The sequence below is a fragment of the Triticum urartu genome, chromosome 7 (genome assembly GCF_003073215.2).
Source record: "Triticum urartu cultivar G1812 chromosome 7, Tu2.1, whole genome shotgun sequence".
Lineage (NCBI taxonomy): Eukaryota > Viridiplantae > Streptophyta > Magnoliopsida > Poales > Poaceae > Triticum > Triticum urartu.
In genome coordinates this window covers 103,416,712-103,560,890 of record NC_053028.1, presented here as the reverse complement: position 1 = coordinate 103,560,890, position 144,179 = coordinate 103,416,712, and positions in this window count along the sequence as shown.

The window sequence follows — 144,179 nt, the reverse complement described above, 5'->3', positions numbered from 1 at the left end:
CCACCATATACCTTCCTCAAAACAGCCACCATACCTACCTATTATGGCATTTCCATAGCCATTCCGAGATATATTGCCACGCTACTTTCATCATCATCATATACATGACTTGAGCATTCATTGTCATATTGCTTTGCATGATCATAAGATAGCTAGCATGATGTTTTCATGGCTTGTCCGTTTTTTGATGTCATTGCTACGCTAGATCATTGCACATCCCGGTACACCGCCGAAGGCGTTCATATAGAGTCATATCTTTGTTCTAGATATCGAGTTGTAATATTGAGTTGTAAGTAAATAAAAGTGTGATGATCATCATTATTAGAGCATTGCCCCAGTGAGGAAAGGATGATGGAGACCATGATTCCCCCATAAGTCGGGATGAGACTCCGGACTTTACAAAAAATAAAAGAGGCCAAAGAAGCCCAAATAAAAAAAGAGGCCAAAGTAGCCTACCAAAAAATAAAATAAAAAAACAAAAATATGAGAGAAAAAGAGAGAAGGGGCAGTGCTACTATCCTTTTTCCACACTTGTGCTTCAAAGTAGCACCATGTTCTTCATATAGAGAGTCTCTTGAGTTATTACTTTCATATACTAGTGGGAATTTTCATTATAGAACTTGGCTTGTATATTCCGATGATGGGCTTCCTCAAATGCCCGAGGTCTTCATGAGCAAGCAAGTTGGATGCACACCCACTTAGTTTCAGGAGCTTTCATACACTTATAGCTCTAGTGCATCCGTTGCATGGCAACCCCTACTCACTCACATTGATATCTATTGATGGGCATCTCCATAGCCCGTTGATACGCCTAGTTGATGTGAGACTATCTTCTCCTTTTTGTCTTCTCCACCATCATATTCTATTCCACCTATAGTGCTATGTCCATGGCTCACGCTCATGTTTGTGTGAAATTTGAAAAGGTTTGAGAACGTCAAAAGTATGAAACAATTTCTTGGCTTGTCATCGGGGTTGTGCATGATGTGAATATTTTGTGTGGTGAAGATGGAGCATAGCCAGACTATATGATTTTGTAGGGATAACTTTCTTTGGCCATGTTATTCTGAAAAGACATGATTGCTTTATTAGTAGGCTTGAAGTATTATTGTTTTTATGTCAAATGATAGACTATTTCTTTGAATCACTCGTGTCTCAATATTCATGCCATGATTAGACATATGATCAAGATTATGCTAGGTAGCATTCCACATCAAAAATTATCTTTTTTATCATTTACCTACTCGAGGACGAGCAAGAATTAAGCTTGGGGATGCAGATACGTCTTCGTCGTATCTATAATTTTTGACTGTTCCATGCCAATATTCTACAACTTCCATATACTTTTGGCAACTTTTTATACTATTTTTGGGATTAACATATTGATCCAGTGCCCAGTGCCAGTTCCTGTCTGTTGCATGTTTTTGGTTTCGTAGAATATCCATATCAAACGGAGTCCAAACGGGATAAAAACGGACAAAGATACTTTTCGGAATATTTGGAAAATATGGAGGAAAAATCAACACGAACCAGTGTCCGAGGTGGGCACGAGGTAGGGGGGCGCCCCCCTAGGGCGCCCCCCCTAGGGCGTGCCCCTGACCCTCGTGACCCACCTGTAAGGCGGTTGACGCCCTTCTTCGGTCGCAAGAAAGCTAATTTTCGGGAAAAAATCACGGCGAAGGTTTCATTCCAATCAGAGTTACGGATCTCCGGATATAAAAGAAACGGTGAAAGGGCAGCAGAACAGAACACAGAGACAGAGAGAGACGGAGAGACAGATCCAATCTCGGAGGGGCTCTCGTCCCTCCCACGCCATGGAAGCCAAGAACTAGAGGGGAAACCCTTCTCCCACCTAGGGAGGAGGTCAAGGAAGAAGAAGAAGAAGGGGGGCCCTCTCCCCCTTGCTTCCGGTGGAGCCGGAGTGCCACTGAGGGCCATCATCATCACCGTCATCTTCACCAACAACTTCACTGCCTTCACCACCAACTCTCTCCCCCTCTATGCAGCGGTGTAACCTCTCTCTTACCCGCTGTAATCTCTACTTAAACATGGTGCTCAATGCTATATTTTATTTCCCTATGATGTATGGCTATCCTATGATGTTTGAGTAGATCTGTTTTGTCCTAATGGCTATTTCATGATCAAGATTGGTTTGAGTTGCATGTTTTATTATTGGTGCTGTCCTATGGTGCTCTCCGTGTCGCGCAAGCATGAGGGATCCCCGCTGTAGGGTGTTGCAATATGTTTATGATTTGCTTATGGTGGGTGGTGTGAGTGAACAGAAGCACATACCCGAGTAAGTAGGTTGTTTGCGTATGGGATAAAGAGGACTTGATGCTTTAATGCTATGGTTGGGTTTTACCTTAATGATCTTTAGTAGTTGCGGATGCTTGCTAGAGTTCCAATCATAAGTGCAATGATCCAAGTAGAGAAATTATATGTTAGCTTATGCCTCTCCCTCATATAAAATTGCAATAATGATTACCGGTCTAGTTATCGATTGCCTAGGGACAAATAACTTTCTTGTAACAACAAACTCTTTACTAAACCTAACTTAGTTGTGTCTTTATCTAAACAGCCCCTACTTTTTATTTACGTAATGTTTATTATCTTGCAAACCTATCCAACAACACCTACAAAATACTTCTAGTTTCATACTTGTTCTAGGTAAAGCGAACGTCAAGTGTGCGTAGAGTTGTATCGGTGGTCGATAGAACTTGAGGGAATATTTGTTCTGCCTTTAGCTCCTCGTTGGGTTCGACACTCTTACTTATCAAAAGAGGCTACAATTGATCCCCTATACTTGTGGGTTATCACGACATACGGAGCGAAATGAGTGAATCTACACTCTAAAATATGTCTATATACATCCGTATGTGCCAGTCCATTTGAAATCTCTAAAAAGACAAATATTTGAGTAGTCACTCGTTGAAATCTCTAGAAAGACAAATACTCCTGAGTATATTTAAGAACCGAGGGGGTAGTGCACAACCGCATGGGAGACTCAGCCCGGTCGTTGCGCTGCATTAATAGTAAGTAATGAGGAGTCAAATCATAAGCCCCACCTTTCCCACTGTAAGTTGCTATGAAGAAGCAACCATCAATACGCTCTTCTTTGAATCTGCTCATACTACTCCATCCGTCACTGTTTATACAGCGCGCTTCAGAAAAAAGGAAAAAATCTGTGGGACCAAGGCGACTAGCGATCGGCCTGAAAAATAGCATTGGTAGTTATAGCAAGGCGTTTATTACTAGAGGGAATAATGCGTACACACATGCATGCAGTGCTTCCACCCCGGGTACACACATGCATGCACTTACTCCACTCCGTAGTAGTATAGTACATGGAGAGAAAATTGTGGACTTGATTGCGGTTACCACACCCTAATTAATTGAGTATTAAACCAAACGCGTCTAAAGTCTCTCTGGTGGTGCATTGAGAGAAATGCATCATAATGAAGCGTGCCCTATAAACTGTGACGGAGGGAGGAGTAGTATGAAGGTGAAAAACCAAGTACGCGTATGGCCAGTCGGTCAACGCACCTCCTCTTGGCATATCACTGACATGTGGGATAGGAGTGTGAGCAAACGAATCTCAATTGACGGCAAAGAGCCAAACCCCGTTCCTTGAGAGAGACGAGGAGCGAGAACACACAAACGGGCTCGCACAGAGGCCAAGATATATTCGAGCATGGTTGGTTGATCGATATCTTTCATTACATGTTGGGCTGCCGTTTTCCGCCCTTCTCCGGAATAAACGTGTACTTTATCAGAGATAAAAAAATAAGAGTACAGACGCTCCACCATGCGGTTCTAGTAGTAGTACTACGCATACTACTGCGCTTGGCTCTTCGCCTCTTCGTGAAGTCGAACAATGATGGTACTCCGCGTGTTGGGTACTACAGTGTATGCCTCTGACAATCTGACACCGAATGGACTGATGCATGTCCACCAAGGGTAGGTTGCATTAGTTAAAAGGCGTAAGCGAGCTTCACCTTGTCCTGCAAGCTTCTCCTCGTTCTGCGAGTTGACGGGACACACCAAAAAGTAGTGCTAGTCCATACTCCCTCCTTTCCGGTTAATATGGCTTAATATTTTTTGCGGGTAAATGAGAGAGCTTTATTCATATATAAGCATTCGTAGGACGATCAGCCAAGTCACTGGTCACTAGGAAGCGAGGTACCCCGCAAAAAAAGAAGTAGGAAGCGAGGTGTTTCATCAAGCCAGCTCTCGGCCACATTCAAAGTGCAGCAAGCATGGTTCGCACGAAGATGCGCCGCAAGGTTTGCTGACCTGTTTACATGCTGAATAACAAAAAAGAGGAAATATTACCGAGCGCTACTATTTGTAACAGGATATGAGACAGAATTAAGCGAGAATTGTGGCGAGTGTTCCATGCAATCAACTACCATTATCACATGTGAGAACCCTCGAAGAGAACCAAATGTGTTGAAGATTGCTTTATCACATTTTAAAATTATAATAAGAGTGCAGACGCTCCTCCATCCGGTTCCTAGTACTAGTATAGTACGTACTTTATAGACTATAATAGTAGTACTAGTAAACTTTGCGCTTGGCTGTTCGCCTATTCGGGAAGTCGAACAATAATAGCACTAGTAGTATAGTGTATGGTTCTGGCAATCTGACACCGAATTAACTGTTGCACGTCCACCGCCTGAGCGAGGGAGAGCTTGCATTAGTCAAAAGTTTCTCCTTGTCCTGCGAGCCACCGCGCGCAAGCTTTTCCCGTCCTGCAACCTTCTCCTCGTTCGGCAAGTTGACGGGACACAGCAAAGTAATGCTAGTCCATACTGCCTCCTCTCTGGTTAATATGGCTTAATTTCAAACGAGATAAATACACTGTCTGTCACTATGTATTTTTAAAAATACGGTCAATGGACTTCATAATACGCTCATTGCGCTCAATATATATATTTTCCGGTGTTTATACGGCCACTAGATCACCCTGACTGAGTATGTGTGTGCATGCACGTGTAGGTTGAGCACTTGAGCGTGACCGTGTGTGTTCCATCGTGTGCTCGTACATGCATGCATTAGGGTGTCGCGTGCGTTTTTGCGTCCATGTGTACATGTGACTGTTGCATACACGTAGGGTGAGTACATGTAGGGGCCACTAAGGAGCAGTCAAATCACACAGTAAGTTAGTCAGAAGAAGCAACCATCATTTCACTCTTGAATGACACGTACGCAATATAAAATGGTTGATATGGAGAGAAAATGAAAACCACTATATATACACTAGCAGGAGCCTAAGCTACAAGCCTGCTTGCTTAGGTTGCTCTCTTCACAAGCATAGAACAACGGGTGTCGGTGTCAAAACCAGCGGATCTCGGGTAGGGGGTCCCGAACTATGCATCTAAGGCGGATGGTAACAGGAGGCAGGGGACACGATGTTTTACCCAGGTTCAGGCCCTCTTGATGGAGGTAAAACCCTACGTCCTGCTTGATTATTCTTGATAATATGAGTAGTACAAGAGTTGATCTACCACGAGACCAGAGAGGCTAAACCCTAGAAGCTAGCCTATGGTATGATTACATGTTGTCCTACGGACTAAAACCCTTCGGTTTATATAGACACCGGAGGGGGCTAGGGTTACACAAGGTCGGTTACAAAGGAGGAGATATACATATCCGTATTGCCTAGCTTGCCTTCCACGCCAAGGAGAGTCCCATCCGGACACGGGACGAAGTCTTCAATCTCATATGTTCATAGTCCAACAGTCCGGCCAAAGGATATAGTCCGGCTGTCCGGAGACCCCCTAATCTAGGACTCCCTTAGTAGCCCCTGAACCAGGCTTCAATGACGATGAATCCGGCGCGCAGTGTTGTCTTCGGCATTGCAAGGAGGGTTCCTCCTCCGAATACACCACGAAAGAGTTTGAATACAAGGATAGTGTCCGACCCTGCAAAATAAGTTCCACATACCACCGTAGAGAGAATAATATTTCCACAAATCTAATCTGCTGACACGTTTTGGCAGCATGACATCACGCCACGGCCCGGTAATTATTTGAACCGTTTTTCTTTAACCAGCCCCGCACATAACGCGAGGCGGTTTCTTGACACGTCTTGTCAAAGCAGAGATCGTGTTCCCTTTATTACGGGATTCTCATTAATACGGACGTGGGTAACCCAACCGTGCCTAGGACTCCTAGATCTTAGGCAAGTCCCAAACGGCCACGAGGAGGACGCTTGATATTCACCCTCTTTATAAAGGGACAAGGCTTTTACTTTTTTCCCTCCCGTGCTCAATCGAATCCTTCCCCCGCCTCGAGTTCTAACACCCAAAGCCCAGGTCAGGTGCTTCGGACCTTCAATCATGTCCGGATCCAGCCTTCAAGGCCGGTGGATGCCTTCCTCCGTCACGGAGGAGGATATCAAGAAGTTGAGGGAGGCCAGATATCTGACCGCTGAAATTTCGCATAGGCTGCCCGCCCGAGGGCAGGTCGTCCCTACTCCCGAACCCAACGAGAGCGTTGTGTTCGTCTCCCACTTCCTTCGAGGCCTAGGCCTCGCTCTGGATCCCTTTGTTAGGGGTCTTATGTTCTATTACGGGCTGGATTTTCACGATCTGGCCCCGGATTTCCTTCTTCCCATCTCGTCATTTATTGTCGTTTGTGAGGCCTTCCTCCGCATTACCCCTCACTTCGTCCTGTGGCTCAAGACCTTCGATGTGAAGCCGAAGATGGTCGAGGGGCAGTACGCAGCGTGCAGAGGTGCTCTAATAAGAAAAATTGCTAACGCTCCATGGCCAAAGGGTTCCTTTCCAGAGGTGTCCGGATTATGGCAACAGGAGTGGTTTTACGTCACAGCTCCCCGGAGTGCCAAGTGGGTAGCTGCCCCCACCTTTCGCTGGGGCCCTCCACCACAACTGATGTCATGGATCAGCAGGGGGCTGAGCTGGGGTCCATCCAAGGACGTGCCAATACTGTAGAGCCATATCCGAGATCTCTTCGAGGGAGATTTTAGTCTGGTTATGGTAATGCAAGTTATGCTGGTTCGTCGGGTCCAGCCTTGCAAACGCCGGCCCCTCCGCATGTGGGAATTCAACTCGGAAGGACTGCACACTATTCAGAATTTCCTCGGCATGATGCACAAGGAGATGTACAAATCGTTCTTCGGACCCCAAATAGAGTGTCCGGACACTATCGAGGATGTGGGCCTGAGCAGCAACCGCACCGCTGCCCAAGTAAGTAATCCCATGGCCGAACACACTGTCCTTTTATTTATCATGACATCATTCTGAAGAATCTCTCTTTGACCAGGACTGGATAACAAAGGCGAAGATGATCCGGTGTTCGGCCCCCCTTCCTGAAGGCTTGGACAATCCGGTGCTGGAAAAGATGCTCGAGCCAGCACCTTGTCTGGTGCCCTCAAAGGAAGATGAAGGGGGGAATAAAGAGGGCGGAAGCGGGCCTCCATCGCTACCTATTCCAACCGAGGGAATGAGCGCCTCCGCGAGGGAGGATAACCAATGGGAAGAATCTGACATTCTCTCTCCCCGGGGAAGGAAGAGGACTACCTCTGAAGATCCGAAAACCAAGGTTTCCAAACGGGAGAAGAAATCTCCGCCAGAGGGTCCTGCCTCGAAGGGTGTTCTTGCCGCACATTGTCCGCGCGGGGATCATCCCTCTAACGAGCTGTAAGTAATCAAAAAGTACTTAATAGTGAAGATATCCTACCTTACTTCTGAGGAAAATAACCGAAGCATTTATCTTGCAGTTCGGATCTTAGCCCTTCTCAGCAGACCTCGTCTTCGGGGGATCTTCTTCCAGAGATGATGGAGAGCGAAACGCCTCCCCCTGCCACACCGCCTCATGAGGCGGGCGACCGCGAGGTGTCGTCGCGGAGGGTTTCTCCTGATCCGGCAAGGCCAGAAGGTAATCCTATGGTGTAAAGCCCTCGATGCGGCTATATCTCCCACATGTCGAAGCACGACTTAGAGGCATAACCGCATTGAAAGCAATGTCGCAAGTGAGGTAATCTTCACACAACCCATGTAATACATAGGGGAAAGAGATACATAGTTGGCTTACAATCGCCACTTCACACAATACATGAATATAACATTACATCATCCAAATACACACAAGGTCCAACTACGGAACCCAAAATAAAAGAAAACTACCCCAAATGCTACACAGATCCCCAATCGTCCCGACTGGGCTCCACTACTGATCAACTAGAAAGGGAACAACAAAACGAACATGATCTTCATCGAGCTCCTCCTTGAGCTCGGTTGCATCACCTGCACGGTATCATCGGCACCTGCAAGCTGGGAGTGGAAGTAAACTGTGAGTCACAGGGACTCAGCAATCTCACACCCTCGCGATCAAGACTATTTAAGCTTATAGGTAAGGTAAGGTATGATGTGGAGCTGCAGCAAGCGACTAGCATATTTGGGTGGCTAACATACGCAAATGAGAGCGAGAAGAGAAGGCAAAAGCACAGTCGAACAACTATGATCAAGAAGTGATCCTAGAACAACCTACGTCAAGCATTACTCCAACACCGTGTTCACTTCCCGGACTCTGCCAGGAAGAGACCATCACGGTTACACACGCGGTCGATGTATTTTAATTAAGATAAACTTTAGGTTTTCTACAACCGGACATTAACAAATTCCCATCTGCCCATAACCGCGGGCACGGCTTTCGAAAGTTCAATCCCTGCAGGGGTGTCCCAACTTAGCCCATCACAAGCTCTCATGGTCAACGAAGGATATTCCTTCTCCCAAGACAATCCGATCAGACTCGGCATCCCGGTTACAAGACATCCTCGACAATGGTAAAACAAATCCAGCAACACCACCCGAATGTGCCGACAAATCCCGATAGGAGCTGCACATATCTCGTTCTCAGGGCACACTGGATAAGCAATCCGTACAACTAAAACCAGCCCTCGAGTTTCCCCGAGGTGGCGCTGCAAGGGGCTCTAGTTTGCACCAACACTCAGAGGAGCACTGGCCCGGGGGGGGGTTAACAAAGATGACCCTTGAGTCCGCGGAACCCAAGGGAAAAAGAGGCTAGGTGGTGAATGGTAAAACCAATGTTGGGCATTGCTGGAGGAGTTTTATTCAAAGCAAACTGTCAAGGGGTTCCCATTATAACCCAACCGTGTAAGGAACACAAAATCTGGGAACATAACACGATATGACGGAAACTAGGGTGGCAAGAGTGGAACAAAACACTAGGCATAAGGCCGAGCCTTCCACCCTTTACCAAGTATATAGATGCATTAATTAAATAAGAGATATTGTGATATCCCAACAAAAATATCCATGTTCCAACAAGGAACAAACTCCAATCTTCACCTGCAACTAGCAACGCTATAAGAGGGGCTGAGCAAAGCGGTAACATAGCCAAACAACGATTTGCTAGGACAAGGTGGGTTAGAGGCTTGGCTTATAATATGGGAGGCAAGATAAGCAAGTGGTAGGTATCGCAGCGTAGGCATAGCAAAAGAGCGAGCATCTAGCAAGCAAAGATAGAAGTGATTTCGAGGGTATGGTCATCTTGCCTGAGATCCCGCAAGGAAGGAGAACGAGTCCATCAAGAAGACAAACAGACGTAGTCGAACGGATCCTCACAAACGCAACGTTACCGGATTATCGAGAAGAAGTACACCGGAAACAAAGCAAACAACATAGTAAACAAGCATCACATAAGCATGGCACGATGCGCAAACAAGTATGATGCATGTCCGGTTTAATGAGGCATGACATGGCAAAGTGCACAAACAATCCTACAAATTAAGTGGAGCTCAATATGCAACTCCGTTGCCTATTGACGAAACACCACATGACTTATTTAGTTCGATGTCGTTTATGTACTCAACAATATTAAATGTTGTTAGCATGGCAAGAGGGTGAAGCAAATGAAAACTACCTATCTAGGCAAGTTTAAATGAGGCCGGAACAACAAGCAACAAGTCCCGAAAAATCCTCATGTGCATATTTTGGTTATGCTACTGTTCTGCCCTAAACACAATTTTAAGGTTGTTAAACATGCAAGATGAATGCACCATGTTAAACTAGGCATTTTTCCACCCCATTTACATATAAAGATTATTAAATTCCGAGTTACGGTTATTTAGTTATGAAATAAAGCATTTTAGCATGGCAAGGGCAAAATTTAAAAAAAAACAACATTTTAAGCATTTTAAACATAAATGAAAATGGCAAATTATTAATCCACACAAAATTCTAAGCAAGTTTCATATATTTAGTTTTAACATGTGATGCACCGTTTGTGAGTAATGAAATGCATGAAGTTTAGGGGCTATTCTGTAAAACTGACAACTCTGGGATAAATATGAAATTCGACTTGAACAGGAAAAAACGTCACGGGCCGAATCTGTTGGCCCAACAATAGGAAAAAACAGAGGGGCTTCGGCGGGGTGGCCTCACCATGGGCTCGGCCCGGTTGAAGTTGAGGCCTGGCGCGACTGGGCCTTGGAGTGGGCGCGGCTGGTTCCCGCGAGCGGACGCGCTCGACTGGTCAACGCAGGGGATTGAGCGGGACTGGCGCTGGCCTCGTCTTCGAAGCAGAGGAAAACAGGGGCTCGACTGTGGATCTCCGGGAAGAGGATGTCGGCGGGCGGAGGCGAGATCCGGCGACGCTGAAGTGGGTTCGGCCGGAGACGACGGCTTGACGAAGCAGGGGAGGCTCGGGCAACGCACTGGGCTGCTGCTGCTCCTTCGGTGGCCGCCGTGGAGGACCATGCCGGTGCGACAGAGCCGCTGGTCCGGCGACGTTACAACGGAGATGGAGGGCGGCGGGGTCGAGCGAAGGTGCGTGCGAAGGAGAGGAGGGCGACGGGGCTTGATCCTGCTCTGCTGTTGCGGGCACGGGGAAGAGGAGGAGGGAGCTCGTGCTCCTGCGGGTTCGGGCAAGAAACAGAGCAGCTCCAGCGAGGGACTTGGCATGGCCTTCGGCATGGACGGCGACCTAGACGCAGGGGAGAGGTGGAGGAGTGGTTTTGGCGAGGAGGCGGAGTTCCTTCGGCGGCCATGGCGCCTGGCGTGCTCCTGGCCAGGGCGTAGCTGCTCCTGCAGAGAGAGTGACGCGAGGAGAGAGGCCATGGTAGGGGAAAACGGAAAGGGGGGAAGGTGAGGAGGAGAGGCCCGGCGTCCATGGCGGAGGAGCTTCAGCGGCGGCGTTCGTCGTCGGACGGCGAGGCGAGGAGGGGGCCAGGGACGAGGCATGGCTCGGGCAGGGAAGGCTCGGGCGCGGTAGGAGGAAGTGGTTGGACGGCGGCGCAAGTCGAGGGAGGAGGGGATCTGGGAGGAAGAAGCTGATTGGTTTGGCGCTGAAAACAAAAGGAGTGGCGGCGGCGTGGGGATTGGATGGATGGGACAAGGTCCCTAGAATTTAGGGTTTGGTCTAGATTTAGACTAGAGAGTATATATATATATATAAAGAAATAAATAATAATAATATAATAAATTAAATAAATAAATTTTTTAAATTAAATAATAAAGCATGGATTGAGTCTCCGGGTTCACCGTCACAATACGCTTTCTTCTCATGTCATAATACGCTTTTACGATTTGTATTGATAAAATCATAATATAAACGAGGTGGTACTAAAGATCTGAAAAAGAAGATTAAAAAAAGATCGAAAAGAGAAAGAGCTACCCGACCCAACCCTTCTTCCGGTGCGGACACGTGATGACGCTTTTACAGAAAAATCCATGTAGTTTCTAATAAAACCGGTTACTCGCTTAAAAAACATAATCATAACCCGAACGAACCCGTCTTCCCCAGCCCGCACTCACCGCCCCAACCGCATCGCCGCCCCCCGCCGCCCAAACCGCCCTCTGGCGTTGCCGGGGTTCCCCGACTGCCATGGCTCTCTCTGATGATGCACCACCGTTCCTACAGACCCCCACCCCCTCGCGCCATGCGTAGCCAGATCCTTCTTCAACTCCAGATCTCATCTCACGTTTGACGCCATAGAGCACGACGCTGCAGCAACACGGTCTCCCCATCAGCCCCTGCGAACCCGAGCCGCCACACCAACGCCAACCTGCCGCCGACCATCGCGTCGCATCCCCATGGCCCCGTGTTGTGCCTCCGCTAAGCCACCGCCTTCCTCTGCTCGAGACCTTCCCATCTTGCCTTACTCCTCTCCGGCCGTCACTGAGTTCGACGGGCCGTGGCAGGGAGGCTGGGGAATAGCTGCTTGTAGGGGCAGTGGGCATGCTCGGTCCTGGAGGAGAAAAAAGTTGTTGCGGCTGTCGTGCACAATGGAGGCTGGATATGGCGGTCGGCGGATGGGATGCAACGACTGGCAGGGGCAGAATCTTCGGCGGCCGGCGCTCGGGCATTGGATTCTACTTGTGCGTTAGAGTCAGTTCGCATGCCGACTAGACAGTGCGCTCGCTGGTTCTGTAGTTACTCTGTAGTTCCCTGCTACCAGGGATCGAAGTTGGAAGCTCAATGTAAGTTTCCCACTTACCTTGTTTACTTGTGATGTTTTTTCCATGCGTGATTCTTTGGGGCATAGCAATTTTACTAAAACAAGCTTTATTTGCACAAGAATCTGAACAATTTCCTGGTCTGGTCTGAAAGATACATGTTTGGGTAGATAGGTTTCAGTGATTGAAAATATTTCATGTTATTATTGGTGAATTAGTTCATGGAGAAATAAAACTGGAAGATCAGGAAAAAATTTGCTATCAATTTTTGATTTGATACTCTCATGTATTCTGTTGTCGACAAAATTATATAGTCAAACGAGGCGTGTAGCATAGGTATTCAGTCTAGAATGATTTTTTGGTGACGATAATCATGAATTCTCTTGGGTTCTTTCCTGATACTTGGCAGTTGTAGAATATCATATCCACTATTTATTTGAAATATGACATCTCCATTGTTGAAAGTGCAACTATCCCTAGGTGGTTTTGGTAATTCATAACAACATATAGCTCATTGAGCTAATGCTATTCCAAGATGATTATTTCAGGAAAGCTCAATGATTGGCATGGCATGGATGTGAAAGTGGAACCCTCAAAATGCTAAGGACAAAGGATTGGCTCAAGCTCTAAAAGCTCAAGACTCTTCATTTTATATTTTAGTGATCCAAGATCACATTGAGTTCATAGGAAAAGCCAATACTATTAAGGAGGGTTGAGGTGTTGCTTAATGAGCCTCTTGCTTCATGTGCTTAGTGATATTCTCCAAAACCCTCAACTACTTTCCCACTTCCACATATGACCTAAACCCTAAGCCAAACTCGGTCCTACCGATTTTTCCTATCCGGCGCCACCGAGTTTCACTTGTCATTAGCCACTGCCAAACCCTAGCAATTCGGTCCTACCGATAGGGATCTCGGTCTCACCGAGATGGGGTTGCAAACTCTCTGTTTCCCTTTCGTAACTTTTTGGTCCCACCGAAAGAGCGAATCGGTCCCACCGAGATTGCAATGTAAACTCAGTGTTTCCCCTTTGTAACTTTTCGGTCTCACCGAGTTCCACTCGGTCTCACCGAAAGAGCAAATCGGTCCCACCGAGTTTGCCTGACCAACTCTCTGGTTAGCTAATTACCAAATTTGGTCTCACCAAGTTTGTGTAATCGGTCTCACCGAGATTACGTTATGCCCAAACCCTAACCATATCGGTCCTACCGAGTTGCATGTCAGTCCCACCGAAAATCACTAACGGTCACTAGGTTTACATTTTTGGTCCGACCGAGCTTATTGATTCGGTCCCACCGAGATTGGAAAATTGTGTAACGGTTGGATTTTGTGTGGAGGCTATATATACCCCTCCACCTTCTTTTCATTTGATGAGAGAGCCATCAGAACACACACACCATTCCAACTCATATGTTCTGAGAGAGAACCACCTACTCATGTGTTGAGACCAAGACATGCCATTCCTACCATATGAATCTTGATCTCTAGCCTTCCCAAGTTGCTTTCCACTCAAATCTTCTTTCCACCAAATCCAAATCCTATGAGAGAGAGTTGAGTGTTGGGGAGACTATCATTTGAAGCACAAGAGCAAGGAGTTCATTACCTACACACCATTTGTTACTTCTTGGAGAGTGGTGTCTCCTAGATTGGCTAGGTGTCACTTGGGAGCCTCCGACAAGATTGTGGAGTTGAACCAAGGAGTTTGTAAGGGCAAGGAGATCGCCTACTTCGTGAAGATCTACCGCTAGTGAGGCAAGTCCTGTGTGGGCGATGGCCATGGTGGGATAGACAAGGTTGCTTCTTCGTGGACCCTTTGTGGGTGGTTGCTTCTTCATGGACCCTTCGTGGGTGGAGCCCTGTGTGGACTCGCGCAACCGTTGCCCTTGGGTGGAGCCCTGTGTGGACTCGCGCAACCGTTACCCTTCGTGGGTTGAAATATCCATCAACGTGGATGTAGAATAGCACCACCTATCCGATGCAAGGGAAAAACATCCGTGTCTCCAATAGCGTTTGAATTCTCCAAACCCTTCCCTTTACATTCTTGCAAGTTGCATGCTTTACTTTCCGCTGCCAATATACTCTTTGCATGCTTGCTTGAATTATGTGATGATTGCTTGACTTGTCCTAAATTAGCTAAAATCTGCCAAGAACTAAAATTGGGAAAAGGTTAACTTTTATTTGGTCAAGTAGTCTAATCACCCCCCCTCTAGACATACTTTCGATCCTACAAGAGGTATCAGAGCTTTGGTCTCCATTTGCTTGATCTCCATAGCTTTTGGTGGTCATAGCCTTGGTTTCACAACCTAGGAGAGTATGGCGTCTAGCGAGGGAAATTATCACCGTAGAGGTCCTTACTTTGATGGTACTAATTTTGCTAGTTGGAAGCATAAAATGAAAATGCATATTCTTGGACATAACCCCGCTGTTTGGGCTATTGTGTGTGTTGGTTTGCAAGGTGACTTCTTTGATGGGAGAGAACCAAACCGTGAAGCTACCGCGGATGAGTTGAAGATGTTGCAATAAAATGCTCAAGCTTGTGATATTCTCTTCAACGGATTGTGCCCCGAAGAATTCAACAAAATCAGCCGCCTTGCGAATGCAAAGGAAATTTGGGACACTTTGATTGATATGCACGAAGGTATCGACTCCGTCAAGGAATCCAAGTTGGATGTGCTTCAAAGCCAACTTGACAAGTTCAATATGAAGGATGGTGAAGGTGTCGCTGAAATGTACTCTAGGCTTGCTCTCATCACAAATGAGATTGCCGGCTTAGGAAGTGAAGAGATGACCGATAGATTCATCATCAAGAAGATCCTAAGAGCCTTGGATGGAAAATATGATACCGTGTGCACATTGATCCAAATGATGCCCAATTACAAAGATCTCAAGCCAACGGAGGTGATTGGAAGAATTGTTGCTCATGAGATGTCACTTAAGGATAAAGAGGAACTTCACAACAAATCAAGTGGTGCCTATAAAGCCTCATGTGAAGCCCCTACATCATCAAGTGAGAAACAAGACTTCAATGAAGAATTGAGCTTAATGGTGAAGAACTTCAACAAGTTCTACAAGAGTAGAAGCAAAGATAGAAGCTCCAAGTCAAGGTCCTACAATGACAAAAGATCTTCTAGTCGAGAGCGAAACTGTTACAATTGTGGAAGACCAGGACACTATTCCAATGAGTGTACGGCTCCCTACAAGAGAAGAGAAGATTCTCCAAAAAGAAGAAGCAAAGGATCACCACCAAGAGAGAGAAGGAGTAGAGATGATAGTTATGAACGAAGATACTCACGGAGAAGCAAGGATTCGGAAAGGAAGGAAAAATCATCAAGGAGCTACACAAAACAAAGACATCAAGCTCATGTTGGTGAATGGGTATCCGGCTCCGACTCCGACAGCCACTCCGAGAGAAGTTATCACTCCGACTCCGAAGATACTCAAGATGAAGGTGTTGCCGGTCTAGCACTTGTGTCAACCAACTCCTACGACATATTTGACTCACCAAATGAAGGAATTGGAAGATGCTTCATGGCCAAAGGTCCTAAGGTAACACACCCCGAGTATGTTGATTTCAATAGTGATGAAGATGACTTGTTAGGTGATGATTTGCTTGGTGACAACTCTAGTGATGAATACTATGATGAAAGACCAATTAATCATGCTAATCAAGATAAAACGACTGACAATGATAAGGAGAAGATTGAGGCTCTAACTAAAGAACTAAAAACTCTTAAGTTAGCTCATGACACTATCTTCGAAGATCATCGAGAACTTTTAAGAGCTCATGAGAAACTACGCTTTGAAAAGCTCAATGTTGAGCAAGAGCATGAGTTCTTAAAGGAAATCAATGATGATCTCCGCAAGAAAAGTTCTTCTTACATTGCCAAGCATTTACTCTTATCCACTTACATGCCTCAAGTCAAGTCTAACAAGAAAGATTCTTCCTCTAGTAGTAACAATGATCATGCTAAATCCAATATTGTTACTTCTAGTAGCTCTCTTGATTCCACTAATGATTCTCTTAGCCAAGTTACACTTGAGCAAGAAAATAGTTTATTGAAGGGAATTATAGAGAAAGGAGTGTACAAAAGCCTTGCCGGGAGTAAGCAATTCGAGGAAATTGTGCGCAAGCAAGGAATGCACCGGAAGAATCAAGGTGTTGGTTTTGAGCGAAAGTTCAATGCCAATGGAGTTGAGTGGGAAGAAGATCAATACCCCAAGACAAAGTTTGTCCCTCAACAAGAGAAGTATACTTCTTTCAAGGGGACACAAGCTCAAGATGATCTTCCACCACAAGACTACGAGCAAAAAGGCAAGGACAAGCTTCAAGAGGAAATTGATGCATTTGAAGAAGCTCCTAAGACCTTAGTCAAGTGGGTTCCCAAGACTACTTCAAGTTCCACTTCATCAAGTACGACTACAACTCCAAGGATTCCCATCAAGATGATGTGGATCCAAAAGAAGAAGAACTAGAGAGTTCTTGAGGGTGACTCCACCAACATACTTCACTCTTATCATTTTGGCAAGAACAAGTGCAATCAACTTCCACATCTTGCACTAGTTTAAGGAGTCACAAACCCTCTTGTTGGTAAGACAAGGGACAAGGTAACCTAAAAGTTTTCATGGACATCATCTTTTGTGTGCATCACTCTATGTCTATGGATATCCTTGTTTGTTCCTTGTGGGACTAACCCATGTAGGTATTGAAAGTGCAATTCACTCAAATGGATAGCTCCAAGAGATCTGCATCAACATTGAGCATCCACATCTTCAATATCTACATGAAGTCATCATCGACAAAACCCAAGGTTAGTTCATCCCTCTTCAGGGGGATATCACATCTAGGGGGAGCTTTACTCTAAGACTTGAGCTAAAGAAACTCTAAAGATGTGAACACAACAATGCTTTATGTAAAAGTGGTAACCCCACTTGAGCTTAAACGATGAGTATGACCTATGATCAAGTGTTCTCACTTGACTCCTAAGTCAATATACTCATATATAGATGACCTAGTCATCGCAAATTGCTTGATAGATGCTAGAATTGGTTGTGCATGCCTTGCCACATATTTCATTTGCCATCTTATTGTGTGAGCATGCTGATTGCATATTTTACTCATTCGAGGACATCCACTTGTTGTTTTGATTGTTCGGCTTTATTTCTTTTTGCCAAGTGGATGGACAAGAATGCCTAAGAACCTCCTCTAGCTATCTATGCTTTTCTCATCTCAAACTCTATTCATGCTGCATCACAAAATTTGATCAAGTCAGATTCGAACCACTCTGTGTGAGGAGCGCTCGGAGTCCCCGATTCGTCATAGACTTAAACTTCCAAAACCTCTTTATGATTCTCGGTCTGACCGATACTCCACTTTCGGTCCTACCGAGATCATTAAGTTGATCTAGGTTTTCGATCTCGGTGCAACCGATTTGAACTTTTCGGTCACACCAAGTTTCAGTAACTGCACACAGTTATGAATCTCGGTGCCACCGAGTTGTTCCACTCGGTCACACCGACAGGGTCGGGCTATATAGAGTCACGGGCAAAATTTGGAAATTTCTTCGAACCCCTTCGCCCGCGCGATAGCCTGCTCTGCCCTCGTGGTCTCCGGATCGTCTTCTGCCGCCAGCCACCTCCAGTCGCTGGTCTCCATCGCCGTCAACGGGAATTCTGCCCCGCCATTGCCGCCGTAGCAAGTCCCTGCCGAACTAGGGTATGGACTTGATCTTTGTGCTATTCCTCAATCTGATTCCTAGCACATTGTTATCATATTGATTCTAGCCACGTTTGATAAACTTCTATCCAGTCAAAACACTCGTAGATTAGGTTTGATTCGAAAATTCTAGGTTTAGGTTTCCGCCGAAACTATCTCGGACCCACCGAGTTGAAAAACTCGGTCCCACCGATTTGGCTTATGCCATTGCACAAGTGAGACTCGGTTTGACCGAGAATTACTTATCAGTGTGACCGATTTTTGAACTCAGTGAAACCCTAGCAGTCTCGGTGCCACCGAACTGTGACTCAGTCCTACCGAGTTCACTAGTTTAGGTTCCAAAACTGCTTCGGTATCACCGAGTTTGAAAATCGGTAGATCCGAGATGATTTCAGTGGGAAACTAAAACTAAGTTTTTGGATCATTCTTTTGCAAAAATCTCTGCATTTTGTGCTGCTCATCCACTCTATCTCTTCTATAATCCATTCACAGGGTCAGCAGTCAGTTTGCAGCATGTCTGATCAAAGTGATAGCCAAAATATGTCAGAGCAGCAAGTGGTGATGAGTGAGGGTACTAGTCCCTCCAGTTCATCTGATGAAGGCAGCAGGAGCACTCCTAGTAACTTGCCAAAGGCTGCCACGAGACAAAGGAAGAAGAGGACTTCAGATTCCGAAGATGAGGACTATGTGGCAGAGGAAGAGGCCACTTCCAAGAGAGTTGAGCCAGCTCAAGGCACTAAGCCAGGCCTGAAAATCAAAAGGCCAGCAGGCAGGCAGCCCATGTCAAAGGCAAGAGCCTCAACTGAGAAGCCCACTCCCCAAGAACCAGTTGCAGCTGAGGGCAAGAAAAGGAAGGAAAGGGTGAAGAAGACTGTTGCTAGAGTGCTTGGCAAAGCTTCCATCATGGAAGAGGAGGAAGAAGAAGAGGCAGCTGCACCAGCGCCCAAGGCACCCAAGCTTATGGGAGATGCCATAAAATCAGGGGGAGCTGCTTCCAAGGCCAAGTCAGCTCCAAAGCCAAAGCCCAAGAGGAATACACGGAGCATCCCTGCAGCTGAGAAGAACAAGGCCCCAGTGCCTGAGACTGTTGCTGAAGAAGAAGAAAATGTCCTAAGAAAGCTAAAGCCCAAGATCCCAGACCACAACGATGCTCATCCTGTGGCTGAGGACATGAAGCTCAGGGAGATTTAGGGCTAAGGAAATGGAGAGAAGCAGACCCATATGCTTCAAGAAGAAGGACAGCAGTGGACTACAGGTTTCACACCAAGGAGCAGCAAGATTTCTATGAGACTGTGCTGTTAGATAAGAAGCCCATTGTCTGTGATATGCGTTGGGTTGATTGGACATACATCAAGGACAATGAGGAGCACTATCCTGGAGCGCAAGACAGCTTCATAGCTTGTGGAGTAGCTGACTTTGTTGGGCAGAAGCTCACAAAGTGGAACGAGGAACTCATCATGCAGTTCTACTCCACGGCTCACTTTTATCCAGATGGGAGGATCACATGGAAGTCTGAGGGTACAAGGTACCAATCTACAATGGCTGAGTGGGCACAGATCATTAATGCCCCAGAGGAGCAAGATGAAGACTTGGATATCTATGCCAAGAAGAAGATGGACCACAACTCCATGTCCAATATGTACAAGGAAATTCCCAATGAAGCTCTTGACACCTTCAAGTTTGGCTCTGTGCATTACCTTCTGTCAGGACTGCCTACGATCAATTGGATACTAAGGCACACCTTACTGCCCAAGTCTGGAGATCACAAGATGATCAGAGGCCATGCTATCAACTTGCTACATGTGTTTGATGTGCCTCAGAAGTTCAAGGTGATGAGCCTCATAGTGGAAACAATCAAGAGGACTGCAGCAGATCAGAAGAGGAGCTGCGGATATGCTCCTCAAATTCAGGAGCTCATCAACTCCAAGATGGGCACGGGCATATATCTATTGGACAAGGAACACCTGCCCATCCGTCCAGATTTTGAGAACAATGAAGTTGTGATGACTGAGAACAAGCCATCGTCTGCACAAGCATATGCAAAGAAGGAGAAGGCGAGGAAGGAGAAAGCTGCCAAGATGCCTACTCAAGAGGAGGCATCTGAATACTTCTTGAAGACCAAACAAGAGCAGCTTGGTTACTTGATTGCATCCACGCTGAGGATTGAGCAAAGTCTGGCCACCCTTACTCAAAATCAGCAGAGCCTAGAGAGAATCATGGAACAGAACTTCTATGACTTGGATGTCAAGGTAACGGAAGTTCAGTCTGCAGTGGAGCAGCTCTAGGAGGACATGCAGGAGAGGAGAGGCAGAACTACTACTCATGCCTTTTCCAGAGTGCCACGAGGCCCGAGGTCATCTACCGTGCCAGTTGCTGACACAAGAGCCACCACTTCAGCACCAGCTACAGCCTCAGCTCCAGCATCTACTTCAGCTCCAACTCCAGCGACTACTTCAGCATCTACCGAAGCCTTCGTCCTTGGAGTGATCCGGACTCCACCACCACCTGAAGATCAAGCCTGAGCGTCGATCTAGTGCTATGCATTTTCTAGGAACTTTTTGGTAACTTGTTGCCAAAGGGGGAGAAGATGTATAGATCATAGGCTTCGAGAGAGAGAGAGTGTTGTTTTTCTCTCTTGCTTTATTTGGTGGTTTTTCGAACGTGTTTGCTTTTGAGTGCTTGGATACTACGTCATTATTTGTGAGACATTGATGATCATGTGTTTGATCATAAGCTACACTTAATGCTTGCTTAATGCTATTATTTTATTTATCTTATGTGATCATTCACTTTTCTTGGTGATGAGTGCATGTATTTCATTCTTATCTTTTTGAGCGCTCCACCAAGATGTATGTGACATGGAAGAGTAACCCATGACTCTAACTCTTTGTGCATTTGCAGTCCAAAGAAAATTTTAAATATGCACAAATTTAGGGGGAGCTCTTACTTATCACATACTTCTCAAAGCGACGATATATTTCATGCTTATTATCATTTGTCTAAGCTTTGATCTATATGTTGTCATCAATTACCAAAAAGGGGGAGATTGAAAGTGCAACTATCCCTAGGTGGTTTTGGTAATTCATAACAACATATAGCTCATTGAGCTAATGCTATTCCAAGATGATTATTTCAGGAAAGCTCAATGATTGGCATGGCATGGATGTGAAAGTGGAACCCTCAAAATGCTAAGGATAAAGGATTGGCTCAAGCTCAAAAAGCTCAAGGCTCTTCATTTTATATTTTAGTGATCCAAGATCACATTGAGTCCATAGGAAAAGCCAATACTATTAAGGAGGGATGAGGTGTTGCTTAATGAGCTCTTGCTTCATGTGCTTAGTGATATGCTCCAAAACCCTCAACTACTTTCCCACTTCCACATATGACCTAAACCCTAAGCCAAACTCGGTCCTACCGATTTTTCCTATCTGGCGCCACCGAGTTTCACTTGTCATTAGCCACTGCCAAACCCTAGCAATTCGGTCCTACCGATAGGGATCTCGGTCTCACCGAGATGGGGTTGCAAACTCTCTGTTTCCCATTCGTAACTTTTCGGTCCCACCGAAAGAGCGAATCGGTCCCACCGAGATTGCAATGTAAACTCAGTGTTTCCCCTTTGTAACTTTTCGGTCTCACCGAGTTCCACTCGGTCTCACCGAAAGAGCAAATCGGTCCCACCGAGTTTGCCTGACCAACTTTCTGGTTAGCTAATTACCAAATTCGGTCTCACCAAGTTTGTGTAATCGGTCTCACCAAGATTACGTTATGCCCAAACCCTAACCATATCGGTCCTACCGAGTTGCATGTCAGTCCCACCGAAAATCACTAACGGTCACTAGGTTTACATTTTCGGTCCGACCGAGCTTATTGATTCGGTCCCACCGAGATTGGAAAACTATATAATGGTTGGATTTTGTGTGGAGGCTATATATACCCCTCCACCTTCTTTTCATTTGATGAGAGAACCATCAGAACACACACACCATTCCAACTCATATGTTCTGAGAGAGAACCACCTACTCATGTGTTGAGACCAAGACATGCCATTCCTACCATATGAATCTTGATCTCTAGCCTTCCCAAGTTGCTTTCCACTCAAATCTTCTTTCCACCAAATCCAAATCCTATGAGAGAGAGTTGAGTGTTGGGGAGACTATCATTGAAGCACAAGAGCAAGGGGTTCATTACCTACACACCATTTGTTACTTCTTGGAGAGTGGTGTCTCCTAGATTGTCTAGGTGTCACTTGGGAGCCTCCGACAAGATTGTGGAGTTGAACCAAGGAGTTTGTAAGGGCAAGGAGATCGCCTACTTCGTGAAGATCTACCGCTAGTGAGGCAAGTCCTGTGTGGGCGATGGCCATGGTGGGATAGACAAGGTTGCTTCTTCGTGGACCCTTTGTGGGTGGTTGCTTCTTCGTGGACCCTTCGTGGGTGGAGCCCTGTGTGGACTCGCGCAACCGTTGCCCTTGGGTGGAGCCCTGTGTGGACTCGCGCAACCGTTACCCTTCGTGGGTTGAAGTCTCCATCAACGTGGATGTAGAATAGCACCACCTATCCGAACCATGGGAAAAACATCCGTGTCTCCAATAGCGTTTGAATTCTCCAAACCCTTCCCTTTACATTCTTGCAAGTTGCATGCTTTACTTTCCGCTGCCAATATACTCTTTGCATGCTTGCTTGAATTATGTGATGATTGCTTGACTTGTCCTAAATTAGCTAAAATCTGCCAAGAACTAAAATTGGGAAAAGGTTAACTTTTATTTGGTCAAGTAGTCTAATCACCCCCCTCTAGACATACTTTCGATCCTACAATTGTTATTGTAGAATATCATATCCATTATTTATTTGAAATATGGCATCTCCATTTTTACTACTGGAGCTGAAAAATATATTTCACAACTACCTAAATAAATCTTTTTTGACATTTATTACTGACTTTTTGACTCCCAGGTCCAAAGAAAAAATTTCTGCAAGTGCAACCTTATGTGTGAATGTACAAAACATTTGTAGGTTAACCAATAGAAATGATCAGCAAAAGTATTTCATCATACAAAGCAGCCATGTGACAATATCTAGATTTTTCGTCATCAAACATCTTCCTTCGACACATCATAGCTTCGTCAAACATTGAAGAAAGGTCTTATTTTGTGATTTCACATTCCACGTGGCTGTAAGTGTTTATTAATGCTAGCAAGTAATTAAAGCCTTGACTTGCTCTTGCCAACTGGGTGAAGAATCATTATGAGAAACAACCAGATCACTCCACTAGGTTGAAATTAAAATATCCAGTAGCTTATGCAGCCTATAATTAGCTTTTCAAGATTATTAGATGATTTCTGTCAACATGAATACATGGATACTCCACTATCTACAGTTTTGTAATTTTTGCTCCCTGTTTGATTCAACTCCATGTTGATTGCATCTTCAAACAATCCGAAATATTGTTCGAACAAACTAACTCTTGGAGGCTTAACTTTTATTCTTGTTGTAATTGCAGAAAATGGATGACAAAGCTAAATTGACCATTGTAGAGGATTTTGATAACCGATCTTAAAAAATAAATATGTTCTGAATCAGGTGTACTGCTCTAAATTGTCAAAATGATCAGGTGTCCTGCTATATGAACCTCCAGGCATTGGGAAGGTAAGTGTACTGAGTTTTATACTTTGTCTGAATTGAGTTTTCATTCCCATTTTCCAGAAGTTAGTTGTATTCAACAGCAACATATACATGCTCACTAGGATGTGTTTCTTGTGAATTTTTTGACATTACCGGTGAATGCGGTAGTAAATGAGTGCTCATTAAACTTTCTTAGCGTAAAAGGTACAGAACTGATAAACATGTAGTATGTTGGAAAATCAGAGAAGAAATATCAGGGACATCTTTGATAAGGTATATCCATCTGCACAAGCTATGTAATTGCCATGAAATATGCACATATACCCAGGTTTTCAGTTTTCACTATCAATTTTAGGTTAGATCAGCACACCCATGAGTAATTTTCTTTGATCAGCTTGATCCCCTCTGCTCCTACACGAGGGTCCTCTGCAGATTCTGGAGGTGTGATGGATATAGTAGTTTCTCAGGTATAATTAACGGCATAAATGAGGTGGTGACTGTTGTCTCAGTTTTCCCTCTCTTTTTTTACTTGCGCCTCAGTTTCCCTCTTATTTTCATTGTTTAAATGTTAGATTAAGCTAATTCAGTTTCCTTTTTCTCTCTTTACTAGCACAAATGCCTGACGGAGATGCATATGTTTGGCATTCTATCAGTAAACATACACTTGTGCTAGCTTGCAGTACTACTACATTTTGTGATTGTGTAGTATCCACACCACTACTAATCATCAAGTCCGTTGCCTTGTCATGTAATTGTGTCAAATGCACACCAATACTAATGCTCTATGCTCTTGCCTCAGAGCACGTGTTGTGCTTTGCATCATCTAACAAATATGTAAACTATGTAAGTATAAACAGAATTTAGCATCGTGATCCAGTAGTGGACTAATGTATGTATTTGGTATGCTTGCAACTACTTATTTATTACTTGAACCAGAAATACCAATAAGTTACTATTGAAAATTCAAATATGCTATCAGAAATATGAAAACACACACGCATTGGTCTCAACTAGCTCAACTGCTCTGCTACCACTGCCCTCCCCTAAGAGCATGCAACCCTATAGCAGAGCGGGTTCTGCATCTCCAGCACTCAACCCTAAGACGGATCTGGTTCCGCATCCCATCATTTTCTCCCATTGCAATGCACGGGCTCAAATTGACTTTGTTTACCAGTTCAGTTTTGTAGTGCATCTTCTCGTGATCACATCTGTTGTTTATTCCATGAAAGAAACATGTATGCAATTTTTGGGTTTGTCGGGAAGTTTGTAGGATATTGTAGGAATCGATCACGAACTTGATGCCATATCCAAGAAAGGTGAGGCTGCTTTGGGAGGGCATGCGTGAGCTTAGCTGGTTGATTAGCCGGCTTTTCATTTGTATCACTACCTCTGGCTTGATCTGCGTACATAGATGTATGATGTGGATGTAAAATCTAAGTTTTAGTGTCGTTCTTAATTCACAAGAGCAAATAGGAGAATACATTGTCACAAATTGTACTACCCTGCTGAGTGTTTTCCTAATAAATTTCAGTTCGTTCTTAATGGGCAGATGATGATTTTTTGTAGTAATATGTATTGAAGATTTATAGATGGAAATGTGCATATAATTAGGTGATGTGTTAACAGTTTAGATTTTTGTTGCATATAATTATGTTTCATCTTTTTTTTCATCTATTACAAATTTGAAGGTTGAAATTATACAAATTTTACCGAACTAAGAAATATTGGTTGTGAGAAAATTTTCATTATGTAACAATGCACAAACATCAGGAAGTAATTCGTGGAAGGCAGCCCTCACAGTCTAGCTCGACAAGATTAGTTTTTTAAGTTATTAACGTTCTCTTGTGCCGGTATGGTCCAATGGCAGTGCAGTGGCTGAGTTCATCACCTTGAGATTGACCTTGTTTAGATGCGTCGTGAGAAGGTGAATGGCCTACGTCGGTGATAGCGGAAAGGATGATTACTACGAGACAGATGGGTCACCGTGTTCAAGTGGATGATGCAGATTTTGTGTGATGACGGGTTGTGATGTTTTCACTTGTCCCCGTTGCAACGCACGTGCACATTTGCTAGTATATATAAAGAAAGAGGGAGACATTTAGGGGCGAATCCGTTCCTCCAAATAAATCGAGCGGTCGAGAAAAATAGACTAGGAAGTCCAATTAACAAAACGGAGACATTTTGTAGATGTTTGGGGATGATCCGGACACAACGGTGACGACTGCCCAGATCGGGTCCGGGACAGCTTTCGGACGCGCGCGCGAGGAGGTCCGTGGACTGACGAGAGAGCCTAGGTTAGGCCTGGCGGTAGGTAGAGGACTGTGCAGAAGGTCTCAGGCTGAGAGAAGAGAAGAGAGGCCCGGCGATTGTTTCCGGAGACCGAAAACGTCCGACGTTTGACCGACTATATTGTCGCTATAGTTAATCGTTGGGGCGTCAAACGAACTCCAAATGCAATGAAACTTGACAGGCGGTCTACCTACACTGAAATAAGACCGCACGCCAACTTTCAACCCATTCCGAGAACATTTTCCGGCCACTTATAAAAATAATATCTTGGACGTGCTGCGGGCGCGTTCAAGTGTGTCTGGGCTCAGAACGGACAACATGCGGAACTGGGGGAACCCGGACGGATGCATGTTTTGAAAACATGCAGATGCAATGCGGATGATGACATGCTAAGATGCAACACGCAAGCGAATGACAAGGCAACAACAGCGAATAACTGGAAGACACCTGGCGCAACGGTCTCGGGGCGTCACAACACTCCACCACTATGAGAGGATCTCGTCCCGAGATCTAGAATGATACCGGAGGGAAAAAAGGAAGAGAAAGAGAAGAGGTAAAACTAAGTTTCTTCTTTGACAAATGAATGAAACCAAAGGACCTTGCGAGGTTAAGCCATTTCGAGAAAAGAAATACAACGGAGATGAACGAAGTTGAAAGCACTCCGTTAAGAAAGAGGAACGAGGAAGAACAAAGTTGAAAGCACTCCGATAGGGAAGAGTAATAAGGAAGAACAAATCCGGACAGCACTCCGGTTGAAAAGAGATGCAAAGCTTGATAAGGCGAAAAGAACTTGAGCAAAGGAGCACAATACTCCGGTTAAAACAAGATATGGAAGGAATAAGAATGATATAATTTGGACAGCACTCCGCCTGTAAATGGAAGGAATTGAACTTGACAAGATGAGAGGATACTTGAAAAGAGGACACGACACTCCGGTTAAAAGGATAAGCACGGAAAGAACATGATCCTGACAATCCGAGATGATGAGTGAAAAGAGCAACACCTCAATGCCTCCGTAAGAGATAAACGAATGGAATCAAAAGAACGGAGAAGAAAACAACATCTTCTACCTCAAATGAGCTTGAAAGCATCTTTAGGAGAAGGGTCGAACAGAATTGTTGGAAAACCAACAACGAAAAGGACAAGCTTCATATGTACTTATAGAAGACATCTCAAAATTATGAGGTGACAACTTGCCACTCACGGAATAGATTGATTGGATTGATATTACAAGGAGACGAGAAACTATTTCACCGGGAGGATAAATGAAGAACTTGGATCATTTATGAGCACCATAGATAGCAACAGTCCTTAGGGAAGGCTTTAGGAGAAATATAACCCAAGATAATTCCAATGAAGAGGTTTATGGATTTAAAATATGTCATTCTTAACAACATGTGAATCATGGAATTTGAACTCAAATTATCAAGAATGACATAATACCACCTCTAATGATACATAAGAAAGAATTGCACTCCGGATTACAAGATGAAGAATGCTTGAGCTCCTTAAAAAGAATCTCGATGAAAAACTTGGAGAAGGAATTAAATCCTTTATGAACCATCATCCAGATCCTCCATGAGGAACTCCGGTGAGAAAAGAATGATCAAACGAACTGAAGGATGAAAGAATAAGGTTGAAGCCTTGCAATGATTAAAAGGAGCTTCCCGACGAGATAAAGCGGAAAAGCTTGGAACTCCCGAAAGAAAGATGAGCACTTGAAACCAAGAATTTGACGAGCCTCCGGAATAAGGAATTAATCACTTAGATAAAACACGAATAAGAATTATGTTATGCGTATCCTTCACCAAATTATATTGATGACAAGCAATGGATTGCATACACTCATTCTCGTAGAAAGGATTAAGATAAATATAGCGTAAACTTGGGAAAATCTTCTATGAACCACCGGTAGGATTGAAAGAATGAATGGATTGATAAGATAAAGAAGGAAGAGAAATCTTAAACGAACCACCGTAAGGATTGAAAAAGAACGAATAAAAGATAACGAATCACCGGGAAGAATTTGCAAATGAACGAAGATGCTTGAGAGAATCTAGATACATGAGAACGAAGGGATCATGAACTGATTAGAGATCACTTGAACGAAGCACCGGTAAGATTTGGAGAACCATAGCTGAAAGCTGAGAATGAATAAATCTTAGATGATGGGCTCCGGATAACAAACTGAGAAGACTCTTGAATTGCTCCGGATGGGTGAAAAGAATTCTCACAATCGAAAATAATTATGAGAGGATGACAATAAGCTAGAACCATGAATCTCCGAGAGAGCGGATAAGATATGGAGGAAAAACTCTTCTTCGGTCATCAAAATCTGAGAATTACGACGAGAAACACCACCAAATTGTTGAGATACTCCAGAATAAATAAGAATGGAAAAGTTGAACCAACGATGAAAAGAATTTGGAAGATCTTGGAGAAATACATATGACCGACGATGAATCATTCTTACGTCAAACTTTGAGATGAATTTGAAAATAGCTCCGGTAAAATTAGAAGAGTCAGGTAAGATCCTGGAAAAAGACCTGTGGCTTAGGGCCCACTGAAAAGAAACACCGTTGAACGATTACTTGAAAAGAAGATTGCACCGGTTGAGTTAAACGGCTTGAATGAGATAACCACCTCGAAATAGGTTTAACGGATCTTGACTGAAAAGACGAGCCTTCTGAGATATCTTGAGCACTCCGGAACAAATGAATATCAAGAAGTGAATTATTATGAGGTGCACCGGTATGAGATGGCATTAGAAACGAGGAAAGGATAAGATCCATAAAGCTTGAATTAAATCCACCGGGGAAGAAAAGATCGAAGAATACAACACTTGAAGCTCCGTTAGAATCTTCATGAGAATCACCGAATAAGAACATTGAAAGACAAGAATGAAAAGTCTTCACATCCATAAGATGGATACTTGATTGAGAAATCTGAGTTCTTGAAGAAGACAAAGGTGGGTGGGCGGGAAAAACAAAGGCAACTTGGAGACGGATGAAACAAACACCGTTCAGAAGAAACTGACACTTGAAGAGAAACACACCGGTGAAAAGGATTGATATGACAATCTCGATTATCGAGAAGGATTAGTATTCACATTGGAGTATGAGAACACCGCTTAGGCAAGGTATGGAATCAAGATTTGACTTCGAAGCAACTCGAATACCACAGCTCAAAACAAAACAAAGGATTGGCTTGCAGAATAAGCCGGAACAAACATATGATAGAGATTTCGTCCGAAGTTTTTGTGGTGGGGCCTACATGGGCTCGATCGTACAACACCATCATGTACAAGGCAGTGCACATGCCATACGAAGCGTCCCCGAGTCGGCATAGCCAAGGACTCTTTAAGACACAACGAGACCACTGTAAAACCAACCGTGGATAGGCGGACCACTAGACGTCGAACCCCAATTTCATATCATACATCTGTCGGAAAGAAATCCTAAGAGCTACTTGAATTCCCACTTATAAACTCCCGAAACTTTCTGGTTATGCAATCAGGTGTTGGGGATACAGGGGAAGCATAATATCTCACCCAAAACTAACAAATCCTACATCCAGCTGTATCCATCCTTCAACACATAACCAAGAAACCTTCGGAAATCGTTTACCTCAACCTTTGAAAATCATCCGTTATATGAGTTATGGCAATACTCCCAAAATCCCGCCCCAGTACTGGGTGGCGTCGAGGTTATCTCACTAACAACTGCATAAAAGATATTTTCAATGTCGGCGAAACTCAGGTATTCCATAACTGCAACGATAAAATTATGACGATAACACCTCGGAGCTCAACTCCCCGGGACACTGCCACAACCCCTAAATGTCAGGAGGCACCAAGAACAATGTTCTCGTCACAAAACCATCGGAACGATTCCAAGATACCCGTGTGATCCTAAATTTTTTTAGTGAAATTTGAGAAGAGAAGAGTCAAAACTCTACGTCAGGATGCCTCACTAGAGCGACGAAGGGACTGAGGAGTAAAAAGAATCCTACACTCCGATATATATAATCCTAAATGACTCAAAACATTTTTCTAGACTCAACAACGCCAGCGATTCGATCAAGCAGGGGGGCTCCTAAGGTCGGGGAAGGCTCTGATACCAACTTGTAACGCCCTCGATGCGGCTATACCTCCCACGTGTCAAAGCACGACTTAGAGGCATAACCGCATTGAAAGCAATGTCGCAAGTGAGGTAATCTTCACACAACCCATGTAATACATAGGGGAAAGAGATACATAGTTGGCTTACAATCGCCATTTCACACAATACATGAATATAACATTACATCATCCAAATACACACAAGGTCCGACTACGGAACCCAAAATAAAAGAAAACTACCCCAAATGCTACACAGATCCCTGATCGTCCCGACTGGGCTCCACTACTGATCAACTGGAAACGGAACAACAAAACGAACACGATCTTCATCGAGCTCCTCCTTGAGCTCGGTTGCATCACCTGCACGGTATCATCGGCACCTGCAAGCTGGGTTTGGAAGTAAATTGTGAGTCACGGGGACTCAACAATCTCACACCCTCGCGATCAAGACTATTTAAGCTTATAGGTAAGGTAAAGTATGATGTGGAGCTGCAGCAAGCGACTAGCATATTTGGTGGCTAACATACGCAAATGAGAGCGAGAAGAGAAGGCAAAAGCACGGTCGAATAACTATGATCAAGAAGTGATCCTAGAACAACCTACGTCAAGCATTACTCAAACACCGTGTTCACTTCCCGGACTCCGCCGAGAAGAGACCATCACGGTTACACACGCGGTCGATGTATTTTAATTAAGATAAACTTTAGGTTTTCTACAACCGGACATTAACAAATTCCCATCTGCCCATAACCGCGGGCACGACTTTCAAAAGTTCAATCCCTGCAGGGGTGCCCCAACTTAGCCCATCACAAGCTCTCTCGGTTAACGATGGATATTCCTTCTCCCAAGACAATCCGATCAGACTCGGCATCCCGGTTACAAGACATCCTCGACAATGGTAAAACAAATCCAGCAACACCACCCGAATGTGCCGACAAATCCCGATAGGAGCTGCACATATCTCGTTCTCAGGGCACACCGGATAAGCAATCCGTACAACTAAAACCAGCCCTCGAGTTTCCCCGAGGTGGCGCTACAAGGGGCTCTAGTTTGGACCAACACTCAGAGGAGCACTGGCCCCGGGGGGGGGGGGGGTTAACAAAGATGACCCTTGAGTCCGCGGAACCCAAGGGAAAAACAGGCTAGGTGGCGAACGGTAAAACCAATGTTGGGCATTGCTGGAGGCGGTTTATTCAAAGCGAACTATCAAGGGGTTCCCCTTATAACCCAACCATGTAAGGAACGCAAAATCCGGGAACATAACACCGATATGACGGAAACTAGGGTGGCAAGAGTGGAACAAAACACTAGGCATAAGGCCGAGCCTTCCACCTTTTACCAAGTATATATATGCATTAATTAAATAAGAGATATTGTGATATCACAACAAAAACATCCATGTTCCAACAAGGAACAAACTCCAATCTTCACCTGCAACTAGCAACACTATAAGAGGGGCTGAGCAAAGCGGTAACATAGTCAAACAACAGTTTGCTAGGACAAGGTGGGTTAGAGGCTTGGCTTATAATATGGGAGGCAAGATAAGCAAGTGGTAGGTATCGCAGCATAGGCATAGCAAAAGAGCGAGCATCTAGCAAGCAAAGATAGAAGTGATTTGAGGGTATGGTCATCTTTCCTGAGATCCCGCAAGGAAGGAGAACGAGTCCATCAAGAAGACAAACAGACGTAGTCGAATGGATCCTCACAAACGCAACGTTACCGGATTACCGAGAAGAAGTACACCGGAAAGAAAGCAAACAACATAGTAAACAAGCATCACATAAGCATGGCACGATGCGCAAACAAGTATGATGCATGTCCGGTTTAATGAGGCATGGCATGGCAAAGTGCACAAACAATCCTACAAATTAAGTGGAGCTCAATCTGCAACTCCGGTGCCTATTGACAAAGCACCACATGACTTATTTAGTTCGATCTTGTTTATGTACTCAACAATATTAAATGTTATTAGCATGGCAAGAGGGTGAAGCAAATGAAAACTACCTATCTAGGCAAGTTTAAATGAGGCCGGAACAACAAGCAACAAGTCCGGAAAAATCCTCATGTGCATATTTTGGTTATGGTACTGTTCTGCCCTAAACACAATTTTAGGGTTGTTAAACATGCAAGATGAATGAACCATGTTAAACTAGGCATTTTTCCACCCCATTTACATATAAAGATTATTAAATTCCGAGTTACGGTTATTTAGTTATGAAATAAAGCATTTTAGCATGGCAAGGGCAAAATTTAAACGAACAACATTTTAAGCATTTTAAACATAGATGAAAATGGAAAATTATTAATCCACACAAAATTCTAAGCAAGTTTCATATATTAAGTTTTAACATGTGATGCACCATTTGTGAGTAATGAAATGCATGAAGTTTAGGGGCTATTCTGTAAAACTGACAACTCTGGGATAAATATGAAATTCGACTTGAACAGGAAAAAATGTCATGGGCCGAATCTGTTGGCCCAACAACAGGAAAAAACAGAGGGGCTTCGGCGGGGTGGCCTCACCATGGGCTCGGCCCGGTTGAAGGAGAGGCCTGGCGCGACTAGGCCTTGGACCGGGCGCGGCTGGATCCCATGAGCGGACGCGCTCGACCGGTCAACGCAGGGGATCGAGCGGGACTGGCGCTGGCCTCGTCTTCGAAGCAAAGGAAAACAGGGGCTCGACTGTGGATCTCCGGGAAGAGGATGGCGGCGGGCGGAGGCAAGATCCGGCGACGCTGAAGTGGGTTCGGCCGGAGACGATGGCTTGACGAAGCAGGGGAGGCTCGGGCAACGCACTGGGCTGCTGCTGCTCCTTCGGTGGCCGCCTTGGAGGACCATGGCCGGTGCGACAAAGCCGCTGGTTCGGCGATGTTACAACAGAGACGAAGGGCGGCGGGGTCGAGCGAAGGTGCGTGTGAAGGAGAGGAGGGCAACGGGGCTTGATCCTGCTCTGCTGCTGCGGGCACGGGGAAGAGGAGGAGGGAGCTCGTGCTCATGCGGGTTCGGGCAAGAAATAGAGCAGCTCCGGCGAGGGACTTGGCGCGGCCTTCGGCACGGACGGCGACCTAGACGCAGGGGAGAGGTGGAGGCGCGGTTTTGGCGAGGAGGCAGAGTTCCTTCGGCGGCCATGGCGCCTGGCGTGCTCCTGGCCAGGGCGTAGCTGCTCCTGCAGAGAGAGTGACGTGAGGAGAGAGGCCATGGTAGGGGAAAACGGAAAGGGGGGAAGGTGAGGAGGAGGAGAGGCACGGCCTTGGGGCCCGGCGTCCATGGCGGAGGAGCTTCAGCGGCGGTGTTCGTCGTTGAACGGCGAGGCGAGGAGGGGGCCAGGGACGAGGCATGGCTCGGGCAGGGAAGGCTCGGGTGCGGTAGGAGGAAGTGGTTGGACGGCGGCGCAAGTCGAGGGAGGAGGGGATGTGGGAGGAAGAAGCTGATTGGTTCGGCCCTGAAAATAAAAGGAGTGGCGGCAGCGTGCGGATTGGATGGATGGGACAAGGTCCCTAGAATTTAGGGTTTGGTCTAGATTTAGACTAGAGAGTATAAATATATAAAGAAAGAGGGAGACATTTAGGGACGAATACGTTCCTCCAAATAAATCGAGCGGTCGAGAAAAATAGACTAGGAAGTCCAATCAACAAAACGGAGACGTTTTGTAGATGTTTGGGGATGATCCGGACACAACGGTGATGACTGCCCGGATCGGGTCTGGGACAGCTTTCGGACACGCGCGCGAGGAGGTCCGCGGACTGACGAGAGAGCCTAGGTTAGGCCTGGCGGTAGGTAGAGGACTGTGTAGAAGGTCTCAGGCTGAGAGAAGAGAAGAGAGGCCTGGCGATTGTTTCTGGACACCGAAAACGTCCGATGTTTGACCGACTATATTGTCGCTATAGTTAACCGTTGGGGCATCAAATGAACTCTGAATGCGATGAAACTTGATAGGCGGTCTACCTACACTGAAATAAGACCACATGCCAACTTTCAACACATTCCGAGAACATTTTCTGGCCACTTATAAAAATAATATCTCGGACGTGCCGCGGGCGCGTGCAAGTGTGTCTGGGCTCAGAACGGACAACAGACGGAACTAGGGGAACCCGGACGGATGCAAGTTTTGAAAATATGCAGATGCAATGCGGATGATGACATGCTAAGATGCAACATGCAAGCGAATGACAAGGCAACAACAACGAATAACTGGAAGACACCTGGCGCAACGGTCTCGGGGCGTCACATATGGCCACCCGAAGTCCACAGTATCCGGCTCTTGAAGAGAGCAATCAAAAGATTCCGGTACCATCTGGTATGCGGTCGGACGTACTGAGGGACCTGCTAGAGTGAGCGACTATCTCAAAAGAGCACCGTACGTTGATGGGTACGGTTATTGAAAGGATTTCGTCCGCCGAAAGCGGGTTGCATGAAGCCTTTATGAGTCTACTGACGGGTTTTGAGGTACGTGAAATGATGTACCTTTTTGAAAGTATCGCACATATTTAGGTGTGCCCTGTGTAGATAGTAGCCCCTGAGACTCTGGTTGTCGTCGAGAGCGGCGGCAAACAGAGGATCGTAGTCCCAGGTAATAACCAGACCACCTTTATGTGGAGGTAGTTAAAGCTCCGGTGGCTAGCCGGACTGATGGGTTTGCCAAACTAAAGAGGCAACTGGATGCAGCAGATGCCGACATCGTGCTTGTTAACAAGTGGCTTGACGAGGCACAGGGTAGGTGATTTTTCTGGTGAATGTCACATAGTAAGAGCAGCATGATGCTAGTATCTTTAATATGTTGTGACTGCAGATGGAGCTGCCATCGTGGAGACCCTTCGGGCGGAGCTTGCCCGAGCCAAGGAGCAAGCAAGGAGTAGTAATGCGGCCGCTTTAAAGGCGGCCGAAGAGTTAAGGGCCGAACAGGCCGCACATTGCGAGAGCAAAGAAAAAATTGCCAAGATGGCCGTGGAGTTAAAAGATGCTGCTGACCGTTACCGGCTTCTTGAAGAGGAAAACCAGGCGAAGGCAACGGACCTGGAGAAGGCCTGGGTGGCTGCCAAGGAAGCCCGCTCCAAAATTAGAGCGACGAAGGAGGAGCTGAATCAAGCTGCAGATATCGTGTCTGGGAAGCCCTTCTTGTTGCGTACTAAGTTCGGAGATCCGAAGTATGCTCCTCTGGACCGTCTATGGAGTTCTGCGGACGCATACATGGATTTGGCTGCAAGTGCTGTGGATGCGACCGAGTACTTCATGGATCAGAAGGGTCCTGAAGTGGAGAAGCTGTTCTAGTCACAGTTTCACGTTCCAGTCCATCCGCTGTTGCTGAATGAGCGATTGACCGGTTGGGCCGAGCTCCATAGATTATCCGGACTGTCCATGAGGTCCGTTGTGGATCATTTGTGGCCAGGAGGGCCAAGGCCGAATAGCTACTTTAGCTTAGTGCAACAATTCCTTGGCGCTGTGCCATGCATCGATGCTGTAAAGAGGTCGGCGTGCATAGAAGGCTCGTGGATGGCCCTTGCCCGTGTCAAAACATACGGGGCGGAGATGGATGCCGCTGCTGTTGCGGCACAGGGTTCGGCCATAGGCCGAGTGGCTGCCGAGCACTACTTTGAAGAAGTTCTTGAAGGCGCTCGTTCGATAGAGGTTGAGTGCTCGAAGAATATTATGTTTGAATGACATGTATTCCCATTGTAAAAACAATGTTTTATTAAATTTATCAAGGCTGTATTTATACTTTTGCCCAAAAGTGCTATGATGCCTCCTATGCGGCCGTTTATGTATATATGTATATAACCTGAAAGATTGCTGCCGTCGGCTTCAGCCCCCACACATATAATGCGGGGGTGTTCGCAGAAGACACATGTTCACACTTGATCCAACGTCTTGGTCCATTAAGGAGGTGATAGCGCAGCGAACTAGGCAACCAGACTATAATGCTTTAACACTTTCACTTAGCCAGAGGAGTTTGGTAGTGGGGCTACTATATAGCCCCTGGTGGCTCCGCACTCATCCGAATTTGGGGAGCGTACATGCCTGGCCGGGAAACGGCCCTTCGTTAAAGCGGAGGAATCCCGAATTCTGCTAGGTCATTGAGTGGTTGACCAGTCTCACGCTATATCATGACAGTCAGTTTTCGGCTTTCTCTGCTGAGGTGCTCGTCCAGATGAACCAGGGCACAATCGCAGTAGTTCTCCTGGTGCCGCCTTAGCCGATAGAGCAGAACATAAGGTAGCAAATCACAGGAGCCGGGCAAACCCAACATTTGACCAAAGACATGATTCGGAGCTGATGCATATAAGGCCAAACTCGCGACACCGAACACTCCCTAAGGTATTCGGTCTTTATAGTGGAAACCGGGCTTAAGCAGTGCCCTTTGTAATAAGCCCTTGGTGTCCAGGTACGTGCAATATTCTGACGTGTCCACATGCCAATACGTCAGCATCCTTCTCAATTGTACTGAGAATCTGGGGGATGTGTATCAACAAGAGACAGTAAAAAAGGTTTACGCAGGGTCTTAATCTAAAAAGAATCCTTGGAACGGGTCCCTGCTGCACGTCTGCGCCTGTGTCTCCGTTGTGCTGTATCCTGGATGGGTGTAGCACGATGGTCATCTGTAAAAGAGAGGAACTTAGTTGAAAAGTTGTCGTGCAAAAAGGTAGGTTATACTAAAGAAACTATATACAGTTCAAGATGAGTAAAGTTGAGCCTAATTGCCACTTGTTTGCGCGCGTTGAGCCCCTTGTATTGTAATAGGGGTATAGCCATCAAACCTATATCAATAACATATAGCTGCGCCAGACTCGTCTCACCGCGTCCGTGGTCTTAACGACCTGTCAGATGCTTTAGTTGGTGAGGCCGTTTAGTGTGCGGCTACCAAGGCAGCCGCACGGTCTTCCGCACGCAAGGAGCGCTCAATATTTCCATTTAGTGTAATGATGCCGCGTGGACCGAGCATCTTAAGCATGAGAGAAGCGTAATGCGGTATTGTGTTAAAGCGAGCGAAAGCTTCGCGTCCGAGTAGTGCTTGATAGCCACTTTGGATTGGAGCGATGTGGAAGGTTAACTTTTCGCTGCAGAAGTTATCGGGAAAGCCGAATATAACCTCTAGCAGCAGGGAGCCCGTGCAATGGGTTTCTGGGCCTGGCATTACTCCTTTAAAGGTAGTATTGCTATGGCTAATTTTTGTTGGGTCTATCCCCATGTTGCGGACTGTGTCCTGATATATCAGGTTTAAACTGTTGTCGCCGTCCATCAGGACTCGTGTGAAGTGGTATCCGTCAATTATTGGGTCTAATACCAAGGCAACCCATCCTGCCCGTCGGATACTTGCCGAGTAATCCCGATGGTCAAAGGTGATCGGTTGGGACGACCAGTGGCAGAACTCTGCGGTGATAGGCCCTGGGGCATGTGTCTCTAGGAGTGCCGCTTTGTTTCTCCCCTTTATCACGTGTAACACGTTGACTGTTTTGACTTCTGGTGGGAATTTCTTCTGTTCCCCAGTGCTTTGCTTGCGAGGCTCATCCTCTTCTTCGCTTGGTGTATCCTGCCCCTTATGTTCGGCGTTGAGCTTGCCGGACTGCTTGAAAACCCAACATTCTCTATGGGTATGATTTGCAGGCTTATCGGGGGTGTTGTGGATCTGACATATGTTATCCAGAATCTTGTTTTGGCTGGACAGTTCGTCTCTGTTGCCTTTGGAGGGCAGCTTTTGTTGACCTGGCCGCGAGCGTCTAAATCCGGCGTTTACTGTTGTGCTCTTCGGGCTGTCTTCTTTATTCCGGTGCTTGTTTTTGCTGCGTCGTGATTTCCCGTTTCCGTCCCCGACTTCAGATGTACTTGGGTCGCTGGTGTTACATCGGGCTAACCAGCTGTCCTCGCCCGCACAAAAGCAGGTCATGAGGCTTGTTAATGCCGCCATTGTTCTCGGCTTTTCTTGGCCGAGGTGTCTGGCAAGCCATTCGTCTCGAACGCTGTGTTTGAAAGCTGCTAAGGCTTCGGCGTCCGGACAGTCGACTATTTGGTTCTTTTTAGTGAGGAACCTGTTCCAAAGCTTTTGGGCTGACTCTCCGGGCTGTTGAGTTATATGACTTAAATCGTCTGCATCCGGTGGTCGGACATAGGTCCCTTGAAAATTTGCCCGAAAGGCGTCTTCGATCTCTTCCCAGCTTCCAATGGAGTTTTCGGGGAGGCTTTTAAGCCAGTGCCGAGCTGACCCTTTGAGCTTGAGGGGTAAGTACTTGATGGCGTGGAGATTGTCTCCTCGAGCCATATGGATATGGAGGATGTAGTCCTCAATCCAGACCCCAGGGTCTGTCGTTCCGTCGTACGCCTCTATGTTTACGGGTTTGAATCCCTCTGGAAATTCATGGTCCAGCACCTTATCGGTGAAACATAGGGGGTGTGCGGCACCCCTGTATTTGGGTGTTCCATGGTGTTCGGATGTTTGTTGTGTTGCATTGCATACTGGAGCGTGCTTGCGTGGCCCGTATATGGATCTGGTTGCGCCGTCCTTTTGATGCGAGCCCTCGTGTGGATCACATACTGGATTATGTGCGGCGTCGTTTGCCGCTCTATGTTGGTCACGAGGTCATCGATCCGACCGGATGGCCATTTTGTTTTTTAATTGCGGGGGATCTAAGGCCTCCTCATCGAATTCAGGTAGCAACTTTCGCTTCAGGTAGCTCTTGGTGTGGCGATTACCGCCGTACTTCGCTGCAGTGTTGAGTACTTCACTCCATCTGATTCTGAGTGTGTCTTGTGCAGCCCTGAGCCTTTGCTTCTGCTTTTTCAGACTACTCGCAGTGGCAACAAGCCTTTGATGGGCATTCTGTTGCTCCGGGTGCCTGTCCGGTGTGCTGTCGTCCAGACTGTTATCTTGGACGGGGTCGGGTTGTTCGGTTTGATTCTCTGTGTTGCCGTGGTCGCGCGATGGTTCACCCTGCTCTAACGCTGGGTCTATATGATCGTTGTTTCTGCCGAGGCGGGATTTGGAGCGGCGCTTACGCCGCCGCTTTGACTGCTTCTCGAGGGAACAACCCTTCGCTGTGTCCTTCCGTTCCTCGTCGTCGTTTTCTTTGGGTGTGTCCACCATGTATACGTCATATGATGAAGTGGGCGTCCAGTGCCCTGTGGGCAGTGGTTCCTATTCGTCTCCTGCATCGTTGTCCATACCGTCGATGTCTTCGGAGTTGAAGTCGAGCATGTCGGTCCAACCATCGATAGTGGCTACTAAGTGGGTGGTGGGTGGGAGGCGAATTTCTTCGTCATCCGCATCCCAATCCTGCCGGACATAGTTCGGCCAGGACTCTCCTCACAAGGAGAGAGACCTTAATGAGTTCAGTATGTCGCCGAAGGGCGAGTGCTGAAAGATATCCGCGGAGGTAAACTCCATGATCGGCGCCCAGTCGGATTCGATAGGCACGGGCGCAGGCGGTTCGGAGTCCGTGGCCGAGGAAGGATCCGACAGCTTGGCATCATGGCTCTCGTGAAGGGTAAGGTCGATACTCGGCTCGATCGCCTCTGAGGATACGACCTCCGTGGCGGGGTCTATCCACCCGTCCATGGATGGCGCAACTGGCTCCGAATTGAGGGTCGGAGCGGTTGCCGGCGCGATCTCCTGAACACTGTCCGATGGTAGAGCTAAATCATCCTCATCGTGACCGTGTGGCGTACTAGGCAGGGGCTCGAATTCGTCGAAGATCAAGTCTCCACGGATATCGGCCGTGTAGTTTAAGCTTCCAAACCTGACCTGGTGGCCAGGGGCGTAACTCTTGATCTGCTCTAGATGGCCAAGCGAGTTGGCCCGAAGTGCGAAGCCGCCGAACACAAAGATCTGTCCAGGGAGAAAAGTCTCACCCTGAACTGCATCGCTATCGATGATTGAAGGAGCCATGAAGCCTAATGGTGACGACACAGAGGAACTCTCAATGAAAGAACCAATGTTGGTGTCAAAATGGTGGATCTCGGGTAGGGGGTCCCGAACTATGCGTCTAAGGCGGATGGTAACAGGAGGCTGGGGACACGATGTTTTACCCAGGTTCGGGCCCTCTTGATGGAGGTAAAACCCTACGTCCTGCTTGATTATTCTTGATAATATGAGTAGTACAAGAGTTGATCTACCACGAGATCAGAGAGGCTAAACCCTAGAAGCTAGCCTATGGTATGATTACATGTTGTCCTACGGACTAAAACCCTCCGGTTTATATAGACGCCGGAGGGGGCTAGGGTTACACAAGGTCGGTTACAAAGGAGGAGATATACATATCCGTATTGCCTAGCTTGCCTTCCACGCCAAGGAGAGTCCCATTCGGACACGAGACGAAGTCTTAAATCTCGTATCTTCATAGTCCAACAGTCCGGCCAAAGGATATAGTCCGGCTGTCTGGAGACCCTCTAATCCAGGACTCCCTCAATGGGCCTGATCCCGCAGCTGGGGGAAGGGAACAATGTTCTGCATAGACGCAATCGACATCGGCGAGGGAGAAAACCCACAGTTGGTGCATCCCAATCGGGGGTCTCCACGGTATGGGCCGATTCCGCATCCCAACCACCCTTCTAGCTACAACCCGACGTCCCAGGTAGTCCATCTTCCTTTTGGAGCCGGCTTGCTCCACTGCCGTAGCTCCATCTCCATGTCGATCTTTCTCTACTTCTACCAACTTCTACTTGTGATGAGTTTGTGTCTCATGAACTAGTGCCAGTACTATTATTCTAATCACACTTCTTCAATATCTTTGCCATCAGGGATGCTTTGGTCGATTTTAGTGGAACTGCACAAAAGCATCGTATGATCCGAGGGTGCCAGCCGTCTTTCCTTCGACAGGTTCTACCTGGCCAGGAAATTAAATCATGTTTAGGGTTTAGGGTTTAAGTCGTAGTGACCCCATCAGTAGTTTTTCTTTCGTACATGCTCTCACAACTTTTTTCTTTAGTTGTGAAGTAAATATTGGCTATGATCTGTGAATCATTGAGATGCATCAGCATGCATGTTAGTTTTCCTTTGTATTTGCTGGAATGTTGTAATGGGGCAACCTTGGAATAGGAATGAAAATGGAGTGGAAAGTCTCCGTTTTTCCGGAGAAAAAATGGAAACAGAGAGAAACCAACGTTTCGTTTTGTTGGATCGCGCCATCGAGCAAAACCAACATTTAAATCACGTCTATCGTGTTCGTGTCTCACCCTCCTCCACGGCTCGACCCCACACGGTCGCTCGGCATGCCACTCACCGCAAACCGAGTATACGACAACTTTCCCGCCTGCTTGTCGATGGATCACGCCATGGAGTACTAGCACTACTGGAAGAGATTGACGAGTTGGGGCAGGACAGCTAGCTGTAGCACGGACTCCCAAGAACTTTTTACATGCATGTTGTAGCCGGCTATTGCGACCTTTGAACGCGGAGCAGCCGCGTGCACCCGAAAGCGGCGCGGGCGATGCTCTCTCGGCCGGCGTGCCGCTTCAATGCCGGCGCCAGTGGGAGGTCGCGTCTGCTCTGGCCGGGCATGAATGCGGCACTGACCGTTTCGGGCAGGAAGCATGCGCAGGTGATGCAGAGGGTTCGGGATGGTCAGGACCGGCCGTGGCAGCGGTCCGGACATGCGCAAACAAGAGATGCTGTATGTTAATATTGATGCGTATATAATTAACAATGTAAATAATGTTCCAGTTGGACAAATATGATTGGAGATGGAGATGGAAATGGAATTTTACGTAAACTACAGTAGTATGTAAGCAGGTGCAGTGAAGGCACCGGAGCTCAGTCCGTACTACAGTAGTATATATATAAGCGGGAGCCTCAGCGCTTGTTCGCTAGGGTTTGCACTCTCCACACGCTCGCCGCACTACATATATGTTACACGCTGGAGGCTCAGCGTTCATTTGCTAGGGTTTGCTATATTCACAGTCTCTCACCCTCTCTTCACCAGATCTAAACAAGACTGCGTTGGCCTCTTGTCTCTCTCTCCCCCCCTCACAGCTGGTGAAGGAGGCGTCCGTATCCCGTCGCCTTCGGCGAGGGAGGCAATCCACTGCCGGCTGCACTGTTCTCTTTCACCTAGCGCCTGTGCGGGAGGGCCACCGACCCCTTGTTCCCCGTTGCCATACGTAGTGTGGGCAGATCTGACCTCCCGCCGCATGCCTTGCCACATCCCGACGACCCTAAGGTATAAGTTTCTTTGAAACCATCGTTGCTCTAGCTGCATGTGGATCTTTTTCGATCTGTAGTCAAATCTAGGTCTTGGTTCAAAGAGGAAAGAAGGGTGCGGTGGGCTGGAGCAAGAATCTAGGACGTGGTTCAATGAGGAAAGGAGGGGCGGAAAGTAGTATAGACTGGCTATCCAATCGCTTTGTAGGTCGAAAAGGGAAAACAGGGGTAACCCAGTACACACATCTATAAGGAACATATCTCTTTGTTGAAAAGGGAAAGAAACTGGGGGGTCGGGTAGTTTGTGCAGGACTAGATTTGCTGCCCTCACATAGGAAGAAGGTTCAAAGAGAACAAATATGGGGCCAGCACATATATGCTGCTTGGCTACATACTCTGCATCACCCATTTATACGTGTGGACGCACATGGTGCTGGCATGTCCCATACAGCTATTTTGCTGTTGTTAATCTAAGAATGCCGCCGGAAAATTGAAGCAATGCCACTGTTAAAAGTAAATTACATTTTTTTAACGAATGTTGTTTCAAGAGAATGCCTCTGTTAATATCAATCAATGCAACCGTTTTAGAAATGCTACTGTCCTACTTTGTTTTCCATCCAAGATAAGTTAGATGCTTCTTTCTGTCACCGTTTGTTTCATCCTTGAGGGAGTCCTGGATTAGGGGGTGTTCGGGTAGCCGGACTATACCTTCAGCCGGACTCCTGGACTATGAAGATACAAGATTGAAGACTTCGTCCCATGTCCGAATGGGACTTTCCTTGGCGTGGAAGGAAAGCTTGGCGATGCGGATATGCAAGATCTCCTACCATTGTAACCGACTATATGTAACCCTAACCCTATCCGGTGTCTATATAAACCGGAGGGTTGTAGTCCGTAGGCGATCAACTCCATATACAACAATCATACCATAGGCTAGCTTCTAGGGTTTAGCCTCCTTGATCTCGTGGTAGATCTACTCTTGTACTACCCATATCATCAATATTAATCAAGCAGGACGTAGGGTTTTACCTCCATCAAGAGGGCCCGAACCTGGGTAAAACATCATGTTCCCTGCCTCCTGTTACCATCCGGCCTAGACGCACAGTTCGGGACCCACTACCCGAGATTCGCCGGTTTTGACACCGACATTGGTGCTTTCATTGAGGGTTCCTCTGTGTCGTCGCCTTTAGGCCCGATGGCTCCTTTGATCATCAACAACGATGCGGTCCAGGGTGAGACTTTTCTCCTCGGACAGATCTTCGTCTTCGGTGGCTTCGATCTGCGGGCCAATTCGCTCGACCACCTGGAGCAGATCGAAAGCTACGCCCCTGGCCATCAAGTCAGGTTTGGAAGCTTAAACTATACGGCTGACATCCACGGAGACTTGATCTTCGACGGGTTCGAGCAACGGCCAAGCGCGCCGCACTATCTCGGGGGGCATGATCTAGCTCTGCCCCCGGACAGTATCCTGGAGGCCGCACACTCATCGGTTCCGACCCCCAACTCGGAGCCTATTGCGCCAATCGAGGATGAGCGGTTGGACGTCACCTCAGGGGCTGCGATCCCAAAAGCGATCGAGCCGAACGCCAGCCCCGCACTCTTCACGACCCGTGACTCCGAGGATCCGAACTACTCCCCGGACTCCGAACCTCCCGCGCCCCTGCCAATCGAATCCGATTGGGCGCCGATAATGGAGTTCACCACCGCAGACATCTTTCAGCATTCGCCTTTTGGCGACATCCTGAATTCTCTTAAGTCTCTCTCTTTATCAGGAGAGCCCTGGCCGGACTACGGTCAGCGAGGGTGGGATACGGACAATGAGGAAATTCAAAGCCCACCCACCACCCACTTTGTAGCCACTGTCGACGATTTAACCGACATGCTTCACTTCGGCTCCAAAGACATCGACGGCATGGACGACGATGTAGGAGACGAACAGGAACCAGCACCTGTAGGGCGCTGGAAGGCCACCTCGTCATATGACATATACATGGTGGATACTCCAAAAGATGGAGATGGTGATGGAATAGTGGGGGATGACGCCCCCAAGAAACAGCCAAAGCGCTGGCGTCAGCGGCGCCGCTCTAAATCCCGCCAAAGCAAAAACGGTGATTCCGGCACGGGAGATAATACTTCCCCGGATAGCGCTGAAGAACACCCACCTCAGCAAGATTCGGCACAAGAAGATGGAGAAGCCAGCCCTCATGAGAGAGCGGCAGACCGAGAGGTCGAGGATGATAAGTATACGCCTCCCTCCGAAGACGAGGCAAGCCTCGACGACGATGAATTCATCATACATCAGACCCCACCGAGCGAGAGTGTTTTAAACGCAGGCTTTTAGCCACAGCAAGCAGCCTCAAGAAAAAGCAGCAACAGCTTAGAGCTGCCCAAGATTTGCTAGCTGACAGATGGACTGAAGTCGTTGCGGCCGAAGAATATGAACTCGAACGCCCCTCCAAGAGTTACCCGAAGCGCAGGCCGCTACCCTGATCAGAGGAGGAAGCACCTACATCACCAGCGCATGACATGGCAGACCGGCCACCTCGCGGCCGCGACAGAGAGGCCTCTCGGCCCTCCACCCAAGCCATGCCCCGACGCCGCTCAACTAAGGCACGGGAAAATGCGCCCGACCTGCGAGACATACTGGAGGATAAGGCAAGACAAACAAGATCGATCTACGGATCGCGCAGGCGCCCTACGGCATGTGACAATGATCTTCACTCCGGATACAACAAATCCGGACCGGCCGAACACAACAGACATAGCTCTTCCGAGCTGCGTCGTGATATAGCCCAGTACAGAGGTGCCGCACACCCGCTATGCTTCACGAATGAAGTAATGGATCATAAAATCCCAGAGGGTTTCAAACCCATAAACATCGAATCATACGATGGCACAACAGATCCGGCGGTATGGATCGGGGATTATCTCCTTCACATCCACATGGCACGCGGCGATGATCTACACGCCATCAAATACCTCCCGCTCAAACTTAAAGGACCGGCCCGGCATTGGCTTAACAGCTTGCCAGCAGACTCAATCGGTTCTTGGGAGGACCTGGAAGCCGCATTCCTCGACAACTTCCAGGGCACTTACATGCGACCGCCGGATGCCGACGACTTAAGCCACATAATTCAGCAGCCAGAGGAATCGGCCAGACAATTCTGGACACAGTTCCTAATAAAGAAAAACCAGATAGTCGACTGTCCGGACGCAGAGGCCCTAGCAGCCTTCAAGCATAACATCCGCGACGAGTGGCTTGCCCGGCACCTGGGATAGGAAAAGCCGAAATCCATGGCAGCCCTCACGACACTCATGACCCGCTTTTGCGCGGGAGAAGACAGCTGGCTAGCTCGCAGTAATAACTTATCAAAGAACCCTGGTAATTCGGATACCAAGGACAAAAGTGGCAGGACACGTCGGAATAAGCAAAAACGCCGCGTTAACAGCGACATTAATGAAGACACGGCAGTCAATGCCGGATTCAAAGGCTATAAATCTGGTCAGCGGAAAAAACCATTCAAAAAGAATACTCAGGGCCCGTCTAGTTTGGACCGAATACTCGATCGCTTGTGCCAGATACATGGCACCCCCGAAAGGCCAGCCAATCACACTAACAGGGATTGTTGGGTGTTCAAGCAGGCAGGCAAGTTAAGGGCCGAAAACAGAGACAAGGAGCTGCACAGCGACGACGAGGAGCCCAAGCCGCCGAACAACAATGGACAGAAGGGCTTTCCCCCACAAGTGCGGACGGTGAACATGATATACGCAACCCACATTCCCAAGCGGGAGCGGAAGCGTGCGCTACGGGACGTATACGCGATGGAGCCAGTCACCCCAAAGTTCAACCCATGGTCCTCCTGCCCGATCACTTTTGATCGAAGGGACCATCCCACTAGCATCCGTCATGGCGGCTTCGCCGCATTGGTTCTTGACCCAATCATCGACGGATTTCATCTCACAAGAGTCCTCATGGACGGCGGCAGTAGCCTGAACCTGCTTTATCAGGATACAGTGCGGAAAATGGGCATAGATCCCTCAAGGATTAAGCCCACAAGAACGACCTTTAAAGGCATTATACCAGGTGTAGAAGCCAACTGTATAGGCTCAGTAACACTTGACGTGGTCTTCGGATCTCCGGACAATTTCCGAAGCGAAGAATTAATCTTCGATATAGTCCCGTTTGGCAGTGGCTATCACGCCCTGCTCGGACGAACCGCATTTGCAAAGTTCAATGCGGTGCCGCACTACGCATATCTCAAGCTCAAGATGTCAGGCCCTCGAGGAGTAATCACGGTCAACGGAAACACTGAACGCTCCCTCCGTACGGAGGAGCACACGGCGGCTCTCAGAGCGGAGGTACAAAGTAGCCTTCTCAGGCAATTCTCCAGTCCGGCCACTAAAAAGCCAGACACTGCCAAGCGCACCCGGAGTAACCCACAACAGGACCGCCTGGCACACTCTGAGCAAGCATAGCAATGCGGCCCCAACCCCAGCTCTCGCGACATAACGAAACCAGTACCTCGCGTACATAACTACGCCCTTGAAATACCATGGGCACAGGGGAAGGGGCGCAATAACGGCATGCCCAAAACACGGCTTAAAACGTACTAGGGGCCGCCGGATTCTTTTTTAATTTTTTTCTTACTTTCAGGACTCCATACTTCGGACGACCTGTTCGGCAATTCGACTACCGCACAAACGACGCAAGATCCAGGGAGGCAGACAAGCCATGCCGCATTATGGAAATCCCAAGTGGTCTCTGTTACGAGCGGTATACCTGTTTTAAATACAATTCCGCGGCCTGTCCCTGGTCAGGACATACTGAATAGTCCAATATCTTTTGCTTACCGCACTATTTGTATCGTTCGACTTTGATAAATAGCCTCTCTATAAACAATGCTTAGCTTTTTGTCTATTTTTTGCATTATCCTCTTTTCATATATATGTTTATTAAATGACATGATCGCACCCGTACACCATGGTACGGAAAACACGCCAGGGGCTTCAGTACCCCTCATTCTAGTGTGAGAAGTCTGTACACTTTCACAAGTACGGCACCCCGAACTTATAGCACTAATGCATCGGCTCTGAATCATGATTTGGGTCAATAGTTGGGTTTACCCGGCTCCTATGTTTTGGTGCCTTACGTTCCGCTATATCGGCTAAGGTAGCACTAGGAGAACCACTGCGATTGTGCCCCGGTTCAGCTGGGTTAAGCACCTCAGTGGAGAAAGCTAAAACTGACTGTCATGATGAGGCGAGAGACCGGTCGCTGTTCGAGAGGTTTTTCGAGTCCCTAAAGACTTATGCCGCTTCGAGCGAGGAGCTGGCTTTGTCCGGCCAAGGAGTGGATAGCGCCCCGAACTCGGTCTTCCGAACTAGGGGCTTCGCCGAAATTTAAAATTATAAAGTTCTGTGGCTAAGTGAGAGTGTTCAAGCATTATAGTCCGATTGCCTGGTTCGTTGTGTTGAGCGCCTCCCTCGAAGGACCCAACCATGGGAAAAAGAGCGCTCAGGTTTATCCCGAACACCCCAGCACTAGTGGCATGGGGGCAGAAGCCGATGACTGGCCATCTCTCAATTTTTGATAAACGGCCGCACAAAAAATAATATTTTAAATTCAATAAGCATTGCTTAGCACATATGAACAAGTTTTCAGCACATAGGATAAACACGAGCGAGTTCATTCAAAAATTACATCCTTGTTACATTCATCCGCCACAAGGCGGACACCCGCAAGAACATCCTTATAGTAGTTCTCGGGCTTGCGATGCTCCTTCCCCGGTGGCGGCCCGTCCCTCACAAGCTTTTCACCGTCTAGCTTACCCAGTGCACCTTTGCACGGGCAAGGGCCCTACGGGCACCTTCGATGCAGACGGAGCGCTTGATGACCTCGAGCCTTGGACAAGCCTCCACCAGCCGCCGCACCAGCCCAAAGTAGCTCCCAGGCAGGGCCTCTCCGGGCCACAGCCAAACTATGAAGCCCTTCATGGCCTGTTCGGCCGCCTTGTGGAGCTCGACCAGCTGTTTCAGCTGGTCGCTCAAGGGCACAGGGTGTCCGGCCTCAGCATACTGAGACCAGAACACCTTCTTCGTCGAGCTGCCCTCTTCAGCTCAGTAGAATGCGGCGGCATCGGATACGCTGCGAGGAAGATCTGCGAATGCCCCTGGAGAGCTCCGGATTCGGGTAAGTAACAAGTAGTTTACTTTTATATTTCTACTTTGCATAAAGAATGCCTTACCCGCCACAATCTTCTTCATCTCCTCCAACTCTTGGAGGGCCTTTTGGGCTTCGGCCTTGGCAGACTTGGCAGTCTCCAGGGCCGCCGCGAGCTCGGATGCTTGCGTCTTTGACTCAAGCTCCAAACTCTCATGTTTTTTCATGAGAGCCTGAAGCTCTTGCTGCACCTCGCCGACCTGGGCCTCAAGTTTCTCTCGCTCGGTGCGCTCTGCGGCCGCTTTCTTTTTAACCCCGGATAGCGCATGGTTGAGGGTCGCCACCTCAGTCGTGGCCCCTACAATAGGCAGTACAATCCTGTTATTTTTTTGCAATCACGTCTTTTTATAGGCACTTTTTCTGTAAGGTATTGTCTTACCTTCTTTCTCCTCGAGCTGCCGCTTGGCAAGGCCGAGCTCTTGCTCGGTCCGCTCGAGGCCCTGTTTCAGGGCACCCACCTCCGCAGTCAGTGCGGCGGTGGCTAGCAGCGAAGCCTGCATACGCATATTAACTCTTTGTTGTTAGACTCCTGCGAAATTTAATAGATCCTCTATTCGGATTTTCTTTCCGAACGCCAAACAGAGCATCAGGGGCTACTGTCTATGCGGTTATATTTTTACATATTTTTTACTTACCTCGAAGCCTGTTAGGAGGCTAGCGCAAGCTTCACTCAGTCCGCTCTTGGCGGACTGAACCTTCTGGATCACCGTACTCATAATAGTACGGTGCTCCTCGTCGATGGAGGCGCCGTCAAGCACCTCCAGCAGATTGTCCGGCACCTCCGGTTGGACGGAGGCCGCCGGCTCAGAAGGCTTGCTCCTCTTGGAAGGAGTTCGCCTACCACGGTCCGGAACTGTTGAAGATTCCAGCGCGGTGTCCGGCACAAAGCCGGACTTGGAGCCCTAGGGGGTCTTGTCCCCTTTATTCCTGGGGTTCGGGAGGTCGCCTTGCGGCTCCTCCAGGACCACCTTCTCCCGCCCCGGAGCTCGTTGCGATGCCACTTCGGCGTCGTCCGTAGTGCGGGGGGAGACAGCGGGCGGAACTGAGTTCACGTCCGATGAATCCAGGGAGCCACTCGACGACTCGTTGAGTTCGGCCCGGGGCGGGCTGCATAATTATGTTCGACATTAGGGAAAGCTGTGCGACAAAGGAACGTCATGAGTTACTCTGATATCCGAATACTTATGATTTCGCCGGACGCTTGGCCCTATCTGGCCACTCCTCTTTGTCCTCTTCGGCGTCGGGGGAGTAGTTCGGCGGAGGGGTCTTCCTCTTCCTGGACCCTTCGGCCTCCCCCGTTGGGGCAGCCTTCCTTTTCTTTCCTCCCTCCGCTGGAGGGGGAGAGTTTTCTTCTTCCTCCTCCTCGTTCTCACGGGAGGAGAGCATCTCGGACTCGTCGGATGATGAGTCTGACACCACCACATTACGGGCACTCTTTCGAGTCCCCGTGGCCTTCTTCTTCTTGGCCTTCTTCTCCGGCACCACATAAGGCGCCGGAACTAGCAGCTTCACTAGGAGAGCAGGGGCTGGGTCTTCGGGCAAGGGAGCCGGACAGTTAATCAATCCGGACTGCGCCTGCCAAGCCTGTCAAAGGTGCGGGAGTTTAGATCCCGCATACAGTCAAACTATGAAAAAACTTAACATCCTGTAAAAGGTGAAAATAGCTTACCTCGCTAGCGTGACGCTGCGAGCTGTATCCGCGGTCCTCGGAAGCGGATGTGGGAGCCTCGGCGCCTTTGGTTAGCACCTTCCAGACGTCTTCATACATCGTGTCGAAGAGCCTGTTAAGGGTTTGGTGCTGCGCCGGGTCGAACTCCCACAGATTAAAGTCCCGTTGTTGACACGGAAGGATCCGGCGGACGAGCATAACTTGGACTACATTGACGAGCTTGATCGGCTTGCTCACCAGGGACTGGATGCATGTCTGCAGTCCGGTCACCTCTTTTTCGTCGCCCCACGACAGGCCCATCTCTTTGCAGGACATAAGCCGCGTGGGGGGTCCGGATCGGAACTCGGGGGCTGCGATCCATTTAGGATCGCGCGGCTCGGTGATGTAAAACCACCACAATTGCCACCCCTTCAGGGTCTCCATGAAGGAGCCCTCGAGCCATAGGACGTTGGCCATCTTGCCCGCCATGGCGCCTCCGCACTCCGCCTGGCTGCCGCGCACCACCTTGGGCTTGACGTTGAAGGTCTTAAGCCAGAGGCCGAAATGGGGGCGGATGCGGAGGAAAGCCTCGCACACGACGATAAACGCCGAGATGTTGAGGACGAAGTTCGGGGCCAGATCGTGGAAATCCAGGCCATAGTAAAACATGAGCCCTCGGACAAATGGGTGGAGTGGAAAACCCAGTCCACGGAGGAAGTGGGGAAGGAATACTACCCTCTCATGGGGCCTTGGGGTGGGGAGAAGCTGCCCGTTCTCGGGAAGCCGGTGCGCGATGTCTTTGGACAAGTATCCGGCCTTCCTTAGCTTTTTGACATGGCCCTCCGTGACGGAGGAGACCATCCACTTGCCTCCCACTCCGAACATTGCTGGAGAAGGTTGAGGTGGGAAGTGCGGGCTTGGGCGCTGGAGCTCGAGTGCGCAGGAGATGGATAGGCAAAGGAGGAAGAAGGCGTAGGTAAAAAGGTGGATCCTTGTCCCCTTATATGGGTGGATGCGGTTGTGCGTCCCCACCTGCCTAGTAAAACTCGCTTGCCTCCCAAGCGCCGTGATAAGTGGCGTGGTTGGGTTACCCACGTCCGTATTGATGAGAATCCCGTAAAAGGGGGGTACACGATCTCTGCTTTGACAAGACGTGCCAAGGAAACCGCCTCGCAAAACATGCTGAGGTGGAAAAGTGAAAACGATTCGAGCGAAGGACTTGGCTGTAGTGTGATGACGCACTGCGGAATACGTCAGCAGATTTGATTTGTGTTAATATTATTCTCTCCATGGCAATATGTGGAAGCTTATTTTGCAGAGCCGGACACTACTCTTGGTGTTTACAATCTTCTATGAAGGACTTGGAGGAGGAACCCGCCTTGCAATGCCGAAGACAATTTGCGCGCCGGACTCGTCATCATTGAAGCCTGGTTCAGGGGCTACTGAGGGAGTCCTGGATTAGGGGGTGTTCGGGTAGCCGGACTATACCTTCAGCCGGACTCCTGGACTATGAAGATACAAGATTGAAGACTTCGTCCCGTGTCCGGATGGGACTTTCCTTGGCGTGGAAGGCAAGCTTGGCGATGTGGATATTCAAGATCTCCTACCATTGTAACCGACTCTATGTAACCCTAACCCTATCCGGTGTCTATATAAACCGGAGGGTTGTAGTCCGTAGGCGATCAACTCCATATACAACAATCATACCATAGGCTAGCTTCTAGGGTTTAGCCTCCTTGATCTCGTGGTAGATCTACTCTTGTACTACCCATATCATCAATATTAATCAAGCAGGACGTAGGGTTTTACCTCCATCAAGAGGGCCCGAACCTGGGTAAAACATCGTGTTCCCTGCCTCCTGTTACCATCCGGCCTAGACGCACAGTTCGGGACCCACTACCCGAGATCCGCCAGTTTTGACACCGACAATCCTCCTTTATCGGCAAGTAATTGTTTCCTTTTTTTACCTCTGTTGAAATAGGGGTATCGATTCAACTTGTTGCTATTGCGACATTTTGCTTCGCTACTCGAAACACTTATGTTTTAAGAGTGTTTTGTGCAGTTCAACTTGAATGTCACACCGGTGACTTTGCTTAATTTTGGTGGAACTGCACAAAAGGAGATCGAGATTTGTTTCCAGTCTTCGTGGCGAGTTGTTTCAAATCTTGGTCTCAACCACATGATGTGCAGTGTGCTTTGAGATGTTGTGCTACTTGTTTTGGTACTATTTTTAATAAATGTTGAATTGAAGCTATTGTATTGCTGTCTTTTCCCATTAAGTAGTGAACAAAAATGGGACCAACCCAGACATGATGCTTGTTGCTTTGTTACAACAAATTCAGCATCACCCCCTTTATAAGCCAGTAATTGATGCCACTCTCAGAATTAACTACTGAATCTTATTTCAAAACTGCAACACTTGTTAGGGATTGGCGGGATTACCATTTTTGTGGCCGCATGTTTCATCCTCCTTTATTAGCCAGTAATTGATTCCTTTTTTGCCTCTGTTTAAACATGGATATCTATTCAACTTGTTGCTATTGTGACATTTTGCTTCGCTACGCAAAACACTTTGCGCTGATTTCAGTGCAACTGCACAAAACGAGATTGGATTTCCTATTCGTGTTGGCAGATTCGTATTTTATCTTGTTCGTCTCATGAAAGGTCAGTACAGGCCTTCATCCACATGATTGTGTAGTGTGCTTTGAGATGTTGTGCTACTTGTATTGGTACTTTTTTAAATAAATGTTGAACTGAAGCTATTGTATTGCTGTCTTTTCCCATTAAGTAGTGAACAAAAATGGGACCAACCCAGACATGATGCTTGTTGCTTTGTTACAACAAACTCTGCATCACCCCCTTTATAAGTAGATGGAAGCACATACTGTTGTTGCGCCCACTCTCCCCTGGAACTGTTTATGATTTTCGTTAATCTAATGCCGCTGGTAAAATTAAGCGATGCCACTCTCAGAATTAATTAACTACTGAATCTTAGTTCAAAACTGCAACACTTGTTAGGAATGGTACTATCCTGCTTTGTAGTTCCTTCTACATGTTTAACCAAGGTATTGTTAAGATAATGTCTCTGTTAAAATGAATCAGTTGCATTGTTTTAGGAATGGTACTTTTCTGCTTTGTCGTTCTTTATACATGTTGAAACAAGGCATTGTTAAGATAATGACTCAGTCAATATGAATGAATCACACTGATGGAGAATTTCTACTCTCCTGCTTTGTTTCCCATTAAGATAAAGTAGACCAGTAGATGCTTCTCTTCTGGGAGTACAGGTCATCAATCATTATTTCACAGTAATTGTTTCCCTTATACCTATTGTTGCTTATAGGGATATCAAAATTAAAGCTCAGTTTTATTCTGTTGAACTGCACAAAAGGAGCCAATGTGTAAGGCAAACTGCTGCATTACTGGGTCCAGTTGGTCGTTCCACTTTGCAGGAAGAAGCAGTCACTATTTGCGCTACATTACAAAAGGAATGACCGAGAAGCTTTACAGAGTATTATTAGACACCGGTGACATGACTAGTCTGCAGAGACCATTGGCAATTTTACAACACGTGGAGTGCCCTGGGCAAAAAGTGCCCAAACAAGTACAAGAAGCTACGACAAGACTCCACGATCATAGGCATTACATATTTTGAATGGGAAAAGCTTGTCAAATTTTAATCATTGATGTTAGCAAGAATACGTTAGTTTAATATATTGGAATTGGAAAACCTTGTCAAAATTTGCTCATTGATGTTAGCCAGAAGACATGCATTTGATATTTTTGAGTGGGATGCCCTTGCTGTGAGCAGCGTCAAGTGTTTTTCCTATTCCTGTGTTCAGTTTAGAAGTAAATAGTTACTCTGCTGAGATATTCCTGTGTTAAGAGTTTGTTCTGAATATTGTCTATGTAATGCCAGGCCTTGTGTTTGATTGCAAAGTTGAGCTTGGAATGTTGTGGCATGCGGCATCACGAGCTGTTCACCGTGCCTCCTGAGAATAATGCTTCGTATTGTTTTGCATGTCGATCTAATGCCAGTGATTTGCTTGTTAAGAAGATCATCCTCTTCTGTTGTTTCCGTGCTTAAGAAGTTCATTGTCTGATGTTTAATTCATAGCCTATACGACAAGACGGGTAGGTTAGACGTGAAACCATATGATCTTCCGACCAACTCATGATATTAGGCCATGATTGGATCGTCGTTTTCCAACCAAAACCGCTTGTAAAACTGACACTTGTAAATTAAAGCAGATGGTCTCGGGCGAAGGCGCTTGGTTGGTTGATTTCGACTAGTAAAATATCGGAAGTACTTCACACACGATAAAAACGCTGAAAGACACTCGGACGATTGCTAATCCAGTCGTTAGCTGCTGTTTCAGCCTTGCCCATGGATGGCATGATATGCACATCGTGCATGTATCGTCTGGTAATGTCGTCCATATAGCAGTGCTCGTAAAATATACACTGATCTCTCAAATTACACGCGTAACCCGCCGGTTTTACTTACAGACCTCGGGCCCTTGGTTTCATTACGCCTGTATTTTATGCATTGTTTCCGATGACGAGTAAATTACACTTGTCTGTTAATACAAGTTTCAAATAAACCAGAGCTCCCAAGCGCGGCCTTACCATTTCATGCCATCTCAGTTTCTCAAAGGTGCTCATAGGTGTCCGATGATCCTAGCTTCCTGAATGAGCAGCGGGCGCTGTATCAGACCATCCGTAGGGCCCGCGAGGCCCTCTCCGTTGTCCTTCGAGTTGTTGCGCTCGCCGTGGCGCCGAGCATTGTTAACATCGTCAACGAACATGAGGATTCAGGAGATGACTTTATTTTGACTGGATGACACTAGGGGCCCACTAGGGCCATAGCCGTACGTACGCAAGTGCCTCCTTATTATGTACAACTATTTTTTTTGCTTTCTCCTGGTTTCCTGACATCACGACCACACACCATCGTCAACCTATGTAGTCAATATAAATGAGAGAATTGCACAAGGTGCGGCCGATAGCTGGGACCAAGCAGCTCGAGCAGTATTTGTGTTTTTGAGGCGTGAGCACTGCAGAGTTTTTCTTGGCAATGATTTCATTGTTGTTCAGAGGAGAGCAGGGTATTAACTGGGCGGGCTGTGGCCCGTCTAGCACAACCAGATATCCAGCCCAGATACTAATTTTTTCAAGATGAAAATGGCTAGCCCAGCTATATGTCTTTTTGAGGAATACCCAGGCAAGGTCAACTTGTTATTCTTCGCCCCACTGGGCTGCAAATCTTTCCTAGGAGGGATGCATTAGGCTTAACAGGAAAATGGGCTTTAAAAATAATAAATGGGATGTAATTATAAAAACTAGGAAGTAACTGTAAAAAATGCACCAAACACGAAATTAGTTTATAAAATATTATTTATGGATTTTGAAAATCTTAAATTTTCATTGTTGCGCGGGTAATGTTTCGTCGGATTTTTACGTAATACAAATTTATATTTAATCTGACTAGAAATTTTGGGATAAAAATATTTCGGATCCCATCAAAATGTGGGAAATTTTATTGAATTCTGTCTTCAACGGTTGGTTGAAATTATTAATTGTTGTCCTAGCTAGAAAATGGGCTGTACTTTTAACAAATTGTGAATGGGCTGTTCTAAATTCCATTAGAATTCAAAAATGGGTTGTACATTCTTACAAAATGCAAATGGGCTATAAGTTCTGTGCCACACACTTGTGGGCCTACTAAGTGATGCATCCCCTAAAAAAATAAGTTGATGTGTATGCAAGGCTTTGTCAACATATTATAGTCAACACACGGCTCTAGCAGCAATGGCCGTTGGATGTCTATCCAACGGATGTCATGCTTCTTCTTCAATCTCGGATATTCTTAGCTTCGGCTGCCCAAAAAATGATTCCTCCCCCTGACATCTGGGGCACACCGTTTCGGAGGCTGACCCGTGGGCCTACTAAGTTGGAGCATACCAAGGGCTTTGTCAACTTAGTCAATATAAATGATTCTAGCTTCAGTGACCGTACGATGTTCATCCAACGGCCGTAGTGCTTCTTCAACCTCTGGTCTTCTTGGTCCAGCCGCCCAAAGCAGCGCCGGTCGTGCCGCCTGCTCCTGCCTCCCGTGGTAGGCTATGCTGCCGCGGAGGCCTCACCGCCCCCATACTACTCTCACCGCTGGCCAGGCCATCCCTCCACTCACCCACACCCCCTGTTATTCTACGGCGGTGGCAGCCTCACACCGGAGCCGAACCAGTGAACCCTCGTACTCCTCTCCACGCGGGCTTCCACTGCTGTGTCTTCCCCGGCTCCGCGTCGTCCCCTTCCTAGGCCTCGCCGTCGTCCACCGCCCTGGTGCTCTCGGCGTGGCGTGGTCAACGTGGTCAACGACTGACTTCCATCGGAAGAGTACTGTACATGGAGAGGCTGACAGCTAGGTCCACGGCGGTCGCAAGGAAGTGCCTCCTTATTACGCGCAAAATAAATATTCCTCCACCTGACAGCGGGGACCCACTGGACGGGCCACCTTATTTTGCAAAAAAATGTCTCCCCCCTGACTACTGGGACCCACCAGATGGGCCATCGTATTTCGTGAAAAAACGTTTCCCCCGCTGTCAGCTCAGACCCACCGGAAGTGCCTCCTTATTACGCACAAAAAATGTATACTCCCCTGCTAGCTGGCACCCACCTTGGTAGGAGGCTGACTTGTGGGCCTACTAAGTTGACAGGGATGGAGGGCTTTGTCAACTTAGTCAATATGAATGATTCTAGCTCCAGTGACAGTACGATGTCCATCCAATGGCTGTAGTGCTTCTTCAACCTCTGGTCTTCTTGCTCCAGCCACCCAAAGCAGCGCCTGTCGTGCCGCCTGCTCCTGCCTCCCGTGGCTGGCTGTGCTGCCGCGAAGGCCTCATCGCCCCCTACTATTCAAACCGCTGGCCAGGCCCTGCGGCGACGGCAGCCTCACACCGCAGCCGAACGAGTGAACCCTCATACTCCTCTCCGCGTGGGCATCCACTGCTGCGTCATCACCGGCTCCGCGTCGTCCCCTTCCTAGGGCTTGCCGTCGTCCACCGCCCTGGTGCTCTCGGCGCGGCGTGGTCAACGTGGTCAAGGAACGACTCCCATCGGACGTGGACTGTACATGGAGAGGCTGACAGCTGGGTCCATGGCGGCAGCAAGGAAGTGCCTACTTATTACGCGGAAAATAATGATTCCTCCACCTGACGGCAGGGACCCATCGGACGGGCCACCGTATTTCACGAAAAAACATTTCCCCCCTGACTGCTGTAACCCACCAGCTACACCTTCGCACACAAGGAAGTGCGTCCGGGCAAAAAAACAATTCGCCCCCCTGACTGCTGGGACCCACTAGCTACATCTTCGCACACAAGGAAGTGCGTCCGGGCAAAAAAACCAAAAATGATTCGCCCCCCTGACTGCTGGGACCCACCAGATACATCTTCGCAGGCAAGGAAGTGCCTGACAGTCGGGACCCACCTGGTCGAAGCGTACGTAGCATTGTCATTCTGGTCGCGAACGTGTACGTACATATATACTGGTCGATGTAGAGGCACGCACGTGTCGTAGTAGAGGCGCGTACGTGTCGTAGTAGAGGCGCACACGTAGCATGTACATGTACGTACAGCGGCCAGGGCGCAAGAAATAAAATACGGCCACGTACGTACATATGGGCAGGGTCTCGAACGCCTACTCGCGCATACGACGGTGAGGGCTCGTGTACATGGCTGGGTCAGAACGGAGAAACAGCGTCATCGTCGTGTTCACGGGGAGGAAACGGAATGCGTCGTGTTCATGGGGAGGCAACGGAATGCGTCGTGTTCATGGGGAGGGGTGTGGCATACCGCAAAACGGAGGAAACAGACATCGATCGATCGCTCGGGTTCAGTAACGCGTAGCTTGCAGTGCAATCGCTCGGGTTCAGTTAGAGCCCAACGCCTCGCTCGGGTTCAGTTAGAGCCAACGCCTCGCACACACGCGCGTACGTGTATGAGAGAAACGCGCATCCCTCGGCCCCCGACCTCCCACCGTAACCGGGAACTCCCTGAAATTTTCCTCGCCCTCGCTTCTACCATGGTTTTTTTCCGTCATGGACGGCCCAAAGAATGTCATGCAGCTGCGTCTCCGGCCTGCCCAGGACGAAAAGCCCATTTTTTGTCATGATTTTTTGTCATAGAAGTAGGAGCCCACCACATCTATGATGATACCGGGTTTCGTCACAATTATCATCATAGAAGTGTCATATGTATGACAGAAAAAAAATTCGTTCGGCCCAAAATGTCAGGGATGTGTCTTTTTTGTAGTGCATGTGATGACACATTGATAGAGATCAAGATGATGGAGATCATGGTGTCATGCCGGTGACGATAGAGATCATGACGGTACTTTGGAGATGGAGATCAAAGGCGCAAGATGATCATGGCCATATCATGTCACATATTTTCATTGCATGTGATGTTTATCCTTTATGCATCTTATTTTGCTTAGTTCGGCGGTAGCATTATAAGATGATCTCTCACTAAATTTCAAGGTATAAGTGTTCTCCCTATGTATGCACCATTGCCAAAGTTCGTCGTGCCGAGACACCATGTGATAATCGGGTGTGATAAGCTCAACGTTCATCTACAACGGGTGTAAGACAGTTTTGCATGTGCAGAATACTCGGGTTAAACTTGACGAGCCTAGCATATGCAGATATGGCCTCGGAATACTGAGACCGAAAGGTCGAGCGTGAATCATATAGTAGATATGATCAACATAGATATGTTCACCATTGAAAACTACTCCATCTCACGTGATGATCGGTTATGTTTTAGTTGATATGGATCACGTGATCACTTAGATGATTAGAGGGATGTCTATCTAAGTGGGAGTTCTTAAGTAATATGATTAATTGAACTTTAATTTATCATGAACTTAGTCCTGATAGTATTTGCATATCTATGTTGTAGATCAATTGCTCGCGTATAGCTTCCCCGTTTATTTTTTGATATGTTCCTAGAGAAAAACTATGTTGAAAGATGATAGTTGCAATGATGTGGACTAGGTCCATGATCTGAGGATTATCCTCGTTGCTGCACATAAGAATTATGTCCTTGATGCACCGCTAGGTGACGGACCTATTGCAGGAGCATATGCAGATGTTATGAACGTTTGGCAAAGCTCGTTATGATGACTAGTTGATAGTTTAACGCACGATACTTTACGGCTTAGAACCAGGACTTCAAAAATGTTTTGAACGCCACGGAGCATATAAGATGTTCCAAGAGTTGAAATTGGTATTTCATACTCATGCCCGTGTCAAGAGGTATGAGACCTCTGACAGTACTTTGCCTACAAGATGGAGGAGAATAGCTCAGCTAGTGAGCATGTGCTCAGAATGTCTGAGTACTACAATCACTTGAATCAAGTGGGAGTTAATCTTCCAGATAAGATAGTGATTGACAGAGTTCTCTAGTCACTATCACCAAGTTACTGGAACTTCATGATGAACTATAATATGCAAGGGATAACGAAAACGATTCCCAAGCTCTTCGTGATGCTGAAATCGATGAAGGTAGAAATCAAGAAAAGCATCAAGTCTTGATGGTTGACAAGACCACTAGTTTCAAGAAAAGGGCAAAGGGAAGAAGGGGAACTTCAAAAAGAATGGCAAGCAAGTTGTTGCTCAAGTGAAGAAGCCCAAGTCTAGACCTAAGTCCGAGACTAAGTGCTTCTACTTCAAAGGGACTGGTCACTGGAAGCAGAACTGTCCCAAATATTTGGCGGATAAGAAGGATGGCATAGTGAACAAAGGTATATTTGATATACATGTTATTGTTGTGTACTTTACTAGTGTTTATAGCAACCCCTCAGTATTTGATACTAGTTCAGTTACTAAGATTAGTAACTCGAAACGGGAATCGCAGAATGAACTGAGACTAGTTAAGGGTGAAGTGACGATGTGTGTTGGAAGTGGTTCCAAGATTGATATGATCATCATCGCACACTCCCTATACTTTCGGGATTAGTGTTGAACCTAAATAAATGTTATTTGGTGTTTGCGTTAATCATGAATATGATTTGATCATGTTTATTGCAATACGGTTATTCATTTAAAGTCAGAGAATAATTGTTGTTCTGTTTACATGAATAAAACCTTCAATGGTCATACACCCAAGGTGAATGGTTTATTGAATCTTGATCATAGTGATACACATATTCATAATATTGAAGCCAAAAGATGCAAAGTTAATAATGATAGTGCAACTTATTTGTGGCACTGCCGCTTAGGTCATATTGGTGTAAAGTGCATGAAGAAAATCCATGTTGATGGGCTTCTGGAATCACTTGATTATGAATCAGTTGATGCTTGCGAACCATGCCTCATGGGCAAGATGACTAAGACTCCGTTCTCTGGAACAATGGAGCGAGCAACAGACTTGTTGGAAATAATACATATTGATGTATGCAATCCGATGAGTGTTGAGGCTCGCGGCATGTATCATTATTTTCTGACCTTCACAGATGATTTGAGTAAGATGTTGGTACATCTTCTTGATGAAACATAAATCTGAAACATTTTAAAAGTTCAAATAATTTCAGAGTGAAGTAGAAAATCATCATAACAAGAAAATAAAGTTTCTACGATCTGATCGTGGAGAAGAATATTTGAGTTATGAGTGGAACACCACGGGGTCTTCATTTGAAACAATGTGGAATAGTTTCGCAACTGACGCCACCTGGAACACCACAGTGTAATGGTGTGTCTGAAAATCGTAACCGTACTTTATTAGATATGATGCAATCTATGATGTCTCTTACCGATTTACCACTATCATTTTGGGGTTATGCATTAAAGACATCGGCATTCACGTTAAATAGGGAACCATCCAAATCCGTTGAGACGACGCCATATGAACTGTGCTTTGGCAAGAAACCAAAGTTGTCGTTTCTTAGAGTTTGGGGTTGCGATGCTTATGTGAAAAAGTTTCATCCTGATAAGCTCAAACCCAAATCGGAGAAATGTGTCTTCATAGGATACCCAAAGGAAACAATTGGGTACACCTTCTATCACAGATCCGAAGGCAAGACATTCGTTGCTAAGAATGGATCCTTTCTAGAGAGGGAGTTTCTCTCGAAAGAAGTGAGTGGGAGGAAAGTAGAACTTGACGAGGTAATTGTACCTGCTCCCTTATTGGAAAGTAGTTCATCACAGAAATCTATTCCTGTGACTCCTACACCAATTAGTGAGGAAGCTAATGATGATGATCATGTACCTTCAGATCAAGTTACTACCGAACCTCGTAGGTCAACCAGAGTGAGATCCGCACCAGAGTGGTATGGTAATCCTGTTTTGGATGTCATGTTACTTGACCATGATGAACCTACGAACTATGAGGAAGCGATGATGAGCCCAGATTCCGTGAAATGGCTTGAAGCCATGAAATCTGAGATGGGGTCCATGTATGAAAACAAAGTATGGAATTTGATTGACTTGCCCGATGATCGGTGAGTAATTTAGAATAAATGGATCTTCAAGAGGAAGACGGACGCTGATAGTAGTGTTACTATCTACAAAGCTCGAATTGTCACAAAAGTGTTTTCGACAAGTTCAAAGTGTTGACTACGATGAGAGTTTCTCACTCATATCGATGCTTAAAAGTCTGTCCGAATCATGTTAGCAGTTGCCGCATTTTATGAAATCTGGCAAAGGGATGTCAAAACTGCATTCCTTAATGGATTTCTTAAAGAAGAATTGTATATGATACAACAAGAAAGTTTTGTCAATCCTAAAGGTGCTAACAAAGTGTGCAAGCTCCAACGATCCATCTATGGACTGGTGCAAGCATCTCAGAGTTGGAATATACGCTTTGATGAGTTGACCAAAGCATATGGTTTTATACAGACTTGCGGTGAAGCCTGTATTTACAAGAAAGTGAGTGGGAGCACTACAACATTTCTGATAAGTATATGTGAATGACATATTGTTGATCGGAAATAATGTAGAATTTTCTGGAAAGCATAAAGGAGTGTTTGAAAAGAGTTTTTCAAAGAAAGACCTCGATGAAGCTACTTACATATTGAGCATCAAGATCTATAGAGATAGATCAAGACGCTTGATATATTTTCAATGAGTACATACCTTGACAAGATTTTGAAGTAGTTCAAAATGGAAAAGTCAATGAAGGAGTTCTTGCTTGTGTTGCAAGGTGTGAAGTTGAGTAAAGACTCAAAACCCGACCACAGCAGAACATATAAAGAGAATGAAAAGTCATTCCCTATGCCTCAGTCATAGGTTCTATAAAGTATGCTATGCTGTTTACCAGTCCTATTGTATACTTTAGCATGATTCTAGCAAGGGAGTACAATAGTGATCTAGGAGTAGATCACTGGACAGTGGTCAAAATTATCCTTAGAGGACTAAGGGAATATTTCTCGGTTATGGAGGTGATAAAAAGAGTTTGTCGTAAAGAGTTACATCGATGCAAGCTTTTTACGTCGATCTAGATGACTCTAAGTCTCGATCTGGATACATATTGAAAGTGGGAGCAATTAGCTAGAAGAGCTACCTGCAGAGCATTGTAGACATAGAAATTTGTGAAATACATACGGATTTGAATGTTGCAGACCCGTAGACTAAACTTCTCTCACAAGCAAAACATGATCACTCTTTGGGTGTTAATCACATAGCGATGTGAACTAGATTATTGACTCTAGCAAACCCTTTTGCACTACAAAAAAAAGACATATCCGTGACATTTTGGGCCGAGCGAAATTTTTTTGTCATACATATGACACTTCTATGACGATAATTGTGACAAAACTCGGTATCATCATAGATGTGGTGGGCTCCTACTTCTATGACAAAAAATCGTGAAAGAAAATGGGCTTTTTGTCCTGGGCGGGCCGGAGACGTAGCTGCATGACATTCTTTGGGCCGTCCATGACAAAAAAACCGTGGTAGAAGCGACGGCGAGGAAAATTTCGGGGAGTTCCCGGTTACGGTGGGAGGTCGTGGGCCGAGCGATGCGCGTTTCTCTCATACACATACGCGCGTGTGTGCGAGGCGTTGGCTCTAACTGAACCCGAGCGAGGCGTTGGGCTCTAACTGAACCCGAGCGATTGCACTGCAGGCTACACGTTACTGAACCTGAGCGATCGTAACTGAACCCGATCAAGCGATTCCTTCGCTACTACTGCTAACTGAAGCCGATCGATTGGGTGAACAGTGAGCGTTGCGGGGGGGGGGGGGGGGGGGGGGGGGGGGGGGGGGGGGGGGGGTTGGATGAACAGTGAGCGGTGGCGTTGCCTCTGGATGAACAGGACCCCGTGGAGTGGTGGAGGGCTGGATGAATAGTAGACAGTGGAGGGGTGCCTGTGGAGGGGTGGTTGAACAGGACCCCATGGTGTGGAGGGCTGGATGAACAGTAGACGATGGAGGGGTGGTTGAACAGTAGCCGGTGGAGTAGCGCGCGGTGGAGGCTGGATGAACAGGAGCCCGTGGAGGCTGGAGGAGGTTGACGGTGGAGATGAATAGTATCCCGTGGAGTCCCGTTTTGCGGTACGCCACACCCCTCCTGATGAACAGGACCCCCGTTTCGAGCATAGGAGGTCCGTTTCGTCCGTTTTGCGGTACACCACACCCCTCCCGATCAACAGGAGCCCCGTTTCGACCGTAGGAGGTCTGTTTCGTCCGTTTTGTGGTACGCCACACCCCTTCGATCAACAGGACCCCTTTTTCCATCGTAGGAGGTTCGTTTCCTCCGTTTTACGGTACGCCAGACCCCTCCCGATCAACAGGACCTCGTTCCGAACGTAGGAGGTCCGTTTCCTCCGTTGTGCGGTACGCCAGTCCTCGTTTCCATCGCCTGTTCCGTCCAAGCCCTCCCGATGAACATGACCACGCATTCTGTTCCGACCCAGCCGATTGGCTCTCATGCGTTCCGTTGCCTCCCGATGAACACGGCGTATTCCGTTGCCTCCCCATGAACATGATGCATTCCGTTGCCTCCCCATGAACACGACGACGACGCTATTTCTCCGTTCCGACCCAGCCATGTACACGAGCCCTGGCCGTACGTATGCGCGAGTAGGCGTTCGAGACACCGCCCGTATGTACACATACGTGGCCGTATTTTCTTTCTTGCACCCTGGCCGCTGTACGTACGTGTACATGCTACGTGCGCGCCTCTACTACGACACGTATGCGCCTCTACTACGACACATGCACGCCTCTACATCCACCAATATATATGTACGTACACGTTCGCGACTAGAATGACAACACTACGTACGCTTCGACCAGGTGGGTCCCGACTGTCAGGCACTTCCTTGCGTGCGAAGATGTAGCTGGTGGGTCCCAGCAGTCAGGTGGGAAACATTTTTTTCGCGAAATACGATGGCCCGTCCGGTGGGTCCCCGCTGTCAGGTGGAGGAATAATTATTTTACACGTAATAAGGAGGCACTTCCTTGCTGCGGCCGGGGACCCAGCTGTCAGCCTCTCCATGTACAGTCCACGTCCGATGGAAGCCGTTCCTTGACCACGTTGACCATGCCGCACGAGAGCACCAGGGCGGTGGACGACGGTGAGGCCTAGGAAGGGAACGAAGCAGAGCCGGGGAAGACGCGACAGTGGATGCCCACGCGCAGAGGAGTACGAGGGTTCACTGGTTCGCTGCGGTGTGAGGCTGCCGTCGCCACAGAATAGGAGGTGGTGTGGGTGAGTAGAGGGATGGCCTGGCCAGCGGTGGGAGTAGTAGGGGGCGGTGAGGCCTCCGCCGCATCGCAGCCGGCCACGGGAGGCAGGAGCACGAGGCACGACCGGCGCTGGTTTGGGCGGCTGGAGCAAGAAGACCAGAGGTTGAAGAAGCACTACGGCCGTTGGATGGACATCATACGGTCACTTGAGCTAGAATCGTGCATATTGAATAAGTTGACAAAGCCCTCCGTCCCCATCAACTTAGTAGGCCCACAAGTCAACCTGCCACTATACTGGGTCCCAGCTAACAGGGGGAGTATTCATTTTTTGTGCGTAATAAGGAGGCACTTCCTTGCGTGCGAAGATATAGCTGGTGGGTCCGAGCTGTCAGTGACGTTAACGTTTTTTCGTGAAATACAGAGGCCCTTTCGATGGGTCCCTGATGTCAGGTGGAGGAACCATTATTTTGCGCATAATAAGGAGGCATTTCCTTGCGTGTGGCCGTGGACCCAGCTGTCGGCCTCTCCACGTACAATCCACTTCAAATGCATGTCGGTCGTTGACCACGTTGACCAGGCTGCGCCGAGAGCACCAGGGCGGCGGACGATGGCGAGGCCTAGGAAGGGAACGACACGGAGGCAGGGAAGACTCGACAGTTGTTTCCCACGCGGAGGGGAGTACGACTGTACGAGGGTTTACTGGTTCGTCTGCCGTCGCCGGAGAATAACAGCAGGTGTGGGTGAGTAGAGGGATGGCTAGGCCAGCGATGGGAGTACGGTGGGGTGGTGAGGCCTGCGCGGCAGCAGAGCCGACCGTGGGGAGGAGGGAGCAGGCAGTCCCGTCGGCGCTTGTTTGAGCGGCTGGAGCAGGAAGAGCAGAGATTGAAGAAGCACGATGGTCGTTGGATGGCCATCCAACAGTCACTGCTTGTGCATCAACCTTTTTTTAGGAAAGCCTCAAATCTGTGGAAAACAGCATACAGCCCATCTGCCATTATTTCTAATAATTTACAGCCCATTTTCTAATTATTAAGGTTTTTTTGGAGCCCATATTCTTTTTGTTAGCATTACAGCCCATATTGTGGCCACGGTTAAAAAAATATACGAAATTTTGCATATTTCGGTGCGGTTCGAACTATTTTTAATCCCGAAATTTTGACTCACATTCAAACTGATTTTAAAAATAAATATATATCAATATAAAATCCGACAAATTCTCCACGCATAAAAATTAATGTAATTTAAAATCTCGAAATGAAAAAAAAAGATATTTGAAACTAATTACCGGTTTGATGTGTTTTAAAAATGTACGGCCCATTTCTCATTACTGATGGGCCATTTTCTCGGCCAACCGAATAAAAGCTCTCCTCGTCTTGAAAGATTTGCAGTCCAAGAGGCCTAACAAAGCGACTTACTTGGCAAATCACAAAAAAACTGGGCTGTGGCCGTGGACCCAGCTGTCAGCCTCTCCACGTACAGTACTCTTCCGATGGAATGTCGTTGACCACGTTGACCACGCCGCGCTGAGAGCACCAAGGCGGTGGACGACGGCGAGGACTAGGAAGGGGACGACGCGGAGCCGGGGAAGACGCGACAGTGGATGCCCACGCGGAGAGGAGTACAAGCGTTCACTGGTTCAGCTGCGGTGTGAGGCTGCCGTTGCCGCAGGGCCTGGCTAGCGGTGGGAGTGGTAGGGGGCGATGAGGCCTCAACAGCAGCACAGCCGGCCACCAGAGGTAGGTGCAGGCGGTCTCCCCGACGCTGGTTTGGGCGGCTGGTGCAAGAAGAGCAGCGATTGAAGAACCAACAGGACCGTTTGATTCAAATCCAACGGTTACTGCTGCTAGAATCGTTTGTTGACTAAGTTGACAAGCCCTGCATACGCGTCAACTTAGTAGGCCCATAGGTCAGCCTCCCAACCGGTGCGCCCCTGATGTCAGTGGGAGGAATCATTTTTTTCGCGTAATAAGAAGGCAGTTGATTGCGTGCGGCCAGGCCAGCGGAGGGAGTAGGGTGGGCCGGGGAAGCCTACGCGGCATCACAGCGGGCCACAAGAGGAGGGAGCAGGCAGTCCCGCCGGTGCTAGTTTAGGCGGTTGGAGTAGGAAGATCACAGATTGAAGAAGCACGTCGGCCGTTGGATGGACATCCAACAGTCACTGCTGCTAGAATCGTGTGTTCACTGACAAAGCCTTGCGTGAAGAAGTCAGCCTCGAAATCTGTGGCGTGTACAGCCCATTTGCTATTATTTTTATAATTTTTACTCATTTTCTAATTCATATGGAATTTATTGCAGCCCGTTTTCAATTTTTAGAATTGCTGGCTATTTTCTGGTCAGTACCAGGGTCAAAAAATTACCTAATATGTGGGAAATTTTGAAAATTCGCAATTTTTTGCTGGGGAACGAAATATTCTTAATCCAAAAATTAATAGCCATACTAAAACAAATTTAAAAATAAATTAGTACTATGTCATGTTAAATCCAATGAAATACGTATAAGATATCAGTGAAGAACAAAAACAAAAAAAGGAACCTATATCCCATTTGCTATAAATTTTTTGGAATTTTCAACCCCTTTTGATATTATTTTTAACAGACATTGACCATACTCTTAAGCCAGGCCGGAATGCATCCCTCCTCGTCTTGAAAGATTTACAGCCCAGTAATTCGGAGAAAACAAATAGGCCTAGCTTGGGTATTCTTCAAAAAGAAGTTCTGGGCTACCTATTTTCCCAAAGAACTGGTGCATGAGCATTTAGCTTTATTTATTTATTTACTTATTTATGTTTAGGGGACCATGAGAATGTACCTGGGCCGGATTCATGTGAGAGCCTCCCTTCCAGTTAATTATGGGCTTCTCTATTGGGCCTTCATCAGTGGGCTGCATGTTATCAACAAGTGGAAAATGTGTTCCGTACGAAAAATAGTATGCGCTACGTACGGTACGGGGCACTAAAGGATCGAACCATGCAACGACTTCCAAAACATTGTGTTTGTCGTTCTAACAACATATTTATTCAACCAACAGATGAAATATACTACTGATTGTACATTGAAAACAACAGCAGCAGCAACCAGGGCTGGGGGTGCAATAGAAGCAGTAAGCAGGCCAGAAGAGTGAAGACGTAGCTCTCTCTTCCAAACCAAACATCAGCCATCATTACAAAAGGGCTACCAAAAAAGAACAAGTGTATGCATCAAACTAAATAAAGATCCTACTACACCTAGTGTATGCATCTAACTAACTGGCTCAGTTAGACGTTACTATTTATTAAGCTGTGGAGATTGGCTGACGGCTTGAACCAGATGGGTGCCTGTCGGGGGAAACTCCAGCCAGCAGGTCGAAGTCGGATACTTGTGACCCTCTCTCATACTTTGGGTTGTAGAGCGTGGCGGCACATATCAGGGTATGGTGCATGTAGAGACGCATGGTACGCTGTGTACACACAGTTTTGCCTGATGAACGAAACCACGCTGCCATCATGATCCTTGCTGTCGGTTATCTCCTGGTTAATCGGATAATTCAGTCCGACAAACAGAGAGCATGTACCAAGGCTACTTACCAGCCTCCAGTCAAAAATTCATGAAGGCCCAGAGAAGCTGGGATCTTGCTCAAAGACCTTGCAGTGACTGTGATTGTATTCCGCAAAACAACATGTCCGGTACATGCGAACGATCATCAAACTTCCGCCGTCGTCTGATCGAGCCAGGAACCACATGCAATTGCCATGCCGCTTTTCTTTGAAAGGTTCTGGGATTAGGAAGGGTAGGGACACCAGGCGGCCTACAACATCATATCAAGTTGGAGTCAAATAAAAAAGGGCTCTTGATTTAGTCAATCTTAAGAACAACATGTTATGAGCATGTTGACAGTAATATAAGCAAGCCATCATGTTATCATAGGAAAGTAACATACTGCTGTAACAGCCATTTGTAGCGATGACTGGAGTAGGCCAGCAATACGTCCAGCCATAGAAGGAGTCGACAACATAAATGAAGCCCTTGTGTTCAATGGCTTTAGAGAACCATGGAGGATGTATGATCCTGCGATGGACGTGCAGATTTATCCACTTACCGCAGTGACCTGTCAGATAGGCGAGACAGCGGTTGAAGAACGCAATTAGCCTGAAGTCTTTATAATTCACAGATCTTGTGGGCACTTGGCAGATTACAACCTTGAGCAAATCAAACTTGGCATCATGTTGGCTACTGTAAGATTCCAAGTATTCTGGGCCGCGGTGCCAAAGCAGTGAAGTGTTAATCGAAGGAAGGGGGATCAATCGCCGGGTGTAGACCTCCACGAGCATCCAGCTACCGCGACCGTCGACGAGCACCATCCTAGACGTGTTCATGCCGACCCAGTACATATCGTTAATGTAGTTGAGGTTGACGGGGATCGGATCGCAGTCAAGGGGGTTGATGCTCGTCACCCTATGATCGTTATGCTGCGTGACACGCTGTTTCTGAAGATCAGGTGGCATCAGCAAGCAAGGAGCTGGCTTAAAAAGCTCCGGCCTGAGGGCTTTGAGTAAATGGTACAGCCCCGACGAGCACGCGGCAAGCGACATGGTACTGAGATTGTCCACACGCGAAACAATAAGCTTGATTACCTCTGTGGGGAGCGAATTCAGGCCACTCTTTCAGCGGACGCTGCTCGGTTCTGCCATTGTTAGTGCTTGGGTTTTGGACGAGGGGGGGAGGCGCCTTAGCGGGGATGGAAGATTGGACGAGATTATGTGCGGACAAAGATGGAGAAGCGAATATGTCCTGCGGGAAGTGGACAGGTGATGATGACTATAGCACGCCGCTTGACTTACGAGACACATACCAGCAGCGTAGGGTCATGCTGATGCCAGACAACTTGCTTGAGTCATCACAGTACTGGTACTCCCTACAGTGCTATGCCCTAACTTGCTTGAGTAGAGTAGTAGAGTAGGACTCTGTTCTACTACTAGCACCGGAGGAGTAGTATATTCTAATCTAAAATAGTTACAAACTTCAGTGCACGAGCGTGGAACGACTACGAACCATGCTCAAAGACCGTGTCTACGTGGTGTTTGGACATGGGCGACAACCTCAACGCCAACGGTGCTGCTCCCGTTGCACCGTATGTGTTTCTGTCCTTCCTGTTTGAAATCGTGGTAGAATTCATGATTTATTTTGTGCTTATTCGGATTAAATCTCGTAGTAACTTGCTACTATAGATTAGTATGACCAAAAACTGAACTAACATTATATATAGTACGATAAATGCTGTTGCATGTCACCTAAAATTATGTCATTCAAAACTATGTTCAAATACGAATCCAACGATATAGTTTTTGTTGACATGAACTAACATTTTGTCAGTTAAATCTTCAGTCAAATTCAATGGGGGACTAATAGACCACGACCGATGTAGTACAAGTGTAGAGGGCGGCGCTGCACGGGAGTCTCACCTCTCACCCCGCTCGTGGCGCGGCAGTAAAGCCGTCATATCACAAAACCCAACCACTCCCAGTAATAAGTGGCCTGGTAAAATAAACGGACAAGCAACCATCACATCCCTCCGTCTTTTTTGCATTTCATCTCTCTGCATTTACTTTCTTCGGTTCATCTCGCACACTCGATCCCTAGCTACTACTCCTAGGTCCAGTTCTTTTGGCGGCTTCCCCAGCTTTTCCCACAAGACTAGTCACAGTGGAGAGTACTACTCATTTATTTGGGCTTCTAAACTACTACTACTACGTCCTGGTTTATTCCTCACCATTGTAATTTGTGCTAAATTTTGACCAAAGATTTAACTGGTTTATTCCTCACCATTGTAATCCCTCCGTCTAGGTGTGTAAGTCATCTTACGAAAACCAAATAATCCCAAAACACTTAGGCGCAGTGCATTAACTTCTACCTTGTTTCTTGTTTCTTGACATATCAACCAATAAGAGATAAAGAGTGTGCATGCTTTTAATGACTTGAGATATCAAACACGACATGTAGTGGTTAGTTCATTGCATGCGATACTATTAATTAGCAAATAAACATTAACGTTTCTCGTTTTCTCCTCCTCCTTGGTCACGGTGCACAGCCTAAGATGACTTACTCACCTAGACGGATGGGGTAGTGCATGTGACATGCACTAACATTTCATTAGTTAAATTTATGATCAAAATTTGACACAGATTACAGTGGGGACCAATAAACCAGGACGGAGGTAGTAGTTATGGGATTACTAATCTAGAAGCCTAAAAGAACTGGCCCCTGGTACTCCTACTAGTAGTAGTACTCAAGTTGGAATTCCAATTGCACGGCACAACTTGTTAGGAAAAAAAATTCGATACAGGGTGTAGGAAGCGGTTTGGGAATTTGCATGCCTTTCCAACCAGTGAGATACTCCGTACAAAGTATGACAGAGAAATAACCACAGAGAAGGAAGCTAAAAGTAAACAATCAAACGAGCATTTTTGCTTTTGTTTTGCATTGAATCGTTTCACAAGCTTGACTAGTGCTATTTTTCTAATGTTACAAAAATCGCATCGTAATGTTAAAACGTGCATTTGCACGTACATAAGTAATAGTAGTACTCCCTCCATCTAGGTGTATAAGTCTTCCCTCCTTCTTGGTCACGGTGCACAACCAAAGATGAGTTATTGACCTGGACGGAGGGAGTAGCACAGTCTGCAAGCATATATCGAGAGAGGCGTGTAGTGCGATAGTATATAGTAAAGTTTGTGCTATATGCACGTACTTGCAAAATGCGTACGAATACACAAGGTTTCCAAACTTTCCCTTTTACATACTTAATTAAGGACGCTAAAAATTCCTAAACGTTCAGGATTTATCATTTGCGTCCCAAAACTAATGAGATCGCCTTACGAAACAAAAATTATACTCCTCCTAAAAGCCACGACGCTCGCAGGAGCGCTTACGGCGCGCCACGAGTGCCCTGGTGCACGGCCGTTTCCCAGCGCGCCGACACAACGCCTCTTCCTCAGCCTCGCAACTCGCGAGGTGCTGATTGGCGGCTTGCCGGCGGGCGAGCGCGATCTCACCGGTGTGGTGATCCGGTGCGAACAGGTACTCCTCCTCGCTGGAAGCGTGCACCCGGTCCACGTACCACCAAGCGTAGATGAGGTGCTTGGGCCCGACTGCACTCAGGGCGTCGGCACGGGCGTCCTCCGCCACCCTCACGGCCCTCGCACGAGCCTTCTACCAAAGAGCCAATCGCCTGACTCTCTGGGACGCGACATAGGCCTCCCAGGCAGCTTGTTTCACGGTGCGCTTCTCTTCCTCGACCTTCTTCTCTGCCTCTATTTTGGCACGCTCTGCTGGAGGAAAAGCCTCCCACAAGGCGACATCCATTTCTTTCCAAAGCTCCTCAAGGCTGGGGGGCTTGGCGGGCGGCGCGGCGTTCTCCTAGTAGTTGGGAGCCGACGCGTCCTCCGGCGCGCGTGCTGGCGAGAATGGGAACGCCGACGCGTCCACCTCAACGCGTCGCGGCGAGGAGCGGAACACCGGCGCGTCCTCCTCGACTAGTGGCAGCGAGGAACGGAACGGCAATGCGCCGCGTCGCGGCGAGCAGCGGAACACCGACGTGTCCTCCTCGACTAGTGGCGGCGAGGAACGGAACGGCGACGCGTCGTGTAGCGGTGAGGAGCGGAACACCGACGCGTCCTCCTCGACTAGTGGCGGCAAGGAGCGGAACGGCGACGCGTGACCGTCCGCGCGGTGCAGCGAGGGGCTCCTAGGGCTTGGGAGGGGTGATGCCATGGTGGTCGACGTGAGAGGGAGGGGGAGGAGATAGCGTTGAATGTGAACGTGAGGGGGAGGATATAGCGATGTCATGGGAGGCGCAGTATTTATAGCGAGCAGTGGCACACCTACGTAAGATATGGACTGAGCTGCACTAACTTAACTGCAGGTCCAGTTGCGTCACTGACATGTGGGCCAGACCCCTGTTGGGCCCATATGTCAGTGACCCAATGCACCTGCAGTTAAGTAACAGCTACGTGGGCATATTTGTTGGAGTAAATTACGGGGGAGCAAAGGGGTGGAAATATTGTTGGTCACAACGGATTAGACGAGCGTGGGGGGAGGAGAGTCATGCATGCAGATTTTTTCACACGGGGTGGAGTGGTGGGACCGCCGGAGGGAGAAGGAGAGTTTGGCAGGCATATTGTTTCCACACATGGAGAGGAAAAGATTTGGAGACGAACGGGCTTCCTGCAGGTATGGGGAACGGTGCATAATAAGTCATCTTGCATGCCGGGCTAGGTATAGTCTCAAGTCATTAAAAACATACACGCCCCACACATGTTCATATTTCAAGGTGCACTAAATTATTGCATGCGATGATTAAGGTTGGCCATAATGGTGGTATCTTAGCTGGTATCATGCACACGGGACTAGCAAACATGCTGATGTGGCAATGAATTAAAGAAGAGAGGGGGGTTAGAGTAACTAGTGTTCATGCATGCATTGGTAAACACATTTTTTTCTGAAGAACGACATCACTAGTTGAGTACTTTTGCAGACTTCAAAAATTATTCCACCGCCTCTACTATCTTGCTAAGAGTAGGTGAAAATTTTGAATCGAGCCCTTTAAACTAGAAGGGAGGTAGTGGTACTCTAATAGCTAACCTTGTTGTGATTACAAGATAGGACATGGCACGCACCTGGATGGAGGAACTAGTCTGCATTGTGCATTTAAGTTTTGTCTGAAGTCAATGTACCTCTACTTTCACCAGACTTATAGAAAAATGGGTCAACATTCACAATGTCAAATCAATATTTTTACACTCATTATAAAACGTAGTTCTTATACTCATTATAACCAGTATTGTAGATATTGATATTTTTAGTATAAATTTGGTCGTGGGATTTCATTGATGCCTGTCAAAGCATGGAGGAAGCGGAGCTTAGGGCTTGCATTGCCGGTCTCTACATAGGTATTTCTCTTCATAATCCTGTAATTTTAGAGACTGATTGCGCTTTTGTGGTAGCATCTCTTGCATTGGGGGACTATGACAGGTCTGCTATGCGTGACCTGAAGATGAAAGCGTTGAGCATCTCGAAGTTGATCAACAATCTTCAATTGTCAAAGATTAGCCATTCGACCAATAAGGTGGCACACTTAATCGCTAAGTATATCTTTGACAATAGATTAGATGGTATACTTGTAAATAACGTACCGCCCTATGTGGTGAATATTGTATCGAATGAGTGTACTGGTGTGGCTGGTTAATTAATATAAGGTGGTGTTAAAAAAGGTATAAAATTGGTCAAACACTTTGCAAATGGTTGACGGGAGTAAAAAGGACCAGAGGGAGTATCATGCATGCGGAGTAGGCAAAAAAATTGCTTGTCTAAAAAAGGCAAAAAAATTGCTCATTTATAGCCGCTCGAAGTCTCAAAGGGCGCGACCGCGCGAGGGAGGCGAAGGTCGTGGGAGGCACGATGTTTGACGGAATTAAGTGAAGTTACATCCACGCGCCGGCATGGCATGCGAACAAGCAGAAGCTATACCGTCGGGCCTACGATATGGGTCTAGTAGACATGACATCTAGTGGGTCCCGCATAGTTCTCGAGAACTCTTTGGGGGCTTGCAGCCGTTTATCCACCGGGCAAGCCAGCAACCCCACGCCGTTCGCACGCCCTACTCGTCTCCGTCTTCTACCTTACAAAAGTTCGCTCCCAGTCTTCCTGTCCTTTCACATTAGTTTGCTCCCATTTTTTTTTGCGGGGTACAACAGTTCAACTTCTCCTAACCCTCCTCCAAAATCCATGGCCTCCCAAATCTCCATGGTCGCCGCTGAGTACCAGGTTAGAGCCATCACCGGCGATCAGTTCATCGTCATCTACACACGTGGATCCGAGACGGTGAAAGCATGGCTTGCTCGCTTCCTACGCATGTTCAACAGTTCAATAGATGAGTGGGTCGCTGGGCTAGATGTTGAGTACACCACAGTCCTGGGACGAGAGAAGGATCTAAAGGACGAAGAGAAGAAGAAGCCCGCCGTGATCCAGGTTTGTGTACATAATGTTTGCTTGGTCTACCACATATGCCATGCCGACATTGAGTGCCAGGATTTTAAGAACTTCCTCAAGGACAAAAGAGTGAAATTCGTTACTGTAGGCTTTAAGAACGACAGGGATGTCCTGCGTCGGATAGGTCTCGTTGTAGGCCAGGCCTTCGATCTCCAGATGGCAAGCCTGGTGTCCTCCTCTCAACCTTCAATGCTGACCCTGGCAGCAGCCATGATTGATCCTTCGTACGCTAAACTGAAGAAACCTCATCATGAGTTTCATCATGCATGGGAGTCCAAGACATTAGATGAAGATCACATCCTGTATGCAGCAATGGATGCCTACCGTTGTTTAAATATCTACAAGGGTTGGATGAAGAAGCAGAGCCCAGTGTCCGGTTCAAGCAAAGAAGCGTCGGCGAAGAGGAAGAGGAAGAGGGACGAGGATCAAGTCGAGGACGCGGACTCGGACTCCGAGTAGGTGGCAGTGCCGTCGCTCATGCTGGTTCTACTGCAGTGTCAAGAGGACTAGATGCTTAGTTTATTTTCAAGGGTGTGCTGTGCTGAGGCCCCAGCAGAACTATGTTTATGTTCTTTCTCGTTATTTGAACTCTTTAGTACATGCAGTAGTACTAGTACTATGTCTTACTACTGTTCTTCTTGCAGTTGGTACTACTGCTCGTATCTTCGTGTTCCTACTATACTTAATACGTTCGTACTAGTAGTATAATTTGGGTCAGTCGATTTGTGAAAGAAGTTCAACGGAGCGAAGGAAGAAGACGGCAGAAGAGGTGGAAGAAGCCCTTCTAGCCATCCATGTTGCATCAAACGGCTCACATGAGTCCACTGACCCAAATTGCTCCTTCATATTGCAGGATCCACGTGGCATTCAAGGTCTCAAAGGTAGATTTCACGCCTGCACCCGGTTTACGGGCTCGACGCGCGCGCGACCGCTTCCGCCGCGACAGCCACCATGCACGCCTCCTCCGCACGGGCGGAGACGACAATGACACGCTAGTTCCTCCTCGCCGGCGTGCTAGAGCACGCGCTCGTCCTCCTCTTCGTACGCTGCGTGCATAGACGCGGCTCCACCAGCTGCTCGCGTGCTTGGCAGCACGGCGGCATCACGAGGAGGGACTACAGACGACATGAGAGGGCGAGCCTTCGGCTTCATGGCACAGGGATGGCGGCAACACGACGGTGATGGGCGAGAAATTGTTGGCCGGAGCAGGCGGGCACCGGCATGCGCAACGGCGGCGGCATATTGATGAGTGCGCGTGTGGGAGCTTACTTTAGTTTTATATATAAGGTTGGTCAAACTTAAAAGAAAACCGTACTAGTACACGTAAAAATTAGACTTAGGAAGTGCTTTTATTAGTTAGTACCACAGCCATGATACGGAATCCTGTGCAAGTGAGTGAACCGCGGCCGCGCGGTCGATCAAACGGTGCGTCACTGTGTCGCGCTCGAACGACATCCACCGAACCTTTTTGTGTGTGTGAAAACAATCCTCGAATATTACTCAACTTTTTTCCCGTGAAAGTTCTTGACGCTGCAATATTTCCATATATTTGAATTTAGCTCCAGTTCGTGTTTATTTGGATTTGGACGTTTTAGGTGCGCCCTATTTTTTTTTAATACTGATTTTGTGTGTGTGACTGAGAGAGAATGTGTGTATGTGTCCATATGTGTGTTGTGGCGGAAGGGCAATGTGGAGACGGTGTGCGTGTGATACAGACATAGAGAGGTGTGAATGTGCAAAAGATCATGCATGAGTGAGACAAAGACAGATGCCGATACGTTGTGTATACATGAGAGAACGGTCTTCTAGTTTACTTGTGTGTGTGTGTGAGAGAGAGAGAGAGAGGGGGAGAGAGAGAGACAGAGAGAGAGGAGCATTCGTAACACAACAACCATCTCTCTCGATTCGTCTGTCCCTCGCACGGTCGCATGCAACACATGCATCAACACGCACATTTTGACACCCCCACCCGGCCCCTGCCCACCTCAAGGCCCGCACAATCTCTTCGTGAATACCCATTTCTCTCCTTAGTTTGTTTTCTCTCAATATCTGACACACACACATACACACTCCCCCGAGCACACAATTCATCCCCATCCAAGGTTATACGGCGACCACTCTCGCTTGTGCTTCTTTGCACCCCAACATGCACACCACCTCAATCTTCAAAGAGGGCATCGAGCAGATCGAAGACGGCGACCACACCGTGCTAGAGAATGCGGGGTCATTTGGAAGCAGGGTGATGTGACGACGGCTGACTGACTCCTCCCCCCAACCCTGCACAAAATTACCAATCCCTCTCTCCCCCGCACAAAATTGTCAATCCCTCAACCCACGAGATCCTTCCCCTCTCGTCCATGTTTTTCCAGCTCTCTCATCAAACATGTTGTCTCTTCTCCTTCCACGTATACAGAATCCAAATGCACATGCATCTCATGTATATTACATGTATCCATCTTTCTCACAGACCTAACTTCTTTTTCTCTCTTTCTCTCTCTATCTCTCTCTCTCTGTCTCGTTAGGTTTGTCTCCTACTCTCTCGTCCACATACATACAATCTTTCCCGCCCTATCTGCTCCATCTTCAAAAGCTCTCTCTGCACGTTTCATTCACACATTGGGATATGTCAAAATGTTGCTTCTATAATGGCTTATGTAGAGTTATTGTTGTTTTTGTTCCATCGTACAAAGTAATAACTATGAAATGCATTTAGATTCTCATTTTGACTGGAATTATGTGAGTTTGAGCATGTTGTGAAGTACTATAGACCTTGTATACATCTTGGGATTCGACAATGATTGTAACTATTGAATTGTATAGACCATTACATTCGAAGTCAATAGCCTAATATATTTATTTCACAATTTCAAAAAATGATTAGTTCACTACAAACTAAGAAAACAAATGTGTACTCCCTCCGTTTTTATTTAAGTCCACGTATTATCATTGGTCAAAGTCAAGTTTTGTAAACTCTCAGAAAGCTTATAACAAAAAATATTAACATATACAATAACAAATAAATACCATTAGATTCATTATTGAATGTACTTTCACATCATACATATTTGTTATGGTAAATGTTTATATTTTTCTATAAACTTGGTCAAACTTTAGGAAGTTTGACTTCGGTCAAACCTAATATGCAGAGTTTACTACTACTACTCGCTAGTTGCTCAGCCGAATCACTCAACACACCACACGGGGAGTCCAGTGTCACAAAATTTTGAGGTCGGCGGGAAAATCTCCCGCGACCCTGATTCGAGCAGTGGGAAGTTACCATCATAGCCTTCGGAATAGGCCTACGGATGACGCTTGGTAGGGGGCTATTTTCATAACTTCAGGTTCACCCTACCCAGCCAACCCCAAACCGGCACCCAGAGTAGTACACCTGAATACTCCCCATTTTCTATCCCCACCGCAAAATAGACTTCTCCACGGCACCGCAACCTTCATGCTCCTCCCCTTTACATCGGAGCACTCATCCACCGCAGCGCATCTGCCTCATCGACGACCTCGTACGCCGCACTAGAGCCGGTCCACCGTCTTCGTCATACACGGAGCCTCTCCCCGGCATCGTCTTCCACGGTCTCGGATCTGCTTCCCGGAAGCCAACGCCAAGCGTAGAAGTACCACCGTCGTGGACAATGAACTGACTCCCATTGCCAACCATGACTCACAGAGGCCGCCGCAACCATCGCTCTCCTCCTCGATTGGTAATGTGTGTATTGAATCACTTAGCAGTACAAGTGCAGTTCCAATTTTGTTCATACCTACCCTTCAAATTTCCTGGGTGCTATTGTTCCCGTAAAAGTAATTGGTTATAGCCTCCATTGTCCAACAGAATATCAGCTTGTAATTGTGCGTCGCTCCTGTATCGCACTGTGCTTGGGTAGGTTTTTCATCTGCAACCAGTAGTGTGGCAAATGATGGAAAGGTTTTTAGAACTAGAAAGATGCCCATGCGTTGCACACATCAAGATGCATTTGTATGAGTAGTTTATCTTGTGGGAGAAAAGGATGAACGAGGGAAAGCCTTGTTTGCAAATCTGGAGAGGGGTATGGGTATCTTTTTGCAAAATTCCCATTTGTTTCCTTCCTATCTGTCAGATATAAATCGGACGACCTATATTGCAAGAAAAAAAAGTATAGATAAAAAAGTAGACAGTAAAGGAAGTAGAGATAAATATTAAATATTAAATATAAAATAAATATAACAGTAGAGAAGAGAGTAGAGATAGCATGTTGAGATTTTTAAAGCGCCGTGCATTGCGATTTTGTTGGAGATGCTCTAACATGGCAGACGAGTGCTTTAATGTTGCCCACAAGATGCGCAAGTATTACTAGTAGTATATTTTTCTTGCCATGTTGAGATTTTAAAACCACGAGTGTGAACATGCAAAGGAGCAATGATGACCAAACACGGGATATTCGGGACATCTTCAAGGAGTGTGGCAAGTTAAAGAGGAGCTGCACCGAACCTGTAAAACGAGCTTTCGTAAGTAACACCCTTTCAATTACTTTTGTGTAGCCTCGTGTTCTTCGATGTGTATATGTTGTAGTTTCTGTTTCTCTTAAGCGTGGTGTTCTTCGATGTGTAATAAGAAGAGTCTTAATCGTCCTAATGCTTTCGTTTTTAGCTTGATGTAGGAAGTGGGTGTTCTCACCTTGTAGTCTGTTTTTATTTTATTTTTCCTTTTGAATTCACTTCTCCGAGTTCTGTTTATCTTGCTTCTACTAAATGGATCTAGGTTGCTCTGAGTATTGATCTAAAAAAGAAGTAACTTCATGTCAGGATGCAGTTCCAGCGAGGAGAGAAGTATGGTCAACCTCGAGATCATCTTTCCAAAATGAGGCTGGATTACACACAAGGTTCCAGTTCCCTAATGATGCTGGATTAGACACAAGGTGCAAATTCCCAGATGATGCTGGATTGCACACTAGCCAGGTGGAGTCGTCAGTTGTTCGTGTCCTTGTGGCATTAGTAAAGGTTGAAAGAAAGCGTGCAGCAGCCCTTGAGAATGTAGCTGAGTTCCTGAAGAAGCGAAAAGAGCAATCAGATGCTCTCTTCACCCAAGCCAAAGAAGAGATGGAAGAAGCCAGAAATAAGCTAGCAGAGGCAGAGCAGGTTAGGCGTCTCCTGCTATCTAAAACTGTTGTCAATACAAAATTTCCTTCATAATAGCTAGGTTCAAATGTTTATCCAGTCAGCATGCCTGTTGTGATGTCCGTGCATCTACTGATGTGGCACAAAATGTTTTTTTCCGGGTCATGTAATAACAGCAATTACTTTCCAAACAATAACAGACGAAGCGTTGGACATGGTATAGTTCACGCGCAAGCCCGACATTCCAAGTTCAACTTCCACATCAAACTCATGTTCACAGATATCTGCACATTCATACATAATGTCCACAACCATGATTCACTTCAAAGCCAAAAAATGTGAGGAGAGTTATAAATAAAGAAAATCCTCTTCTAGTTCCTGCTACCAGTGCGAGCACAACAAGTCAAGACCATGCGTAAATTAATTATATTTTTAGTCATTTTTTGTGTTCTAAAATGCCTATCGGCTCGCGGAAGGACATGTTGCCAGCGCACGCCCGGATTCAATGAAGGCAGGCGGGGCAGTCTTAAGCTGGTTGCACGCGGCGAGGAGGCGTGCTCAGCCAGGCCTGCAGCGAGTGCGGCCCTCTTGGTCGGCGCGCCGGTTCAATGCCTGCGCTATGAGAGGTCGCGTCCGTGTCAGAGCAATCACTCCCTCTAGTCCTTTTTTGTTTGGGTATAACAAAATCTCGTTTTCCATTCACATTTTACAAGTAAAATTCGTGGACAAACTTTGACCCAAAGTACGATGGGGACTAGTAAACTAGAATGGAGGTAGTAGTTTTTTAATCAAAGAAGGGTTTCCCCTTCCGATTTTCATTACTGAAAACCAGCATCTAAATCTAAACCATATTATTTGCCCTAGAACTACTAGGTTCAACATCTCGCAACATAAACCCATACAACCTCCATCGCAAAAAAAACCATACAACCATACGCCAAGGAGGTACGTAGTACTATGAATTCCATTTTCGCTCCATACCAATCATTCTAAAAACTACTTACTACTTATAACGCGCCATAGAAAATCGGAACTCTTAACCCCGCTAAATAATGATATTTTAAACATGGCTACTCGATCTGTGGCAACTGGCGAGCCACCGCGCTCCAAGTCGTTCACCTGTGGTCCCGACCATCAACTCCTATGGATCAAATTATCAAGCGAGCTGACTATTCCTACAAAGGTGCTCCACCACGTACCCGGTACCCGCGAATGCAGCAATCGTGCACCTAGGGTTTTAGGGTTTATTTGTTAATGTCGCCTTTACGTAACACTCATGTGTGCGAGACAACGAGAGGCCGACTATCGCCTCTTCTCTTCGTATATGTACTCCACTGTTTGCCTGGTGTCCAAAAAATTATAATAACTACTAGCAATGTGCCAATGCGTTGCCACACGATCAAAGTAGATTAATACATATTCACTGATTTGATAGAAAAAAAGTCTAGTTTTGAAATACGTATATCACTAAAAATATGTTATGTTTCACTCAAAATATATTCCTTTGGCGGTTTTGATGAGATAAGGGAGGAATGTTGTTGGTTTCAAGATTCGAGAAGTGGTATATGTCTAATTTCTACTCTTACTAGCAAGATGCCCGTGCGTTGCACGGAACATCAAGATCTTGTGGGATAAAAGGATGAACGAGGGAATGCCTTATCCGCAAATGTGGGGAAGAGTGCAGGTAAATTGCCATATTTTCCTTCCTATCCATGAGATATAAATCGGACGACCTAGATTGCATTGTCGGTGATGATTGTGTGCCTGCCATCTTGCAATATAGGCCATCCGATCTATATCTGATGGATAGGAAGGAAACTATGGCAATTTTGCAAAAAGATACCCACACCCCTCTCCACATTTGCAAATAAGGCCTTCCCTCGTTCATCATTTTCCCCCACAAGATAAACTACTCATACAAATGCATCTTGATGTTCCGTGCAACGCATGGGCATCTTGCTAGTTGTTGCAAAAAGCCCATGTGTGTGTGAGAGAGAGGGAGAGTGGAGGAGGACGGAGTGCATGTGTGACAAAGACATAAGGAGTGTGTGTGCGATAGGTATCAGCTTAAAATGAGGCAATAGTGTGTGTGTGCACGATCGAGAGGGCGTGTCTCAAGAAGGGAAGAAAAATCTACATATATACAAGGAGCAGGAGAGAGACATGTATGCGATGGTGGAAGCACGAGTCTGCAGGTGTATAAACCTATCTAGAGGCTAGCTAGTCGATAAATGTTTGTGAGAGAAATACGAGTCAGGGTGCGAAAGCGAGAGTTTTGTGTGTGAGAGAGAGAGAGATGGTAGTCGGGAAGGGGAGTGGAAGTAGGAGTTGTGTGTGTGAGAGAGAGAGGAGACAGTAGTCGGGGTTGTCTGATCGGTAAACAAATGAATAATGTCAGTCTGGGATGGAGACGAAAAGGAGACCACAACAAATGTTGTGTCTACAGGGGAGAGAGAGAGAGAGTAATTTTAGTGGTATGAGTCATATGTAGAGACATATAGGGTGTGTGAGAGAATCCCATAGAGAGAAAGACAAAGTGAAAGATGAGTGGAGACTGTGTGTGGCGGTGAAAAAGAAAGCTTAGGTACCAAGTGATACCAGAGAACAGTAGAGACATGAGAGATAATGAAAACCGTGTAATGTATAATGATAGGGAGAGTGTGACACTTCTCAAGGGAGACGTCGAGAGACCATGTTTGTGAGGATAGGAAAAACATGAAGTGAGCGTGCGGGTGAGATGGAGAAAAGAGAGTGATAGCTACCTGAAGGATCATGCATGCGAGAGAGATGGGCGTGAAAGGAGTGAGCAAAAAAGGGATTCAAATATTTGAATTCGAGATGATGATACATGTAATCCATACTCGAACCAAAATTGATCTATCAAACATGCATACTCATATGAATTCACGCACATCTATGTTATTTAATATGTAGATATTACTGATCCATACATTTTAGAAGAACATAATTTGGTTAAATTTTTTCGAATTCAACCTTAAGATTTCGAGATCGTTGTATTTGTAAATCATATTATACATATAAAGGAGCAGGATTCTTTGTTGTGCTTTTGAAAGTATATATAAAAAAATGATGTATATAGAATGTAATTCCAATTGAAAATGGATCCCCTGAAAAAATAGAATACAAACGGGATTCGAATTGAGTTGGCACGATAAACGTGCACTCTAAAAAATTTGAACAAAGCGGGGAAAGTCGCAGTAACCGCCCGAAACCAAAATCTATGAGATGGAAATCACTACTGCCTATCCCTGCCACGCAAAGCCTATCTGCTGGATTTCTATAGGTTTCGATAGGGGTAGGTTTGTAATTTCACCCAAACGTGACGTAACCGCCTCTCACCCGGATTCATACACGGTGGGCGCCAAAACACAATGTGTCCTCGGCCGAAATCGACTCCCTCCCCGATTCATATTCGTACACGGTGGGCGCCAAAAACAAACTCTCGTCGGCAAATATTCGATGTATGCGAGATTACTGTCCTATCCCCAACCGACTAATGTTGCTGTGATGTAGTAGATATTTGAAACGGGGGCTAAGTTTGTAAATTTCCTCGCATTTGAGACAAGCGTGCCCTGAATACCTGGTTCCCCCCTTCCTCTCTACCTCCCTTTTCACCATTCATACTCCGTGGGCGCCAAAACACCCTCTCCACCCCCACCCTCCCCCGTCTGCCGCCGTCCGCCACCCCATCCACCGCCATCCTCCTCCACCATGCCGGAGCTGGTACCCTGACGCCACCATCCATTACAAGAGATCAACCTCTCTCATCCACGGCTTCGGACCGGGATCCTTGCATCCCGTCCTCTCGCTTCATCCCCGCCGTCGTCCACCTTGCCGGCGCCACTCCTACGACCGTCTCGTCCATCACGCCCCGCCGCCACCGTCTACCATCCCAGATCTACTTCCACGCCGTCGACAGCCATCGCTACCGCAGCACCATTAAATTCTCAGCAGATGCGTACACAGTGCCGCACCAGAGGCGGTACTCTTTCGTATCTGCTCAACTTATTTATCGCAGCAAGAAAATAGATCGCCACTGCTTTACTCTGATTTCTTGTCTTGGTTGCGAAGTTTCCTTTGTCTGGTTTGCACCTTCAGATCCGACATGGCACGCTCAACACTATACTCCCAATGCTTATGGTTTTCCCCTTTTATATTCCACACTGGTTAAATCACAGTAGACTAAATTTCAAAATCGGGTCAGTCGATTTTTCAGAGCTCACCGGAGTTCATCGGTGCGATCGAAGGGGCTCGGGTGGTTGTGGGGCCTCGCCGAATGAAGAAAACTCGGGGGGGGGGGGGGGGGGGGGGGGGGGGGGGGGGGGGGGGTGGCGGAGGAACACAGGCGGTGGGGGCTGGTGGTCCGGCCGGCGGCCCGTGCGGTGTTCTGTATGGGAAGAATCAGAGACGAGGAAGAAGAAGGGTTAGGAGACGTAGGATCTTCATCCAACCACCTGAAATGGTTGAGAGACAGCTGGGAGTTGCATTCTTAATGCGCTCTGGTTCATCATGTGTGGGCACTATGCAACCGACATTTTATTATACAAAATCTGCTTGCTCTTCTTTACCATGTTCCTCTTCCGTTCTTCTTTAATATGTACTCTCTCCGTTCCTAAATACAAGTCTTTGTATAGATTCCATCATGGACTACATATGGAGCAAAATGAGTGAATCTACACTCTAAAATGTATCTGGATACATCTGTATGTGATCCATGGCGGAAATCTCTACCAAGACTTATATTTTGGAACAGAGGGAGTATGATAGTAGTACAGTATGTTCCTTGCTGAAGATGAGCAGAGACATTTGCAGTGTAGAGGTCTATACGGTCGGTTATGATGGACACTTTGAGCCTCTTTGATTCGTAGGATCTTGTAAACATAGGAATAGGATTTGTAGTGGCCTGCCCACTTGAATCCTATAAGAATAGCAAGGAAATGCGGGGATCTATGTCGCCTTTGAGAGTTACACTGATATTAACAGTATCGCACCTTCACTTGAAGAGAGCTGGTATCCGAAGCCTTTCTAGCCGTACCGGCAGTACTAGCACATATATTCCAGCAAGTTCCAATTTGTTGATTTTACTCTGATGATTAAGGTTTACCCGTTATATCTACACTATGATCTGTGTAGCTGCTTTGTGTCGCACTAGCAGCAGTCCACTGTTGAAGCTAAACACTACAATGACTTACAAAATTGGCACCAAGGCATTGAGTGCCATTCTGGATGCAATGAAACTCATACGCTCCCCACCTGTTGATTCTTGTTCAGAATATGATCCTAATGACTATTCTAACCTCAAGGAGTCAAAGGCATATGGCCTGTCCTGTTCACCCATCAAGGTGCATGTTCTAATTTGGAAATGTTTTATTGATTGCGGGTATCTTGCATATGTTGTCTTGCATTTATTCTACTTTGTTGCACTGCCATCTGCTTAGTTTACTCATCATATATGTCGAGATGCCATGCCCATCCATTATCAATACATATTCCATCTGTCATCATACCATGTCTTTCCACTCAAATGTTGTTCTTGTGCATCAGACATCAAAAAGGAAGAGGGTGATTGCCAAACCTGAAGGAGCACCAGCAAAGTCCTTGAAAAACGTGGTGGTGCCGGAGAAATCAGACAACACCCCACTTATATTGGTTGTACAACCAGTGACACAAAACGTAGGACCAACTCCAGCAGACTGTACCCATACTTCACTGGCCACACCACTAGCCCCATCACACAAGACCTGCACTTCAGCAAAAGGTATACCGATTTCATTTGCCATAGCACCAGCTGTACCATAGAAAAATCCCACTCCAGCAAAAAGTACAGCAAGTCCACCGGCCGAAGACCTATCCCAACTGCAGAGACGGCCAATTCCTATAGATTGGAACCCCATTCCATTTATTCCCAGTTTAAAAGACAATGCTTTCAATGTTGTTAGGGACTACGTGCATATATTCCCATCATGGGAAGATTATTGTGAAGACAAACACCATTTTCACATCTTCCTGTCCAGCTTACGTGTAAGTGCTATTATTCATGGTTATTATTTTCCTGTTTTCTGCTGATTGAACACATCAATGATTTACATTACATTGTTCTAACTAGGCGAGGGTCAATCTGGATAGTCATGACGAGCAAAGTTTGCTTGTACTTTTCAAGGAAGCATTGCAGCAGTATCGGTGTTACCTGAGGAAATCACACTTTGATGGCAAGTCTATAAACGAATTTCCGGTGAAGTCTCCTGTGCTAAATTTAGAAGACATTGAATGGAAAAACCTTGTTATGCACTGGTCTCGTTCCCAGGATGAGGTGTTGTCTATGAAATCACATGACAATTTGAACTTCTACTTTTCCGCATGTGCCTTACGAATCTTTTTTGCAGGAAATCTGCTCAAAGAAGAATTCTGGTTTGACAAGAACGATAGGATATCGCAAATATGCTGCCCGCTGCTTTGCTCTTGTTAGTACCTATTGTCCTGTATCATTGTACTTGCATACATACCTGGTTCATTATGTGACAGCAGTATGCATGATAGCTTGCTTATCAATTGTTCGCTCCAAATTATCTGATCTGTATGAATGGTTACATTAGTGTAGAATATATCCAATGCCAATGTTTTTTTAGCTCTGCATTGTTCTTGTAAGTACATGCTGTCCTTTATCAGTGTACTTATAATGACAGGTAGTTGTTCATGTACCATCACTCTGCAGCTTATTTTCCTTTGCCCTCCATTTTCTACACATCAGATCTATATTTACTCTTACCATAAGGTTGGTACTGAAGAAGTTTAGCTGTGCATTGCTCTTGGCTGTACCTTTTGCCTGTATCGCTGCACTTACATTTATAGCTACTTGGTTATGTAGCATCACTCTTCATCTTATCTTAAATATTCTCCATTTTTCGTATATTATCACATCTATATTTACTCTTAACAAAATGTAGAATAAAGACAATGCTTTTGAATAAGATTATGTGGTAAACTTCTTGAATTGCCCCCCCATCAGCATGGACATGGCCTTTATAGAGCCTGTCTTCACCAATAATGTAAGTTTGTCCATCTCGGGCCTTCAAACTTTGTTGTATATATTTGGTTAGGCATGACTACAACAGCTATTTATTTTTTGTGTTTGCATCAAATTGCTTGTTTAAAGTTTATTATGTAGTTCATAAACAAAAGTTTGTCCTTTCTCAATTTAAGTTTTCAGTTGTACAACCAAGTTCCTTCTTCATACCATGTAAATTAAACTATACATAGCAAGTGATCTTATTTTGCACTGCATGTATGCTTCTGTTCTTCATCCGTAATCCAGTGGTGTGGTGAACCTACCCACTACAACACAATGTCATATTCTGCAATGTCTTAACTATGAACAATGTCATATCATTCTACTATTATTTAAACCGTCTCTTTATTTGCCTATCTGAAATGGTATAAATTGATAGCACACTAACCATTGATACTTATGAGTTCTTGATCTGTAATCCAGTGGTGTCCTGAAGCTGCCAACTCCTTAACAATGTCATTTCCTGCCATGTCTTGACCTGAACAATACCATTGTCGGGGGTTAGGTGCGACATATGCCAAAGGATGGCTTATCATGGTGGGGGCGAGTAGAACGTCACCGGTGCCTGGAAACGGGATGAGGCGAAGACATGCACGCCGGCAAATCTTACCCAGCTTCAGGGCTCTCCGAGGAGATAATACCCCTACTGCTGCTCTGCGGGGTCTCCGCATGATCACTATGGCAAAGTGTCTACACGGTTGCTCCTTGAGCTGTTTCCTGGAGGTAGGAGAGGGCAAGGCTAGCTCTCTCCCTCCTATATGATCTGGTCTAGAGCTAATGGGTTCCAACCCTTTGCATGGGTGCCCTGGGGGGTTTATATAGGCCTACCCCCCAGGGGTACAATGGTAATCTGGCTGGACGCGGGACCAGCCATCAGCGCCCCTGGCCTCCGTCTTCCCCGCCGACCGCTGGGGCCCGCCGACTGGCCTGGTACGGAGCCGACAGGTCGTGTCCGCCACGGGCGGGTCTTGCCGGCTGCTGATTACTGTAGCCGTGCTTCTGATGACGTGGGCTCGATCATAGGGTCGTGGCAACAGCCCCGCCGCCTGGCGAGCGATCACTATTACCACTCTCCATCACATCTTGATTAATGGTGCGTGGGCCCCGGGGGAGGGCTCGGTCGACTCCCCAGGGCCGACTCCCGATGGGTCTGACTGGTGGTCCTCTTGCCGTCTCATAGGGTCTCACTGACTGGCGGGACCCGCTGCCTTTGGGCCGTACAGACAAGCCGTCATGGGTACAGGATTCGATCATGTGGTGCTGATGTCAGGGCCGGTATGGCAACAATGCCACGCCGCACGAAAATCTTCCGGGGTACGGCGTGCTGTGGCCATGCCTGCCCTTGGTAAGGGGCGGGAGTGGGCTTCACTATAGCCACTCCCCTGCCCCGTCCCTCTTGATGAGGTCCTGGGGTTTGTTGGAGTCGCTGGCCGACTCCCCAAAGCCGGCTTCTCTGGAAGTCACTAGTCAGGAGTTGGCTTATCCCTGCAGTCATCCCTGGGACTCGGCCGTGAGTGCTCAGTCGGCCGTCTTGCCGTTGGCTCCTTAGAAGGCGGCTCTTTGTCTTGGGGTCTTGAGGGGCGCAGCCTGCCCCGATGTCTTGAAAGGTTCTGGGCCTCAGGTTGGCCTACCCGTGGCCCATTACTCCGACAGTAGTCCCCGAAGCTGGTGAGGCGCCGCGGACGATCGGCCGAGAAGCCTCAGCAGTTTCTCTTTCCGGGTGCTCAACACATGGCTCTTGGTTGACTTCCGCCGGGCCGGTTAGAAGGAGTCGGACTCGCCCAAGTCTGACCCGCACAATATTTCGAACGTCGTGGCGGGATCCAAGTAGCGTGCTTGCTAAGCCTCCGAGCCGCCCGTTCTAGGCCTATCATGCAATGACACGTGGCTGGGCCATTCTGCCAGCCTACGCGTGCGATGGGACAGGCCCATAGGCGGGGCCCGCCACTACCGCGCCTCGGCGCCCGAGCGGATCCGCCGCGGCCCCGGCGGATGGTTGGGATTCCCATGGAGTTACTGCGCGCAGTAACTTTGTCGTGGAACGTGGGGGTCGTGGGGCCGTGGGCGCAGTAAATCCCACGACCGCCCCCTCGGCTTCGCAGCCCATGAGGCTATAAGTAGGGGAAAGAGGGGGGCACACGCGCCCCTCCTTCCCACTACTCCCCGCTCTCCTCCTTCTCACTGCTCCTCGCTCTCCTCCTTCTTCTTCTTCTTCGCTCCGCCGCGCGGCCAAGCTCCGATGAACACCGCGGCGATCAGCTCGCGATGAGTTCTTCCTCTGCCCCCGCGCCTCCCCCGGTGCGCTCCGGCACCTGGGACGGCTCCGAAGTTCACGACGACCACATCGAGTTCCTCTGCCGGACACGTCGGCTCCCCGGCGAGGATCACGTGCGGGTGCATCTTGCACCGAAGAGGGGAGATTTTCCCCGTGCCACAGGAGGGCGAGCGGGTCATCTTCCGCTCGACTGCTTGCGCGGGTTGGGGCTGCCGGCGAGAAGTTTCTTCCGATCCTTCCTGGAGTTCTACGGCCTCCAGCCGCACCACCTCACCCCCAACACGGGGGTGCTGCTGTCCGCCTTCGTGGCCTTGTGCGAAGGCTTCCTCGGAGTCCTCCCCACCCTCGAGCGCTGGGGGAGTTCTTCTTCTCCAAGCTCGGCACCCAGGCTGCAGGCGTGCCGGCTCAATGCGGCGCTTTTATCGCCGTGCGAAGGTCGGGGGCCGACAACCCCTTCCCCTCCATCTTGCTGATAAAGTCGGTGAAGATGTGGCAGAGATCGTACTTCTATGTCAGGAGCGTCTCCATGAGGGGCGACTGGGTCAACCTGCCGGCTTTCGAAGCCGGCCCGCCGGCTGGGAGACTGCCCAACTGGTCGTACCGGGCCAAATCGCTGATGCCTGCGGGAGCCGGCGCCATCGCGCGACTCTGAGTGCTGACGCAGTCGGAGGGCTTGACTGGTCCAGACCTGCTGGCCGCCTTCATGGCGCGCCGAGTTCTCCCGCTCCAAGGCCGCCCCCATATGATATGCCAAATGAGCGGGCACCGCGACCCGAGTCGGATGTGCACCAAGGACATGCCTCACGAGGAGGTGGCCTTCATGGTGAACTACCTCTCGGACAGCAAGCTCCTGGAGGATTGGCGGTTCGGCAAGGAGCCGTACTCCCGCGCCAACCCCCCGCCTGTGGTGAGTTACCTTTCCTTTCTTTCTTTGGATTGTCTTCTTACTTGCCGAGTTTGTTTTGACCAGTCAGCTTTGGTCAGAATCCCCTCCTCCACCCGCCAGCCGGCACCTCGGGGCCGGCCCGCGAGTTCCTCGCCCACCGGGCGGAGAGCGACGTCGACGACCCCGATCTGGGGGGGGCGGCTCTGGAGGACGACGTCGAGGGAGGAGGAGGAGGAGCAGCAGGCGACTTTAGGCCTTCGACCACTTTCGCCGACTGGCCTGACGATGACGCCGAGGGAGAAGTCGCCCCCCGCCATCGTCCAGGAGCCAGCCAGCCTAGCGCGGGCTCTTCTGCCGCGCCGGGTGCTCCAGGCGGCGGGAAGAAGCGTAGGGCCGTGCCGACCTTGTTCGGCAGTCGGACGAAGAAGCCCAAGGGTTCGGCTGCGGCGACCCGGCAGGACGAGGCAGCTGCGAAGGCCATCCGCTTCCGTAAGGAAGTGAAGAAGCTCCCATTGGTCTCCGCGTGAGTATTCTGTCTCAATGCTTTATTCTTTCTTTGTGGCTTTGCCTAAGTCTTTTGCTTGCTTCCCTTTCTTCAGGGCTCCCCTCACTCTTGAGAGGGTCACCGCCGCCTCCGTCATGGGGTCAGCGGAGACGTCCGCCACCACTCCGGGAGGCGACAGAGCGGAATGCGCAGGAGAAGCGCAACGAAGAAGAGGCCGTTCGCCTGGAGAAGGCGGAGGCCGATAGGGCAGACGCCTCCGCCAAGAAAAAACTAGCGGAGGCCGAAGCCGCCGCCGTGACGAAGCGGCAGGCTGAGGAGGCCGCACGCCGCCAATCGGCGGTGTTCGTCACCCCGCTAAACTCTGCGCCGCTGCCTCCGGAGTTCACGAGGCAGTTTGGGGAAGCCGGCGGCAAGAACCCCATCGTGGAGAGGGAAGGCGGCGACCCCTCTACGCCGGACATGATCGTTCCGCCGCCGCCTCCGCCGCCATCTGAGAGTGCGCAAGGCAAGTAGCGAGCGGACCCTCCGGTGCCGCCGACCGAAGACGAGGCCGTGGCGAGGTTACTCCTCCAAGTCGGCTCGCCGACGCGCCGCCGTCTGGAGAAGGCGACTTCGGCACTCCGCCCCCTGGAGGCCGGCACTGCCAGCTCAGCGATCCCACACACCGAAGCGACGAGCGCCGCGCCCATTGGGTGGGTGCGAGGAGGCAGCACAGGGCCGCTGAACCAGGCGCTTCTGGACGTCCAGGCGAAGCTTCATGCTGAGGGCGACGCTCTCCAGAATTGCACCAAGGCGTACCTGGCGTCACAGGCAGCCGTTCAGGTATGTTTTTTTTCCTTTGGTCCTTGTTTCCTTGTTCCTCTCTGTGGGGGCGCGCCAGCGCACCCACTGGGTGTAGTCCCCGAGTTTCGGGCTGGCTGCTGAGCAGGCGGCCCGGAACTCCAATTGATGAACTCTAGGTATTGACTTTTTGTCTGGAACGCTTGACGCGGGATTACCACAACCTCCGCGTCACTGCCTTCAACCGTAACGTTGAAGAGCTGGGCAAGCGGACCGCCGATTTGTCGGAGAGCCGGAGTAAGTCCTTTTTTGTCTCTGCGGGGCGCGCTGGCGCACCCGCGAGCTGTAGTCCCCGAGATTCGGGCCAACTGCTGAGCATTCGGGCCAGATCTCCTCGGCGATCTTCTTTATTGATGACTTAACGCCTTCTTTCTTCCTTCTTTTCAGGAGCCAACGCTGCTCTTCAACAGCAGCTGAGCGAAGCCAACTCCGCCTTGCATGCCAAAGGGGAGGAGTGCAGCAAGCTCGCCACGGAGCGCGATCTGCTGGCCACTCAATTGGTAGAGCAGAAGGAGCTGCTTGTGAAGACGCAAAGGGAGGCGGAAGAGACGGAGACCGCCCTCCTGGCCGAGTTCGCGAGCGAGCGCTCCTCCTGGTCTGACAAGGAGGTGATGCTGGCCTCCGGCTTCCATGAGATTGAAGACATCGTTGATGGTGAGTTTCTTTACTTTCTTTCTTCGAGCTGCCGATTATAAGTCGTGTCGAATCCTGGTTTTTGAATTGCTTCTTCGTTTCTTCCATCTTGGCAGACTTCTTTCTTGGGCACTCGCAGGCCGCCATCCAAGCCATCGAAGCTGACCGTGAAGGTCGGAGGGCGAAGGGCGCAGAGATCCCCGCCGACGCCCCCCGAACCCTTGACGAGCACATCTTGAGCATTGAGGCTCGCCTTCGGCCAGCTCACCGGATGCTGCGCCGGCTTCAGCGTGTCGGTGCCGAGGCGATTGCCGCCCTGTGGCCGGACATGCAGGCTCCGCGCACCCCCAGCCTGATGGCCGACTGGCTAGAGGTCGCGGCTGGTCGTCTTGAGGCCTGGAAGAGTTCTTCGGCCCGAGCTGGAGCGCGCCGGACCTTGGAGTTCGTCAAGGCGTGGTATCCGGGGCTGGATCTAGACTGGCTGGCCACACTTCGGTCGGAGGCCCAGCCAGAGCTGGCAGCTGCGAAAGACGCCCTCGTCAAGCGTGCTGCAGCGACCACCGAGTACACCGACACCAGCATCTTCGTCCCTGAGCGGTCTAAAGACGGCGAGGAGGTACCGCCGGAGTGGTTTGGGATGAACCCAGACTACGGCGAGGACTCGGCGGAGGTGATTGGCTCCAGCGTCGAGGAGGAAGGTGAGGCGGAGGACGGAGGCGAGACGGAGGCACCAGAAGACGGAGCAGACGACCAGTCTCAGCTCGACCGCGCCTCCAGCAACGAGCCGCGTGCGACCGACCCGGCTGTCGCCGAAGGCGATCAAGCCGAGACTAGCCAGCCGGCCGCCCCGACGCCTGAAGCTGCCGCCTCCTCCGACCCTCCGAATCCGTCTGCTGCTTCCTAAGCTGTCGCTTTACCTTTATTTTATGTGCTTCAGTAGTCTTTGAAGAACTTGTTAATTTGCATAATTCCACCCACGGGGTGTATTTTGAACTTCTGCTCAAAGATTCGGCCAAGGGCCTATGCTATGTAAATATATTTATCCGAGTTCTATCTTTTCTTGCTCATTGCTCTTTTGGCTTTTTTCCTTTGCCGCTTTCTCTTAGTTGCCTGCCTTACCAATCGGACAGCCGCTCTGCGGACTGCCGCTGGATCAAATGCTTGGCTACTTTGGGAAGGCAAGTACTTAGCCGTTTTTAAGAGTTTTTGAGCAAGTTGAATAGAAGGCGACAATCCGACTATTCGAGAGTCGGTTTGTGAAAAAAGGCTGGAAGCCATCTTGAGCTATGTTTTATGCTTTGAGTCCTTAGCCATTTTTTCATGCGAATGCCCATTCTACCTTATTTCTGCCCACCGTACAGTCACTTCTGCGAGTTGCGGCTTCTGACAGGAGACGGTTTAGGTGTTACAGACTACTTGTCCGGCTGCAGGAAGCATTTCATAGTGCAAGGCGGCAAGTCCCCGGGCCGACTTGTTGAGCCCAGTGCCAAGCGGCATACCAAGGAGTAACGTACTTGTAGGAATAATTTTTATCATACAGACAAAAGAGGGCAGTCCCTGAGCTCGTCTCGGGGGGCCCGAAGTCTTTGTACTTTAATACAAAAGGTAGTGTGGTACATACTGCATCAACTGTAAAATCTTTGGAGGAGATTTGCATTCCATGGACGCTCTGTCTCCTTGCCGGAGTCATCCCTCTTGCGTGCTCGGGGCTTCTGAGCATCAATCAGGTAGTAGGAGTCATTGCCAAGTACTTTGCTGATGATGAAAGGGCCTTCCCAAGGCGCCGACAGCTTGTGCTGGCCAGCTGTTCGCTGGATCAGCCGGAGCACAAGGTCGCCTTCTTGGAAAGATCTCGGCTTGACCTTCCTGTTGTGGTATCGGCGCAGGCTCTGCTGGTAGATGCTGGACCGGCTGAGTGCCAACAGCCGGCCCTCTTCCAGCAGATCGACGCCGTCTTGTCGTGCTTCTTCTGCTTCCTCCTCGGTGTACATGGTGACTCGTGGGGAGTCGAACTCTATGTCCATTGGGATGACGGCTTCGGCACCGTAGACGAGGAAGAAAGCCGTAAAGCCGGTTGACTTGTTTGGAGTCGTGCGCAGACTCCAGAGGACGGCTGGTAGCTCATCGAGCCAGCAGCCAGCCGAGCGCTCCAGAGGCTCGATCAGTCGGGGTTTGATGCCGGACAGGATGAGGCCGTTTGCTCGCTCCATCTGGCCGTTTGACTGTGGGTGGGCGACGGACGCTAGGTCCAGTCGGATGCCCTGTGTTGCACAAAAATGGGCCAAGGCGCCTTTGGCAAAATTTGTGCCGTTGTCGGTGATGATGCTGTGTGGTATGCCGTACCGAATTGTGATATCGGAGATGAAAGTTACGGCAGTCGGACCGTTCAGCTTCTTGATTGGCTTTGCTTCTATCCACTTGGTGAACTTGTCTACTGCGATGAGTAAGTGAGTTAGGCCACCTCGTGCTGTCTTGAATGATCCGACCATGTCTAGAACCCAAACTGCGAAAGGCCAGGCAATGGGGATGGTCTTGAGTGAAGAAGCCGGCTGGTGCGGCTTCGAGCTGAACTTCTGGCACCCTTTGCATTTTTGGACCAATTCCTTGGCTTCTTCTAAGGCAGTCGGTCAGAAGAAACCGTGTCGAAAGGCTTTTGCGACGAGCGCTCTTGAAGCCGCATGGTGGCCGCACTCACCTTGATGGATGTCTTTGAGAATTGCTTGGCCTTGCTCTGGCTCTAAGTAGCGCTGGTAGACACCAGTGACGCTGCGCCTGACCAGCTCTCTATTGACCATGGTGTAGGCTTCCGCTCGGCGTTGTACTTGCCGAGCTGAGGTCTCATCAGTTGGCAGCTCTTTGCTCACCAGGAATTTGAGGATGGGCTGGGCCCATGAGGGTGCTGCTATTTCTTCGACTGCCAGAACTGCGACTTGGACAAGGGCGGTTGGGCTGGGAGGCGGCGGGTTGGAGTCAACAACCGCTTGCTGGGTTAATGAAGTCCCCAGGCCGGCTGGCGCGGCCCTTGGGTCGAGTTCTGGAGTCTTCGAGTCTGCCGCCGCAGTCCCCGGGCCGGGCTCGACTATGGCGGCTTTGGAGCTATCTGCCAATATCCCCGTTCCGACTGCCGGGGCTCTGGAGTTGGATCCGACGTCTTCGGGAGGAGCCGACACAAAAATGGAGTCTGATTCCGGTGAAGGCTTTACAGATGGCTTGAGGAGGCGTTGAAGGGCGACGCCGGATGGTATTGCTTGGCTGGTAGAGCCGATTCGTGCCAAGGCGTCTGCTTGGTCGTTGTCGTTTCTTGGCACATGGAGGAACTCGCACCCTTCGAAATACCCGCTGAGTTGCTGCACGAGGAAATGGTAACTCGCCATGTTTGCATCTTTCGCGTCCCAGTCGCCAGATGACTGCTGGACCACTAAGTCTGAGTCGCCATAACACAAGATCCAGCGGATGCCAAGTTCTTTGGCAAGCCGGAGCCCGTGAATGAGAGCCTCGTACTCGGCGATGTTGTTGGAGGCGGCAAAATGGATTTGCAGTGCGTATTTGAGCTTGTCGCCTTTAGGAGAGGTGAGGACGACGCCGGCTCCCAAGCCGGTGCGCATCTTGGAGCCGTCAAAATGCATCCGCCAATGGGTGGAGTCAGGCGCTGGAGGTAGGTTCTGGGTCTCGGCCCAGTCGACGAGAAAGTCGGCCAAGGCTTGTGACTTGATAGCGGTGCGGGGCTGGTAGTGGATGGTGTAGGGAGCCAGCTCTATGGCCCACTTGGCCACTCAGCCAGAAGCATCTCGGCTACCAATGATCTCGGCAAGCGGGGCCGTGCAGACCACCGTGATTGGATGCTCTTGAAAGTAAGGCTTCAATCTCTTGGCAGTAAAGTGTACGCCATAGCACATCTTGTGGTAGTGGGGGTAGTTCTGCTTGGAGGTCGATAGTACTTCGCTCAGGTAATATACCGGTCTCTGGATAGGTAGTGCCTTGCCTTCCTCCTTGCATTCCACTACAATGACCGTGCTAACCACCCGGCTGGTGGCGGCGATGTACAGGAGCATAGGTTCCTTGGGAGTCGGAGCCGCCAGGACGGGCGGAGTAGTCAGCATCTTCTTCAAATGGAGAAAAGCTTCGTCTGCCTTATGGTTCCACTCGAAAAAAGTGGTCTTCTTCATGAGTTGGTATAAGGGGAGAGCTTTCTCGCCCAGCCGACTGATGAATCGGCTAATGGACGCCAAGCAGCCGGTGAACTTTTGCACATCCAGCAGTCGGCTGGGTACCTCCATTCTCTCAATGGCCTTGATCTTTACTGGGTTGCATTCTATGCCGCGTTCAGAGACCAGGAAGCCAAGGAGCTGGCCGGCCGGTACTCCGAAGACACACTTCTCGGGATTGAGCTTGATTTGGAATCGGCGTAGGTTCTCAAAGGTCTCCTTGAGGTCTTCCAGCAGCGTTCCATGCTTTTCCGTCTTCACCACCACGTCGTCTATGTAGACGTGGGAGTTCCTGCCGAGCTGCTTGAGGAGGCACTTCTGCATGCAACGCTGAAAGGTGGCGCCGGCATTCCTCAAGCCGAATGTCATGGTGAGGTAGCAGAAGGCTCCAAACGGTGTGATGAAGGCGGTCTTCAGTCTGTCAGCCGGGTTCAGCTTGATCTGGTGATATCCTGACTATGCATCCAAAAAACTCAACAGCTCGCATCCGGCTGTGGAGTCTATCACCTGATCGATTCTTGGTAGAGCAAATGGGTCCTTTGGGCAGGCCTTGTTGAGGCTCGTGTAGTCAATACACATTCGCCACTGCTTGTTCTTCTTCAGTACTAGGACCGGATTTGCTAGCCATTCTGGAAAGAACACTTCCATAATGAAGCCGGCTTCTAGGAGTCGGGCTATCTGTTCTCCGACAACTCTTCTCTTCTGATAGGCGGTGCAGGGGCTGCCTGACCGGCTTTGCATCAGATCGGACATGTAACTTGTGCTCGGCAAATTCCGTCAGTACACCTGGCATGTCTTTGGGGGACCATGCGAAGATGTCCCGATTCTCATGGAGGAAATCGACGAGCTCGCCTTCCTATTTGCTGTCGAGGTTTGCACCTACGATGATGTACCTCTCTGGGTGCTCCGGATCCAAGGGTATCTTCTTTGTCTCTTTGGCCGGCTTGAATGACCCCTTAGCCTCCGACTCCTTTGGGTTGGGCGATACCTCAGGCTGCTTGCCGGCCATCGCCACAACTCGCTCAAGGAGCCGCTTCTCGGCCGCGATTACCAGGGACTCGGCCAGCCGACTGCTCTCAGCCGCACAGGCAGATGACTTCTGGTAGTCACCGGCTATAGTCAGAATTCCCCTGGAACTGGGCATCTTCATCTTGAGGTAGGCGTAGTGGGGGACCACCATGAACTTGGCCAAGGAGGGTAGGCCGAGTAGCGCATGGTATGGGCTCTCAAGGTCCACCACCTCAAACCAAACAGACTCTCGGCGGAAGTGATCTTTGTCTCCAAAGAGGACGTCCATCAGGATCTTGCCGATTGGTGAGCAGGAAAGCCCAGGAACAATGCCGTGGAACACAGTCCGGCTGTTCTGAAGCTGTCTTTGCTTGATTCCTAACTTCTCCATGGTGTCCTTGTACAGGATATTGATGATGCTGCCTCCGTCTATCAGAACCCGTGAGAAACGCGTGGCTCATCTATCCGTAGCAAAGGTGGCGTCCAAGACCAAGGCATAGGAGCCCGGACTCGGCATCACCTCTGGGTGGTCAGCCCTGCTCTAGCTGATGGGCTTCTCGGACTAGTGCATGAACTCTGGCATCTCTGAAGCTACCGCATTCACCTCTTGTCGCTGCAGCCGCCTGCTATGTCGATCATCAGCCATACTGGTAAACACCATGTAGGCTCCGTGTTCTTCAGGGTATTCATCTTGTACTGCGCCGACTGGCCTGACAGCCGGCTGCTGGGTCGGAGGCAGAGGCAGCTGCCCAGCAGGCAGGGGGGGCAGGAGGCCGTCTCCCTTGGCGATCCTGGTGAGCCAGTGGAACTTCCGGGTGGTGTGGTTCGACGGCTTCGCGCCGCTATGGAACTTCCAAGGTCCATCCAGGGTCTGCTCGTAGGAGAAGGCCAGCAACCAATTTGTCCTGCCGCCTTTCTGTCGCTTGGGCAGAGGCTACCCATCCGGCTCCTAGGCTTCAACGGTCGTGACTTGCCGGCTGCTGGAAGCCGGCTGTGGGGCCTTGCGCTTGTGGTCGCCCTACTATTGTCGCCGGTTGGCGTCTCCCGCCGGAGTTCTTGGAGCTTGAGGGGCCACTTTGCCAGTCGTGCTGATTAGAATCTCCGCCTTCATGGAGGAGTTGGCCGTGGCGTACTTGTCCGCTATGATCAGCAGCTCGTCGAGGGTTTCTGGCTCGTCGCAGAGGAGCTTGTGCTTGAGGAGGGTGCCTTCTCTGCACCCGACTGTGAAGTACTCGATGGCCTGCACCTCGTGCACGCCCTCGCAGGAGTTCTGAAGCTCGGCCCAACGCGTGAGGTAATCGCGAGTCGACTCGTCGGGGCCTTGCATGCACAAGGAGAGCTGACGAGGCTTGGGAGGACGCTTGTACATGCTGGTGAAGTTGCGGACGAACGCTTCGGTGAAGTCGACCCAGCTATTGATCCTGCGGGGCTTCAGGCTGTTCAGCCATGTCCGGGCCGTGCCCTGGAGCATGAGCGGAACGTACTTTACGGCGACACGCTTGTTGCTATTTGCTATGCTGACAGCCGTGGAGTAGTCGACTAGCCAGTCTTCCGGCTTCACGGAGCCGGTATACTTGGGCATGTCTCTTGGGAGCATGAACCCTCTGGGAAAGGGCTCGTCCCGAATGCGGGGCCCGAAACAAGGCGGACCCAGCTCTTCTTCTTCTTCCAGCGCTAGGGATCGGTGAAGTCGGTCGATCTGGTGGCGGGCGTCATTCTCTCCAACTCCCTCTCGGCGGGGAGACTCGCCTCTCCTTGTAAGGAGGGAGAGGCGGACAGTCGTCCCGTTGTTCCACTGCTCTTGGGCGGCCCTCTCGGTCGTGCTCTATGGTAATGCGAGTTCGACTGTGGGTGACAGCCGGATCCTTGTCTCTTCTTCCTCGGGCGCCGCCAGTCGGCGTCCGAGACGTCGCGCCTTGATCTCGGCGAAGGTCGTCATTTTGCCGCTGTGGCGCCTCCGTGCAGCAGCCGGCCTCGTTCTGCGCGGCAGCCACGTCGAGGAGCCACTGGACTCGCTCCATCATGAGGCGGCGTTCTTCACCCTCAAAATTGTCCAGCTCGTCCGCCGCTTCCTGGGCGGCTCGGATGTTCTCCGCTGGGGTAGCGTACACAGGGCGGCTTTCCCCAAACAGGTTGGCGATGGCTACGCCGCGCTGCTGGACCGCGCCAAGGCGGCTGGGCCCCGCCGGGGCCAGTGAGCCGCCGACAGCGCGATCCATCTCCCACTGGTAGGCTTCTAACAAGCGTCTCATGCTGGCCAGCTTCTTCACGCCTTCAACGAGCTGAAGGCGGCGCGCCTCCAACGTCTCTGCATCAGCATCTTCTGGAATGGGCGCAGTTAGGTCTTCTAGCTCCGCGCCAAGTGAGTCGTGCGCTCCTCCGCTGGGGAGCTCGTCATGACTGATGACGAGCACCTCGGTGACGGTGCTTCCGTTGCTCTCCGCACGAGGGAGAGGTTCGTCGTAGACCACCACATTGGTGGGGAACGCGTCGAGTGACGCGGTGTCGGAGTTGACCAGCATCGGGTCGGTGGAGCCTACAGACTCCAAGTCTACGGCAGGCTCGCCGGAAACGTGGAGTTGATCGAGGAGGCCCGCGAGGAGGCTCTCGGAGCCGCCCGTGCCTGCGTTGGATGCAGGTTCGTCGGAGAGGCGAAGCTCGCCGACAAGTTCGGCCAGGCAGCTGGCTGCGTAGGCGATCTCAACGCCGCGCAGCGCGTCGGCGCAAACCCCGTCTGGCGTGCTTGGCTGGCTGCGCTCGCCAGGGAGGAAAAGGGTTCCCGTCCAGAACAGGTCTCCGGACGGCGGTGCACCATGCCCCACGGTGGGCGCCAAATGTCGGGGGTTAGGTGCGACATATGCCAAAGGATGGCTTATCATGGTGGGGGCGAGTAGAACGTCGCCGGTGCCTGGAAACGGGATGATGCGAAGACATGCACGCCGGCGAATCTTACCCATCTTCAGGGCTCTCCGGGGAGATAATACCCCTACTGCTGGTCTGCGGGGTCTCCGCATGATCACTTTGGCAAAGTGTCTACACGGTTGCTCCTTGAGCTGTTTCCTAGTGGTAGGAGAGGGCAAGGCTAGCTCTCTCCCTCCTATATGATCTGGTCTAGAGCTAATGGGTTCCAACCCTTTGCATGGGTGCCCTGGGGGGTTTATATAGGCCTACCCCCAGGGGTACAATGGTAATCCGGCTGGATAGGGGCCCAGCCGTCAGCGCCCCTGGCCTTCATCTTCCCCGCCGACCGCTGGGGCCCGCCGACTGGCCTGGTATGGAGCCGACAGGCCGCGTCCGCCGCGGGCGGGTCTTGCCGGCTGCTGATTACTATAGTCGTGCTTCTGATGACGCGGGCTCGATCATAGGGTCGTGGCAACAGCCCCGCCGCCTGGCGAGCGATCACTATTGCCACTCTCCATCACATCTTGATTAATGGTGCGTGGGCCCCGGGGGAGGGCTCGGCCGACTCCCTGGGGCCTACTCCCAACGGGTCCAACTGGTGGTCCTCTTGCCATCTCCTGGGGTCTCACTGACTGGTGGGACCCGCTGCCTTTGGGCCGTATAGACAAGCCGTCGTGGGTACAGGATTCGATCCTGTGGTGCTGATGTCAGGGCCGGTATGGCAACAGTGCCACCCCGCACGGAGATCTTCCGGGGTACGGCGTGCTGTGGCCATGCCTGCCCTTGGTAAGGGGCGGGAGTGGGCTTCACTGTAGCCACTCCCCTGCCCCGTCCCTCTTGATGAGGTCATGGGGTTTGTTGGAGTCGCTGGTCGACTCCCCAAAGCCAGCTTCTCTGGAAGTCGCCAGTCAGGAGTCAGCTTATCCCTGCAGTCGTCCCTGGGACTCGGCCGTGAGTGGTCAGTCGGCTGTCTTGTCGTCGGCTCCTTAGAAGGAGGCTCTTTGTCTTGGGGTCTTGAGGGGCGCAGCCTGCCCCGATGTCTTGAAAGGTTCTGGGCCTCGGGTTGGCCTACCCGTGGCCCATTTAAACTTGGTGGGCCGGTCCACGTGTCAACATATCATAGGCGCGTCTCGCCCATTGGATGAGTGACACCTGTGCCAACACGGACCTGACATGTGTCTCCTTCAGCAATTGATGATTTTACACGTGGAAAATCCCCATTGGTTGGGGCTGCTAACGGGTTATCGGATCCAAAACCCAAACCGATAGCTTAACGGCGTTCCGTTACGGTGGATGCCACATGTCGGTCACCCTTGACGAAAGCACTTCTGTGACGCGCGATTTATCATCATGGAAGTGGACAATTCCGTGATGATAATTTTGGTAATGTCATGGAACACTTCTACGACAACACAGGTATGACTATCTTGATTCTGTCATAAAATCGTCATGGATGTACATGCATGATAGAAAACGCGACCTACTGTGACAAACACGTATCATCACGGAAGTGCATTTTTTTGTAGTGTTGGGTATTAGTCACATGGAGATGTGGACTAATCACATAAAGATGTGAACTAGATTATTGACTCTAGTGCAAGTGGGAGACTGAAGGAAATATGCCCTAGAGCCAATAATAAAGTTATTATTTATATCCTTATATCATGATAAATATTTATTATTCATGCTAGAATTGTATTAACCGGAAACTTAGTACATGTGTGAATACATAGACAAATAGAATGTCACTAGTATGCCTCTACTTGACAAGTTCGTTGATCAAAGATGGTTATGTTTCCTAGCCATAGACATGAGTTGTCATTTGATTAACGGGATCACATCATTAGGAGAATGATGTATTGACTTGACCCATTCTGTTAGCTTAGCACTTGATCGTTTAGTATGTTGCTATTGCTTTCTTCATGACTTATACATGTTCCTATGACTATGAGATTATGCAACTCCCATTTACCGGAGGAACACTTTGTGTGCTACCAAACGTCACAACATAACTGGGTGATTATAAAGGTGCTCTACAAGTGTCTCCAAAGGTACTTGTTGAGTTGGCGTATTTCGAGATTAGGATTTGTCACTCCGATTGTCGGAGAGGTATCTCTGGGCCTCTCGGTAATGCACATCAAAATAAGCCTTGCAAGCAATGTGACTAATGAGTTAGTTGCGGGACGATGCATTACGGCATGAGTAAAGAGACTTGCTGGTAACGAGATTGAACTAGGTATTGAGATACCGGCGATCGAATCTCGGGCAAGTAACCTACCGATGACAAAGGGAACAACGTATGTTGTTATGCGGTTTGACTGATAAAAATCTTCGTAGAATATGTAGGAGCCAATATGAGCATCCAGGTTCCGCTATTGGTTATTGACCGGAGACGTGTCTCAGTCATGTCTACATAGTTCTCGAACCCGTAGGGTCCGCACGCTTAAAGTTTGGTGACGATCGGTATTATGAGTTTTTGTGTATTGATGTAGCGAAGGTAGTTCGGAGTCCCGGATATGATCACGGACATGACGAGGAGTCTCGAAATGGTCGAGACGTAAAGATCCATATATTGGACGACTATATTCGGACACCGGAAGTGCTCCTAGTGGTTTCGGATAAAAACCGAAGTACCGGGGGGTTACCGGAACCCCCCCAGGGAGTTAATTGGGCCTCATTGGCCTTAGTGGGAGAAGGGGAGGGGCGGCTAGGGCAGCCGCGCCCCCCCTCCCCCCTCTAGTCCGAATTGGACAAGGAGGGGGGGCGGCAGCCCCATTTTCCTTCTCCTCCTCTCTCCCTTCCTTCCCTCTCCTACTCCAACAAGGAAAAGGAGGAGTCCTACTCCCGGTGGGAATAGGACTCCCCCCTTGGTGCGCCCTCCTCCTGGCCGGCCGCCTCCCCCCTTGCTCCTTTATATACGGGGGCAGGGGCACCCTAGAACACACAAGTTGATCATTGATCTCCCAGCCGTGTGCGGTGCCCCCCTCCACCATAATCCACCTCGATCATATCATAGCGGTGCTTAAGTGAAGTCCTGCGTCGGTAGCATCATCATCACCGTCATAACACCGTCATGCTGACGAAACTCTCCCATGAAGCTCTGCTGGATCGGAGTTCGTGGGACGTTATCGAGCTAAACATGTGCTGAACTCGGAGGTGCCATGCGTACGGTACTTGGATCAGTCGGATCGTGAAGACGTACGATTACATCAACCGCATTGTGCTAACGCTTCCGCTTTCGGTCTACGAGGGTACATGGACACACTCTCCCCTCTTGTTTCTATGCATCACCATGATCTTGTGTGTGCGTAGGAAATTTTTTGAAATTACTACGTTCCCCAACATGTTGTCCTCCGGGTACACATCCTCTCTGCTTATTGCCGAGACGTGTATCAGGAGAACAACGGGGAGGTGCTACCGAAATTTTGCGCCAGATCCAGAGCAGAGCATGGGAAAACGAACCCAATCTACACATACTCGGGTGGGATTAGGACCTATCTTTACCTATTCGCGTGTAGGTTGCATGGACGTAATAAAACTGACAAACTCCATTAACTAATGGATATGGTTTGCTTAATTATGTATATATTTCTTGTGTGTCTAGTAGGAAGCCAATATGAGTGATCGTGCATGGATGTACACCGGTTATACTAGTCAGAAAGTTTGGACCGAGGAATGGTTAACAAAAACCAAGGGGTTTGTTAGAGCCGCATTTGCAAATGGCCAGGAATTAAGCTGGTGCCCCTGTGCCCGTTGCGACAACTATAAAAAGAGGGGCATGCTTGAAATGAGTAAAATACCTACAGAAGTTTGGTTTTACACTTGGTTACACGGTTTGGACATTACATGGTGAGTCTGCCCAACGTGCCAGAGCCGCGGTGGTTCGTCATCGCACCGAGGAGCATGGTACCGGGACCGCAGACATGGTGCAAGACTTTGACGATGCTCAGGACTCGGACGAGGAGATGGAGGAATCTGCAAAGGCCTTCACTGAAATGTTGGAGTCCTCAAAACATCCTCTCCACGAGCACACTGAGCTTTGTCAGCTGGATGCCATCTCACAAATAATGGCTTTGAAGGCTCAATTCAACTTGGGCAGAGAATGCTACGACACGATGATGACAGTATTCGGACGTTTTCTACCCAAAGGCCATGTGCTACCTCCAAACCTGTACCAGTCAGACAAAATCCTCTGTGCTCTTAAGATGCCCTATGAGAAGATACATGCCTGTGAGAAAGGATGTGTCTTATTTAGGCTTCAGTATGAGGACTTGAACTATTGTCCCATTTGCAATTCTTTCAGGTATGTTGTGGTAGACAACGGTATGGGTGAGAAGACGCAGACCAAAATACCCGTTAATGTTTCTCGGTATATGCCAATCGTACCAAGACTTCAACGTCTTTTCATGGTCGAAGAGACGGCCAGAGAGATGACATGGCACAAAACGGGCAAAAGAACTGAATTAGATGCAGATGGGAATGTGATGATGGTGCACACATCGGATGGTGAAGCGTGGAAGCGCTTCGATGCATTACATAAGGAAAAAACAGCAAATCCAAGGCATCCTCGAGTCGCTGTCAGCACAGATGGGTTCAGTGTGTTTGGTCAGATGGCAACTCCATACAGATGTTGGCCCGTGTTTGTCATTCCACTCAATCTCCCCCCCGGGTAGATTATGCAAATAAAGAACATTTTCCTGACGTTGATAATTCCAGGGCTCAACTATACGGGGAAGAATATGAATGTGTACATGCAGCCGCTTAAGCACGAATTGCAAGAAGCTTGGGATAATGGGTTCAAGACATATGACGCCTCTAGCAAAGAGAACTTCATAATGCGTGCCTGGTACATGTACTCGACGCATGACTTGCGGGCGTATGCGCTATTCGTTGGCTGGTGTGTGCATGGAAGGTTCCCGTGCCCCACATGCAAGGGAGCTCTGAGTTTTGTTGGCTAACGGCAGTGCACGAGTATAGTTGCTTCGACTTGCATAGACCGTTTCTACATCCTGGCCATAAGTGCAGGAAAGACAAGAAGAACTTCATCAAAGGTAGAGTTGTCAAACACTCTGCACCACCTGCGTTGACAGGCCAACATACCCTAGATCAGTTAAACGCTCTCGAGCTAGATCCAGAGAATCCAGGATATTTCAAGGGGTATAATAAGGAACACGCTTGGACTCACAAGACATGCTTCTGGGATCTGCCTTACTTCAAAGACCTCCTTTGCCCACACAACATCGACGTGATGCACACTGAAAAGAATATCGCCGAAGCTATTTGTGGTACATTGTTCGGCACAGAGGGGAAATCAAAGGATAATACTAAGGCTAGAGTCGACCAAGAGGAGCTATGTGATAGACCGTTACAAAACATGAAAGAACCGAAAGGAAAGGGGAACTGGACGAAGTGAAAGGCATGGATCAATCTTGGAAGGCCAGCTATGAAGGAAATTATTTTATGGGTGAAAATGCAGTTGAGGTTCCCCGATGGGTATGCAGCAAATCTAAAGAGGGGAGCGAGTCTTCAAAAATTGAAAATATTTGGTCTAAAAAGTCATGATTGGCACATATGGATTGAGCGGATAATGCCGGTGATGTTGCGTGGCTTCATCCCCAAGGATGAATGGCTAGTACTGGCAGAGCTAAGCTATTTCTTCCGTGTTCTTTGTGCGAAAGAACTATCGCTTGGCCTCCTAGAAGAAATGGAACAGTTGGCGCCGGAGTTGATCTGCAAGTTAGAGATGATCTTTCAGCCAAGCTTCTTTAATCCAATGCAACACTTGATTTTGCATCTCCTGACCGAGGCACAATTGGGGGGGCCCGTGCAAAATCGTTGGTGCTACTCAACTCAGAGGATGCAGAAGACGCTTCGAGCAAAATGTAAAAATAAACGTAGAATAGAAGCATCGATGGCGGAGGCATTCATCATTGAGGAGGCGGCAAACTTCGTGACAGCACACTATGAAGCCAAAAATTGTCATTTGCATAATCCTAAGCCTCGGTACAACACTGACGAACCTCAAAAGGGTCAATCCAACCTCAGCCTATTCAAAGGGAATCTCGCACCAGCCAGTGGTTGGAAACCAGTAAAGTTGGATGTTGAAGAATGGCAGACCATTTCGATGTATCTCTTCAACAACCTAACAGAAGTGCGACCGTACATCAAGTAAGATCTCGGTACATTGTTTCACAACTTCTAATTCCTTTTAACTTCTCTTATTCCTGGATATTTGATGCAGTCGATACGTCGCCATATTCTCGTATGGAGTGGTGATCCAAAAGGATTCCGTCGAAGAGTATGAGCTTCTAGCAAAACAAGGAGCCGAATATCCCGGTTTCGTCTTTTGGTTCAAAAAATGGTAATTTCCATTAGACCCTTTCATTTCTTTGGCTAATTTGCCACTAATGCAACAATCCTTTCGTATTAAACTTGTAGGCTAATTCAGAGATTATGGATGCCGAATTGAGACAAGTAGCTAATGGTTTTGACTATAAGGTCTGTTCATTTGACAAATACGACATCAACGGGTATCGCTTTCATACCTATGGCAAAGAGCTATCTATGGCCGACCGAAAGTCTACAAATTGTTGTGTCTCTGCTATCGGCGAAGGAGGTATCGAGTATTATGGAAGAGTTGAAGCAATTTATGAACTTTAATTCTATGGTGAAAACCCACCAAACGTCATAGTCTTCAGATGTTATTGGTTCCAGCCGAGGGAGACTAGAAGGACTCATGAACATATAGGGCTAGTCGAAATCAAACAAAGCACCCATTTGGATGTTCCCGATGTATATATTACGGCTCAACAGGCAACCCAAGTTTTCTATCTACCATGGGCCTGTCAAAGTGATCCAAATCTCAGTGGTTGGGATGTCGTTTATGAAGTGCCGCCACGTGTTAGACCACCTCCCCCCAATGAAAAGGATTATGAACCTCACATTAACCAAGACACATATGACGAAGGAGAATTCTTCCAAGAAACACGTCTTTCCAAAAAACGTTTCAAGAACCGCTGTACTCCACCCCAGAACATTGAAGTAGATGATACGTCTCCAACGTATCTATAATTTATGAAGTATTCATGCTATTATATTATCAACCTTGGATGTTTTATATGCATTTATATGCTATTTTATATGATTTTTGGGACTAACATATTAGCCTAGTGCCCAGTGTCAGTTTCTGTTTTTTCCTTGTTTTTGAGTTTTACAGATAAGGAATATCAAACAGAGTCCAATTGACGTGCCAATTTTTGATGATTTTTTATGGACCAAAAGAAGACCCCAGAGTAAAAGAGTTGGGCTAGGAGAGTCCCGGGGCGTCCACGAGGGTGGGGGCGTGCCCACCCCCCCCCCCAGGTGCGTGGGCCTGCCTCGTGGACGCCTCGGGCACCTCCTTGACGTGAGACCGACGCCAAAAATTCCTATAAATACAGAAACCTCGGAAAATTAACCAAGATCGGGAGTTCCGCCGCCAGAAGCCTCCGTAGCCACCGAAAACCAATCTAGGCCCTCTCTGGCACCCTGCCGGAGGGGGCCATCATCACCGGAGGGCATGGAGGAGGATCCCGGAGGGGCCATTATCGTCATTAAGGCCAAGGAACAGTGGGAGAACCTCTCCCCATCCAGGGGGGAGGCCATGGAGGAGGAAGCACAAGGTGGAGAACCTCTCCTCCTCTCTCTTGGTGGCACCGGAGTGCCAACAGGAGGGGAATCATCGCCGCGGTGATTGTCTTCATCAACATCACCATCATCATCACCATCCACATCTCCTTTACGCGGTCCACTCTCCCACACCCCATTGTAATCCCTACTTGAACATGGTGCTTTATGCCACATATTATGATCCAATGATGTGTTGCCATCCTATGATGTTTTGAGTAGATATCCTTTGTCTTTGGGTTGATTCATGATCTAGATTGGTATGAGGTGTATGTTTTACTTTGTTGCTGTCCTATGGTGCCCTCCGTGTCCCGCAAGCGTGAGGGATCCCCGCTGTAGGGTGTTGCAATACGTTTATGATTCGCTTATAGTGGGTTGCGTGAGTGACTGAAACACAAACCCGAGTAAGGGGGTTGTTGCATATGGGATAAAGAGGACTTGATGCTTTAATGCTATGGTTGGGTTTTACCTTCATGATCTTTAGTAGTTGCGGATGCTTGCTAGAGTTCCAATCATAAGTGCAAATGATCCAAGTAGAGAAAGTATGTTAGCTTATGCCTCTCCCTCATATGAAAATGCAATAGTGATTACCGGTCTTGTTAACAATTGCCTAGGACAATTCCGCACACCGATACACAATTATTCCACACTCTCTATTTATAATACTTAGTAATATATTCTAAATTTATGATAACAGCACCTACTTTCATATTTTAGCTCTCCGATATCATACAAAGTTATCCACCTCATACCCACAACGTAGTTTTATTTCTCGTTTCTAGTTGGAAGCAAACGTTCGGTGTACATAGAGTCATATCAGTGGCAGATAGGGCTTGAGAGAATATTGATCTTACCTTTAGCTCCTTGTGGGTTCGACACTCCATACTTATCACTTCCACCTTTGGAAATAGCTACAATGATTCCATGCACTTGGGGAGTAACAAGATCTTTTCTGGCGCCGTTGCCGGGGAGCAATAGCGTGGGGTTCATATTCTCATGTGTGCTTGTTTGCTTTCCTTCACTAAGTAGATTTTGTTTTTCCTTTTTTGTTTCTGTTTATTTGTGGGTGAAACATATTTTTTTAAAATAAATAAAATACAAAAAAAATTACTTGCCTCTCATACCTAATAAGTTTTTCAAAAAAGAGAAGTGATTGGAAAGTTATGCATTGAACAAGTGAGGGTCGACCTTGAGCACTTCTGTTCATGCTCACGGAAACAATGTAGAATTTTTCATGGAAGTTTCTCTGTAAATAATTATCCCATTATATATATCCATTGTATTATAAAAATAATGTGCCAAGCTTTGGTTTTAGGATGATTAGATTGCTTGTTTACTATGTGCAGAACAAAAAACAGAAACTTTGGCTGTAGCGCATGATTTTAAATGTTTTACTGGAAAGTCGAATGGGTCCGAAACTTTTTGCACATTACTTATGTATAAATTTTTCAAATTTTAAAATTTATTTCATAATTTTTGGAGTTACAGAAGTTTACTAAACCTCTAGATTACTACAGACTGTCCTGTTTTAGACAGATTCTGTTTTCTATGTGTTGTTTGCTTATTTAGATGAATCTATGAGTAGTATCGGAGGGTATGAACCATGGATGAGTTGGAATACAGTAGATATTACACCAATATGAATTTAGAATGAGTTCACAATAGTACCTAAAGGTAGTGATTTGCTTTATTACACTAACGGATCTCACAAAGTTTTTGTTAAAGTTTTGTGTGGATGAAGTGTTCGAAGAACGAGGAGTTACCGATGTGAGAAGAATAAAGAGAGGCAAGAGCTCATGCTTGGGGATGCCCAAGGCACCCCAAGTAAATATTCTAAGGATACTCAAGCATCTAAGCTTGGGGATGCCCCGGTTGGCATCCCATCTTTCTTCTTCAACAATTATCGGTATACCTCAGTTTTTGTTTTGTTCACATGATTTGTGTCCTTTGTGTTTTTCTTTTTTCTTTAAGAACCATGCTAGTATGAGATAGCCCTTCATTGGTTTATAGAATGATTCATGTGCTTCACTTATATCTCTTAAGTATGATCTTATAGAATTGCCCTTTGTGCTTCACTTAAATCTTTTGAGTATGGTTTTATAGAATGCTTCGTGTGCTTCACTTATATATTTTGAGCTTGGATATGGGTTAGTTTATATTAATTGTAGAATGCTCCATGAACTTCACTTATATATTTTGGAGTATGAATAATATTATCATCTAAAGCGGGTTTGGAAGAGTGTCAACTTTAGGAACTAGTGATCCCGCTATTCCGAATGAGAAGAATTTTGCTTATGTGGAGAGTAGAAAAATTTCTATGCTCGTAGATAATGAAAGGAATGCTTTATGTGATGGTTATATTGTTTAACTCATTCATGATGCTACTAAAAATTATTATGAGGGAGGAATACATGCTTGTGGGAGTTGCAATGATATCAAGTTTCCTCTCTATGTGCTTAAAGTTTTAAAGTTATATTTGTTTTGCCTTCCTATGCTAGTTGATTCTTGTTCCCATAAATTGTGTGCTCACAAAATCCCTAGGCATAGGAAGTGGGTTAGATTTAAATATGCTAGTCATATTCTTCATGATGCTCTCTTTATGTTTCAATTCTTATCTTTTATGTGAGCATCATTGAAATCATCATGCCTAGCTAAAAGGCATTAAAGAAAAGCGCTTGTTGGGAGACAACCCAATATTTATCCTTAATGTTTTTGTGTGTTCTCATTATTAATATACTGTAGTAATCATGTTTTATATCTTTTGTTTCAATAAAGTGCCAAGTAAGACCTTTGGAAAGACTTGGGTGAAAGTTAATGTGATCTTGCTGTAAAAAACAGAAACTTTGCGCTCACGAGATTAGCTGCCATTTTTTACAGAAGTGTGATTTGGTGATGATTCTTTTTGCAGAAGATTAATAGACAAATTCCTCACGTCCACCAATTTATTTCATAATTTTTTGAGTAGCATAAGTATGGTTAGTGTTCAGATCATTACAGACTATTCTGTTTCTGACAGATTCTGTTTTCATTGCATAGTTTACTTGTTTTCTAGTTTCTATGGCTTATATTTCTCAATATAAATTGTAGAAATGATATGGTACAGTAGGCATTGTGTGAGAAAAATTATGAACCTTGTCTTTGACAGTACCAAAGTGAATGGTTTACTCTTTATCATACTAACCTATCTCACGAAGTTCCGTTAAGTTTTGTGTGATTGAAGTTTTCAAGCTTTGGGTGAGATATCGATATGAGGAGAATAAGGAGTGGAAAGACCCTAAGCTTGGGGATGCCCAAGGCACCCCAAGGTAATATTAAAGGAAGAATCAAGCGCCTAATCTTGGGGATGCCCCGGAAGGCATCCCCTCTTTCGTCTTCAAAACTATTGGTATACCTTACTCGGAGCTACATTTTTATTCGTCACATGATATGTGTTTTGCTTGGAGCGTATTTGAATAAAATCATTGGATCTGAATTATTAAATGAAAAAGAATCCTCCCATGGCTAGTTAATTATTTTACTACTGAGTGTCCTTCATTATTATCTTTAGGAGTAGTTTGTCATTTACTCACGTGCTTCACGTATATCTTATGAGTAAATGGTTGAATAATTGAATATCATAAATCTGAATTTATATATGTTTCATATGCTTATACCATGGGGAGTAATGACTTCACATATAATAAGTATAGGTAGTAAACTTATTGAAAGTTAGCAAACATAGAATTGATCACTTGAACAATGCATGAAAGAATATTGAAGGAAGAGAGATTTCACATATAAATATACTATCTTGGTCATCTTTTGTAATTGTGAGCACTCATCAAAATATGACATGCTAAAAGGTTGATGTCGGACAAGGAAGACAACGTAATGGGTTATGTTTTCTTATATCCGAAATAAAGTATATTGTCTTGGATCATCCAACATGTTGAGCTTGCTTTTCCCCCTTATGCTAGCCAAATTCTTTGCAGCAAGTAGAGATACTACTTGTGCTTCCAAACATTCCTTAAACCAGTTTTGCCATGAGAGTCCACCATACCTACCCATGGATTGAGTAAGATCCTTCAAGTAAGTTGTCATCGGTGCATACAATAAAAATTGCCCTCTAAATATGTATGATCTATTAATGTGGAGAAAATAAGCTTTTATACGATCTTGTGATGTGGAAGAAATAAAAGCGACGGACTGCATAATAAAGGTCCATATCACAAGTGGCAATATAAAGTGACGTTCTTTTGCATTAAGATTTTGTGCATCCAACCATAAAAGCGCATGACAACCTCTGCTTCCCTCTGCGAAGGGCCTATCTTTTACTTTTATATCCTACCTTATGCAAGAGTCATGGTGATCTTCACCTTTCCTTTTTACATTTTATACTTTGGCAAGCACATTGTGTTGGAAAGATCCTGATATATATATCCAATTGGATGTAAGTTATCATGAACTATTATTGTTGACATTACCCTTGAGATAAAAGGTTGGGAGGCGAATCTATAAGCCCCTATCTTTCTCTGTGTCCAATTAAAACTTTGAACCCATAAATATCACGTGAGTGTTAGCAATTATGAAAGATTAAATGATAGTTGAGTATGTGGAGTTTGCTAAATCAAAGCTCTGACATAGACCCTTCCTGAAAATAAGATGAATTGCAATTGTTTGATGACTGAGAATATAGTTTGTTAGTTTCAAGAGAGTTTATGATGTATACTTTAACATGTGAATAGCTTGTTACTTGATCATGAAAAGTTTTATGAAAATGAGCTACTATTATGATATATAATGATGCTAGAAAAAGTGATTGGAATTATCATTGATGAAACTTATTGTGACGCCCGGATAATTAAGCTACAGTGAACCTCCGCTAATGATGCCATGTCACCTCAGTTACTGTTGCTAATCCCTCGTTAGTTCAAAAACCGATTCAAAATTCAAATTCCAAATATGGCAAACAATAAAAGTTTTCAAACATTGAAACAAAAATGTTCGGGGTGAACCAAATATTGCATAGATAATTGTGGTGGAGAAACCAAACCTTGATAAAATGTTTAAGGGCTCTAAAATAATTAAAACAGTAGTGAAAACAATTAAACAAATGACTATTGAATTTTATACAAATATTAAAACTATTTTATTATGGGTTAAGATTTATCTAACAGTAGATGGTTTATAAATAAAAATTTAGGTACTAGTTGTAATTTTTATAAAACTAAAAATAAAAGAAACTAGAAATAAAACAGTACAAGCAAATAAATAAAAGAAAAGATAAAAACAGAAAACAAAATAAAAAAAAAAGAACTCCCCCCCCCCCCGCCCCCACCGGGCTCCGGCCCAGCAGGCCACAGCCCCACTGGGCCAACCCACCTGGCCCACCCCGCCCCCCCTTATCCCCCCATCCCCGGAACCCTAGCCCACTATTCCACCACTCGCACCCCCACTCCCTACGATCCCCTTTCCCCCATCTCGAACGAGATCGAGATCGGGCCAACGCCCGGTCGCCGCCGCCCCCAACACCGCCGCCCCGCGACAGGACGCTGCCCGGTGCCCGCGCCCTCGCCCTGTGCCCCGCCGCCGCCCTGGCTCCGCAGGGCGCCGTGTTCGGGCCCCACGTCGCCCGATGACCCTGCTGCGATGGACGAGCCGCCCGCCGGCGATGACCCCCCGCCCTCGCGCCTGTGCCACGGCCTCCTCCTCGCCTCAACGCCGCCGCTGCACACCGTCGCTGCTTCATCCCGCCACTGCTTCGCCGGAGCCACCCACAGCCGTCGTCGCCTCCTCGTCCTCCTCCTCGAGCACGCTGCCGATTCCCTGCACCACAAGTGACGCACTGCCTCTCCTCCTCTCTCCCCTGCTGCCGCCCGAGCTCGCTGGAGCCCGTAACCCCACGGCGTTGCACGCATTCTGCCACGCCACCACACGCGGCCCTTCCTCCCGACCGTGCCCGCGTCGCCCTGCTCCCGCTCACGACCACCGTCGCCCTGTGCCGTCCCACTGTGCCCCGCCACCACCATCCGTTGCCGTCCGTGCCCAGTACTGCTGCAGCTCGCCGGACTCGCGGCTCCGCCCCGATTCCAGTCACCCGCTGCTTCTCCTCGCGCGTGCACGTCGCCTCGCTCGCCGTCTCTACTCGAGGTCGCCCGCGGCGACCCCGTCGGCCACCGCGGCCATCTATGCCGGCCTCCCGCTCCAGTTCCACCCCTCCACCGCCTTCCCTTGCCCTGGCCGCCGGCGCCGGCGTGCGCCGTGCGCGCCCAGCCCCCTCGGGCTCGCGCCGTTCGGGTGCCCCGCCCCTTTGCTCGCCCGTAACCGCAAAGGCCAGGGGGGCCACAGACAACTGGGCCCGCCCCTGTACCTATGACAAACGGGGCCCAGCCCCTGGAACGAAAACGTCTTTTTAATAATAATAATAATAAATTAATTATAAATAATAAATAAATAAATAAAAATATTAATTAATTAAAGAATTAGTTAACTTAATTAATTTTGATTAATTAAACTAATCATTTAACTAACTAATTAAACTGTTAGTTAATTAATTAATTAGTCAATGACACTAGGGCCCACCCCTAATTAATCTTGATTAGGTTAATAAATGTGTTTAGTTAAAATGGGTCACTAACAGGTGGTACCCACCTGTCAGGTTGACTAGGTCAACTGCTGACGCCATGCTGACGTCATGGTGATGTCAGTGTGCACTGTTCTGGATAATGTTGGTTTAAAATAATTAAATTAATCCTAAAAATGATTTAAATATTTTAAAATTAATATAAAATAAACCGTAGCTCGGATGGAAAAACTTTGTACATGAAAGTTGCGCAGAACAACGAGACGAATCCGGATACGCCGCCCGTTCGTCCACCACACATCCCTAACCTATCAAACTCGCAACTTTCCCCTCCGGTTCATCTGTCCGAAAACGCAAAACACCGGGGATACTTTCCCGGATGTTTCCCCCCTTCTTCGGTATCACCTCCTACCGCGTTGGGGCATACCTAGCACCGCGTATTGCCTCATTATGTTCTGTGATGCTTTGTTTGCATTATATTTATTGTTTCTCCCCCCTCTTCTCTCCGGTAGACTACGAGGCTGACGTCGCTGCTGCCCTGATCGACTACGGTATTGACGACCCCTCCTTCTAGTCTGAGCAACCAGGCAAGCCCCCCCTTGATCACCAGATATCGCCTATTCTTCTCTATACTGCTTGCATTAGAGTAGTGTAGCATGTTACTGCATTCAGTTAATCCTATACTGCTGCATAGCCTGTCCTTGCTACTACTGTTGTTACCTTTACCTGCTATCCTACTGCTTAGTATAGGATGCTAGTGTTCCATCAGTGGCCCTACACTCTTGTCCGTCTGCCATGCTATACTACTGGGCCGTGATCACTTCGGGAGGTGATCATGGGCATTTACTATATACTTTACAATGTTACATTACCTGTGGTACTGTTCAGAGTTGGGGGCTGAAGGGGCAGGTGGCTCCATCCCGGTAGAGGTGGGCGTGGATTCCCGAAGGCCCCCGACTGTTACTTTGTGGCAGAGCAACAGGGCAGGTTGAGACCACCTAGGAGAGAGGTGGGCCTGGCCCTGGTCAGCGTTCGCGGATACTTAACACGTTTAACAAGATCTTGGTATTTGATCTGAGTCTGGCCACTGGCCTATACGCACTAACCATCTACGTGGGGACAGTTATGGGCACTCGACATCGTGGTATCAGCCGAAGCCTTCGTGACGTCAGCGACTGAGCGGCGCGCGCCGGATTGGAACGTAAGCCTGCTCTTGTATTAAGGGGGCTAGTTCTGCTTCCGGCCGCCCTCGCAACGTGCAGGTGTGTAATGGGCGATGGGCCCAGACCCCTACGCCATAGGATTTAGACCGGCATGCTGACCTCTCTATTGTGCCTAGGTAGGGCTGCGGCGTGTTGATCTTCCGAGGCCGGGCATGACCCAGGAAAGTGTGTCCGGCCAAATGGGATCGAGCGTGTTGGGTTATGTGGTGCACCCCTGCAGGGAAGTTAATCTATTCGAATAGCCGTGATCTTCGGTAATAGGAAGACTTGGAGTTGTACCTTGACCTTATGACAACTAGAACCAGATACTTAATAAAACACACCCTTCCAAGTGCCAGATACAACCGGTGATCGCTTTCTCACAGGGCGACGAGGGGAGGATCATCGGTTAGGATTATGCTATGCGATGTTACTTGATGAACTTACCATCTACTCTCTTCTCCTGCTGCAAGATGGAGGTTACCAGAAGCGTGGTCTTCGATACGACTAGCTATCCCCCTCTTATTTCGGCATTCTGCAGTTCAGTCCACATATGATAGCCTTTTCCTTTTGATACCAATGCATACATATGTAGTGTAGCTCTCCTTGCTTGCGAGTACTTTGGATGAGTACTCACGGTTGCTTTGCTCCCCCTTTTCCCCCTTTCTATACTCGATTGCTGCGACCAGACGGTGGAGCCCAGGAGCCAGACGCCACTGTCGACGACGACTACTACTACTCGGGAGGTGCCTACTACTACGTGCAGCCCGCTGACGACGACCAGGAGTAGTTTAGGAGGATCCCAGGCAGGAGGCCTGCGCCTCTTTCGATCTGTATCCCAGTTTGTGCTAGCCTTCTTAAGGCAAACTTGTTTAACTTAGGTCTGTACTCAGATATTGTTACTTCCGCTGACTCGTCTATGATGAGCTCTTGTATTCGAGCCTTCGAGGCCCCTGGCTTGTAATATGATGCTTGTATGACTTATTTTATTTGTAGAGTTGTGTTGTGATATCTTCCCGTGAGTCCCTGATCTTGATCATACACGTTTGCGTGTATGATTAGTGTACGATTGAATCGGGGGCGTCACAAGTTGGTATCAGAGCCGACTGCCTGTAGGAATCCCCCTTCCATGCTCCGTGGCCGAAGTCAAGTCTAGTCATTGAAAAACTTTTACTAACATGGCTATGTGGCTTATGGGCCCACGTCGCCATTGGGTGGTATTAGGATCTTTTACTCCTTCTCTATACTCTGGGACTCTGATCTCTCTTCTATTCGGGCTAAATGAATATTTCTAAATCTAACATTAGGATCTCGTTATCACTTTCACCCGGAGAGCCCCTTATTACTGATGATCGTCTGCTGCACGTGAAGACCCTGAAGATACTCTCCGCTGTTAACCCGGGAACTTGTGTTCATCGCGCTTGCAATTCCCCTTCCACCATCAACCCTTATGGATAACTACTTGCAGTTGTTATTCCTACATTCATCCCCAATTGGTCTTATTATTACAAGATACCCCGAAATACTCGTCGTTGTTTCGATAATCCTTTAAGCTTACTGCCTTGCTGTTCTTTGTCACCTGAATACCCCTATGGATAATTCTCGCACTTATCGAGTATATGCTCATCCACCAGTTGTTCATGTGTTTAACAATGGTCTTCGAAATACTATTCGATCCTCCAAAAATCCTTAGTAGCTTATTGCTCTGCAATACTTGTCTGCTTGCATTATGGATGCTTTCCATATGTCTGGCAATATTCGTCAGTATCCTTAGACACTGCCATTTTGATCCTATTGATTCAACATGAGTGCGAATGCACGCAATCATCAGTTGATCCTTTCAAATTATCTTTCTGGCTCAGACGTCATTTTTGAACATGAGCTTGTTCTCGACCAATCTGTTTGCCGTCAATTGTACCCTTAGGTCTATTGAACTTATCCACCCTTGATCAGAGCGTCTGCTTCTGATCCTTCTATTTGGAAATCATAATTCCTTTGATATCTAAGCATCGAATCATTCAGGTGTTCTATAATCTGATGCCCTTGCATCCTTTCTTCAACTGATTGTGTGGCGATGCTCACATGAGCTCCGCTATGGACCGTCAGATCCTTTATTGGATTATTATTCGACAGTGTCCTCCTTATTCAATAACCTCGTGAGCCTTTCCTCTGATACATAATGCTTTTGGTAAATTGTATCCTCTATTTTCTCAACCATGCTTTATTTTCAAGCTGGTGGTATTTACGATTGAAGCTTGTGGTATATGTTTCCATGATACCCTGACGGGTTGAACCTATGCCTTTCTTAATCTGTGTGAACCCAAAAGTTTTCACGGGTCATACTCCTCTGGTAATTCACCAGGTAGGTTTTGACACTGATATCATTTTTATCTAGAGCAGTGAATGAAAGGTTATGCATTGAAGAAGTGGGAGTCGACCTTGAACTTTGTGTTCATGCCCATGGACACGATGTAGATCTTATCATTAAAGCTTCTCTTAAATTAATTTTTTCCCTTGGTATAAGTTCTTATATTTGGGATCCGGCCTTTTGCAATTGTGGTTTCGACCATATGTTCTTCTTTGACCCCATTTCATGAGCAAGTTTAAGCACTTGTCTTCTGTGGATCAATACACCAGTCCAACCTTTACTTTGATCTTCCATCAAGTATTACACCATGGTACCTCGATAATATCAAGTACTACATAACCTCTTATGAGTTTCTCATCAAGTACTACATTCTCACTGATTCCAAATTTTTCACGGGCTCTGAGTAATTAAACACTCAAAAACCAATAACTGAACCGAGTCTGCACAACGGTTCAACAACCTTTGGTAATCTTCTTTACTTACGAGTTTGTACCCGATCACATCCTTCCTACCCTATTTGGCTATATCATTACTGTGATGATTTTAACTGTGCTACCTGGTCCTTATTCCCGAAGCCCAACTTTCGACGATGAGCTAAGCTTACGTCGATCCTCCTCATCATACCACTTTGCCTTAAACAACAAGCTTGGTTTTGAGTTTGTGTCATACCCTTGGGTTCAATAACCTTTCGCTTCATCATTCTTGTGGCTTGATGTCATCGCCGACCGATTACATCTTCATGAAATCTCTCAACAATTGTGTCGTGATCATCATCGTCATTCTGATCTCTTCCAGGATGTCAATTGAGTTCGTTATGAGAAATATCATCCTTGCCCTCGATGATCTATGTTATCATCGACCACTTTATTGACTTCCCTCCAACACAAACTTATTCGTGTTTTGTGTTATACTTTGAGATCCTTGCTATCCAGCAATTATTCTTCTTTACCTTGGAATATTACCATCTCTTATGTCAAGTATGTTGTGAGAATTTCACCACCTCTTATGAATTATTGATGCAAGTGATGCTTCTCACCATCACCATTCTTTTCATGGCCCCCATGTTCCAACTGGAATACCGACAAATGGATTGTGATGTGAAAAATTCAAAACTTCTAGCAACCCTATTGCTTGTAAGTTAATGAACGATAGATACATTCTTTGTGTATTGGATATCGAATCACCCTTCTATCATTGATCTTGCTAACTAAGCCCATACTTCGGGTGCACCGTTCAACCAATGTTTAAATTGTGTATGTTTTCCTCGAGCATACATCATTATATCATTTGATCCGACAAATGTTATCTCCTTGTTCACATATCTGTGGAAATCCATCTTTTTGGATACCTCGTTGAATTATCGCTGGGTCCATCAGCCACCTCCTCATCCTCTCCTTGGCTTAATGATGAATCCCTTCGTGTATCCAGAGTCTGACCTTTGCTTGAAGACCATGTCAATGCTATCTCGAAGCATGTCTGTGGTACTCTGATCATCGATAAGAACATTTGAAGCGCCATGCTAAATTTCCTTTATCAATTATTCAAACACCGTTGTTTGGGTAATGTCATGAACTTCCTCTTGCCTAACCTAAATGGTTTTCTACGTTATATCCTGTCATGGATATCATGCTCTGCTTGTCCTTGGGAAGGATATACCCCTGAAATATGTGTTTAAACACATTTTTCTTTCCATTGTTCTGATTAAATCTGATAGACATTTTCCCCCTTTCCATTGGTTTGTTTAAACCCTTTCTATGATCTATACGATATAAGCAGTAATAATTCCCTGCTTGTGCAAACATCTCGGTGTACAGCTCTGTCAAGAGCCTGTTACTATTGTTGATGACATTCCGATAACCACCGATGGACGAGAACTTTGCCTATTGGTCCGCCTCGTTCAACGAGCAGGAAAATGGTTCTCTTTGTCCCTCGCCCTTGGTACCGACGTTGTTGTCGACAGAATCGACAGGCTACCCTCTAACATCACTTGCTATCATGACCATGCAAGATGTCACCACTCCTCCTACTTTTAAACCACATGGTGGGCCCATAACCCATAGTTCCACAAGATCGAAACCTGACTCTCCTGTACACCCCCTGTTCCCAAAGTTATTCCTCGCGCGTGGCCTCGTATGTAATTCACGGGCCACCATCCTAGTGATCTATTCTGGTAACAGACGCAATACTCAATCTCGCTGCTCTGGACCCCTTTCGCATGTTGTTTCAGACATCGAACGATTGCCTATCCGTTTGAAACTACTCATGGTACCTTCTTACTTTGCTCTCAATAACTTCTTAAGTTTCAATTCGAGAGATACTTATGCTTCTTCCCCTGAGTTAACCGTCCGATGCTCAATTTTGTTAGAATCCATCCTTATAGAGTTTTCTCCCTCTTATCCTTCGTAAGTCCGGTGAAGATCCTGAAGGAAGGACGACAAATTCATCATGATGCATTGATGCATAGGAATGAAGACATCAATGCTATGGATCGACCTCTTCGAGAAGAGCAACCAAGACCGAGAAGATTCGTTAGAATATAGTAACAAGAACTTTCCCCTTACTCCCCTCTTAAATCTCGAGACGAGATTTCTTGTAGTGGAGGAGAATTGTGACGCCCGGATAATTAAGCTACAGTGAACCTCCGCTAATGATGCCACGTCACCTCAGTTACTGTTGCTAATCCCTCGTTAGTTCAAAAAACGATTCAAAATTCAAATTCCAAATATGGCATACAATAAAAGTTTTCAAACATTGAAACAAAAATGTTCGGGGTGAACCAAATATTGCATAGATAATTGTGGTGGAGAAACCAAACCTTGATAAAATGTTTAAGGGCTCTAAAATAATTAAAACACTAGTGGAAACAATTAAACAAATGCCTATTGAATTTTATAAAAATACTAAAACTATTTTATTATGGGTTAAGATTTAATCTAACAGTAGATTGTTTATAAATACAAATTTAGGTACTAGTTGTAATTTTTATAAAACTAAAAATAAAAGAAACTAGAAATAAAACAGTACAAGAAAATAAATAAAACAAAAGATAAAAACAAAAAACAAAATAGAAAAAAATAGAACTACCCCCCCCCCACCGGGTTCTGGCCCAGCAGGGCACAACCCCACTGGGCCAACCCACCCGGCCCCCCATTATCCCCCCATCCCCGGAACCCTAGCCCACTACTCCACCACTCGCACCCCCACTCCCCACGATCCCCTTTCCCCCATCTCGAACGAGATCGAGATCGGGCCAACGCCCGGTCGCCGCCGCCCGCCCCCAACACCGCCGCCCCGCGACAGGACACCGCCCGGTGCCCGCGCCCTCGCCTTGTGTCCCGCCGCCGCCCTGGCTCCGCAGGGCGTCGTGTTCGGGCCCCACGTCACCCGACGACCCTGCTGCGATGGACGAGCCGCCCGCCGGCGATGACCCCCCGCCCTCGCGCCTGTGCCACGGCCTCCTCCTCGCCTCGACGCCGCCGCCGCACACCGTCGCCGCTTCGTCCCGCCACTGCTTCGCCGGAGCCGCCCACAGCCGTCGTCGCCTCCTCGTCCTCCTCCTCGAGCACGCTGCCGATTCCCTGCACCACAAGTGAGGCACTGCCTCTCCTCCTCTCTCCCCTGCTGTCGCTCGAGCTCGCTGGAGCCCGTAACCCCACGGTGTTGCACGCGTTCTTCCGTGCCACCGCGCGCGGCCCCTCCTCTCAACCGTGCCCGCGTCGCCCTGCTCCCACTCACGACCACCGTCGCCCTGTGTCGTCCCACTGCGCCCCGCCACCGCCATCCGTCGCCGTCCGTGCCCAGCACTACTGCAGCTCACTGGACTCGCGGCTCCGCCCCGATTCCAGTCGCCCGCTGCTTCTCCTCGCGCGTGCACGTCACCCCGCTCGCCGTCTCTACACGAGGTCGCCCGCGGCGACCCCGTCGGCCACCGCGGCCATCTACGCCGGCCTCCCGCTCCAGTTCCACCCCTCCGCCGCCTTCCCTTGCCCTGGCTGCCGGCGTCGGCGTGCGCCGTGCGCGCCCAGCCCCCTCGGGCTCGCGCTGTTCGGGCGCCCCGCCCCTTTGCTCGCCCATAACCGCTAAGCCCAGGGGGCCACAGACAACTGGCCCCGCCCCCCTGTACCTATGACAAACGGGGCCCACCCCTGGAACGAAAATGTTTTTTAATAATAATAATTATTAAATTAATTGTAAATAAATAAACAATAAATAAAAATATTAATTAATTAATTAATTAAAGAATTAGTTAACTTCATTAATTTTGATTAATTAAACTAATCATTTAACTAACTAATTAAACTGTTAGTTAATTAATTAATTAGTCAATGACAGTGGGGCCCACCCCCCCTAATTAATCTTGATTAGGTTAATAAATGTGTTTAGTTAAAATGGGTCACTGACAGGTGGTACCCACCTGTCAGGTTAACCAGGTCAACTGCTGACGTCATGCTGACATCATGCTGACGTCAGCGTGCACTGTTCTGGATAATGTTGGATTAAAATAATTAAATTAATCCTAAAAATGATTTAAATCTTTTAAAAGTAATATAAAATAAACCGTAGCTCGGATGGAAAAACTTTGTACATGAAAGTTGCTCAGAACAACGAGACAAATCCGGATACGCCACCCATTCGTCCACCACACATCCCTAACCTATCAAGCTCGCAACTTTCCCCCTCCGGTTCATCTTCATAAAACGCAAAACACCGGGGATACTTTCCCGGATGTTTCCCCCTTCTTCGGTATCACCTCCTACCGCGTTGGGGCATACCTAGCACCGCGTATTGCCTCATTATGTTCTGTGATGCTTTGTTTGCATTATATTTATTGTTTCTCCCCCCTCTTCTCTCTGGTAGACTACGAGGATGACGTCGCTGCTGCCCTGATCGACTACGGTGTTGATGACCCCTCCTTCTTGTCTGAGCAACCAGGCAAGCCCCCCCCCTTGATCACTAGATATCGCATATTCTTCTCTATACTGCTTGCATTAGAGTAGTGTAGCATGTTACTGCTTTCAGTTAATCCTATACTGCTACATAGCCTGTCCTTGCTACTACTGTTGTTACCTTTACCTGCTATCCTACTGCTTAGTATAGGATGCTAGTGTTCCATCAGTGACCCTACACTCTTGTCCATCTGCCATGCTATACTACTGGGCCGTGATCACTTCGGGAGGTGATCACGGGCATTTACTATATACTTTATAATATTACATTACCTGTGGTACTGTTCAGAGTTGGGGGCTGAAGGGGCAGGTGGCTCCATCCCGGTAGAGGTGGGCCTGGGTTCCCGACGGCCCCCGACTGTTACTTTGTGGCGGAGCGACAAGGCAGGTTGAGACCACCTAGGAGAGAGGTGGGCCTGGCCCTGGTCGGCGTTCGTGGATACTTAACACAATAAACGAGATCTTGGTATTTGATCTGAGTCTGGCCACTGGCCTATACGCACTAACCATCTACGCGGGGACAGTTATGGGCAATCGACGTCATGGTATCAGCCGAAGCCTTCGTGACGTCAGCGACTGAGTGGCGCGCGCCAGACTGGAACGTAAGCCTGCTCTTGTATTAAGGGGGCTAGTTCTGCTTCTAGCCGCCCTCGCAACGTGTAGGTGTGCAATGGGCGATGGGCCCAGACCCCTGCGCCATAGGATTTATACCGGCGTGCTGACCTCTCTGTTGTGCCTAGGTAGGGCTACGACGTGTTGATCTTCCGAGGCCGGGCATGACCCAGGAAAGTGTGTCCGGCCAAATGGGATCGAGCGTGCTGGGTTATGTGGTGCACCCCTGCAGGGAAGTTAATCTATTTGAATAGCCATGATCTTCGGTAACAGGATGACTTGGAGTTGTACCTTGACCTTATGACAACTAGAACCGGATACTTAATAAAACACACCCTTCCAAGTGCCAGATACAATCGGTGATCGCTTTCTCACAGGGCGACAAGGGGAGGATCATCAGTTAGGATTACGCTATGCGATGTTACTTGGTGAACTTACCATATACTCTCTTCTCCTGCTGCAAGATGGAGGTTACCAGAAGCGTAGTCTTCGATACGACCAGCTATCCCCCTCTTATTCCGGCATTCTGCAGTTCAGTCCACATATGATAGCCTTTTCCTTTTGATACCAATGCATACATATGTAGTGTAGCTCCTTGCTTGCGAGTACTTTGGATGAGTACTCACGGTTGCTTTGCTCCCCCTTTTCCCCCTTTCTATACTCGATTGTTGCGACCAGACGATGGAGTCCAGGAGACAGACGCCACCATCGACGACTACTACTACTACTCGGGAGGTGCCTACTACTACGTGCAGCCCGGTGACGATGACCAGGAGTAGTTTAGGAGGATCCCAGGCAGGAGGCATGCGCCTCTTTTGATCTATATCCCAGTTTGTGCTAGCCTTCTTAAGGCAAACTTGTTTAACTTAGGTCTGTACTCAGATATTGTTGCTTCCGCTGACTCGTCTATGATCGAGCTCTTGTATTCGAGCCTTCGAGGCCCCTGGATTGTAATATGATGCTTGTATAACTTATTTTATTTGTAGAGTTGTGTTGTGATATCTTCCCGTGAGTCCCTCATCTTGATCGTACATGTTTGTGTGTATGATTAGTGTACCATTGAATCGGGGGCGTCACACTTATGGACTTGCTAGCATTCACACTTCATAAATTATTTCTTTTATCATTTACCTACTCGAGGACGAGCAGGAATTAAGCTTGGGGATGCTGATACGTGATATGTCTCCGTCGTATCTACTTTTCCAAACACTTCTGCCCTTGTTTTGGACTCTAACTTGCATGATTTGAATGGAACTAACCCGGACTGACGCTGTTTTCAGCAGAATTACCATGGTGTTATTTATGTGCAGAAACAAACGTTCTCGGAATGACCTAAAACTTCACGGAGCAACTTTTTGGAAAATATAAAAACTACCTGCAAAAGATGAAGGCCAGGGGGGCCACCACCTCTCCACGAGGGTGGGGGGCGCGCCTGCCCCCCTAGGGAGCGCCCCCTACCTCGTGGGCCCCCTGATGCCTCTCCGACTCCAACTCTATATATTGTGTTTCGGGGAGAAAAAATCAGAGAGAAGAATTCATCACGTTTTACGATACGGAGACGCCGCCAAGCCCTAAAACCTCTAGGGACGGCTGATCCGGAGTCCGTTCGGGGCTCCGGAGAGGGGAATCCGTCGACATCATCATCATCAACCATCCTCCATCACCAATTTCATGATGCTCACCGCTGTGCGTGAGTAATTCCATCGTAGGCTTGCTGGACGGTGATGGGTTGGATAGGATCTATCATGTAATCGAGTTAGTTTTGTTAGGGTTTGATCCCTATTATCCACTGTGTTCTGAGATTGATGTTGCTATGACTTTGCTATGCTTAATGCTTGTCACTAGGGCCCGAGTGCCATGATTTCAGATTTGAACCTATTATGTTTTCATGAATATATGAGTGTTCTTGATCCTATCTTGCAAGTCTATAGTCAACTACTATGTGTTATGATCTGGCAACACCGAAGTGACAATAATCAGGACACTCCCGGTGATGACCGTAGTTTGAGGAGTTCATGTATTCACTATGTGTTAATGCTTTGGTCCGGTACTCTATTAAAAGGGGGCCTTAATATCCCTTAGTTTCCGTTAGGACCCCGCTGCGACGGGAGGGTAGGACAAAAGAGGTCATGCAAGTTCTTTTCCATAAGCACGTATGACTATATTCGGAATACATGCCTACATTACATTGATGATTTTTAGCTAGTTCTGTGTCACCCTATGTTATGACTGTTACATGATGAACCACATCCGGCATAATTCTCCATCACCGATCCAATGCCTACAAGATTTTCACATATTGTTATTCGCTTATTTACTTTTTCGTTTCTATTGTTACGATCACTATAAAACACCAAAAATATTACTTTTGCTACCGTTACCTTTTACCACCGTTGCCACTACTATCATATTACTTTGCTACTAAACACTTTGCAGATATTAAGTTTCGAGTGTGGTTGAACTGACAACTCAGCTGCTAATACTTGAGAATATTCTTTGGCTCCCCTCGTGTCGAATCAATAAATTTGGGTTGAATACTCTACCCTCGAAAACTATTGCGATCCCCTATACTTGTGGGTTATCAAGACTATTTTCTGGCGCCGTTGCCGGGGAGCATAGCTCTATTCTTTGAGTGACTTAGGATTTATATCTGCTTATCATTATGAAGAACTTGAAAGATCCAAGAACCAAGATTTATCCCTCAACAACGAGGGGAGGTAAGGAACTGCCATCTAGCTCCGCACTTGATTCACCTTCTGTTTTGAGTAAGCTTGCAACACCTAAACCTGCTTCTGCTATTCGTTCTGATATGTCGCATGTTATTGATGATGCTACTTCTGCTATACATGATACTTATGATGAAACTACTTCTATGCTTGATATTACCATGCCACTTGGTGAATTTCTTGGTGAACAACTTGCTAGGGCTAGAGAGATTGAAAATATTGAATCTGATAATACTGATGAAAGTGATGATGAAGAATCACTTGTTATTCCTGAGGGTTATGTTTTTGATCAAGAAGCCTCTTTAGCTATTTTAGCTTGCAAAGATAGATACCAGCTCAAGAGGTTATTAGTTAAATGGAACAAGCAATCTCTAAATGCTAGAATGAAACCTGACCCTGCTTTTGCTACTTCACCTATATGTGTTGCCGATAAGGATTATGAATTCTATGTTGATCCTGATATAATTACTTTGGTTGAATCTGATCCTTTTTATGGTTATAAATCTGAAACAGTTGTGGCACATCTTACTAAATTAAATGATATAGCCACCCTGTTCACTACTGATGAGAGAACTCGTTACTTTTATATCCTTAAAATATTTTCGTTCTCATTAAAGGGTGATGCTAAGATATGGTTAAATTATCTTGATCCTGGTTGTGTGCGTAGTCCCCAGGATATGATTTATTACTTCTCTGCTAAATATTTCCCTGCTCATAAGAAACAAGCTGCTTTAAGGGATATATATATAATTTTGTGCAAATTAAAGAAGAGAGTCTCCCAAAAGCTTGGGGGAGGCTTCTCCAATTACTTAATGCTTTGCCTGATCATCCTCTTAATAAAATTAAATACTTGATATCTTTTATAATGGACTAACCGATGCTTCCAGAGATTACCTGGATAGTTGTGCTGGTTCTGTTTTCAGGGAAAGAACACCGGATGAAGCTGAAATTATATTGAATAATATGTTGACAAATGAAAATAATTGAACACCTCCGGAGCCTATTCCTAAACCAACTCCGAAGAAGAGGGGTATTCTATTTCTCAGTCCTGAAGATATGCAAGAGGCAAAGAAATCTATGAAAGAAAAAGGTATTAAAGCTGAAGATGTTAAGAATTTACCTCCTATTGAAGAAATACACGGTCTTAATTTACCACATGTTGAAGAAACATATGATCTTGATCCATCACCTATTGAAGAAACTCATGGTCTTGATAACCCAACACAGGTAGTAAAGGTAAATTCTCTCTATAGATATGATAAAGCTGAAATCCCATTTACTAAGTTTGCTAGCCCATGCTTAGATGAGTTTGATAAATTTATGGCTAAGCAAGAAGACTTTAATGCTTATTTTGGTAGACAATTGAAATACAATTCAAATATGCTTGAACACTTGGGTGATTATATGGCCAATGTCAAAGGTGAACTTAAACTTATTAGTAAACATGCTTCTATGGTTACCACTCAAGTAGAACAAGTACTTAAAGCTCAAAATGATTTGCTCAATGAATTGAATAGTAAGGATAATGATAATGCTGCTAGAGTGGCTACTAGAACTGGTAGAATGACTCAGGAACCTTTGTATCCTAAAGGCCACCCTAAGAGAATTGAGCAAGATTCTTAGAGAAATAAAATAGATGCACCTAGTCCTTCTAAAAGGAAGAAAAAGAAAAATGATAGGACTTTGCATGCTTCTAGTGAACCTATTACTGAAACACCTGAGAATCCAAATGATATTTCTATTTCTGATGCTGAAACACAATCTGGTAATGAACCTGAAACTAGTAATAATGTTAATGATAATGCTCATGATGATGCTCAACCTAGTAATGATAATGATGTAGAAATTGAACCTGCTTTTGATCTTGATAACCCACAATCAAAGAATCAACGTTATGATAAGAAAGACTTTGTTGCTAGGAAACATGGTAAAGAAAGAGAGCCTTGGGTTTAGAAACCCATGCCTTTTCCTCCCAAACCATCCAAGAAAAAGGATGATGAGGATTTTGAGCGCTTTGCTGAAATGATTAGACCTATCTTTTTGCGTATGCGATTAACTGATATGCTTAAAATGAATCCTTATGCTAAGTATATGAAAGATATTGTTACAAATAAAAGAAAGATACCGGAAGCTGAAATTTCCACCATGCTTGCTAATTATACTTTTAAGGGTGGAATACCAAAGAAACTAGGAGATCCCGGTGTACCCACTATACCATGCTCTATTAAAAGAAACTTTGTTAAAACTGCTTTATGTGATCTTGGAGCCGGTGTTAGTGTTATGCCTCTCTCTTTATATCGTAGACTTGATTTGAATAAGTTGACACCTACTGAAATATCTTTGCAAATGGATGATAAATCAACTGCTATACCTATCGGTATTTGTGTGGATGTGCCTGTTGTAGTTGCAAAAGTTACTATTTTAACGGACTTTGTTATTCTTGATATTCCCGAGGACGATAGTATGTCCATTATTCTTGGAAGACCCTTTTTGAATACTGCAGGGGCTGTTATTGATTGCACTAAAGGCAATGTCACTTTTCATGTTAATGGTAATGAGCATACGGTACACTTTCTGAGGAAACAATCTCAAGTTCATAGTATCAACTCTATTGGAAAAATTCCATCGATTATATATGGAGGTTTTGAATTTCCTCTTCCTACTGTCAAGAAGAAATATGATATTCTTATAATTGGGGATGTGCATATCCCCATTGAGGTAACATAGTGTTATTCGAAATTTCTCCGGTTCCATGTTATTCGGGATGGGTTCGTTACAAGACTTGATCAACCTTGTTAGTGGATTCCTTTTGATTGTCATGAGATGGATGAAACTAGAAGGCACAACCTGCTGTACCCCACTTTTACTTTCTGTTATTTATATTAAATAAATAAAAATAAATATTTTTCTGTCTGTTATCTGATTATCCGTGCAATATAAAAATACCCCAAAAATAAAAGTTCTCCAAATGCCCTAAAATTTAAATATGTTTTTTCTAGAATATTTGAGAATATTTGGCACTCAGAACACAGCAGGGGGGTCAACCACCTGCCCACGAGGGTGGAGGGCGCGCCCCCCTGCCTCGTGGGCCCACGGCGGCCCTCCTCCACTTATCCTTTCACCCACACAGTCATTCTTCCTCCCCCAAACACGAATATCCAGCTCAAGCACGAGTTCTAGCTCATCTTGTTGCCATTTTCGATCTCCTTGCTCAAAGCACCTCTCACAAAACTGTTTGGGGAGATTGTTCCTTGGTATGTGACTCCTCCATTGGTCCAATTAGTTTTTGTTCTAGTGCTTTATTCATTGCAAATTTTTGCTGCTTAGGTGACCCTGTTCTTGAGCTTGCATGTCAAATTTATATGGTCAAAAGTAGTTTTGATGCATGATATAGGCCCTAGGCACTTGTAGGAGTAGTTGCTATCAATATTATTGAGTTTGGTTTACTTTCATTTTGAAGTTACTAAAAAATTTCAGAATTTTTCAAAGGAAGAAATATGCTTAGGAAAATGTTCCAGGGTGGTTCTTCAAGGAAACAAGGACCCAGGCTTGCAATGCGTGATGCTGATGATGAGCCACCAAGAGACGCTCTAGTGCGTCCTTGTGAATGGCCTTCCGAGGACTTTATGGATCGAGTGGGAATTAAGGAAGAATTCAATGAATATTTGCGTAACGCCGATCTTGTGAGCTTCGAGGAAGAGAAGTGCAGTCAGTATCACAATCTCACTAGTACCTTTGTGAGGAGGTTTGAATTTTCATCTTCACGTAATTCTCCAACTGTCCTATTTGATCTTTATGAAAATTCTTACACTATGAACTTAGAGGATTTTACCACTGCTTGCAAACTTCCACAATGGGGTAGTATAAGGGATCCTCACAAATCTGAATTTAGAGATTTTCTTGCTAGCATAACTGTGGGTGAATCTAGAGATATAACACAAGCCACCATAGGGAGCATTCACTTTCCTTCTATACATTATTTTGCTCTCATAGGTAGATGCATTAATGGTAAAGATGAGTCATGTCACATGTGTGTCCCTGACCTCAGTATTCTTAGGAGTGCTGTGTTAGGAGACAAATCTTATAATTTGGGAGCCATTGTTGCACGTAGGTTGCATCTTAATAGATTTAATGGAGATTTCTTTGGTGGGATTTATGCAACCCGCATAGCTAATTTTCTTGGTGTAGCCATACGCGAAGATGATATTGAATTACCTCCTGCTTACCTAGACTTTAATGCTATGGTTCACCACCAGTTTGTCGAGAGGAATGAATCACCTCTCCAGTATCGACTAATCTTTGATAGACGTCGTGCTGTCCATATTACTCTCCGTGCTAGCTCCTGCCTTCTTTGATCATCAGGCAAAAGGAAGATATACTATTGATACGTCTCCAACGTATCTATAATTTTTGATTGCTCCATGCTATATTATCTACTATTTTGGACATTATTGGGCTTAATTATCCACTTTTATATTATTTTTTGGGACTAACCTATTAACCGAAGGCCCAGCCCAGAATTGCTGTTTTTTTGCCTATTTCAGTGTTTCGAAGAAAAGGAATATCAAACGGAGTCGAAACGGAATGAAATCAACTAGAGAAGTTATTTTTGGAAGGAAAGCTACCGGAAAAGCTTCGAGTGCACGTCAGGAAAGAAGGGAGGTTCCCACGAGGGTGGGGGGCGCGCCCACCCCCCTAGGGCACGCCCCCTGCCTCGTGGCTCCCCCTTCGGTACACTGACGTGCTTCTTTCACCCATATATACCTACGTATCCTAAAACTTCCAAAGCGCACAATAGATCGGGAGTTCCGCCGCCAGAAGCCTCCGTAGCCACCAAAAGCCAATCTAGACCCGTTCCGGCACCCCGTCGGAGGGGGCAATCCTTCTCCGGTGGCCATCTTCATCATCCCGGTGCTCTCCATGACGAGGAGGGAGTAGTTCTCCCTCGGGGCTGAGGGTATGTACTAGTAGCTATGTGTTTGATCTCTCTCTCTCGTGTTCTTGAGGTGATACGATCTTGATGTATCGCGAGCTTTGCTATTATATTCGGATCCTATGATGTTTTCTCCCCCCTCTACTCTCTTGTAATGAATTGAGTTTCCCCTTTGAAGTAATCTTATCGGATTGAGTCTTTAAAGATTTGAGAACACTTGATGTATGCCTTGCCGTGCGTATCTGTGGTGACAATGGGATACCACGTGATTCACTTGATGTATGTTTTGGTGATCAACTTGCGGGTTCCGCCCATGAACCTATGCATAGGGGTTGGCACACGTTTTCGTCATGATTCTCCGGTAGAAACTTTGGGGCACTCTTTGAGGTTCTATGTGTTGGTTGAATAGATGAATATGAGATTGTGTGATGCATATCGTATAATCATACCCACGGATACTCGAGGTGACATTGGAGTATCTAGGTGACATTAGGGTTTTGGTTGATTTGTGTCTTAAGGTGTTATTCTAGTACGAACTCTAGGGCTGTTCCTGACACTTATAGGAATAGCCCAACAGATTGATTGGAAAGAATAACTTTGAGGTGGTTTCGTACCCTACCATAATCTCTTCGTTCGTTCTCCTCTATTAGTGACTTTGGAGTGACTCTTTGTTGCATGTTGAGGGATAGTTGTGTGATCCAATTATGTTAGTATTGTTGAGGGAACTTACACTAGCGAAATTATGAACCCTAGGCCTTGTTTCCTATCATTGCAATACCGTTTACGCTCACTTTTATCATTCGTTACCTTGCTGTTTTTATATTTTCAGATTACAAAAACTATTATCTACCATCCATATACCAGTTGTATCACCATCTCTTCGCCGAACTAGTGCACCTATACAATTTACCATTGTATTGGGTGTGTTGGGGACACAAGAGACTCTTTGTTATTTGGTTGCAGGGTTGCTTGAGAGAGACCATCTTCATCCTACGCCTCCTACGGATTGATAAACCTTAGGTCATCCACTTGAAGGAAATTTGCTACTGTCCTACAAACCTCTGCACTTGGAGGCCCAAAAATGTCTACAAGAAGAAGGTTGTGTAGTAGACATCATTCCTCACTTGGGACAATGCTCTAATAATGATGATCATCACACTTCTATTTATTTACAACTCGATACTAGAACAAGATATGACTCTATATGAATGCCTCTGGCGGTGTACCGGGATTGCGATGAATCAAGTGTGACATGTATGAAAAGTTATGAATGGTGGCTTTGCCACAAATACGATGTCAACTACATGATCATGCAAAGCAATATGACAATGATGGAGTGTGTCATAATAACGGAATGATGGAAAGTTGCATGGCAATATATCTCGGAATGGCTATGGAAATGCCATAATAGGTAGGTATGGTGGCTGTTTTGAGGAAGATATAAAGAGGTTTATGTGTGATAGGTTTTGAGGAAGATATAAAATATTTAAATCATGCACAACCCCGATGACAAGCCAAGCAATTGTTTCATATTTTTGATGTTCTCAAACTTTTTCAATCTTCACGCAATACATGAGCGTGAGCCATGGACATAGCACTATAGGTGGAATAGAATGGTGGTTGTGGAGAAGACAAAAAGGGAGAAGACGGTCTCACATCAACTAGGCGTATCAATGGGCTATGGAGATGCCCATTAATAGATATCAATGTGAGTGAGTAGGGATTGCCATGCAACGGATGCACTAGAGCTATAAGTGTATGAAAGCTCGAAAAGAAACTAAGTGGGTGTGCATCCAACTTGCTTGCTCACGAAGACCTAGGGCATTTTGAGGAAGCCCATCATTGGAATATACAAGCCAAGTTCTATAATGAAAGATTCCCACTAGTATATGAAAGTGACAACATAGGAGACTCTCTATCATGAAGATCATGGTGCTACTTTGAAGCACAAGTGTGGTAAAAGGATAGTAGCATTGTCCCTTTTATATATTTTTTATTTTTTTATTTGGCCTTTCTTTTTTTATTTTGTCCTTTCTTTTTTTATTTGGCCTTTCTTTTTTGGGGGGGGGGACAATGCTCTATTGAATGATGATCATCACACTTCTATATATTTACAACTCAATGATACAACTCGATACTAGAACAAAGATGACTCTATATGAATGCCTCCGGCAGTGTACCGGGATATGCAATGAATCAAGAGTGACAAGTATGAAAGAATTATGAACGGTGGCTTTGCCACAAATACTATGTCAACTACATGATCATGCTAAGAAATATGACAATGATGGAGCGTGTCATAATAAACGGAACGGTGGAAATTTGCATGGCAATATATCTCAGAATGGATATGGAAATGCCATAATAGGTAGGTATGGTGGCTGTTTTTAGGAAGGTATATGGTGGGTTTATGGTACCGGCGAAAGTTGCGCGGTACTAGAGAGGCTAGCAATGGTGGAAGGGTGAGAGTGCGTATAATCCATGGACTCAACATTAGTCATAAAGAACTCACATACTTATTGCAAAAATCTACAAGTTATCAAAGCAAAGTATTACGTGCATGCTCCTAGGGGGATATATTGGTAGGAAAAGACCATCGCTCGTCCCCGACCGCCACTCATAAGGAGGACAATCAAATAACACCTCATGTTTCAAATTTGTTATACAACGTTTACCATACGTGCATGCTACGGGACTTGCAAACTTCAACACAAGTATTCCTCAAATTCACAACTACTCAACTAGCACGAGTTTGATATTATTACCTCCATATCTCAAAACAATCATCAAGCATCAAACTTCTCTTAGTATTCAATACTCTATATGAAAGTTTTTACTTACCTAGCATATTAGGATTTTAAGCAAATTACCATGCTATTTAAGACTCTCAAAATAATCTAAGTGAAGCATGAGAGTTCATCTATTTCTTCAAAATAAAACTACCACCATGCTCTAAAAGATATAAGTGAAGCACTAGAGCAAATGACAAACTACTCCGAAAGATATAAGTGAAGATCAATGAGTAGTCGAATAATTATGCAACTATGTGAAGACTCTCTAACATTGAATAATTTCATATCTTTGTATTTTATTCAAACAGCAAGCAAAACAAAATAAAATAACATCAAAGAATAGTAAACATCATGTGACGAAGCAAAAACTTAGGATCAACCGATACTAACCGATAGTTGTTGAAGAAGAAAGGTGGGATGCCAACGGGGCATCCCCAAGATTAGATGCTTGAGACTTCTTGAAATATTATCTTGGGGTGCCTTGGGCATCCCTAAGCTTGAGCTTTTGTGTCTCCTTAATTCCTCTCATATCAAGGTCTCCCTAAATCTCAAAAGCTTCATCCACACAAAACTCAACAAGGACTCGTGAGATAAGTTAGTATAAACCATTGCAAAAACCTTATCATACTCTACTGTAGCAAATCAGTAAAATTATTATTCAACATTTCATACTAAATGCATCTGCATATTTAATAGTCCTATCGTCAAATAGAATCATTAAAGAAGCAAACATATGCAAACAATGCAAACATAACAGCAATCTGCCTAAACAGGATAGTCTGTGAAGAATGCTGCAACATCTGTACTTACCTAGCTCCAAAAATTATGAAAGAAAATTACCACTGTAGTAAATTTATCATAGCTTAATATGCAAAAGGTTTCAACATTTTATCACATTCTGACTTTTCTAGGGAATTATTGCAACAGCGGTAAACTTTCTGTTTTCAAACAGCAACATGTGGACTTCTAAAATAGGCATAGTAAAGGCTATCAATGCCACTTTTATTGAAATAAAAGATGCAAAACATTGTTATAAATAACAGCAAGAAAATCCTAACAAAATAAATTGACACTCCAAGCAAAACACATATCATGTGGTGAATAAAAATATAGCTCCAAGTAAAGTTACCGATGAACGAAGACGAAAGAGGGGATGCCTTCCGGGGCATCCCCAAGCTTGCATGCCTGCAGGTCGACTCTAGAGGATCCCCGGGTACCGAGCTCGAATTCGCCCTATAGTGAGTCGTATTACAATTCACTGGCCGTCGTTTTACAACGTCGTGACTGGGAAAACCCTGGCGTTACCCAACTTAATCGCCTCACAACACAAAACTTAACAGAAAACTCGTAAGCTCCGTTAGTATAAGAAAATAAATCACCACTTCAAGGTACTATAATGAACTCATTCTTTATTTATATTGGTGTTATATCTACTGTATTACAACTTATATATGGTTTATAAACTATTTTACTAGCCATAGATTCATCAAAATAAGCAAACAACACAATGAAGGCAGAATCTGTCAAAAACAGAACAGTCTGTAGTAATCTGGATCAAACGTATACTTCTGGAACTCATAAAATTCTCAAATAAATTGCTGGACCTGAGGAATTTATCTATTAATCATCTTCAAAAAGAATTAACTAAATATCACTCTCCAAATAAAAATGGCAGCAATTCTCGTGAGCGCTAAAGTTTCTATTTTTTACAGCATGCTCAACAAGACTTTCACCCAAGTCTTCCCAAAGGTTCTACTTGGCACAAACACTAATTAAAAGCATAAAACAACATCTAAACAGAGGCTGGATGAATTATTTATTACTAAACAGGAACAAAAAGCAAGGAACTAAAATAAAATTGGGTTGCCTCCCAGCAAGCGTTATCGTTTAACGCCCCTAGCTAGGTATGATGATTTCAACGATGCTCACATAAAGGATAAGAGTTAAAACATAAAGAGAGCATCATGAAGAATATGACTAGCACATTTAAGTCTGACCCACTTCATATGCATAGGGATTTTGTGAGCAAACAACTTGTGGTAACAAGAATCAACTTGCATAGGAAGGTAAAACAAGCATAACTTCAAAACTTTAAGCATATAGAGAGGAAACTTGATATTATTGCAATTCCTACAAGCATATGTTCCTCCCTCATAATAATTTTCAGTAGCATCATGAATGAATTCATCAATATAACCAGCACCTAAAGCATTCTTTTCATGATCTACAAGCATAGATAATTTACTACTCTCCACATAGGCAAATTCTTCTCATTCGGAATAGTGGGAGCAAACTCAACAAAATAACTATCATGTGATTGAAAATTAAGATCAAGATGAAAAGTTTCATGGTTATAATTATTCTTTAAAGCATACGTGTCATCAAAATAATCATCATACATAGGAGGCATGCTTTCATCATAATAAATTTGCTCATCAAAACTTGGGGAACAAAAAATATCATCTTCATCAAACATAGCTTCCCCAAGCTTGTGGCTTTGCATATAATTAGCATCATGGATATTCAAGGAATTCATACTAACAACATTGCAATCATGCTCATCATTCAAATATTTAGTTCCAAACATTTTATAGATTTCTTCTTCTAGCACTTGAGCACAATTTTCCTTTCCATCATACTTACAAAAGATATTAAAAAGGTGAAGCGTATGAGACAAACTCAATTCCATTTTTAGTTTTCTTTTATAAACTAAACTAGTGATAAAACAAGAAACTAAAAGACTCAATTGCAAGATCTAAAGATATACCTTCAAGTGCTAACCTCCCCGGCAATGGCGCCAGAAAAGAGCTTGATGTCTACTACACAACCTTCTTTTTGTAGACGTTGTTGGACCTCCAAGTGCAGAGGTTTGTAGGACAGTAGCAAATTTCCCTCAAGCGGATGACCTAAGGTTTATCAATCCGTAGGAGGCGTAGGATGAAGATGGTATCTCTCAAGCAACCCTGCAACCAAATAACAAAGAGTCTCTTGTGTCCCCAACACACCCAATACAATGGTAAATTGTATAGGTGCACTAGTTCAGCGAAGAGATGGTGATACAAGTGGTATATGGATAGTAGATAAAGGTATTTGTAATCTGAAATAATAAAAACAGCAAGGTAGCAAGTGATAAAAGTGAGCGTAAACGGTATTGCAATGTGTTGAAACAAGGCCTAGGGTTCATACTTTCGCTAGTGTAAGTCCTCTCAACAGTACTAACATAATTGGATCATCAAACTATCCCTCAACATGCAACAAAGAGTCACTCCAAAGTCACTAATAGCGGAGAACGAACGAAGAGATTATAGTAGGGTACGAAACCACCTCAAAGTTATTCTTTCCAACCATTGGGCTATTCCTATAAGTGTCACAAACAGCCCTAGAGTTCGTACTAGAATAACACCTTAAGACACAAATCAATCAAAACCCTAATGTCACCTAGATACTCCAATGTCACATCAAGTATCCGTTGGTATGATTATACGATATGCATCACACAATCTCAGATTCATCTATTCAACCAACACAAAGGACCTCAAAGAGTGCCCCAAAGTTCTACCGGAGAATCACGACGAAAACGTGTGCCAACCCCTATGCATAGGTTCATGGGTAGAACCCGCAAGTTGATCACCAAAACATACATCAAGTGAATCACGTGGTATCCCATTGTCACCACAGATACGCATGGCAAGACATACATCAAGTGTTCTCAAATCTTTAAAGACTCAATCTGATAAGATTACTTCAAAGGGGAAACTCAATTCATTACAAGAGAGAAGAGGGGGAGGAGAAACATAAGATCCAACTATAATAGCAAAGCTCGCGATACATTAAGATCATGCCAAATCAAGAACACGAGAGAGAGAGAGAGATCAAACACATAGCTACTGGTACATACCCTCAGCCCCGAGGGAGAACTACTCCCTCCTCGTCATGGAGAGCACTGGGATGATGAAGATGGCCACCGGAGAAGGATTCCCCCCTCCGGTAGGGTGCCGGAACGGGTCTAGATTGGTTTTCGCTGGCTACGGAGGCTTCTGGCGGCGGAACTCCCGATCTATTGTGCCTTCTGGAAGTTTTAGGGTATATGGAGTTATATAGGGAGAAGAAGCACGTCAGGGGAGTCACGAGGGCCACAGGAGGCAGGGGGCGCGCCCTAGGGTGGTGGGAGCGCCCCCTACCCTCGTGAGCTCCTCCTTCCTTCCTTGACGTAGGGTCCAAGTCCATGGGTGGCTTTCATTCTAAAAATAACTTCTCTAGTTGATTTCGTTCCGTTTCGACTCCGTCTGATATTCCTTTTCTTCAAAACACTGAAATAGGCGTAAAACAGCAAATCTGGGCTAGGCCTCTGGTTAATAGGTTAGTCCCAAAAATAATATAGAAGTGGATAATAAAGCCTAATATTGCCCAAAACAATAGATAATATAGCATGGAGCAATCAAAAATTATAGATACGTTGGAGACATATCAAGGAATAAATAAAAAAAGGCATAAAAAAAGAGAAGGCCCAAAAAAGAAAAAAGGCCATAAAAAAGAGAGAAGGCCCAAAAAATGAGAGAAAAAGAGAGAAGGGACAATGCTACTATCCTTTGCCACACTTGTGCTTCAAAGTAGCACCATAATCTTCATGATAGAGAGTCTCTTGTTTTGTCACTTTCATATACTAGTGGGAATTTTTCATTATAGAACTTGGCTTGTATATTCCAACAATGGGCCTCCTCAAGTGCCCTAGGTCTTCGTGAGCAAGCAAGTTGGATGCACACCCACTAGTTTCTTTTGTTGAGCTTTCATACATTTATAGCTCTAGTGCATCTGTTGCATGGCAATCCCTACTCCTTGCATTAACATCAATCGGTGGGCATCTCCATAGCCCATTGATTAGCCTCATTGATGTGAGACTTTCTCCTTTTTTTTCTTCTCCACATAACCCCCACATTATTCTATTCCACCCATAGTGCTATATCCATGGCTCGCGCTCATGTATTGAGTGAAAGTTTATAGGTTTGAGATTACTAAAGTATGAAACAATTGCTTGGCTTGTCATCGGGGTTGTGCATGATGAGAGAATTCTTGTGTGACGAAAATGAAACATGACTAAACTATATGATTTTGTAGGGATGAACTTTCTTTGGCCATGTTATTTTGAGAAGACATAATTGCTTAGTTAGTATGCTTGAAGTATTATCATTTTTATGTCAATATGAACTTTTGTCTTGAATCTTTCAGATCTGAATATTCATACCACAATTAAGAAGAATTACATTAAAATTATGCCAAGTAGCACTCGGCATCAAAAATTCTATTTTTATCATTTACCTACTCGAGGACAAGCAGGAATTAAGTTTGGGGATGCTTGATAGGTATCCAACATATCTATAATTTTTGATTGCTCCATGCTATATTATCTACTGTTTTGGACATTATTGGGCCTTACTATCCACTTTTATATTATTTTGGGACTAACCTATTAACCGGAGGCCTAGCCTAGAATTGTTGTTTTTTTTTCCTATTTCAGTGTTTCGAAGAAAAGGAATATCAAACGGAGTCGAAATGGAATGAAATCAACTAGAGAAGTTATTTTTGGAAAGAAATCTACCGGAAAAGCTTGGATTGCACGTCAGGAAAGAAGGGAGGTGCCCACGAGGGTGGGGGGCGCGCCCACCCCCCTAGGGCGCGCCCCCTGCCTCGTGGACCCCCTTCGGTCCACCGACGTGCTTCTTTCACCCATATATACCTACGTATCCTAAATCTTCCAGAACGCACAATAGATCGGGAGTTCCGCCACCAGAAGCCTCCGTAGCCACCGAAAGCCAATCTAGACCCGTTCCGGCACCTTGCTGGAGGGGGCAATCCTTCTCCGGTGCCATCTTCATCATCCCGGTGCTCTCCATGATGAGGAGGGAGTAGTTCTCCCTCGGGGCTGAGGGTATGTACCAGTAGCTATGTGTTTGATCTCTCTCTCTCTCTCGTGTTCTTGAGGTGATACGATCTTGATGTATCGCGAGCTTTGCTATTATATTTGGATCCTATGATGTTTCCTCCCCCCTCTACTCTCTTGTAATGAATTGAGTTTCCCCTTTGAAGTAATCTTATCGGATTGAGTCTTTAAAGATTTGAGCACACTTGATGTATGTCTTGTCGTGCGTATCTGTGGTGACAATGGGATACCACGTGATTCAATTGATGTATGTTTTGGTGATCAACTTGCGGGTTCTGCCCATGAACCTATGCATAGGGGTTGGCACACGTTTTCGTCATGATTCTCCGGTAGAAACTTTGGGGCACTCTTTGAGGTTCTATGTGTTGGTTGAATAGATGAATCTGAGATTGTGTGATGCATATCGTATAATCCTACCCACGGATATTTGAGGTGACATTGGAGTATCTAGGTGACATTAGGGTTTTGGTTGATTTGTGTCTTAAGGTGTTATTCTAGTACGAACTATAGGGCTGTTTGTGACACTTATAGGAATAGCCCAACGGATTGATTCTAAAGAATAACTTTGAGGTGGTTTCGTACCCTACCATAATCTCTTCGTTCGTTCTCCGCTATTAGTGACTTTGGAGTGACTCTTTGTTGCATGTTGAGGGATAGTTATGTGATCCAATTATGTTAGTATTGTTGAGGGAACTTACACTAGCGAAAGTATGAACCCTAGGCCTTGTTTCCTATCATTGCAATACCGTTTACGCTCACTTTTATCATTCGTTACCTTGCTGTTTTTATATTTTCAGATTACAAAAGCTATTATCTACCATCCATATACCACTTGTATCACCATCTCTTCGCCGAACTAGTGCATCTATACAATTTACCATTGTATTGGGTGTGTTGGAGACACAAGAGACTCTTTGTTATTTGGTTGCAGGGTTGCTTGAGAGAGACCATCTTCATACTACGCCTCCTACGGATTGATAAACCTTAGGTCATCCACTAGAGGGAAATTTTCTACTGTCCTACAAACCTCTGCACTTGGAGGCCCAACAACGTCTACAAGAAGAAGGTTGTGTAGTAGACATCAACTATCACCAGAGAGGAGGCAGATGAGTACGAGAGGAGAGCGGAGGCCGCTTGTCGCCACGCTACAGCTTAGCAGGCGATAGCCGCTGCATCGCAGTACGACCCCTGCTACTATTATGGATATCCGCCAGGCCAGCCATGGCCATAGACCAACTTAGGCCAAAACCCTAAGCTTGCGGGAGTGCGTATTTCCCACCGACATTACATTTATGTTCACACACTCATTGCTAGATATCGGTGCTCATACTTTTTCATTTGTATCATCCATGCTAGTTTATTTCCTTTTTATGCTTTCTTCTTGTGTGTTTAATAAACCTTAAGAAAAAACAAAAAAATAGCTGTAGCTTTTAGCTAGTTTTAATTTCCATGCTTGTAGTAGTAATTAAAAAGAAAACCCAAAAATATTTCCTGTTCTTCTTTTGCTTGTTGGGAGCTTTCCCGTGTAAATAGTTTTACTTCTTTTCTTTTCTTTGGGGTCGATAGGAGAAGACCATGATTAAATTGTTGAAGTGGCTCTTATATGCATAAATGTTGATCTGACAAAAGAGCCCATATTGCCTTTTCTTCTCCTGTTTATTGAATGCTTGCAGATTCCAGCTTAGTCCAATGCGCGTGCACTATTATTATTATTCACACTATTCGGTCGTGCATGTTGGGGACAGTTGCAGAAAACAAAAATTTTCTTACGGTTTCACCAAGATCCATCTAGGAGTTAATCTAGCAACGAGTGATCGGATTGCATCTACATACCTTTGGAGATCACGCGCGGAAGCGTTCAAAGAACGGGGATGAGGAAGGCGTACTCGACGTGATCCAAATCACCGGAGATCCTAGCGCCGAACGGACGGCACCTCCGCGTTCAACACACGTACGGTCAGCATAACGTCTCCTTCTTCTTGATCCAGCAAGGGGGAAGGAGAGGTTGAGGAAGATGGCTCCAGCAGCAGCACGACGGTGTGGTGGTGGTGGAGCTACAGTACTCCGGCAGGGCTTCGCCAAGCACAATGGAGGAGGAGGATGTGTTGGAGAGGGAGAGGGAGGCACCAAAGGCGTGGGGTGAGAAGTCCTCCATCTCCCCACTATATATAGGAGGGCCAAGGGGGGGGCGCCGGCCCTAGGAGATCCAATCTCCTAAGGGGGCGGCGGCCAAGGGAGGAATCCCTCCTCCCCAAGGCACCTAGGAGGTGCCTTCCCCCTTTGGGACTCTTCCCTTCTTGAACCCTAGGCGCATGGGCCTCTTGGGGCTGGTTCCCTTGGCCCATGTAGGCCAAGGCGCACACCCCTACAGCCCATGTGGCCCCCCGGGGCAGGTGGCCCCACCCGGTGGACCCCCGGGACCCTTCCGGTGGTCCCGGTACAATACCGGTGACCCCGAAACTTGTCCCGATGCCCGAAATAGCACTTCCTATATATACTTCTTTACCTCCGGACCATTCCAGAACTCCTCATGACGTCCGGGATCTCATCCGGGACTCTGAACAACATTCGGGTTACTGCATATACATATCCCTACAACCCTAGCGTCACCGAACCTTAAGTGTGTAGACCCTACGGGTTCGGGAGACATGTAGACATGACCGAGACGACTCTCCGGCCAATAACCAACAGCGGGATCTGGATACCCATGTTGGCTCCCACATGCTCCTCGATGATCTCATCGGATGAACCACGATGTCGAGGATTCAAGCAACCCCGCATACAATTCCCTTCGTCAATCGGTATGTTACTTGCCCGAGATCCGATCGTCGGTATCCCAATACCTCGTTCAATCTCGTTACCGGCAAATCACTTTACTCATACCATAATGCATGATCCCGTGACCAGACACTTGGTCACTTTGAGCTCATTATGATGATGCATTACCGAGTGGGCCCAGTGATACCTCTCCGTCATACGGAGTGACAAATCCCAGTCTTGATCCGTGTCAACCCAACAGACACTTTCGGAGATACCCGTAGTATACCTTTATAGTCACCTAGTTACGTTGTGACGTTTGGTACACCCAAAGCACTCCTACGGTATCCGGGAGTTACACGATCCCATGGTCTAAGGAAAAGATACTTGACATTGGAAAACTCTAGCAAACGAACTATACGATCTTGTGCTATGTTTCGGATTGGGTATTGTCCATCACATCATTCTCCTAATGATGTGATCTCGTTATCAATGACATCCAGTGTCCATAGTCAGGAAACCATGACTATCTGTTGATCAACGAGCTAGTCAACTAGAGGCTTACTAGGGACATGTTGGTGTCTATTATTCACACATGTATTACGATTTCCGGATAACACAATTATAGCATGAATAAAGACAATTAACATGAACAAGGAAATATAATAATAATGCTTTTATTATTGCCTCTAGGGCATATTTCCAACAGTCTCCCACTTGCACTAGAGTCAATAATCTAGTTACATGTGATGAATCGAACATCCATGGAATTCTGGTGTTGATCATGTTTTGCTCTAGGGAGAGGTTTAGTCAACGGATCTGCTATATTCAGGTCCGTATGTACTTTACAAATATCTATGTCTCCATCTTGAACATTTTCACGAATGGAGTTGAAGCGACGCTTGATGTGCCTCGTCTTCTTGTGAAACCTGGGCTCCTTGGCAAGTGCAATAGCTCCAGCGTTGTCACAGAAGAGTTTGATTGGCCCCGACGCATTGGGTATGACTCCTAGGTCGGTGATGAACTCCTTCACCCAAATTGCTTTGCTGCCTCCGAGGCTGCCATGTACTCCGCTTCACATGTAGATCCCGCCACGACGCTCTGCTTGCAACTGCACCAGCTTACTGCCCCACCATTCAAAATATACACGTATCCAGTTTGTGACTTAGAGTCATCCAGATCTGTGTCGAAGCTAGCGTCGACGTAACCTTTTACGACGAGCTCTTCGTCACCTCCATAAACGAGAAACATTTCCTCAGTCCTTTTCAGGTACTACATGATATTCTTGACCGCTTTCCAGTGTTCCTTGCCGGGATTACTTTGGTACCTACCTACCAAACTTACGGC